Below are 144,179 nucleotides of genomic sequence, written 5' to 3'. Positions count from 1 at the left end.
GTCAGTGCACAAATACGAGGACGAGGACGTGGATGGGTTTGAGATCAGAAGAAGGCACTACCATTCATTTCCGCCACCTGCCCTGTTTATCCTTGGTGCCACACATGGCCCCACGACCTTCCATTGTCCCACGTTACACTCTGATGCACTCACCTTGGTCCGCGACATGGCCTGCCATATCCTCTTCAATGACCAATGACACGGTGACCTCACTGGGGACTGTACCCTTCCAGTTCCGCGGTACCTGTCATCCCCGAATGGACTCTGGTTTGCCCTCCACGAGCCCATATTGTGAAGTGTGCTTGTCCTGTCCCTCTACAGCTCCAGCTGCTAAACTCCACTGGATGTGCAATAAACATCCAGTGATGCACTGCTGTGTTATGTCTTAACTAATTTATGTATGAATATGTGGAAGAATGTAGAGACAGTGATTCACCTTACGTCAATGATGCTCATCTAATGGGATGCCAGTCACAGTATGCTACATAGCCTATTGTGTTTCTGGTGCCGTAAACACGCATTAGTCACTTCCTTGTCCGGACATGTACTGAACCACGCCCAGAGCCCCAGAGTCATTGTGGCTATCCCTGCCCTGTTCCGCTGTACGCCATGCCACGCCACTCCAATTACGTTCCGACGTTAACTCCACATAGCTACCTGTCGCAGGCGTACTCGCTGTTGGTGTGCAGGTCAGTGGTCTAGTTGTCAGCATGTCACAGCCACTCCCTGACGGCAGGTTTGTACACATACCACACCCATCCGGCACATGCGTCACAGGCCATGTGACCACGCAAATATAATGGTTCGACAACGCCACATCCTTTATTACCGGTGGTGACTCAATGGCGGACGCTCCACAGGTCTGAATCATAGAGTCCATGAAAAGTTGCGCAGAGGGTTAGTCGCACCCTGAGCTGTATGGCCTACTACCACGTGGCATGGACTTGAGTTGCACAGGCTTAGTGCCACCCGAAGCTGATGTGGCCATCAGGGGCCTACCACCACGTGGCGCGGACTTGAGTTGCACAGGGTTAGTGCCACCCGAAGATGATGTGGCCGTCAGGGGCCTACTACCATGTGGCGCGGACTTGAGTTGCACAGGGTTAGTGCCACCCGAAGCTGATGTGGCCATCAGGGGCCTACCACCACGTGGCGCAGACTTGAGTTGCACAGGGTTAGTCGCACCCTAAGTTGTATGGCCGTCAGCGGCCTACCACCACGTGGCGCTGACTTGCGTTGCACAGGGTTAGCGGCACCAGAAGCTATATATATATATATATATATATATATATATATATATATATATATATATATATATATATATTACCTACTGGTCGCCAGTAGGTAGTTATAGTTAGGACCCTGTTTCCATAGGAAAACCGCAACATTCTATTTGGAATAACTTTGGCGCCGGTCGACGAATCCTCGCGAAATTTTCAAAACTAATGGGGCGCTACGCTCCGCTCCTACCCTGAAAGTCTCGGGGGGATTCGTCAAGCAGGGGCTGAGATAAAAGGGGGGTCCCAAAACGCGTTTTTCCCATGCATTTTTCCATAGGACCTTTAGACACAGCTACAGCCCGAACGGCTGAACAGAGTTCCTTGAAATTTGGCAGAGAGGTAGTCTACAGGTCAAGGAAGTGCCTTTTGTAGGTTTGGTGTAAATCTGTTCAGTAGATTCTGAGAAAATAGCCTTTAAATCAATATATATATCTGAGCCAGCTTACGGTGCGCTTACGGTGCGCTTACCGTACGCGCACGCCGCCGTGCGCGAGCGCGATTCTGATTGGCTGTTAGATCTTAGTAAACATTCGAATCGGTCGAAACCAGGAAGCGGCGGCCGCCATTTTCTCTCTCGCAGTCTGAGAGGGGGTTAAAAAATAAAGGCCAAAAACATGTAAAGGGGCTGTTTAGACAGCTCCTAAGCACCCAGCCATGTTGAGGGGAGTCCTCAACGACCCCCCAAGGACAAAAACGCAATTTTAATTTTTTCGATAATTTCGCCGATTACGCTTACCGTACGCGTACGGTAAAAATTAATTAAAAAAAAAAAATTATCCATACTCTCCCCACCCCATGTGCAAATCGTGCCCGAAGGGCACCATTTGTGCATGGCATATAACAGATTTGAAAAATTAAAATATTACCATTCACAACGAAGCGCATCATATGTCCTCCATGTGCGCACGGTGCGCGAAGCGCATCGTGCGTACATGGCCCATCTAGCGTAACGTGGGCGCGGCACTAACTGCGTAAAGTGGGCGCGCGGTGCGCGAAGCGCACCGCGTGCTCACGGTGCGCGCACGGCGCGAGGTTAGCGGACTAGTTGCTTGTACCACTGCCTATATCACACGCGCTGAAGCGACCACGCAGCATTGCCTCCTGGTCAGAGCTGTGTTTAATGCCTGACAAGTAGGGCAGCTTCTCCTCACTCTGCTCATTTGCACTGTTTTTGCCTATTTGCACATAATATTTTTTTTAACGATTTTTAGGTTCATTTTATTACTGCCTCCTACTTGGTTTTATCCTACTTGCCTTAGTATTGCCTGACTGTGTGGCGCCTGTGCACTGCTCGTTCCGCAGGGAAAGCGGAAGCAGGACACTCGAGCCGTTGGAGGTTAGCGGACTAGTTGCTTGTACCACTGCCTATATCACACGCGTTGACGCGACCGCGCAGCGGGCGCCCCGCTGGCGCGCCAAAGGCGCGCCTAAGGCAAGCCTGTCTGTGCCTGTCCGCGCTCGGTCCGGGCTCAGGGCTCAGGGCCCGTCCCCCTGGCTTTACAGTGTCAGACACCATCACCTACTCGAGAGACTTTCTTCTAAACTTAGATCCCAACGGAAGCGTCATGTGCTGTCCAAGGATACATCCTGACACGTTCTTAAAGGGAGTTCCAGCTTCATGCTCTAAATGCTTTGGGATGCTCCTGTCTTCTATAGAACGCTTGAACAGGTCCCAGTAAGAAAGACAATAATGTCCCGGTACCCATTAAAGCAATGCTTCTTAATGCCAGGTCTCTTAGCAAACATAGTGATGAATGTGCACTGCTAATCGAGGATCACAATATTAAGATGGCTTTTATTACAGAATCCTGGTTAGACGAATCCTCTGGCCCGGACCTAGTAAAATCCCTGCCGCCAGGATATCTTTGCCATACTCAAGATAGACTCGGCAGGAAAGGGGGAGGGTTGGCGATAATTTATCACAATTCTCTAGAGCCCTCCTTCTGTTCAATTCCTAATTCGACGTGTGACGCCTTGGCAGTGAATGCCTGTATCTCCCCTCACGACACTTTTAACGCAATTCTTTTATATCGCCCCCCTGGAGCAAGAGGCGCTTTTTTAGATTCAGTAGGAATGCTCCTCGAAGAAGGACTTAGTGCCAATTCATTTACCATTTTAGGAGATTTTAACTTTGATCTGGAGGACACTAGGGATGCTGACTATGCTAAGCTTCAAGAAATACTTGGCGGGGGGGAACTCATTCAACTTGTCCCAGAACCCACCCATACGGCTGGTCATACTTTGGATGGAATTTTCTCTAACAACCCCAACATTAAGTTCTGCAGTGTATTGCCAATTCCTTGGTCAGACCATGCAGCCGTCTTTTTTGAGATTTTTCATACTAAGATTTTTAAACCAACAACCGAACCTTCTTTAGGATTGAAACCAGGGCTTGGAAAAATATTAACAGTGAGGAACTCGATAACTATTTGAAGTCCACCTTGGATATCTGGCCCTTATCGGTCGATAAGGCTGCGGTGGCGTACACCGAATGGTTAGATTCGGCCTGTAAAGGTTTAGCCCCAGTTAAAAGGTGCACCCCTAGGAGAATGACACCCTCGGCTCCTTGGTACTGTGAGAATTTAAAACAAAAAAAATGTAATGTAAACGATTAGAACGCGCATGGAGTAAAGATTAAACCATACCCACCAAGATGGCTTATAGAGATAGCCTTTACAGCTATAAAAAATCGCTCACTGAAACAAAAAAGATATTCTACGGGGAACAGATTAGTAAAGCGAAATCCTCCATAAAAGAACTATTCAATACAGTCTTAAAACTCACAACACCCACCTTGGCAAAACCCCATGGCAATTCTGAATTCTGTGAAATTCTTGCCTCTGCTTTTCAAGAAAAGGTGGGCCCAATTTTTTCATCCTGCAGCAATTTGCCAGGGGATGGTACAAAGATGGATGTATGGAACTGCCCAAAGGTCACTAAGATAGTGCCCTCCTTTGACAGTTTTGAGACTATGAGTGTCCAAGATACTGCTAAGCTTTTGCAAGTAATTCAATCAGGGTCTCCTTTAGATCCCCGCCCAGCACAAATAGCTAAATTAGCTTCTAACACTATCGGAGCTGCTCTTGCCCCTATTTTTAACAATATTTTTGAGTGCGCCTTGTTTCCCAAAGTTTGGAAAAGAGCTTTAATCCTCTCCTTCTCAAGAAAGCTAACCGGGATCCCAAAGAGCCGAATAATTATAGGCCTATTTCTCGTCTTCCCTTACCGGCCAAGCTGATTGAAAGAGAAATGAACCGTCAGTTGAGTGCCTTTATTAACAACAATGGACTCCTTGATTCTACTCAGTTCGGCTTTCGCTCAGAACATAGTACAGAGCTTGCGTTGATTAAGTCAACGGAGGAAATTAGAGAAGCATTAGATCAGGGTGGCGCGGCAATTCTGATTATGCTGGACCTTTCGGCGGCCTTTGATACGGTCCACCATGATGTACTGTTGGATCGGTTAGGCGGAAAGGGGGTTACTGGTAAGGCCCTTGTCCTTTTAAGATCCTTCCTCTCTAATAGAACTCAAACAGTGGACATGGGTACTGACTGCTCAAAGCCTTTCTCTCTGCCCTGTGGGGTTCCACAGGGCTCAGCGCTCAGCCCCACGCTGTTCAACTTATATGCATCTCCCTTGGCAGCCCTTATTCGATCCTTCGGCTTCCAATTGACCTCTTACGCTGATGACACTCAAATAGTGTTATCCATACAAAAAGGCAAAGAGGCTGAGATCATTCGGGACTGCTACAATTGTTTGCAGTCCATTGCCGGCTGAATGTCAGCAAACTGTCTCAAGCTGAACGCAGGGAAGACTAGGGTGATTATTTTTGGGAATCCCTCAAATTTCTGGTCAACCAATTGGTGGCCAGAATCTCTGAGCTCACCCCCAGTTCCAACTGGTAAGGTAAAAAATTTGGGAGTGATGGTGGACTCTAGACTGTCCTTTGCCGATCAGGTAGGCAAGGTGGTATCATCCTGTTTTCATCTACTTAGGATCATGAGAAAAATTAAGCGTTTTCTCTCTGATGACAGCCTCAGGACAGTAGTAACTTTGCTTATTCTGTCTCTTCTAGACTATTGTAATGCCCTATACCTCAACATCCACAAAAGGCAGCTCAATCGATTGCAAGTAGTGCAAAACGCTGCTGCCAGGGTCCTTTTGGGTATCCCCAAGTTTGTTTCTGTAAGGAAGCGACTTAGGGACCTTCATTGGCTCCCAATGAAACAGCGGATAGAATTTAAGGCTGTATGCCTGGTCTTCAAAACCCTGGAGGGGCATTGGCCTGCCTTCATAAGTCAACATTTTCAATGGTATACCCCCCGCCCAGGGTCTTTCGTTCAACCAAGGCAATGCTGGTAAAAGGTCCACGCGTTAAAACAGCTAGTTGGGGGGGTAGGAGCTTTTTCTGTTGTGCCGCAAAGGCTTGGAATGGCCTCCCCTTGCAGTTTAGAGCAGCAGCTGGGCTCCTAGAGTTTAGGAGGGGCCTGAAAACTAGGCTCTTTTCTTAATTGAACCTTTTATCTGACCAGTAGGCAATGCTTTCAGCGCCAGGACAACTAACGGTAACAGTTGCGCTTTACAAGCTCTATTAACATAACATAACATAACTCTGACACTTCAAACGTTGATTTAATCTCAGAGGAAAGTACCACCAGGAGAGAACCTACCGAAGGCTCCTCGCTTTCTAAAATTCCATCGTTTTCCCTCCTGAGTAGCTTAGGGTCAGGGTAGGGCTTGGGGTCCTTTTGCTACTTGATGCTGTCACCTGAGCATTTTCTCCTCCTTCCTCTGTGGCTGGAGCAGATAAAACCTCTTCCATGAAAGGTTGAAAGGGGCTTGGATTTAACTTGTCTGAGAAAATTGCAAGGTCTGAATCTACCAGGGAGTCTGACTTCTCCTTGTTTGTAAGCTTACTAACCGAATCCTTATTTACTAACTTTGCCATAGCAGCTTTATTGCACTCACATAATATTAGTGTTTTAGACAGCACTTTGAAATAGGTTCAAAGGGACGGAGTAATCCTAACTTTCTGGTCTAAATTCTTCTGTTTCTTTTCTGTTTAGTCTTCAAAACTTTGTTTTTTTCTGCTTTTTTATTTAGATGTTGATGGCTTTTTACAAGCAGATGGACTAGTGTCTTTCTTTCCCCCCCCTTGCCTCCCTTTTTTATCACCACAAGTCTGACACCCCATGTGTCCCCGCAACCTACAACGTCTCCGGCACTCTCCCCCAAAAACTCTCTCGCTCTCCCTGCACTCCTCAGGGTATATCGAGTCAGCCCTTGTCCCCCCCTCCAGTGTACCCTTCACCTGATTTCCTTCACCCACAGCTTTCCTCAGCGGTACGTCTCCCTGATCTGCCTTTCCGCAAACTGCTTGCTGCAGGGGCTGGAGGGGCTGATCGAAAGCAGAATCTAAAACTCTCGATACTTGCTCCCCTGTGCGTGTGCCAGAGTGCCAAGCACTTCTCCTGCTTCCAGCCTCGCAACCCCCACTGCTGCTACCTCTTCCGCCCCGGAAGGAGATTCTGGAGGCTGCGCATCGACCCCTGAGCACCTCCAATGCAGCCCTCGCCCAAGGCAGCTCGCTCCTCCTGCTGCGTCTGCTGTGATTGCACCAAAGGCTGCCTGTCCCGGAAAAAAGGGAAAAGGCTACATGAAATCCCGGCGGCCCGGCGGTAAGGTGTCAAAATTAATACACAGAATTAGTCACAAAGGTTGTTAATACAAACCCCGACCTCATAACGACATTCTTGAGCCAAAGGCTTCTTTTCCATCTGTTGCACACTCGGAGCTCTCCCGCGACCTGCCGCTAGCCGGTCGCCATGTACTCCTTCTATGGAGAATTGACATATGATTAGGTGGGCGCTAAAGATTTAGCTACCACAATTGTTCTCCCCCTTGTAGTAATTGTGCTAGACGCTACATAAGCATTTGATCGGGTCAACTGGGTCTTTCAACAAACAGTTCTGAAATCTTTGAATTGGGAGTAAACTTTTGTAGAATACTCGCTGGGATCTATGCCTCTCTAGAAGCAAGGGTATTGGTGAATGGCTCGTTGACAGATCCTCGGAAAATAACTAGAGGTACGAGGCAAGGCTGCCCCCTTTTGCGGCTACTCTTTGACTTATACATTGAGCCCTTAGCTAGGAAAATCAGAATTGACCTTGAGATCCAGCCTTTTAAGTTCAAGAACTGGGAAAATAAACTAGCTCTATATGCAGATAATCTCTTGATCTATACAACAAACTAGCAAAAGTCTATGAGCCAGCTTATGAAAATAACATTTGAATTTGGAAGGACATCAGGTTATGGAATCAACAGTGGGAAGACAGAGATAATGGCCTGGAACTTGGAAGAAGGAGGGGTAGCAGTAAAAAAAGAAATGAGGTACTTGGGTATCATGTTAACCCAAGATATTTCAGAGCTGGCTAAGGTAAATTATGAGAAAACTAAGAAGGAAGTGTGTAACCTGATGAGGAGTTGGTCGCATCTCCTGTTAACAATATTCTGCCCGGCGAACTTGATAAAAATGTCTATCCTGCTAAAATGTACTTTCTTTTTTGATTCCATTCCGCTTCCTTTTAAGGAGTGGTTGGGAAAGGTGCAGGGTTATATGTCCAGTTTTTTATGGGCCTCTAAAGGTCCCCGTATAGCGTGGAAGAAGAAAAGATAAAGGGGGCTTGCGTTACCCGATTTACAATTCTACGCTTGTGTTTCTTTTTGAAAAATGGGAAAATGCAGTCAGACATAGGCAGATTATTTTGTCGAGATGTTGAAGGAGGTGAAAGGTGGTGACTGTGAATTCCTGTATAAGTACGCTGATCCCAAATATTTTTTAAAAAAAGTCAGACTAAACGTCCTGCGGGATATGGCCGAGACTTGGTACACTATCAGTAGATCTCTCAAATTGCAATATTTTGCAAATGTTGCTCCAATTTGGGACTCTCCGGGCTCTCCGGATTGGACTAGAGATAAATTGGTTGAACTGTTGAGGGACGAGGGCATGCTGAGATGGGAACATCTGGTCCAGGACGGCCATTTGATATCATGGGAAATGTGTAGAGACAGGACGGCCAATAGAATGTCAAGATTCAAATATCTACAAATACAGAGCTGGTATCAAGCGTCCAGCATGTTGATTGGAGTGCCAAATGAACTCGAAGAGAGGCTGATGTCAGCAGTACCTGCAAAAAAAAGAAATATCCACCTCGTACTGGATTATGATGGACCAGAAAGATGGGGAGTTCACGCTGCCTTCAGAATTATGGAGAAGGTGCTTGCCGGAGTCCACGATGGAGAACTTATGGCAAGTATCTATGTCTATGCTTTATAACACAGTTAAACCTGCCTGTTTAAGGAGAAACCATTTGTTTACACTTCATAGGCCGTATTGGACCCCAGTAAGGCTGTCGAAATTTGGTAAAGGAGGGGACGTGGCCTGCCCGAAGTGTGGGCTACTGAAGGTGGATGATCTCTATATGTTTCTATCATGCCCTAAGATTCAGCAGTTCTGGGAGGATGTCAGAACATTTTTTATAACTTTATTTACCAGTTTGTCACATATCAAAGCAGTTCAGGCATAAAAGTTCACTGTCATTGTCAGTACAATTGAAGCAGCAACAAAACATAATTTATCATTGCAGATTCGACATGTCTAGAGCTTTGTGGTAGAAGAGACTCAGCAGATCAATAAAAACACAGTCCCGTAGGCCTCTCCCAGCCCCTAGATTGCAGCCGCTGCCAGTCAACCGCCGGTCCTGCGATAGACTTGAATCAACAGACGTAAAAAACCATACAATCGAAAGGTTACATGCATAGTGGGTAGCATTGGGGACATGTATAATAATTATTAAGCAGAATGGAACCTGTTACTCCACACCCTCAGGGACTATGCCCCGTTCCAGTTGAGAGTTGGAGGCTTGCGTATAGTTTCCACATAGGATCGGTAGGGGCCCCAGATGTCTTTAGGGAGGGAATAACTAGGCATTGCGCTGGCATAGACTTCACAGTTAGTGTTGCAGTAGGCCAGGCTGCGCAGCCAACCCCGCAAAGTAGGAGCTGACTTGCGGCCCCAGTGAATCGCTATTTCTCTTTTGGCCAGCAGCAGACTGAGGGATGCAAATCTTCTAATGCTTCTGGGGAAGTTAACCGTATAACCCAGTAGAGCCACTTCAGGTGTGGGGATAAGTGACAGTTTAGTCATGTCACCTAGTGTGCTGTGTACCTTTTCCCAGTAGGCCTGGAGTTTTGGACAGGCCCATGTGAGGTGTGCAAAATCCGCGTGTGGGGCAGCACATTTATGGCAATTATGTGGTCTGGATGGGTCTAGTCTGTGTGCTTTGGCAAGAATAATAAATTTGGTGTAAGAACTTGAAATGGAGCAGTTTATGCCTGCTGTTGAGAGAGACTTCCTTTGTTACTGCGCAGCACTTAGCCCACTGATTGTCCGTGATGGGGCGGCCTAAGTCAACTTCCCAGTCTTTGCGGACCTTGTCATCGTTCACCTGCCTCATCCCAGCACACATTTTATATAGTTTAGATATTAGATGAGTCCCATTCCTGCTCTCAATAATCAGCGAAAGAGGAGTGAACGAGTTAGGTTCAATGGGGAAACCAGGCAGCTTGGCGCGTAGAGCCGAGCGGATTCGACCCAGCACGAAGCTGTCCATAAAGGTGACGTCATGGAAATGAGCGTCTTCCGACACCGAGAAGATATGTAAATCTCCCAGTTTAGTAATATCAAATTTGGCTAAGGTGCGCTGCACCAGTCTTTCACCGGACATTGGCAGCCAGCAGGCGTTGGGGATAGGCTAGGCAAAGGAATATAATGTGGTGGCACCGGTGAACCGCCTCAGCTTATCCCAAGCTCCAACTGGTAGTGAAAATTGTCTGTATGTCATTAGGGTCTCTCGGAACGCCCTTGGGCAGCACAGTGGCAACCGCTAAGAAAGGACATAATCCACCTCTGGACGAATAAATGGTATCCTGGCGTCCAGATGATACCATGCAAAGGCGTAACAGCATTGGGCCACCAGATAATACAATTGTAGATCCGGTACACCATACCCTCCTCTATCGTATGGGAGGGTGAGCACATGCCAACGAACGTGAGCCTGATTGCCCCCCAGACCACTCTGATAAGGTGTGTGCGCAATGTCAAAAAGAAACTGTTCGGGAGGAGTTTGGGGATATTGTTGAAAAGATATAAAAATGTGGGGAGCACCACCATCTTAAGAATCGCAACTCTGCCGGCAATGGACAAGGGTAATCGCAGCCATCTCTCCACGCTATTGTTTGCCCATAGTTTAGGTGGAGGATCTGGGCGGTGTCCAGATACTTGACAGGGTCAGTGCCCCATTCAAGGGGGAATTTGCATTCCCATGGGGCCGTACTGGAGGTTAAAGGGAAGATCACCGACTTGCGCCAATTAATGCCCAGGCCGGAGAAGCAGCCTAATGGGAGTATCTCTCAAATGAGCGGCTCTAAGTTTACCTGGGGATCTCTGACATAGAGGATAGTGTCGTCTGCGTATAGCAAGACTAGGAGGGGGCCAGTGTTGAATTGCAAGCCTCTCTGTAAATGCCTTTCCTGGAAATGGCGAATTAAAGGATCCATGGCCAGGATAAACAATAAGTTAGATAGTGGACAGCCCTGATGTGTGCCGCGGTATAGTGAAAAGGGTCGGGATAGAGTGCCGTCCAGGCGAAGTCTCGCCGTGGGCAGGCTGTATAGCAAGGCAATGGTGGCTATAAATCCCACGGGCATGCCCATGCGGCGCATAACAGTGATGAAAAAGGGCCATTCTAAGGACTCAAATGCCTTTTCAGTGTCTAACAGGATTGCAACACTTGTAAGTACACAAAATGGAAAGGAGGGATCGATATCTATAATCTTTTATAATAGGGGACTATCAATTCTCCTATAATAGGGACAATGTCCTGTAATTCAATATCATGCTTAAAAGAGGCAACGATCACATACTATTGAAAACATGATTACATATTTTAATTATAGTAATCTGGGAGATTCTTCATCCTGTTTTATCACACTATTTTCAAACATACAATATACACATATATAAACACATATATACAACAGTTATATACAAGAGACAAGGAAAAACAGACCTACAAATAATACGTAATAAGTAATTCCTTTTCACCCAATAAGTCAAAACGAGAAAGGAGTGTCCACCTATTCCGTACAGGAAGTACACTCTGAGGTAGTCATATAAAGCACAATCGGTTCTACTTGGTCCTGAACCTGAATTTGAAGATTGTTTCAGGCAAAATACTTTTCGAAATTCATTCCACTAATTTCATCGGACTCCTCTTTTTATGGTGTGTCGACGCGGTCGCGTTTCGGCCTCCAAAACAATCTTGGCCTCCTCAGGACAGGGTGAGTTAAGGACTTAAGCAACAAGAATCTGGGTGCCTAATCTCACACCAGGACGTTATTGTGTAGAACACTTGAGCGTAACTAATACGCTTAGTAGAACGCACTACTATACAGGTCAAAGGCCACTTCATCCGAAGTCAGGAATATTTCTTAGTCGAGTCGTGAGTAAATCACTCGGCTAAATCTCCAAAACGGGCCAGCCAGACGCGGCGGCGGGGACCACAGGGTTAATTCTGTGGAGGACTGAGAAGAGTGTCCTAAGATTCAATAAGGTAGATCGGTGGGGGACGAAGCCAGATTGGGCCGGAGATATGATAAACTCCATCAACTGGGAGAGGCGATTGGCAATGATCTTAGCTCAGTTCAGTAGGAACAACGGTCTGTAGGATCCACATAAGGTCGGGACTTTGCCAGGTTTGGGGAGGAGTATAATGACCGCTTCCCGGAGCGTGGGGAGGAGTATTTGTTTCTCAAGGGCCTCTGCGTAGACCTCAATTAACTGCGGTGCTAGTAGATCCTTGTATGCCTTGTAAAAATCCCCTGTAAAGCCGTCTAACCAAGGGGCAGAGAAGCAGCGGAGGGTATCAATGGCTCAGAGGACACCGGCCTCGGAAATTGGTTCTGCTAAGAAGTCCTGCATATTTTTTTCGAGATAGACTAGCGCAATCTCGGACAGATAGACTTCCTGTGCCGAAGGGTCACTCCCTACTTTAGTGGTATATAGAGCTGTGAATGAATCCAGGAATTCATTACGAATCGCTGAGGTAGAGGTGAGTGTCTGATTTGTAGAAGAGCGCAGCTCGGTGACGTAGGCTTTGCTGTATGGGGGCTGCAGCATCGGCGCAAGCACCCGGCCAGGCCGCTCACCCTCTCCATACCGCCTAGCAGTCTGATACTTGCCTAGGTATAATATCTCGCAGTCTGCAGCCTCCCTGAATTCAATAAGGAGGGCCAAGCGTCGTCCCGTCGTATCCGGGTTGGAAGAGTGTAGCATTGTGTTATCTAAGTCTGCGAGGTCGTGCTCAGTGCGAGAGAGTGTGTTGCGGAGATCCTTGAGCACTCCGGCATTTTTGGCAATGCAGACACCCCTGATGTATGCTTTGAAACTCTCCCATAGGACTGCCCAAGTGTCAACTGAGCCTGTGTTAAAGGTGAAATAGTCTTCAATGGCGTTGCACACTTCTGCATTAAAAAGGTCATCGTTAAGGGCGCGGCTCGGGAAACGCCATTGCCATTCAAATCCCTCCGGTCGTGGGACCCTCAGGAGAAGATGAACCGGAGGGTGGTCAGAATATGTCCCCTGGAGTGTCATGAGTGACTGGAACCAGCTAGAAATGCCAGGGGAAACAAGCCAGAAGTCGATTCTAGTCCTGGTGTTGTGTTGGCCAGCATAATGGGTTTAGTCTGTGAGGGAGGGATTGCACAGGCGCCGAATGTCTAGAAGAGATAGTTGCTCACAGAGATCTAGGAGAGCGCGGCATGCCCGTGATTTAGTGTCTGGAGATGTGGCGGTGCTATCCAATCTGGGGTTAAGGAGCAAGTTGAAATCCCCCTCAACCAATAGCAAGATAGGTTCCAACCTTACTAGCTGGGTATGCAAGGAGTGGAAAAAGTCAGGGAAATCAGTGTTCGGGGCGTACACACATACCAGAGCAGTGCTGTATCGCATGAGAGACCCCGTGACGATGGTGTATCTACCCTCACTGTCCCCTACAACGGGACAGAGGCTGAAAGGGACCCTTTTATTGATAAGGATGGCCGGGCCCCTGGCGTAATTGCTGTAATTGGCAAAACACCTGTGTGCCCCCCAACTAGCAGCAAAGCGGGCCGAGTCTGATTTGGGTAAATGCATTTCCTGCAAATAAGCAATGTCCACGTTGTGTCTGAGTAGATAATGAACAACATGCATTCTCTTGCGATTATCATTAAGACCCTGGACATTCCAGGACATCAAGGACAAGCCAGAGGGACCAACAACATTACCCAGCTGAGCCATTAGGAGAACGTGTTAAGCATGCCATATACAAACAGTGACAAAAAAGGAAGGACTGTGACAGTGAACAATCCTGCAAACAACCATGAACGTTTAGACTATAGGAATTGTCCTCCCCACCCAACCTCACTACGACAAAAGTGAGGCAGCTCCATAACAAAAAGCAGAACGTGCAGTACCAATTGACTTTACACTGAAGTGAGAAACCCCTAGAACGGTACATCCGGTAAGATCAAGAACAAACCCCAGGTATACACTGTGAGGGGTGGCAACGTCGACCAGCTACTTTAAACAGTTCGGAAGGATGAATAACATTATCCCATGCAGTCTTACTATAATGAAGAAGGAACAATGCAGCAGAGTAAACCGATGCCAGAACCAGAGGCCCCCCCCTTTCCTGCTTTAGCCCGATGGTGGTTTTGTTTGTAATCGTGGCAAAATTCCTGCACCTCGTTGGGAGTATCAAAAATGTGAGCCCGGCAACCCACATCAACTCTCAACCTGGCAGGGTGCAACATACCATATTTTAAACCCAGCTTCCTGAGGGTGGCCTTGACCCCATTATATTTACGTCGGGCCTCTTGAACCAGGATAGTTAAGTCTGGGTAAAAGGATAGTTTGGAGCCCTGCCATGTAGTGTCCCCGCGTTCCCTGGCGAGGCGCAGTGCAGTGTGGCGGTCTCGGAAGTTCATAATACGTGCAAAAATGGGTCCTGGTGGGCATCCCGGATTGGGCCGGGGCCCCAGGGACCAATGTGCATGCTCTATCATGAAACGGGGGTAGAGGACTCCTTCCCAAACAGGCCAGACAATAGAGTCTCGACAAAGCGGTCCATGCGGCCAGTGGCGGTAGTCTCTGGCACTCCCAGCATACGGATCTTGTTTCGCATGCTTCGCACTTCGAGATCTTCGTTCTTGATTGCCACCTCTTTGAGGATGCGCTCGACGCACTCCAACCTATTGAGGGACTGTGCAGTGCCATCCTCAATGTCCGAAATGCGCGCCTCAGCCACATTCAGGCATCTGTCATGTACTTGTATTTTGGCCCCTAGGAAAGCAAGACTTTTGTCAAGGATGTCAAACCTCCCGTCCAATGCCTTGAAACCAGCTCTCATCTCCTGTAGCATTGATGTGGAGGGTGTGGGGAGGTCGTCCGCATGATCCGTGCCCTGAACGCTCTCCGCCATGCTGGAGCTTTCCTCAGGAGCCTTATCTGCGAGCTTTTAGAAAGGGAGGGTCTTCTGTTTGGGGTCTTTGCAGCCCATGCCGCGGTGCACCAGCACAAGTGGAACAGTGGAAAAGCGAGTTTTAACTGGTTACTATAAAAGCAGTGGACTGGGCCTGAAGCAGCGATTGAGTAATGTGGGGAGCAGCGCAAGGGTTCAGGGCGCCAACGGTGTGGGCGGTGTCATCACCTGGGCAACTTGGGGTGTTTGGTAGTGGGCACCCAGGGAGTGAATGTTGAAATCCAAGTGCCCGGATAGGGTGCGACTGGCAGGTTTAAGTCTCGTCTTTCAGGGCAGCTGAGGCCCTGCTGAAGGCATGGGGAGAACCAACTGTAAATGGGGCATGGGGCGCAGGTCCTCGCCCCCACTAGACAGATGTGCAGGCCCAGTAACTCTATGTCGTGTAGTGCCCCAGCATAGGCCTCCATGCTTCAAGAGGAGGAGGTCCCCCGAGGCGACGTGCAGGAGGTCAGATGTAGACGGCAAGCCAAGTGCAGATGGTTGAGCGGGGGCCCAAAAGCTGCGAGGATGTGTGCCCACGCTATGGGGCGGTAATGCTCAGCGGTAAAATCGCGTGCGCCTCCTGGGCTGTTTGGAGCCAGGTAATGGGCTGGGTCTCGCAGGACGTGCAGCAGAGGAGCTGTAAGGAGTGGGCACTGTGTCACGGGGCAACCGGGCGCAGCATGCAGCGGGCCAGCACCGGCCTGCCCACCTGCGTCTGGGTGGGTGCCTCTCAGGCTCTCAAGCGTGCCCTGTCCCCGCGTGGCCTCTCAGTATGGCTGGCGTGAGCACCTAGGAACGGGCACAGCCATATGTGGCCACTCCCTAGCTGAGCCGATAACGTATTAGGGGGTAGGCACTGCCGCAGACCCACGCCTGGCCCACTCACCGCAACAACAGACCTCAGCTCTCACCGGACATCTATCTTCTTCGTGTCGTCGCCCTCCAGCCGGCCGGCATGGAGAAAGAGCAGGTCCTCGCCGTTACTCGTTCCGCCCCTCCGTTCGCCAAGTTCCACAGATCGATGTAAGAGGCACCTCTCTGCCACTGAATCAGCTCGCCATGCTCAGGTTGTGTTCAGCGTTCCAGAACTGTCAAGCACGGGGCGATAACCGCTGCGGGCACCGGGGATAATGTAGGGAAGCTGGGACGGCCAACGGAGCTTCAACGCCAAGTGGCCATCTTGGTCGTCGGCTTGGCCACGCCCCCAGCATGTGAGAACTTTGTCTGATATCCTGAATGCCAGAGTTCAGGTAAGCGTCCATTTGGTTTTCTTTGGAAACTTAAAGGTTCAGTTAAAAGGCGGTATGGGGTACCAGAGTCTGTTATTCTACACCATGTTACTTGCACGTAGGGAAATATATAAGAAATGGGTAGTCTCACCCCCCCCCCCCCCCCCGATATGAGGATTGGATATTGGCTATAAATAGCATGGTTACCTTGGACACATCTGACAATAGAAAGAAAAGTCATGATTGTTGGCAACCTTTCATAAGTTGGTTAGATGCAAGACGAAACAGGGTGCCAGGAGGGGTCCAATGATTAAGCCTTTATCCACCTTGGCTGGTGCATATCCTACAGTGCAGATAATGCTTGTAGCAACAGAGGTCAGGAGAAGGGGTTTTCACATTCCAAGGGCTGCCACGGTTTTGAATACCCCTCTTCTCTCATTTCCAGCAAAAGGGCAGGAAAACCCAGGAACGGGCGATGGAATTGTGTTTCAGAGGCAAAATGAATTTTTTTAAAGCACACATTTCTTTTTGACGCAGCCCCAGATTTACACGGATCTGTAAATCTGAGGCAGTGCCAAAAACGAACGCCATGCAAAAGCAGGCTTTAGATCGGCACGACAAGGAGAAATACTTTTATTTCTCTTAATTTTTGCTCTGATATGTGTGCTGCATTCTGCAAAAAGAGCAAAACACCGTTACTGATTGCTTTTATGAAGGTAGGTGTTCCTTACTGCACAAAAACAATCATTAGATAATGGTGATTTCTATGTGTGGCTGCAGAATGCAGCACACATAGAAGTAGCAAAACACCATTATTGATTTTTTATGTGCAGAAAGGGACATCTTCTGCACATAAACAATCATCCCTGCAATGCACTATAGCGCAAGAGTGTCTGTGTTGGTGCTAGGCAGCTATTTTTAGCTCAAAGGAAAACACAGAGGTGCGCCGTATTCTTGTAAATACGGTGCATCCATGCATTTTTGAAATGATGCAGCATGGCGCTTCAAAATTTGCCACAGCGCCATGCTGCACCATTTCAGTGTAAAAATGCTTCAGTGTTTTTCTGACTTGGAAAGCACTAGGCCAAAGTATACAGTTTGTGTCTGCATGTCCTAAAGTCCGATGATTTGCACCACACAACTTCTTCTGGAGATCGGTCTGTAAGTCACGCTCCAAAAAGTCAGAGTGACCGTTTGGACTTTAGCAACAATCAGAAAATCACTCAGCCAATTTGATGAACTGAAATAAAACTCTTGACAAAACTAGCTCACAACAAAATTCCCAATAAAGGAGCAGCCACTTTAGATTAATGTTTTGGCTCCATTATGAAGACAGAGAGCTGTGAGGAGTATTACAGGAATTTACATATTTGGTGTGGTACGTTGTCACCATTTAGGGGCCGATTACGATGTCCAGCGGAAAGCCTCATCTCGACAGTCTGAATTTCCTCAACCACGTCGGAACCCTTCTGACCGACTCGGTTGGTTTACATTCCAACCGACTGATTACGATATTCGCAGTCAGAACTTAAACTATGAGGTCATTCCAAATCAGTTCCGACTGGCTCTCGGAGTATCCGTGTCGGTCGGTAACGCACCATACACCCCTATGGACAGCATTTCCGTCCTCGGGATTACGATGTCGGTTTCCAACATGGCCTGTCTGATGCGGAAAGGCTGTCAGAAAGTGACTGTGGGGGGCCTGGCAAGGCCCCCTTCATCCTGCGGCCTCCGGTTTATGGCTGAGGGGGTACCTAAGGGAACCCCCTGTAAAACCCTGCACTGTGTGGCAGACACAATGGGGTGCCCGCGACAGGGTGCAGGGTTTTTCGCACACACCCCATTTTTCCATAGGAGTCTTTGTTACGGCCGATTGATGGGCGAACACGACCTCCCATAGGGAACAATGGGACTCCGACCGAACAGTGTTCATTCGAATTGTAATCCGTCGGTCAGAACCACCAACCGCACGTCGGTTGGTCCCGATTCTGAGTCGGTGTCGGACGGAAAGCTTCCGCCTGACATTATAATCGGCCTCATATTGTGTTTCGGTTTTTCTGATATATCATCTCTATATCTCCGGCTAACTCTGCCAAAAGATCTATATGGCCTTTCACCCACTCCCTTCTACAGTAGCGAATATGCCATCATGTTTGGTGAAGTTAGCACCATGAAACGGAAGTATGATGTATTCATGCATGCCTTTACAACGCTGGCAATACAACGAATGCATCATTACCACGCGTTCCATTACAATGCAAGTCATTACAACGACTTGCCTTAGGGAAGCGCTGGACTTTGGAATAGTATATTTTACTATTCCTACCCCAGTCTGTGCAAAAGTAGGGAAGGCGTTGGATTTAAAATCCAACAATGGGTTCCCTAAAGCAAGTCGTTCTTATGATTTGCGTTGCAATGGAATGCGAGGTAACGACGCGTTTGTTATAGTGCCTGCGTTGTAATGGCACTGCGTAGTTCTGTCTCAATTGTAAACGCTGTTTCCCCCATGAAACAAGTCCTTGGAAAGGGGGACCACCTTGTGTGAAAAAGCTGAGTGTTGTGTCCCTAACATACAGAGAAACACTCCCTATCATGTGAGGGTGGCACAGTCCGTGGCCCCTGGCAATGTACCCCCCACTTTGCAGAGTATTTTTCCAGAGGCAGCCTTAAATGCCAAAACATCCTGTCTTCCTACAGCACAGAATTTCTGCCAGTTGTTTCGCTCCCTCAACGCGCCACAAAGAGATTCCTTCTATGACAGGGCTCACCACATTGTTGAGGAGTACTTGGCCGCCATGTTGATGCCTTTAAAATGTAAATAAAAAATGTGCTTGAATTTCCATAGACTGTTTGACGGAGGACCACACTGTTACATTGATACTTTAAGATGTGAGCACATGGGGAGCGCTAGGTGGCGCTAGCCAAGATGGCCGCGCCGAGGTAGAGCTCTGCGATGCCTGACCCCTCGCATCCGTCCTGATCCTGTTGCTGCTGTCCTGGGCGCACTCCACTTCCCGAAATCTGCTGCGGAGCCGTAACCCCACCCTCGCTGCAACTTTGGGCTGTGTCCGAGCCTTGGGGACTGAGTTCTGCCGCCTGAGAGCGGCACCGTTGCTGAGGCGCGTTTTCGGCCGGTTCTTCGGCCGGCGGCGCCTGCTACGAGCCCCCGCGGCGTCACACGTGGGACGTGGGCCGCTGTCTGCTGGCGACTGTACTGAGGCAGGAGACGCCCGCGGAGACGAACTTCGGCTTGGAGCGCGCTGCGGGTGAGTCGGAGGGGGGGCGACGGCTCCTAAGCGCCTCCCCGGACCGCCCCGGCCGCGGGGCCCCGATCGGCGGCAGGCCGGCCCGGGTGCTGAGAGCCTATGTGACCGGGCCCGGCTTGGTGATTGCCACCTCCTTGCGCGTCGTAGCGCCTTGGCCTGCGGGCCGGTGTGTCCCCCGGGGGACTGCCCTCCTCTGCCCCTCCTGCCCTCCGCTCTGCATGCCAGGTGGGGATTTGCTGCTGACGGGGTGGAAGCTTGGCCCTTCCTGGATCTCCCGACGGGGAAGCTACGCTGGACTGTTCTGCCATTTGTTTGACACTGTTGCTGAGGGGACCCCCCCCCCCCTCGCCCGGCGAGGCCGCCCACGGAGCTGTGTCAGGGCTGGAAAGGGGCGCCCTGCGACATCTGCGTCCCGGGAAGGATCGAGCCGTGGGCCCCGAGCTGGGGAACAGTGGAGCTCCGAGCTGCAGGACTGCCCCGACGGGCTGAGGCCGTGGACGGCGCTGGTGTGGCCCGAGTGTCGCAGCTAGCCTGGGGACCGTCCCCCGGACTTGCCCGCAGCGCGGGGCCAGTGGCGGGGCGGTGCTGGTCCGGACCCTGGTTCGGGGGGTGAGCCGTGTGGACCCACCATGGGCAAAGAAAAAGGCCCAAGGCAGCCGGCGGCATCCCACCAAACGAAGATTGACCGCTACGCAACCCCCGACCCCCCGGGGGCCGGCGGGGGGGAGGCGCCCGCCCCCAACAACGACCTGGCCACCATCCTCCACGCAATCGATGCATCTCGCACCTCTCTGGAAGGGATGGTTGGGGAGGTGAAGGTTGACGTCGCGCTTCTGCGGCAGGATCTCCGCAACGCCACGGCCCGCATCACGGAGGCAGAATCGCGGATCTCCGCGACGGAGGACGACATCCATCAATTGCAGGACCAGGTCCGGGAGCTCACGACCCACTCCAAGGAACTGCACAGGCGGGCGGAGGATGCCGAAAATCGCGCCCGCCGCAACAACCTTCGCCTGGTGGGCTTTCCGGAGGGGATCGAGTCGGGCCGGGCCGACGACTTCCTAGAGGCCTGGTTTAAATCCTGGATGCCGGCGGGCAGCTTGTCTACCTGGTTCGTAGTGGAGAGGGCACATCGGTCGCTGGCGTCCAAACCTCCGGTGGGGACCCCTCCACGCCCCTTTATTCTTCGGATCCTTAACTTCCGGGACAGAGATGCCATTCTGCGGGAGGCTCGGGTGAGTGGCAAACTGGCATATAACAACCACACCATTATGATTTTCCCGGATTACACCCGGGAGGTCCAGGAGCAACGCCGCTCATATACGGAGGTGAAGCAAAAGCTGCGCTCCCTGGGCCTTCAGTACCAGCTCCAGTTCCCGGCCCGCCTCCGCCTTGTCTTTCAGGGTAAGACGCTGTTTTTCGACACCCCCAGGGCGGCCTGGACATGGCTTAACGAGGAGAGGCCCCTGCGACAGCTGGACGGGGGGCAGTCCGTTGCGGGCCCCGGGTGCCCGGTGGTGGCTGTGTCCCAGCGGCCGCGGCGCGGGAAGCGCACACGCTCCCGGCAGCGGCGAGGCGCCGCGGTCGCCAAGGTCCGGTCGGCGAGCGCTTCTGGCAGACCAATGAGAGACTCTTCCGCCTCTTCCGAAGCCTCCTCCCGGGCTGCCGGGGGATCCCGCCGCCGAGCATCGCCTGGGCCGGACGGGTCTCCGACCCCCCTCATCACGCGCATTGACTCATCGGACCTTTCCCGCAGTCCCGCTATATGACTTTCTCCGTGTTTCTTGCAGTTGCGGGGAAGGTGATTGCCTTGCCCGAGGGCGGGGGTGGGGGGCTCCACCATATTGTACCTCCCAGTACCAGCCCAGGTCAGAACAATGTCATCCGTACTTCAGGAGGGGTCCACTACGCTCTTTATACCCGAGCACCTGAGCTTGGGGTCTTGTGACTGTTAGTTTGGTTCGGGCGACAGATGCTTCTGGTTTCGAAGTGTAGGGTGGGGGGTGGGGGGTTGGGGTTTGGTGTTTGCTTGGGGTCTCTCTTTATGGGACTGTTTTGTTTAGGTTTGAATTGTTATTTGCTGAGCCTCTCACACAGCGCTGCGCGGCGCCCGGCGTCGTGTCCCTTCATCCCGCTCTTCCTGTGCACTCTGCTGCCGCTCACCTTTAACCACCGCCCGACCACTTCCCCTGGTGGAGCCCAGTGGTCCCTCCGGGGCATGCGCGCTCCGTGCCCCATCCTGCTGGCGCCCGGATCCACGGGTGTCCCCCCGGCGCTCCCTGCCTGCCCCCTTCCCGGCGCGCTTCTTTCTCACGGATGCCATGGCTGATTTAGCTCCCAAAGCCCAGGTGCGCATCCTGTCCTGGAATGTGAATGGCCTGCTGGACCGGCTTAAGCGCACTGTCGCTCTCAAATACGCCCAGCGCGTGGGCGCTGACGTGATCCTGCTTCAGGAAACCCACCTCCTTGGTGAGAACTGTCCCTTTCTGGCGCGCTTCGGATACGACCGGGTGTGGCACTCCGGGTTCTCGCGCGGGTCGCGTGGGGTTGCGGTCCTCCTGCGCCGTTCCTTTCCCTTTGTGTTGGCCCGGGTGGTGCACGACTCCCAGGGGAGGGCAGTTGCGGTTACCGGCACGCTTGAGGGCCGACCACTCAGCCTCTTGTCACTCTATGTGCCGCCCACGGGGCTGTCCTCGGCCTTAGCTCTGGCTGCGTCCTGGCTAGCGACTTTTCCGCCCGGCACTGTTGTCATTGGAGGGGATTTCAACGCCGTTTCGGCCCCGCACCTCGACTCTTCGGGCCCGGTCTCGGACTCCCGCGCGGCGCGGGCGAGGCAGCTGGCCGGGTGGGCGGAAGCTCAGGGACTCTGCGACGCGTGGAGGCTCTGGCACCCACACACGCGACAATACACACACACCTCAGCCGCCCACCACTCTCAGGCACGTATCGACGCGATCTTTGTCCCCCCGGCCGACTGCCCGGGAATCCAAGACGTCCGTATCCTTCCCCGGGGGATATCCGATCATTCTCCGCTTTTATTGGGCTTGGGCCCCCCGCCTCACGGGGCTCGCCAAATGTGGCGCTTCAATGCATGGTTCCTGCAGGACAAAACGCTCCGTAAGGAGGTGGGATCCGCGCTGGCCCTCTATTTTGGCGACAATGAAGGATCGGTCTCCTCGGCGGGCACCCTCTGGGAGGCATGTAAGGCCACGGTCAGGGGGGTTGCCAAGGCGCAGGTGGTGAAACATCGCCAGACACGGCTGCAGCGGCTCACGGCCTGTGAGGCTCAGGCGCTGCGTCTGGAACAATCGGTTTCTGACTCCGGGGATCCGGCCGAGGCCCGGCAGCTGCGGCTCCTACGCGAGGAGATTCGTCAGCGGTCGCTTGACGCGGCTAAACTTCTCTGGCAATCCTCGGTGGCGCGGGTATATGGCTGGGGCGACAAAAATGGGGCACTCCTGCACCGACTGGCCACTTATCCCAGGGCATCGCGCATCATCCCGGCGGTGACCGACTCGGGGGGCACGCTTCAGTCCTCGTCCGTGGCTATAGCAGACGCTTTCGCTCAGTACTACTCACAACTCTACCGGGCACGAGCTTCGGATCTGCCTTTGGCGTCATTGCTCACCGATGGTAATTTACGCCTTCCCCGGCTGCGGCCCAGTGATTGGGAGAGTCTGGAGGTTCCCATCTCTCCTGAAGAGATCGGAGACGCGATAGGGCGCACATCCGCCGGGAAAACCCCTGGTCCGGACGGGTTCCCACAAGAATTTTATGCCACTTACAAGGAACACTTGGTTCCGCGGCTGGGTGCCCTATATGCGGAGGCGATTGAAAGAGGTTCCTTCCCCCCGGAGGCTGACCTTGCCACGATTGTGGTCCTGCCTAAATCCACTCCACCGCCCAGGGACAGGTCGGCCTACCGGCCGATCTCTCTGATCAATACCGATATCAAACTGTATGCGGCGGTTCTGGCCCAGCGGCTACGGCCCCTCCTGTCGTGCCTGGTGCACCCGGATCAATGCGGCTTTATGCCGGATCGGGGCACCCGCCACTGCCTCCGCCGCCTCCACGTGGCTCTGGCACACCGCCATCGCATATCTCCCTACCTCACTCTCCTGCTCGCCGACTTCGAGAAAGCCTTCGATTCGGTGGGATGGCCCTACCTGTTCGACGTACTAGCCCATATGGGCTTCGGTCCCAAGTTTGTTGGGATGGTGCGGGTTCTGTACGCGCGCCCTCGCGCTAGAGTGTTGGTTAACGGGGCGCTGTCGAAAGCGTTCCCGATCAGTCGGGGCACGCGGCAGGGGTGCCCACTCTCACCCCTTCTTTTTGCGCTCGCAATGGAGCCCCTTGCTGCCCTAATCAGAGCGGACTCTCTCATTCGGGGATGGGAATGGCCGGGCCTTGAGGCGGACAAGATCGCCCTCTATGCGGACGACGTTCTGCTGTACCTTGGCGACCCAGCGCGTTCGGGCCCTCGAGCTCTCCATACCTTGGGCCGCTTTGCCCGCGCCTCTGGCCTCCGCCTCAATTCGCACAAGTCGGTCCTCGTACCCCTTCACCCCTCCCGGGAATGCTTCGACTGGCAGACCACGATTCCCCTCCGCCGGCTGTCTTTCAAGTATCTGGGCATCTGGGTCTCCCTCCTCCCGGAATTGAGCTGGGCGCTCAACGTGGCCCCTTTGGTCAAGAGAGCCAAGGCAGACCTTACTCGGTGGCACTCTCTCCCGCTGAACCCGCTGGGGAGAGTGGCGCTCTACAAAATGATGATCCTCCCCCGGTTTCTGTATGTTTTGCAGAACACTCCGGTGTCCTTTCCGAGGTCGTGGTTTCGGGAGTTGGATGGGATGGCCACCAGGTTCCTCTGGGGTGGGAAGAGGCCACGGCTGGCCTTGCCGATCTGCCGCCTCCCCACCTTTGATGGGGGGCTGGGCATGACCAACCTCTACCTTTACTTTCTGGCCGCCCGGCTTCTGGTCATTCATGACTGGTTTGGGGGGGGATGGTCCGATCCGGCCTACAGGGTGGAACTGGAGGCCTTGGGTCTCCCCAGTGTTCAGGACCGCATGTACGGCGCCCCGATTCCCACCTCCTGCCCCGATATCACCAAGGCGGTCTTCCTGGCTTGGCGGGCAGCACTCCGCCACACCGGTTGGACCGGGAAGCTGACACGCGCCACCCCTCTCTGGCATGGGACATGGTTACGGGAGGTTGCGGGGTTGGAGGGTTTTGAGCCGTGGGACTTGCTCGGCATCTCCCAGTTGGGAGATGTATGGCGGGGGGGACGCATGTGCTCATATTCGGAACTGCAGGCGCGTTTTTCTCTCCACCCGTCCCAATTCTATAGGTACCTTCAATTGAGACACGCCATACGGGCCCACACCCCGCTTGACATCCGGCTGCCGGATCATAGCCCCCCGGAGGCTCAGGTCCTGATGGGTAACCTAGGAAGGGGAGGCATATCCAGAATATATCGTTCCCTTGTTAACAATACCCCTGTGCCCCAGGAGGGTCTGAAAGAGCGATGGGAGGAATGGGTGGGTCCCCTGGACGAGATCGATTGGCGGGAAGCCCTTATGGCTCCCAGGCTAGTGACGGCATCCGCCAAACTGAGACTCATTCAAATTTACTATCTGCGCACGGCCTACCTTACACCAGCGCGCCTGCGCCGCGCGGGCCTCTCCACCGACGCAGCTTGCCCTCGTTGTAGCTTTGACCCGGCTGACTTCCTCCACATGGTATGGTCCTGCCCGGAACTGGAGGGGTATTGGAGTGGTATAGAGACTGACTTGACGGAGGTCCTGGGGTGGGAGGTACCGCACGACCCCAAACACATCCTACTGGGTATCACTGACGGCCTGGACGGCACGCGTGCCGAAAAAGTGTTTCTCATGACAGCGTTAATGGTGGCAAAAAGGGACATTGCGGCAGCCTGGAAACAACCGCAGCCGCCTAGTCTGACCAGGTGGAGCGCGGGGGTGGACTGGTGTGCGGCGCAGGAGCGGACTCTTTACCAAGCTCGGGGCTGCCACAAAAAGTATCGCAGGGTTTGGGGGAAATGGTTAGGGAATGTATTGTGATTGGTAGGGTGGGGTGGGGCGGAAGGGGGAGGTGGTTTCGGGGGTGGGGGGCGGTAAAGGGGATTGATTCCCAGATGGGATTAATGTATAAGGCTGGTCTGAAAGGCTCACTGTTTTTTGTTGCACAAGAAAACAATAAAAACTTGTTTATCAAAAAAAAAAGATGTGAGCACATTGCAAAGATCTGACAGGCCAAGCTTTAGACAGAAAAGCTTTGCCTTAGTTTAGACATCATTAAGTACAGGACATCGAACATACCCTTCAGGTTACACAGATTTCACAGGCTCAAACTTCTGAGCTATCCCTGTGGGTTACACAAATATTAGTCAGGGGCAGCTCCTCCGTTATGGCATAGGAGCGTCGCCCCATTGCAGCTGAGGCAAACGTGAAAAATAAAATGATAATAATAAAAGCATTTTATTATCACTTCATTTTTAAGTCTCGACCTTGCTATCGCGTAAGCGATTGCAAAGCGAGACTATAGAAAGCGGGTTTGAAAAGTGCTCCTAAAAAGCGGATTGCATGGCTAGCACGCGCACAATCACGCGCATCGTGCCGCCATGCAATCCGCCTTTTGGGAGCACTTCAAAGGGTCCGCTCCCCCGCCCCCAAACGCGCGCGCGCCACGCTCCGCCGGGCATGTCTTTTTTGTTTGTTTAACTTTAAGCGCGAGGCGCGCGTGCGGCCAATGCTTGTCCTCTTTTGTCATTATTTAGCGCGAGGCGCGCGTGCGGCCAATGCTTGTCCTCTTTTGTCATTATTTTGTAGTTTGTGCAATTTTAGATTTTTACTCTCCCATCGCGCGCCTGATTTAGCTTTCGGTTTCACTGCTGCCACGTAAACTCATCTTTGCCGTGCCTTCACGCGCCCGGACAAGAGATGTGCACGCGTTTGCTGTGCGGGCACGGCGCTTCGGTGGCTTTCACTTTCTTTACGGCGTTTTCTAGGTCAGCGCTTGTTTTATTACTTTTGGAACAAGGTTGGCAACATCGCCCTGGCACCTTGCCTGTCCCAGCTCTCGATACTGTACTCTGTGTGCGCTGGCTGCTGACCCTGGGATATGAGTGCGTGTCCTACCTCAGGCTCTTACTGTGTAACTTGCGAGCGGTGTTGACAGCCATACCCACGGGCACGCACCCTAAGTGCTTGAGGGGGGAGTGGCGAGCCCTGTTCAACTGGGAGTGTTCACTATGTTTCATTGTGCAGCGCAGGTCCGGACCCTAGGCCAGCGACTGAGCTAGACAGTCTCACAAGTGAGTGGCCTCTGTGGGCTGATAACATGTCCCACGGAAAGAATATACGAGCGATAACCCTGATAGGAGGCAACTCTTATTCTGCACGTAAGAGGTGCGGTTATTTGTGTCAACAAAAATAAAGAATATCAGCATATCGCGTTCCGACTTGGGTGGTGCTGACAGAATTGTCACTAGGGGAGCAAAGTAGTTTCCCTCTAATGGTAGAATAGAAACCCCGGCTGTGCGAACAAGCTCCTCATTACCTCTTGCAGTCTGGGATCTGTAGTTGCACAGTCCGAGCAAAGGCATTCACACTGCGTGCTTTGTATATTGAGTTCCATACAGCCTGTGCCCGTCTTATAAGTCGGACTGAGAGTGGCCTTTCACCCCCTGCTGCCATTGAAGAGCTGTGCTTGCTCCTGGTGGTGGTCAGGAGACGAGCAGCGTGTTCTGATCTTTGTGCACGGAATAAGGGCGGATGCTGTGATCTCTCCGCGAGAGCCTTCAATTTCCAGTGCAGAGAATAAAATGGAACCAGTGTCAGACTTATTCCGATACTGTAGGTTCCACCGTGCGATACAAATGGAGTTTGGTTAACGGGATGTTATCAATTCCTCCCCCCGCCCCTCCCCCTCTGTGTTGTCCCGGTGAATGCTGCCCACGCACATAGCATGCCGCTGTGAGGCGGGGGTCTCTTTCCCACCAGGTGGATGGGATATCGCAGACTCTGTAAGCCCCTGCTTCACATAGCTGGAACTATAGAGGTCTAAATGTGCCTCATGTTTGTCTGTTATAACATTTGTGCAAAGTGCATAGTTGTACTCGTAGAGAAAGTGTATGAAAATCTTCCTTATCAGGTGTGAAGGTAGAGTCCAGCCAGTCTCGTTTTCCACTGCATCCTGGTATTTCTAGTGCTGAATTGAAAACAGGATAAGTAAAAGTCCTCGTATGCGAAGAAAAACAGTGGGAGAATCCAGACACCTCGTGCTCCATGCTTGTAATCAGTAACGTATGCCAGCCCATCCCCCACCCCCAACAGATATGGTGTTGGCAGCCTTTTCACAGCATTAAAAACATTCCATTATTATGGTCCGGTGTTTGTGGTGGCTTTTAGCAAGGAGAGACCCGCAGCTTCTGCCGTGACTCTGGCTGCCCGCCCGAGGTAATGGAGTGAGACGGAGCTAATTGCGTGCGATTCCTGGGCTGCTGGTATTTGGTGTGCCTGCACTTTCTCCACGTGTGGTGTGTGTTAGTGAGCGAGTGAGTGGAGAGATGGCTCCAGGCTGGACGCATAAAGTGCTCTTACCCACGCGTGTTGCTTGACAGGGGCAGGCTGCAGACGTGACAGGGGCCAGGTGAGTGCTCACATCCTCTGCGCGGAGCTTGGAGCAGATGGGGGCCCCTCGACTACCCTGTTGTGGTTTAGGCTCCTCCTCCAGACAGGTAGATCAGTGGGTGTACGAGGGTGACTGCATCCCGCTATGTAGGTGACATCAGAGGTGCCCAGAGTTTTCCAGTTGCCTCCTGTCTGGCGTGAGTAGTTCATCCCGTTTATGCAATGTACATTAAGGATGCTCTTTTCAGAATGCAAGGGAAATCGAACACTGAAAGCACTGTTCTCGTGTTCCCCTTTTTGATTTGTGTCCTCCTTTTTGATTTGTGCCCTGCTTCAAAAATCTCGAGGTTCTCTGTGACAGATGTGGGCTGCCCCTGCCAGGCGCGCAACACCCATTGGACTCAAAGTGCTTCAGCCCAACCCCCCCCCCCCCCCCCCCCCCTCGTGTGTGGCAGCCCGGGATGAGCCCGCTTCCCGGGCAGACACAAAGCCGCGCCCGAGCACTTCACAGGTCTTTAAAAAGACCATTTGCATGTTAATGAGGCATCGCTGTTTTTTCACCCCTTCTAAGAGCCCCTGCAGCTCCACTCTGCCTAGATTCAGCCCCCCCACCCCCGAATCAGCGCCACTCTGCCTAATGTTTAAAGATTCAGCCCCCCCCGAAATTTTTACTTAGCTCCCCCCGAAATTTGGCTCTAGTTGCGCCTCTGGCCCCTGCCATCCTGCCTCAACGTTGTGTCTGGATAGTTCTAAACAGATCCCGTTACACACAGAGGCGCAACTAGAGCCAAATTTCGGGGGGGGGGGCTGAGCAAAAATTTCGGGGGGGAGCTGAACTTTAAGCATTTGGCAGAGTGGAGCTGCAGGGGCTCTTAGAAGGGGTGAAACAACAGCAAGGCCTCATTAACATGCTAATGGTCGTTTAAAGACCTGTGAAGTGCTCGGGTGCGGCTGCTTTTTTGCCCGGGAAGGTGTCTCATCCCGGGCTGCCGCACACGACGGGGGGGGGGGGGGGGGGGGGGGGGACTGAAGCCCTTTGAGTCCAATGGGTGTTGCGCGCCTGGTTACACATAAGGCAATACATGGAGAGGAGCCATGATGGTGCCTGACGCTAGACACTCGAGATCTCTGCAGATGCGCCATGTTGCTCACAGTTTACATTTCAGGCGTGTCACAGGATGTAGGCCACAATGTAGCGCACGTGTATAAATTCTCACATTTGCAAGAGTTTGAGTTATTGGCATTGTAAATGACAATGCCTCTTATTTATTTGTTTTGAAAACCTGCAAGCGGTGCGTGAACATGCACTTTATACTTATAGTCGTTGCTTACGAGAAGCAAGGCTGACAGTAACTGTGCCTCTTTTACTGCCATCCTTGTTGCTCGTAAGAAAGCCCTATAAGTACAAAGTGCATGTTTACGCACCGTTTGCAGGTTTACAAAACAAATAAATAAAACGCATTGTCATTTACAATGCCAATAACTCAAACTCTTGCAAATGCGAGACCTATTGCATTGTAAATGCTTGTTCTTAGAGAGCCAGAACCAGTCAAGTCTTAAGGTGCAGCCATCCTGGGAGAGGAGGAGTGGTGGGGGCACTATAAGTGCGCATGGTTTTTGGCAGGCCATTTTAGGACGACCAAACTGACATGCACACACACTTACATTTCTCCAGCTGTGTTGCACGAACGGGTGGAGAAATGGCACGGGTTCCCTGTGCCTGAGCGAGAGTCAAATCAGCTCGCTCAGGCCAATCACGGCTATGCTCTCATGCTGGTAAATAGTATTACCAGCATGAGAGAAGTGTCTGAATTGGAGTCTGGGAGCAAGTGCAGTGAATAAAAAATTAGCTAGCATTCGCACCAAGAATTTTCAATTCAATTAAGGACACAGAGGTGAGGATTATGCTTCTCTTTCTATGTATTGCTACTCACAGCAGCCAATGAAAACTTGTATTAAGTACACAAAAAACTACATTTCCCATGATGCATGTATTACATCACATCCTGCAATGCCCCATAAGAGCCACCAACACCGGAACTTGTCCTCTTTCTTTGCTTCGAACATTAAAGTCCAATAATATAACCAAAAGTCCAACAATACCTTCCAACGTGGAAGAACCAGACCAGCTGGGAGGAACGTCATCTTCAACCAGGATTACACTTAATCCATCTTCTTTTCAGACCCTGAAATAAGGAGAGACAGGACAACCCGTAACTTCTGCGTAATGAGAATATAAATGCAAACGGGTGGGTAATAATTACAATACTGTAATGTAACCGGGTGGGATAATCCTCACCTCCGTGTCCTTAATAGAATTGAAAATTCTTGGCACGAATGCTAGATAATTTTTTATTCTATTACAGGACCGGAGGCTTCGTATTATGCTAGTTTAACGCCGATTAAAAACCACAGAGGATATATCACCCACCGGCTTATAATAAAACTGTTTAAATGTTGACTCAGAAGACCAATCTGCAGAACGCATGATATCTTGAACAGTAGAACCCAACATGAACGTTTTAGAGGCCATGGCGCCTCGGACAGAATGTTCACCAAAGACTTGAAAATCAATACCTGCTTCCTGCATAACATTTTTTAACCATCTGGCTATAGTAGCCGCAGTGACAGGTTTGTAAGGTTTCTGCAAGGCAATCAATAATTGCACCACACCATCTGGCCTGGTAGACCTCGTACATTCCTCATAGGCCTTAAGACATTGAATCACACAAAGCTTAGCATTATCAGGAAAGGCATGATATTCTACACGGCCTGACATCGTTTTAGACCTATACGTGACTCTACCTGTAATATCTAGAGACTTAACGTCTGAAGAGCGTCTACAGGCCGCCAGGCATAACAGCTTGGCCAGTTTGGATGATAGTTGTTTCCTTGTCAACATATTGTTGCTGGGCCATTGATTAAATAAGGAAAGAACTAACAAGACATCCCACAAGGAAGAATACTTCGGCTTCGGTGGATTTGCTACTCTAATACCTTTTAAGAGCCTACATACTAAAGGATGCATCCCTACTGGTTTGCCCTCAACGTGAGAGTGTCCCGCCGATATGGCGGAACGGAAATTGTTAACCGAACGATATGCCAATCCCTCAGAAGCTTTTTCGGACAGGACATTTACAACAAAGGGTAAGTCTGCCCCCACGGGATCCACGTGTTGTTCCACGCACCGACAAACCCAACACCTCCAGGCTGAAGAATACCGTTTCTTGGTAGAGGGGGCCCACTCTTGGTTGATAAAGCCTGAAGCTTGTTCCGAAAAACCTGGCATTTGCCAATGTTGCCGGAAAGTCTCCAGGCCATCAGGGAAAACTGCCCCAATACTACCATCGGGTGCATCTCTCCATGAGGGCCCTGGAGCATCGTTGAGGACCATGGAATCCTCCTGGGGAAGTCGCAACTCGCCTCCAACAGTATCGGGAACCAAGGCTGCGACTTCCACAAGGGAGTCACTAAAATCACTTCCGCCTTCTGCCACATCACCTGGTTGAACACGCGGGGAATTAGAATGAATGGTGAACGCATAATTCAGATGCAGAGACCAATCCTGTGAAAAAGCATCCGTCGCCAGAGCTATCGGGTCCGGCCTCCAGCTGAAAAACGTGGGCATTTAACGATTCAGTCTGGAGGCAAACAGGTCGATCTCGCAAAGGCCCCTGATCTCCTGCAACCACTGCACTATCTGGGGTTGGAGCTGCCAGTCGCTGTAATCCTTGAGATGGCGTGAATTCCAATCCGCCACTACATTCGACTGACCCAGAATGTTTTCGGCTACAACCAAAATCTGATGGTTCAGGCAATAATGCCAAAAGTCCTTTGCTATTTCCACCAACATGGAGGATCTCGTTCCCCCCAGTTTGTTGATATATTGAACCGCCGAGATGTTGTCCATCCGCAGAAGGATGCAACACGAGACTTGTTTGGGAGATAGTGTCCTGATCGCAAACGACCCTGCCAGGAGTTCTGGGCAATTGATGTGGCGATTTAGCTCGTCTAGGGACCAATGTCCCCCTGTGGAAATATTTCCGCAGCGCGCTCCCCAACCGCAACGACTGGCGTCGGAATCTATGACGACCTCCGGCAGAGAGCCGAAAATGGCTCTGCTGTTCCACGCCTCGACGTGTGCAAGCCACCACTGGATCTCCTCCCTCACCTCTTGGGAAAGAGGCACTAGGTCCGTGTAGGAGAGACCCTTCTGCAAGTGCTGAATCTTGAGCCTCTGAAGAACTCGATAGTGTAAGGGTCCCAGAAAAATCGCTTGAATGGACGATGCTAGGAGACCCACTATCCTGGCAATCACTCTGAGGGATACAATCTGTTTGGTTAATAGGAAACACAGCTCCTTCTTGATGTCTCGAAGTTTGGAGCGTGGAAGACTGAGTTGAGCAGTCTGAGAGTTTATGACAAACCCCAGAAAATCTATCGTCTGGGTGGGGCACAAGACAGATTTGTGTTCGTTGATCACAAATCCCAGATTTTGTAGGATACGGATGGTCATGCGCAACTGTTGAGCTGCCAACAGTGGAGATTGCGCCATAATGAGAATGTGGTCTAGAGAGACTATCATGCGAACCCCCTTTTCCCTGAGATAAGCTATCACTGGTTTCAGAACCTTGGTGAAGCTCCATGGTGCCAAGGAAAGTCCGAAAGGAAGGACCAAATATTCGTACCACCGGTTCCGCCATTGAAACTGAAGGAATCTGCGATGTGGGGAGAAAATGGGAATGGACAGATAAGCGTCTTTCAGGTCCAGATGGACCAACCAGTCCTCTTGTTTCAGGAGATCTATCAAAAGATGGATGCCCTCCATCTTGAAGTGCTTGTATGTCATGTAATGGTTGAAGTCCTTTAAATTGAGTACCAACCTGTAACCTCCGCCCTTCTTCTGCACTAGAAAAATATTGCTGCAGAAACCGCGAGGGCCCTTGTCGCAAGGTGCTATCGCGTGTTTCCGCAGCAATCCTTCGATTTCGGAATCTATAAAATCGCATTTTTGTCGGGAAAAAGAAAGCTGTCTGGGCCAATGGGCCTGATAGGGAGTCTGGAAGAAATCTAGATGGAAACCCTGAACTGTTTGCAAGACCCGGGCATCCTCAGATAGTTGAACCCAATTGCGATAGAAAAATTGAGTACGTCCCCCCAAATGTAGAAGGAAGGGGTCCGGAGCACTCACCTGTAGATTTGGTGTTCTGGAAGCCTCCCCGATAGGATCCTCTATTAAAGCATCGCTTGTTGAAGCATTGCCTGGTGGGATAGAAGGTACCTCCACAGGTAGAGTCCCACTCTCCTCTGCCACGACCAAAGTCTCCTCACTGAGGACCTTGTGAGAATTGACGTCCAAACGAGCGTCCCCGGCCTCGTCCGGCCCTGTTGAAAACCCCAGCTTCAGAAACTTGCTTTATTCCTGACTGCGCCTTATCCAAGGTCGTGAACGTGCCCACATATTTGGCCACATCCTTGACGAAACGGTCGCCAAAAAGGTTTCCGTCAGCCAAGGGTCCCGGTTCTGCTGCTGCCAACTCAGTTAGGTTAGAATCCATGCGCATGAGTATGGATTTGCGCCGCTCTGTGGAAATGGCGCAGTTGGCATTACCCAGAAGACATATAGCGCGTTGGGTCCAACCCGACAACAAATGGGAATCTATAGTGTTCCCCGATTCTTGAGCTTCCAATGCCATCTCTAAAATCTTGGCCAAAGGGCCAACCACATCCAAGAGCTTATCCTGGCACCCTCGCCAGGCGCGATCAATACCCTTCTTGGGGTCCTTCGCAAACTTCTTGAGGAAGGTCAAAAGGCTAGAGTAAATCTCAGGGGTTTCGGCCACTTTGTCCGAGATGTCAGGACGAGGACATTCGGAGCGTAATCTGTTACGCACTTCCTTATCAAAACTCTTGCGGAGATTGTCATGCAAATACGCCGCCACCTCAGGGGCGGGTAGCCAATCCGAGGACCTGGGATGGACGATGTCCGCGGGGTTAAAGGTAAATGGAGTAGGGATAGCTTGTGGTACCTCCACATTTTTGGATTTCTTCGTTCTCTTTTTAGGAGGCGAATCGTCAGGGGTATCAGAACTGGCTGTATCAGGATCTGTATCGGAATCCTGACCCTTATCTTTGTCCGCATCGGGACGAAGAAGTGAAGAGTAAGAGGCAGAATGGGGCCACGGCTTAGGCTGAGAGCCATCTGTGGGAGCCCCAGCTGGGGCAGTGAATCCATGGCGTCTCGCAAACTTCTCCAGTTGCTTGGTTATAGGTTTCAACGCAGTAGTTAGCGCCTGCTGCACAGTTCCTGGAACCGCTTTCTCCAGGGCCTTGTTGACCGACTCCTGGACCGAGGCATCCAGGACCTCAACAATATTCTCTTCAATGGAAAGGGTACCCACTACCTTCTCATACAAGGTATCATCCGCCTCATAATGAACCCAATTCTCCATTGCTGAACCAAATTTGCAGATATACTTGCTCATCAGGCAAATAGTAAGGAGGAGTAAAGGGGGGAGCCAACCCACAGCACAGATCAGAAAGGAAAGGTACCTAGCTCCTCAGCAAAAGCTGTATCACAATTATTTCAGCCCTCAGGGCGTAGTGGAGCCAAAAAGAGCCAATATGTCCAAGGAGGTGTGCTCACTCCAGGCCCAAATCGTTTTTGCAGCCAGTCAGGCGTAAAGCAGTGCTCAAAGATGAAAGACCCTGGTGAAATGATCAAAACAAAAGAAAAAACGGGCAGTATCGACGTGCGTAGCCCAATCTTACCAAAATATAGCCCAATTGGGCTACGCACGTGGAAACGAGACAAAAAACAAAGGTAACAGGCTCCAAAGCACACCGGCTGATTAGGGAAGCCTCGCGCTATAATTTATTCATTATAGAACCCCGCCGAAATCAGAGCGGTACCAGTAATCCCTAATATGCAAATGTAGACAAGCGCGCTAGACGCGCTGACCACAGAGCGGGCAGAACGCCCGGTACAAGTCAGCTGAGGAGAGCGCGAACACGCGCTGTCAACCAAGCGTTTAAGCCTCAGCGGGCCGCCTGGTATGCGAAACAGTCAGCGCTCCCAGCGGGAGTGTCACAACGCCCCGAGGGCATGTACAAGACACGCGAAGCAAAACGGATGAATTAACACAGTTAAAGACATAAACATGAAGTAGCATATGCTGTAGCGTAGAACAATCACATCACCAAGAATGCAAATCAAGATAAACTCTAGAGCACTTAACTTTCTGCGTGAGCAGCAAAGAAAAAGGACAAGTTCCGGTGTTGGTGGCTCTTATGGGGCATTGCGGGATGTGATGTAATACATGCATCATGGGAAATGTCGTTTTTTGTGTACATAATACAAGTTTTCCTTGGCTGCTGTGAGTAGCAATAAATAGAAAGAGAAGCATAATACGAAGCCTCCGGTCCTGTCATAGAATCGCAAGTCAGCACCAGAGCACCAAGGCGGCGGCCACAGCGGAAAGGAAGTGCTCTTTTTAATTTGTTTTTGTTATTTCCCTCTCCCCCACACTGGCACACTATTTCTAGTTACGAGCAGCCACCAATGCACTTACCAGCCTTTGACAGCAAAGCTATGCAATGTGCTACAGAGATCTTAGGGGCTTATGCATCTGGCAAAAGAAAGAATCCCTCCTAATACACATTTCTAACAGGTTTAGGAATATGGCAGCAAACCTATGCTCCTGGTTGTTAATTAAACTCCTGTATCAGGTTGATACTCTCCATTATGACCGACTGTCAGAAGACTGTACTGTGGTAGACCATACTAGAAAGTATACTTTTGAATGCCTTTGCTGTTCTGTATAAAATATGCATTTTCTAGAATCTAGGTGAAAATGTGTGGTTATTAGTTTATATCAGTCCTATCAGGAGCTGTTAAAGACAACAAGCTCGGTTTTAATTTTTAATTATTACCAATCAATTGCAGAAAGGGAGTGTTCAATAATAAAATATATCTTTTGGTGCATTGGATTTTAACAATTCCAAAAGTAAAGTGAGCTAACTGATATGCACTTTCTCCTACTTTTTCAGTGTACCTTTTTTCTTTAGAACAATGAAACTGGGTATCATGGGAGTTGATACCAAGGAGAGCCTTGATATCAATATAAATTGATTGCCAAAAAATAGGCTAAAGGCAATAAATATTTGTCACACTGCAGCTGATCTGAGATTAAACCATTCCTAGGCATTATTGGAAAAGAAAAAGGAATTTGGGGCACAAGAATGTTTTAGTAACGTTTATGACAGGTACATTTATCTGCCATCGGGACCTTTCAGCAGTGCGTTATACATTGCCTTTTTGTAATTGAGACTCACTAAGTGAAAGGCAGTAAACCACAAAATACCTTAAGTTTGGGGCCCATTACTATAGATTTCAATCAAAAGCAGAAAAATATGGAGGGCAGCTCAGAATGGAAATATTTTAATATTAAAAATAGTCAATGGACTTAGGGATGTATTTACAATGCCCCTGCAGCACTTTTACGCTGCCGAAGAACCACGCAATGTGCGGGCCCATTTTTACAAGGCCTTACTCTGGGTGGAAGGGGCGTTCCGTGGCTGTTGCTGTGGGTGCTCCCTTGCAACATCCATAGTTTTTGACACTGCCCCAGATTTACAACACAGCATAAATCTGGGGCAGCGCCAAAACTAACACCTTCCCAAAGCAGGTGTAACGAGGAGAAATGTTTACATTCTTCTCATTTTTCCCTCTTTCCATGTCTCCTGCATTCTGCAGCAAACATGGAATGAGTAAAATGCCTTCTTAGTAATAGTAATTTTTACCCCTACGCTATCCAACACTTTCCCTACTGTTGCAGTCACTGGAGTGGGAATAGTAATTTTCACCCCTACGCTATCCAACACTTTCCCTACTGTTGCACTCACTGGAGTGGGAATAGTAATTTTTACCCCTATGCTTTCCAACACTTACCCTATTGTTGCACTAAAAGTATTATGCATTGTAATGTTATGTGTTGTAATGGAATGCGTTGTAATGGTAGTTTAAAAAAATGCGTTGTAATGGTATGCATTGTAAAATCATGCAATGTAATGATAGTTGCGTTGTAAAAACTGTGATGTAAAAGCATGCATTGAAATTGTTTGCGTTGTAACATCATATATTCGTTAGCCATATTCCATTCATAATTGGCTGAGATCCCTTATCACTAGATCCCTATTTTACAGCATCCTAGTAGCCCATAAACGCTGTGAGTGTGTCATGTACATTTCTTCTACAAGATTCTAACCAATAAGCAGCCATACTCATCAAGTACCCAGTCTATATCTTTACAGACAATTGGTTGGCACATACTTTTGATCAAATCAGTAACTATCTTCCTGACCTCCTGTCGTCCCTCTAATCATTGTAGAGTCTGTTGAACTCAACCAGTTATATGCCTCTCCTGTGCTAAGTTCCTTCCTTCTCCCACTCTCACTCCAATGGCTTATTTTCGCTTCCCCCATTTATGTATGAGGGATGTCACACTGCACTTCTGGAGCAAACACTCCAATTGATGGTCAGTGGCGTCCCAGATGTCAATCTCAACCTCTGATGGCCATCAAAACTGCAGAACTCTCTCGCCCCTCCAGAGCATCTACAGTCATAACAATGCCAAAGACCGGATAGAAAGAGCAAGATATATATATTTCAGTGACAACGTAACATTTTAAAATAAAAAAACACTGAAACTCACGAGTTATAGTTATCTATAGTATGCCCTATAGTGTGTCCTAATGTAACTATACCTTGGGCCCCATCAGGCCCAGCCTTCTCATCCATGTTGCAGCGATGGTTTCAATGATGTTATAGAACATGTCATGAGTGATGTAATATGTGGGATAATTAGCTGTGCATGTGGGTATGTGTTATAGTTACCAGAGATAACTGTAATTGGTGAATTGCAATGGTTTTTATAGTTTAAAATGTTGCATTGTCACAAACATTTTCACCTAACTATAATGTCACTTTGACCTTTGTTTTTTTCAGTCAATTTCTAGTTTTTTTTAAATGTAAAGTAATATGTTATTAACATACATAAAGCCAACCCTGGTCTGTGGCCAGGTCCTGTAGCCAAAATCCTGCAGGCAGCAAACACATTGCAGGGCATGGCCTTTGCTTCTGCATGGTGACGGTTTGGCCGGAGGGTTTGGCCTCTTAGCAGTCAAACCTATGCCACGCACAGCCTTCCACAACAGCAAAATATAAAAAGTGAGCCTATTGGCTTTATCAATGGGTAAGCATATCAATATGCATATATAAATATAGATATGTAAAGCAGATTTATAATCTTTCTCCAAAAATCACCATTATTTTTTATCAAATGTATATTTTCAATAATTCACACAAAGCTGTGATTATTAATATTGATTACGGGAAAAAGTGGATAAAGTTTTATTTAAAACATTTCATTTATAGTCAGAGACATATTGTTTTTGATATAAAATAAATAAAACAATAAAAAGATACCTGGACAAGTATTAGTATTTATGAAAATTCAGTCATATCCATATTCGGTTTCTAGTCTCATTCCAGAACTAGCAAGAATGCAGTTGAAAACTCTTAGTTTCTCCAAATTTATTTGGAGTCATTTGTGATTATTACAGGCAAATATTGTTTTGAGGTACAGCCTACAAATATTTCAGTTGTGGCATGTATGAAAGCCAGCTGGTCTGTCCAGGAAGGTTCTAACAGTTTTCCTTTTGTCAACAAATACCGATTTGCATAGAAGTTGTTTCAAATTTGGGACTCAACTCGCATAAGTGTCCACTAATTACTGGTGTATATTGGAGTAAGTGCCAGTGTCGTTTCAGTAACATTCTGATGTTGTGTTGACTATCATGGTAATCTGTAATGAAGCTAATTTGGTCCTCCTTTGTGGTAGGTAATGGTTGTTTCTTGCACAATGTGGAGGACCGTTCAATCTTATAAACGGTATTCATAGCCGCCCGTAGGTGATGGTTTTTGTATCCACGATTTTTTAAGCGTATGACTATGTCTGATTCTCAGGTAAGGGGATGTGTATGTTATCAATGTATGCATAGTGTGAGATCTAGGAAATGAACCCCTGATTTGTGAAAGATACTTGTTGTTTTAAGCTTCCTGGAGTTCTCATCTAGTTTGTATAGGAATCTCTGTAAATGATCTTGCTCTCCCTGCCAAATACAGAGAATGTCTTCTATATACCAACCCCAAAAAATGATATGAGTGCTTAAAAAAATATGTGGTAAGTTCTCCTGGTGACATTGATTCAATAACAGAGGAAACTGACAGTTGTTTTCAAATGTTGCTGGGAGGGGGCTGCAGAACTCCCAGCAGCCCCCCACATCACCAAGTTAAAAACAAAATATAATGTAAATAGCCCTTGCAGGGCATTATGGGGGGATGCTCCTTAGTAGAAGCAGTGAATAATAAATGACATGGAGACCCAGTCTCCATGCCATGTAGTTGCGTCTACAACATTTCTCTTCTTGTTTGTGGCTGACCAATCAAATACCTCGTCCTGGTTTAGTGAGACAGCCAATGGGAAAAAAAGCCATCACCAATCAAATCACCTTATTATTTGAATTTGCGGTCCCTTGAGACAGCCACTCGACCAACCGTCCAGATCTCTATTTATTTTAACCTTAATTTCTCAGGCAGTATCCTTTCAGCTGGGGTGGTTTCCGAAGCGGTGTTTTCTCTTCTCCCCCGGGACGGGTGGCTCATAGGCCTCCGTATGGCTGCTCCACCTTTCCAGGGGAATGCCAAATTGAGAAGTGTGCGAGCGACAGCTCGGTGGTGAAATCAAGCCCTAATTTCTTCCTTTCGGGGTTTTCCTTAGCCTTGAAGGTATCTGCTTGCCAGACACGCTGGAATCCAGAAAATTGCTGTTGATTAATGTAGGTGTCATTCTTGACATTGGAATCAAACAGCATCCCCTAAATCCTTGCGTATTCCAAATGCTGCGCCAGAGCTCCTTGTTGGAGAGAAACTTTTCAGTGAGCTATTAACGATGCATATGCCAGCTCGGCTGTTGCTCAGTGAGCTACTGCTGAATGCGGACATCTGTTGTGATCTGAGCATCACAGGTTGAAGTTCTGACAAGGCAGACCCAGTCTTCCTACCAAGGTCGGTAAATTAAATGCGAATGCATTGGGTAATAGGAAGATCTGCAGGTAACAGCACCTAGAAGCAGCACTGGAGCAGTAGAAAACCTTCCGTGAAAAACTAGTATAATCATTAGAGTGCCTTGAAGTCCATCATGCCTCAGGGGCAGCTAGAGCTCTGTAGAATGAAGGTCAATAGATTGATCCATTTTTTAGATGGATTGGGGCCAGTTCACACCATGGCTTGTGAGCCAGGATGTTAAATTGAGGGTACTTTGCAGAGCCAATGTAACAAACCCTTTTTGTCCCTATATCAGGTGAGCAGCTGCATTCTGAATTCCTTGCATTCCCCTCCCCCTGCAGGGGTGTGGCTATCAGTGCCACACGTGCAGAGGCACCAGCGTCCAGCCCCCAAGTGATTGCTGTCCAGCCGTAGGAAGGCAGGGGGCAGAGGCGGTGGTTTACTTGAATGCAGCCTCATGTGCCACTTCTCTCCCTAGTGACCCGGATATCCCAGACATCAGGACGCGTCACATCAAAAGGTGTAATAACAGAACATATACACAATCCTGTCCCTCACTCTCATGTTCACATTCATGTATGACACCGCTACAAGCTAGCAGAAACACGACCAGAGCGCACCTGCAACCCTTGTACTTTGGACGAACCTCCTACTATGACCCTACATCACAAGCCAACACTCTACCAGCCATGTAGAACAAGCTGGGTTGCTTCTTGCCCGCTCACCCAGAAAGCGTATGAGGAGCTCAGGAAGGGACTCAAAGCGCTGCAGTGCAACACAATATATGTACCAGACATATAAATAGGGAATTTAAATCAAGTGTACTTGGTCTAAGGGTATCACTGTTTGAAAGGTGTCAGGAAGACATTTCTGGGCTCGTTAGCTGAGATGAGAACAAGTCCCCTTCCTATTCAACCCAGTCTGGTATGTCCTTAGGTCTAAACATTAAAACGGCTCCATGGGGCAACACAGGCTGGAGAAACATATTTTTTACTAACTCAGCCATGGCTCAACAAACCACTTCCTCAAACCTAATCTGGACAAGAGACAGACATACCCCTCTTCACTCCTAACAGCAGCATCATTGGACATAGAACTCAACCCTTGCTGGCATAAACCAAAATACCTCTCTGAGCTCAGATCTGGGTGATAGACTCAACATTGAAGGTCAAATGATCTATGTGGATAAGAAGACTCAGTGGCAACTGCGTACCTTTTGACACCTCATAAATGCAGTCTCAGATCAAGAGCTTCAGACCTAATTATAGCCCCTAGTCCTAGCCAGACTATACTACCAAGCTGTTCTTGTCTCACGCCGAGCCTCTGACCCATGGAAGCAGTCCTGAGCACATTAGTGATCTCTAACACAGAGAAGACGGGTCACATCTCTCCCCTTCTAAGATCTCTGAACTGGCTTCCAATGGACAGAAGACACAACCTTGGAACTGCAACCATCAGACACTAAGCCGTTCACTACAACTCTCCATAACAAGTAGCCTGACAACTGAGCTTCCTAGGTGAAAACAGAAACCCAGGAAGGAAGGAATACAGAAATTCAAGAAACAAACAACGTTCAGTCGATCCTTCTTGGCTGCTGCAACAGAAATGAGGAGTAGCATTACCTAGCCCTCCCAACATCACCCTTGCACGTGACCTTCAAGAAAGGGTTACAAGAGCTTATGAAAACCGCTCACCCCATTCACTGAGGAGCATTTTACCAAGCCGAGCCTTCCCTATGCAACTTGAACAAGAAGAAACATCAACAAATGAGGTGAAATGCACTATTTTTAGGTCTTGCCTATGTTTGGCTTTTAGACGTCTGCCAAAGAGACCTTTTTTGCACAACTCCAATATTACTGTGCGCTCTGGATCAACTGAATCCTCATGATTGGTTAGCTTTCTCCTCCATCTCATTTGCCTGCTTCTAACTCAATGCCTGCTTGTGTTTGTCCATCCCCTGGAGTTTAGCTTCTTCACCATGTGCTTTAAGGGATGCCTTGTATTCTTCCATTGCCTAAATTCATAGAGCCTTTATTAGGTCTGGCTGGATAGCACAGCTACTTGCAAGGTGCACTGGCAAAGATCACAGGACCGGCTTTAATGTCATTAATAGCATCTGCCCAAACAGAATTTGTGAATGACTATGTTTATGTACATTGGCACATTAAGGCCACATCTATTGGTTTTGACAATGCGTGTTTCTCTTTCTAGCAGCACTACATGGGACTGCACGTGCTTTTTTGCTTTCTCCCCTATGTTCTGCATCCCCCTGTAACCCACCTGCACTCTGCTGTTTGTTGCTTTTCTCCTTCCCTTTTTTAAACTTTTGTTTGTCTTTGAAGAGGCCCCCAGATCCTCCACTTCTCCCACCCTCACTGCTGAGCCTTGTTGCTCTGTGTTCAGTCACCACTGCCACTCCCGGATTTTAAGAATCAGCAACAGGCATTCGTAAAGCCAAAAGTTCCGCTATTGCGCCTTTGAAGTCGAGACCTATTGGTTTTACCAAGGATTTTCATATAATAGTCATTTCTTTTATGATACTTTCTGTCTGCAAGCGATTTTTGTGGAAACTCATCTAAAGTATTTACGTTGTTTCTTTGGCTTTAACTTCTCAGCATAGCTTTAGGTGTTTGAGAGACTGTTTGTTAATTAGTGCACATAGAGCAGTATTTCTGTAAAGCACTATGACGTCAATGTCTAGGTCCTTGCTCTATAAAAACTAAAAATACATACAAAATAATAAAAATCTCAACCTTCTACTCCACTCTAAATCATACCACTCTCCTACACTACTACACTCTATGTCACTCCACTCTATCCAACTCCACTCTCACAATCTACTCCTCGCTAGGCCACTCTGCTCTACAACACTCTACTCCAATCTACACAACAAACTTTATGCCACTCAACTCAGCTCTATACCACTCCGCAACACTCTACTCCACTCTAACACTCGAACAATCTACTCAACTCAATGCCCTTTCACTATACAACACTATACTGCCTACATTATACTCCACAACACTACACGACATTCTATAACACACCACACCACTCAACTAAACTCTATGCCATGCCACTCCATAACACTACACTCTATTTCACTTTAGTACACTTCACTCCATGCCCCTTTACCAGTGGCAGCTCCTCGAGGGAGATGGGGGGGGGGGGAGGGACAGGGTGGGGGGTAGTAAACTCCGGCATATGGCCGAACAGAGTTAAGTAAATAAATAAATAAAACAATTTACATTGCGAACGCTGCATCGCCGAGTTGGCGTTGCAGCACGACCAATGTAAATTGTTTTATTTATTTATTTATTTACTTAACTCAGTTCGGCCGTATGGCGGAGTTTACTAGCCCCACCCTGCCCCTTCCCCGCCCTGCCCCACCACCCCGCAGCACTCTCTCTGCCAGCCGCCACTGCCCTTTACACCAATAACTTTTAGCCATATTGAATAGCAGCCACACTAGTGTAAAACATAGCGAAAACATATTGGCAAAGCCATAGGAGAGACATTTTGGCTATGCCAATGCTTGTTTATATATGTATTTCCTTTGGCCCGACTTATTAATTCATTTGGCCTCACAATGGTATCCTACTCAGACGATACATATTTGTTTCCATATCAATAACTCATCTACTCCTAATGCTACCAACTTTCGGAACTGCTTAATAGCGTTGGTTAATTGCATGACCTAATATTCATTTGCAATCAATATAGACAAGACTGAGATCTTGATTGTTGGCAAATCTGCTACCGAAACCCTGGCACAGGGTGGCTGATAAAACATGCCTACCCCCCAAATCCGTTCATGAAGTTCACAATTTACTTTTCTGGCTTGATAAGTCACTATCACACCCCCCACTCCTCAAGTCAATAAGGTAGCTGTTTCATGTTTTCCTTACTTAAAACGTCTTCCAAAATGTATCAGTTTCTTACCAATATCTTTGTGTCAGCTAGTCGTTCAGTCTAATTGTATCCCATTTAGATTACTGCAGCTCTCTTGACCTACCTGAATACTCTCTTCAGCGACTGTTGTGTATCCAATATTCTGCTGACAAACTTATTCTTAATCTTCCAAAACAGCCCATTTTGGTCTCCATCTGTCCATTCTTCTTAGGTTTCTTATCCTGGTCGGATTCTCCTTAAATCACTGTGCCTTGTTCATCGGCCAGTCCACAAGTCAGGTCCCCTCTTTCTTCAAGAAAAAGATAAACTCTTGTGCTCACAACATAAACTGTGTTCTTCTTCACTTGGAAAACTCACAAAAATCCTTTGGGTGCATGGAGATGGCTGCTCTTTTCCCTCCGTGGTGGCTAGAGAAAGAAATTTACTCCAGCCATTTCTACATCTGACAGATGATTATCTTCAGTTCAGAAAAACCTTTGAGATCTTTCTTTTCCCGTTAACATTATTGTCACTCTTGAGCCTGGCTTTCGAGTTGATCTTTAGGTGCCATCTGGGCTATACAATTTTTTCATTATCAGTCTTTGAACCATTTTTTCAGCGAACCCCGCAAAGCTGTGCTGTATAGAAATACGGGCAGTACTTTTACTTCGTATGTAAACTGTTGGACAGGAAGAGGAATCAAAGAAAAACCCCTACTAAAATGAGCGAGGTCCAGCCACCACTGGAGAGCCCAGCAGATCTGAAGTGTCCCCGGAACCAAAGTCTTTTACATCTGATACAACGTGCCCCAGTGCCTCAGGAGATGGTGAACAAGGATGCTGGTATCACCTCCCCTAAGGAACCAGAGCCAAAGTAGAGGACATCTCCCCCTCACTGTAAAGCCATGTCAGAGCAGAGGCGGAGGGACTAAGGGAAGAGAGGTGGGAGCAGAGATGAACATAAGGTTCTTTAGACACCACGACCTCCCCACATACATTCGGAAGCATAACCCAATAAGGAGATCCTGGAAAGGCTTGACCTAGGACTTCTTCCAGTTGAATAAGAAGCCATAATCCTGCAACTGCGTGGCCACCCTGCAAACCTCAGTCTGGGTCTTGGAAAAAGAACAAGAGACAGTCATTCAGTTGTCCAGATATGGAAACATCTGGATACCTTCAGAATGTAAAATAACCACCAAAAGAGCTAACAGCTTGGTGAACACCCCTGGAGTTGGGGCCAGCCCAAAGCGCAGGACCCGCAACTTGAATTGGTTGCCTTAGACAGCAAACCGGGGAAACTGCTGCTGAGACGGATGCACTAGGACATGGAGGTATGCATCCAGGAGATCGATGGAGGTCAGGAACTTGCTCTTCCTTCAGAGCAGCAGAACAGCCACAGGGACACCATATTGAAGGAAACATTGGGGATAACCGATTCACCCTTGAGGTCCAGAACAGGGCAGAACTCCCCAGAAGCTTTCTGGACCAGAGGAAGCAGTAAAAAATATCCTTGGAACTTCTCCCCAGGAGAAATGGGAACAATGGCCACCTTTTGGAGCAGCAACTGAATTCCCTAGAGAAGAGCAGACAACTTTGTCGGAGAACTAGGAGTCTCAAAAAAATGTTGAGGTGGAGTACCACGGAAATTTATCCTGTAACCTTCGGAGACCACATGGACAGCCGAGGCATCGGAAATATAATGAGTCCAAAACATCCCGAAGGAACTGAAGACACACCCCACAGGATGGAACCTGGAACCGTCAGGCCTTGGGAGGGGTGGGAGAGGATGTGACAGCTGAATAGTGGGATTTGTCAGCATGAAGGGTGCACCAGCCGCAACCTCTGCCTCGAAAGGACTGATGTTGCAGGGCTTTACCCCAGCGGGAAAGGCCCTCTTGAAACCAAAACCCCTGTCACTGGAAACAGGATGAACAAGAGTAACCAGCTTCCTATTCTCTGCAGATTTCTTAATCATGCCCTCCAAATCACTGCCAAAAACCTTAGATCTCCATAAAAGGCAGCTTCAAAAGGAGCATTCTTAGCAGCATTGGTCTTCCATGACTGCATCCAAATGTTGCGCGGGTTGCAATTGCCGGACTAGAAAATACTGCGGAAGCACAGTGGTTGTCAAAGGTGACATCCGAGAGGAATCACAGCTGTTGCTCCATCAAGGCAAACAATGCTGAAAAATACACATCCTCCTGTACTTTTTCGGCCAAAGAATAGAAGTCCTTCGGGAGGGACTGAATAGCATAAGTGTTGTAGGCATCGGCATGAACCGCAGAGTTCAAAGCCGTATAGTTACGCTTCATAGCCCCTTCCACCTTCCGGTCCACAGCATCAGAATGCAAAGCATCCTCTGACACCACTGCCCCCGAGAGAATAACCCAGCCATAATGTTTTCAATCTTGACTGAGGATGGAAACCCCTCTCCAAAGTTCTCAAAGGGAAAACGTTTCAGAAAAAAACAGAGTAAGGACTGCTTCTCCACATCCTTCCACTCATTAGAAAGGACACAGCAAGTTGAAGAGTGTAAGGGCAAAGAGTCTGACTCAGACGGCTGATACTGCGAAAAGCAGTTCTCCTCAGTCGAAACTGGAACGGTAACTGCAAAGCTCAAAGTCTCCCGCACCAGTTGCAGTACTTTGGCAAGGTTCATTCCCTGCACAAAACAGCCATTAAAATCCTCGTCATCCCCCTCGAGTAAAGGATCCATCCTGGGCACCTTGGCTGGAGGAGCCCCCTCACAAGCACAAAAAGCAGCCTCCACCGCTGCAGCTATAATGACCTGGAGGTCAGGGGACACCAGAACCCATGAAGATGGCCCAGCCACCACTGTGTTGTCCTCCAAATCACTCCTCACAGGGCCGGAGCGACCGAATCCAAGCCAGACGCACTGAAGGCAGCAAAGAACAAGGGAACTGCACCAATGAGGCAACCGCAATCACCGGAATGAAACCCGCACAGAAAGAACACTTCCAAATAAGACGGCCTGTAACCCAGGCAACGCCACTCTTGCTGCACCGCACCCCTGCCTGAAACAGTCAGCCTGGTTGAAGCGCAGAGTCAAGACCAGCCAAACCATTGAGGCGCCATCTTGGAATCAGGCAGGCGCTGCACACCCCACGACTGCAATAAAATCATCCCTATCTGATGCCCATCAGTGCCTCGCATCCCGTAACAAAGTGTCAGACAAGACATCAACCATGGGGAAAAACATGAAAAACAAAAGCAAGCGAAAAAATGCTCACTGACATCTTAGAGGCTGCCAAAGTTTGCCCTGTACAACACAGACGTCCTCCATGACCCCAAATGCCCAGCTTAAGAGGGCGATCACTAAAACCTGGCACAAAGCACTCAAAGCAGGGCTAAAGAAAAAAAGAAATAAAAATAAAAATACACACACCTGAAGCCAAGATGGCAATTGGATGCAGAATAAAGAAACAGAAAGACCTTCCCAGGAAGTGAGGGAGTGAGTCAGGGATATAGGGGGCCATCTTGGAGTAAAAAGGAAAAGTCAAGTTTGGTGGTTAGGTTCTGCATGAATGGAGATAACTCGCATGTGAGGACTGTGAGTGGAAGACGGACAAGAAGACAATGATCCGGTGACTCCCCCCCAGGTAGATCAGGGGATGTATATTCTGGTCGGTGAAAGAGTCCTGGAGTCATGCCCACTGGCACTTTCCTGGAAAATCCCAGATTTTGGCCCACACCATTAGAAAACTTGGTCTATGCTCATTGTGAGACTGGACTGAGCTCTATTCAGCTGTAAAACCTTGGAGAAAATAACTGTGGTTGGGTACAAAGGTTAAAGGCAATAGAGATATATTCTTTAAGGCTTTAGCTACTTCACAACAGAAACAGTGTGGAAAATAGCAAGAAGAAGAGGATTCAATCGAGAATGGTCGATTAATTGCATCAGGTGAGATGACTCTCATGGAAACTATAAACCTCCCTTCAGAATGCCCTAGAAAGTCAAGAGTGAGTAATAAACTTTGGCATCAGTGAATCTAAAGCAGGGAAAGTTGGACCCACACCAGGAAATGACAGGAAAAGGTATGGAAAATGTATTCAAAAAGGTATTTTACTAATAGTATCTTTATGACTGCAAACTCTCCACTCAAAAAGATAGGATAGTCCTATATTTTTATGTACGGAGTCTCCCTAGTCGTAAAGATACTACTAGTAAAATACCTTTGGGAATAGCAAACAATCGTGAACTTACACAAAAGTGTAAGTTTACTGTTGTGAATCAGGACCCATGGCCTTTTGGCTAAAGGAAAAAGTCATGGACAGCATACACATCCATAAAAGCTTTGATAGATAACCCCCTGAAACTCAGGGTGAAACGTAGATAAAATAAATGTTCTTTTATGCAGTTTAAGGCAGTCAAGGTTTTTTAATGTGATTTTAGAGATGACGTATAACGTGATGGTACACCAATAGAGAGGTCAACATGAAGTTAACTGGTGACAACCTGTCTGTTATCAACTTAAGACTGCTGACCTAGGGGATATTGTCTGCTGGGAAGGGACGTGATGATGTTGTAAAAGCTGGCACCTATGAGTTTGTTAGATGCTTTGCCACTCCTCATATCTCTTTTCCTCCATTATGGGCCTGCTTGTGGTCTGCCAAGCTTGTCCTTTGTGTTCAGTTTTTTCTCTTCGAAAGCACAAAATGTTTAATTTGTAATAATCGCTGGTATCTGTCCGGGTGGGTATTTGGGGCAATGTGGTTTGTCAATGTGTGGTTTATATGCTGTGTAATGACTCAAACTTGTTTCCATTCCCTAAGACGAGCATTGGCAAAGCCATTAGATCTCACCTGTGGGACTCATTGGTTTGTCAGAGGCACAGGGTCAAGACTGATTTGCATATGGCCAGGTCTAAACTGGGGTGGCATGGTGAGCAAACAAATGATGGATTTAACCCAGATCTCTTGACGGGGTAAATGTTTTGATTTGTTCTGCATTTCGCCCATTGTGTGTCTTTTGCTTTCTTGCCCTAAATGCGCCGGGTATGCCCAGACATGGGTCCTGTGCTCTCTATGCCTCTGGAGTCAAGCTAGCCTGGTTGATGAGGGGTGAAACATCAACACCGGATCTAGGATGCTTGTTTCCAGTCCAGGGAGAACCTGGCCTGGCAGTTTGGGCTGGAAAGTTACCATTAGGTGCAGGGTCAAGACTGATTTATATATGGCTTTGTTCAAATTGGAATGGCATGGGGAGCAAAAAACGATGGATTTAGGCCCAGTTCTCTGTACTGGGCTGAATGTATGACATTGTTCTGCATTCTGTCCATCCATTGTTCTTTTTGCAGAGTGAATACAGCACGTCTCGAAAAGACAGCGCATGCGCTGCCTAGGCTCAACATAGAAAAGTATTATAAATAATGTCCAGATCCTCGCTGAGTCATCAGAGCACGTACTTAGTGATTCTGCCCATGAGTTGTTATGTAGTCTTGGCACATTGATTATGCTAGACATCTGCACGTCTTTTAAATGTAATTAGAATTAGTTTGTTCTGTGATGCATTAATACAGAAGCTAATTCAAATACAAAACATAACTTAAAGAGGTTGATATGTCACTCCACTGAGTCAGTTAAAAATTGCAAAACAGTTGGAAATACTATAAATGATAATACAGATTTCCTAAATCAAACTCTGGACACACCACAATTATATAGCATGGACAACAGCTGTGCACCTGTGATCTTTGTAGATTGACAATGTCACAGATTTAAATCCACTCTGTTGTACTGTATTGAGTTTTAAAAACAATAAAACTGAACATAAAGCAGAAGCAGCCTATTTAGATACATATTGCAGGATTAGTGCAGGTTTCAGCAGTGTGAGCTTCTATTATGAACAGAACAGAAGGGTGACTCCTTCTTGCATGCATGTCATTCAGTTCTTGGGGAACTGTATTAAGTGTTATTCTTTAGCCTTGAATAGTTATATTGTTGTCCAATGTGAATTATTGTTCATTACCTTGCATATTCTTTCCTAATCCAAGATAGCAGGACCACTTCCTCTTTGTGTCATATCCTGTGTTGCCCTATAAAAGGTGAGTCCATTTTAAGCCCAGTTGTGTTACAATTGTTGCTCGTTCACGGCACTTCGTGGACTCGCCGCCTTCTCCAGCTCTTGTTATTGTCGCATTTGCTTGGTTGAATGAAAGGTTTTTTCGGGACTACAGTTTTTCCCCTTCCTGCTGGAATTATTTTGTTTTCACATTACGATTTTTCTAATTTCTTCTTCATACTATTGCTATAGATTGGTGTGTTGTGAGGATTGTGATCATGTACAAAAGAGTTAGCTTTTGACTGTTCTTCTGAAGCTGAGATGGTTCTCAGTAGACCTTATTTTTGGCAGAGAAAGAGATGATGCCCATGTTTTTTCTTGCATACTGGCCCTTTGAGACATGACCTTCTGACCCATGGCATCAGTTTCCAGTTCCCCTTTCCCTTGTCACCCTCAACTTCCTACCATCCCATCCCTACTTTATTTAAGTTATTTTTCCCACTTCCTGAATCTGCCTACCAAAAGGACGAGTACCAAAGTTCAGATTACAGAGGAAGGAGCCAACTGTAACCAAAGAGTGACAGCATGTATCTCTAGATACACCAAGGCCGAGTATTACTAAGCCCTTGCGGTGCCATTGCGTCACGTTAGGTGATACAAGAGATTAAGGAAATTTCCTAAGCCACGCAAATCATTGCTCTGCGTGACTTAGTAAGTCCAGAGTAACACAAGACAGCGCAAATTCCTGCCTTGTGTTAGTCTGCGTTGGGAAGGCGTTCCATGGGTGGAATGTGGGTGTTCCCACGCATTTACCCATGGATTTTGGCACAGTCTCAGATTTACTAAGGGTAGTAAGCAATGTGTAAAAATGCTACACCATCCCAACGGAGGCATAACAATGAGAAATATGTTTATTTTTCCTAGTTATTATCTCTTTCTACGTGTGCTGCATTCTGCAACAAACGTAGAAAGAGGAAAATGCCTCTGAGGATTGTTTACTGCACAAAAACAATCCTGCCTGTAAGACAGGCACACTTGCACCATGGTGCAAGGGTGCCTGCGTTGGCGCTAGGCAGCACTCAGTGCACCAGTACAGAGACAGAGCAGAAATTAGCCATATAAATGTAGATATGGCACAATGGTGCTCTCTCCATTTGATACAGGGCAGCAATTTGTCTGTGTGGGTTGCGCCAAATACATGATACATAAAAATAGTGGACAAAATATCGAAGACCTAAATATCGAAAGGTAAGCGCATATAAAGTAAGTATGGATAACTATTCCTAACTCCACATCTACGTACATTGAAGATATATATCATCAAGGTACATATATGTTGAGCTGAGTATAGAAAATCTACAGTAATTTCCTTTTCGATATTTTTTGTTTTGCTATTTTGTCCTCAAATTTCTATATCACAGTGGTCTATCTTTGATATTCAGGGGCACACAACTCTATATGCTGGGAGAGAGACTCTGCAGTGAGTGCCCCAGATGCCTCATTGTACAGTAAAGGTTCGTACCTCTGTGTAGTGGGAAAGAGTCTGTGTACTGTCTTGTAACCTGGGACGTAGCTTTGGGGGGTGTTTGGGGTGTTACACCCCCCTAATAAATCAAATCAATTTTCAGGTAAATAGTTGGGTACAGGTGCTTGCAGTCCAGTAAGGTGATGTGTCTTTCAGATTTCAACAGGAATTTTGACATTCACATATACAAAAACGCAAACACTCTCTCCCTCTCTCTGTTTTGAAAGTCTTAAAAATGTTGGCTAGTTTACAAAATATCGAGTTTTACCTCACTTAGGGGCCTATTAGGATGGCAGGCGGATCGCCCCCGCAGGGCCGGCGGTAGCCATTGCCGGCCCGGCGGGGGCGATCCACCCGCCATCCTTCCATGATAGACCCCCTGCCACATTAGGATAGCTGGGGGGTCCGCGGCAGACGGGAAGACCATCCGCCGCTTCTCCGCCAGTCGACTCGTCGACCGGGCGGAAAACTGCCACAATATGGTGGCGGTGTCTGTAAGACACCGCCAACCATATAAGGATACTGGCAGAGAGCAGCCTTTCCATGGCAGCAACGCCGCAATGGAAAGGCATGCAGTTTTCGCTGTTGGGGGGCCGTAGCGGGCCCCCAGGATGTTGGGGGGTGGAGGGTGCACATGGGGGGTACCTATGGTACAGCCCTGCATTTGCATGCACAAGGTGGCAGGCACCGCGCAGTGCCTGTCACATTGTGCATGCAAATGCACTACATGCATTTTTTACATTGCGGGTGGTGCTGCTTACAGCACCTCCAGCCGCAATGTAAAAAATTTGTGATGCGCCCGCCAGTGTGGCGGGCACATCCTAATTTGAATGGTGGGACCGCCGCACCTATGGCGGGCGGTCCCTTTTGCCGTTGCGGTGGCAGGCGAACTTTGTCCGCCCGCCATCGTAATAGAGCCCTTAGTACCTTTACCAATCTGCATTCCACTCCCTTTCCACTGCCCCTTAAGCCCCTCTCATGTGCCCTGCTTGTTGTATAATGTATTTTAACGTTATATGTCTGTGTGATTGTCGGAAAATCTGAAGCTCATCCCACCTCCCAATCTTACTGACCAAGGTACGCCACTGCTTGTAATCAGGGTCGTTGTGAACCCCTCGCTTTACCAGCTTCAGCGCTAGGGTTATTTATGCGCCTCTGTTATCTGCAATTTGGCAAAAAAAAGTTTATGATTCTTGCTAAAAGGAAGAAAGAAAGGCTGATGTAAAATGGAAAGGAGGATGGATGAGTGGATGCATGAGGAAGTAAAAGGATGGATTGATGAGTGGATGGATGGATAATTGGGTGAAAGTAAGGGTGGATGAAAGGATAGATAGATGAAATAATAGGTGGATGTAAGAATGGAAGGATGAGTGGCTGACAGGTTGGATGGATAAAAGTAAAGAAAGATGCATGGGTAAAAGGATGGATGTGTGGGTGAAAGGGTGAGTGAGTAAGAGGATGGACGGGTGGCTGAAAGGATGTATGGGTGAGAAGTTAGATGGATCAGTGGGTTAAAGTATGGGTGGGTGAATAGATGTATGGATGAGTGGTTGAAAGGATGGATGGATGAGTGGGTGAAAGGATGGGTGGGTGAAAGGATGGGTGGTTGAGAGGGTGAGCTGCAGAAAAAATAGAATGAAGAAAAAGCCTCAGGAGACTATTTTTGTGCAGTAAGGTACCCCATTCTGCACAAAACAATACTCCTTACAACACAGGCACACTTGCACCATGGTGCAAGGGTGCCTGCGTTGGCGCTAGGCATCTAAAAAGGCGCCAGTGAAGAGGAAAAGGCAGGATACGCCATATTGACTTAAATACAGCTCATTCCTGCCCTTTGCCTGTCCCACAGTACAGCACAGGAAGATGACTTGCTGCGCTGCACTGCACTGACTTGGCCATACATATGGCCCATCGTACTTACTAACAACCTAAACCACATGACCCACACAAAGGATATGTCATATTGACGATGTTACAGTTGTTGTCAAGTTCTGAATGCCATTTAGGTGCACCAAACTGGACACTGGTGCAGTAGCTTAACAGCTCAAATTCTCTGTCAAAGTGTATTAATCTTTCCAAGGCATAGCCAGCCTTTCGTCTATTCGGGTCGATAAAGCGAGCATCAGGTGTGGCCTGCTTAATGAATACGGTTGAATTTAGGATGCCTTTGTGCACCAGTATTTGAGCCCTTATGAACCGCACACTAAAACAGAATCACCACCAGGTGCTGATAAGAGGCTAGAATTCAATCTCTGGAGTGCTGAATAGTCTTCTATCTTTCCAAGGTCGATGTAAAAGAGTGTATTACCTTTTTCTCATAGTGCTAGAGTCTAAAGCGCACCATGTATAAAACAGTGCATTATTATTAATTAAATGAATGCCACTGGCCGGGAGTAATTGTTTTACATGTTATTCACAGCATCATGTTTGGCAAAAGCAAAAACAATGCAAAATAAACTAATTTTTTAAGATTATGAAAAGTTAGTGCCACTGATTTGCAATAAAAATATCACCTGTAGTTCGTAGCGCTACAAATCGCCAAAAACTGTGGTTGCAAACTCTATATAAAAACATTTTATTGCTAATATTGAAATGAGTACCATTAAGCTAGGGTAACAGTGCAATCTGGTCTTCACACCACTATGTATTGGTAAAAGCTAGTGCTAATTAAAAAAAAACGAAGCATGTTCACAAAGGTAAATACACATGTGTATATTTACTCACATGTATATTCCCTACTAAACCTAGGTGCAACTCTAGATTGTTTTCCCATTCACCATTTCTGAGTAGTAAAAAGTTACTACTAGTTACATTGCACATGTAGGTGGTGATCTCCATAATTGTGACAGAGATCTCTCTATAGGAAACTATAGGGAATATTATTAATATTTATTTTAGTTTAAAAAAAAGAAACATTTTAATGTAAACTATAAATGCATATTAGTTGTACATATTTATTTTTAACCAATATCTAAACTAGATCTAATAAAATAAAATCCTACAGCACATTAACTCATCAAATTAAATATGTATCAAATAATTGGTTAATTTGATTATATTAATTTAATTCATAAATATTAATTTGTAAACAATAATGTCAAAATGTCCCACCCACATTAACATTAAGATTAAATATTTACTACATAAAAAATATATAAATATATATATATTATATTTATTCTTTTAAAATATGTTTCTAGTGTTTCTTTATTTCCTTGTCTCCAATGATTTGTATAAGAGTGTGTTGCAGTACAATTAATTCGTTCACCATATGTGATGCTTGACGTGCTCCAAGTCTGATCTGGAGTCTATTTGAGTCTCTTTTGACATCTTTAGGGTTGTAGTAATTTTAGAAGTGTAATTTATGAATTGCAATTGCCTTACACTTTTGTAGGTGTGTCCTTTAGATTAGTATGTCCCTCCCAGATCCCTCCTAACATTTCCCTTTAGTTGCTGATCTTACAAAACTTTGTGGCAATTGTATTGGGGGCACACAGAGCCAATACACACAAAAAAAGCCAACAGGGCAACGATTATAGTGACAGGCTCGCACCCGCGTTTTGAATAAAAGATAGTAAAAAAACGTGTTGAAGTGAAAATTGCTTTCTGTACACAATGTATGTGTAAGCTAATGAACTGAATGTGACAAAAAGTTTGATGATTGAGTCTGCTTTCCAGACATTAAATGGTCCCTCATATATTCCTAAAGAAGCACTTCCTTGTAGAAGGAATGATACACCAAGCAATCAATAGTGTGATGGTGAGATAAAAATTCAAAGTAATGTCTAAAGGGAAGGATCGAAAGCCACATGTAAAACGATTGGATATTAGTTGGGGAGGATAATTTTAACCTGGTTTAACACCTTGTAGCGATGTGAGAGCAGGTAGGCGTACCTCAGAAAAATGGATAGTGTATTTAGCAACACTAAAACAGTCCAAAAATCTAAACACAACACTAATAAAATATCATAACCGATTTCTAAAATTAATTGAAAGGTAATAAGAAAAATGACAACAAGAAAACAAAATCCAATAAGGGTGCCTAGAGATATGAATATTTATTATTTTAAGGCAAAATATGCCAAGAAAAAGGGCCAACCACAAATCATTATTCACAGTTGCCCAGGAGCTAGGTGCAATGTCAGGCCAAGTGCAGTGGAGCAGATGTAGGAAACACCAAGTGGATCGTCCCAGTCAAAGTTTTTACCTTGACTTTAGACCTGATTTAGAGGTTGGTGGGCGGGTACTCCTGACTTCCTTATTGAAAGTGCCATAGTATATAATGCACTTATAATAAGGTGGATGGGATTTCTTTTGCATTTGTGGCAGAGTATCAATTCAGCCAAATTCAAAATCAGGCCTTTAGTCTCTGTTATGGAAGTTGAAATTCTCCAGCGAGGTATGGTTGAAGGCTGTAGCTAATAAAGTCATCTCAAAGCTCGATAGCTGCTGAACGATGTTCCGTTGAAGCCATTGGTTTTAGTGGAAAAAGTTTTGAATGGGAAAATCCGCATTTTGCAGCTGCAAAAGTCCTCTAGTCAAGTCGATGCTTTTCATGCCTTTTTCAGTTTAAGGTTTCTACCTTCTGACTTTTGGAGCTCAAACTCTCCCAGCAGGGCAAGCTTGTAGCTGTATCCAAGGAACTCCTCTCAAAAATCAGACACCTTTGTTGCAGGGTCTCATGGAAGCTCCGGAGGTCTCGGAAGTACAAACATTCTGTACGTACCAACTTTTTAGAATTTCTGAGGCATTTTCTCTCATCCACTTCTAAGTCTCCCAAGACATCTGGGGCACAATGAAGGGACCAGGACACACTCGAGCAGAGGCTACCAGAAAGATCCAGTCCAGTTCCAGTTGTAACGGGTCAATGAGTCACTCCAGAAAAAGGCCTCATGCAGCTTCTGATGTCCCTGTACCCACACAAGAAGTTAGCAAACTGACCCTTGGAGACATCTTAGTCCTGGGTACAAGTGAGACCAGGTCCAGCCCTTTAGATTCCCACACAGGTTATATACAGCAGGTCCCGTTCTTTTCTGTTCTGCCACAGTTGCAGAAAGTGTTTTGAGGAGGTGGGGTTGAGATGCAATTTTTGTTCAATTCGTTAGCCAGTAGGTGGGGGAGACTCTTGGTCATTCCACAGTCAATTAGCAAAAAGTTACCAAGGACAAACCTTCCCACTTTTGCAGCATATCATGTTTTGCCTCACCGCAAACTATCCTAAAGTGCACAATTCTCAGTAAAATCCATCATGGCAGAATCTTTCGGCCCATGGAGGGAGCCTATGCTCACCTATGTGTAATGAGCAGTCCCCTCAAACTCAACAACTGCAAACTGGTTCTGGGGCCAGTTCCCTCCTCCACTAACATTAAAGTAGAAGGCTAAAGTGTATAAGAATAAGAAGACCCCTTTATCCAAACTTCCTTTATCAATATTGTATAGAAGTACAGTCTTCCCTGTTTCCTTTTAAGTTAATGAAGTTCCCGAACAGTCCTTAAGTGGCCTGCTTGAGTTAAGCATGGTAACATTCCTCCCTCATGCCATCCTGCCAGCCCCACCCTATTGTCTCTACTCTGAGAGCAGCAGTATTTTACACCTCATCAAACTGGCACAGTCAGGCCTGATGCAGGTACACTAATGATAATTTGCCAGCAGGGGCTTCAGGTAGGGAACGTATAACTTTTTAAATGTTACTTTTCCTGTATAGTTTTTTTTTTAAAGTTCAAGAAAAGGTTTATTGAATAGATTAATATGATCATAAAAACAATACTTCATACATGCAGTTATTTGTTAATACATAAATACATGAAGGTGTAATAAAGAACAATAATGATATATAATATCCATTAAAATAGTAAAAGGATAATATAGAAGATATGAATACAAGCAAAGGTTCACAGACATCGTAAAATTCCCTGTATAGTTTTAATTATGAAAAATCCAACTTCAGTATGGATTGGATCTTCAATAGATATTACAAACAGTGGTTGAACTGCATCCAAACCAAAAATATGGAAGTCAATTATTACTGTACTTTAGCTTCACTCCACACAAAATAAGGCTGACCATACAAAAAGAGACACTTTTTTGCACCACTTTCTTGCCATCATTATGAGTGTGGTAGAATTTGTTGCGGAGGTACTGGGGACTGGAATCTCCAATTCTGGCTTGTATGCCTGCACAGCATTTACAAATTTTCTCCCTGGAGTGCAGAATAAGTTAATTGACCCAGCAATGCCTGGTCCTTTTCCAGGCAGAAAGTGTCAGAGTGAAGGGGTCTATTAGGTGGTGGATGGTTACGCTAGTCTTCAGACTCTACTAAGGGCACACTGTCTAAGGGCGCGTTGTCTCATGGCTCTTTGTCCGCTTTCCCCATGCTGTCTGGAGGGGTTGGGCAGGGGCCAGGCTATGCTACTGCCTGCAGCCTCTGGCCCTGCAGTATTTGCGGAATTGATGATTCCAGGCTGAGAGGCACTCAAAACTGCAAGTGACTGACTTCGACCTGGCGTTATCGCTCCACCGCTCACAATCAGGGCTTATGCCTGCTGTAAACAATGGATCTCGAAGATAGCTGTGTTGTTAAGTAAGACCTACTCCTTTTTCAAACTTTTACCTGTGCGTACAACCCCCCCCCCCCCCCCCCCCACCTCTAAACACAACTGCAGAGGGTGAGACACTACGCTTGATTGGTGCTTGCGTTGCTGAATTTACCTCAGCTTTCATAAAAAGGCCCTCCACAAGGCGAGCAAGAATGTTTCTGCCGAATCCGAATGCCTGCATTGTCGTAGAAAGGCAATCTAAAACAAACTCTAAATCAAAGGCCAGTACAACTCTTAAAATAACCATTCCCCATTTTAAATAATCAGATTAAAACGGCTGCGTTGGAATTGAACAAAAACAAATCAGATCGATGCGTGATTTAGAAAACAAAAATATAATTCGTACAGAGTGCACAACGAAACGACTGGACGTTCCACAGCCCTCAAAGCAACAGGCCGAGATTGTATGCTTCTTTTTCTATAAGAAGCAAATTGATGTCCTAAAAGGCTGACAGGGATCGAAACAGCACCCTTGAAACTCCTTGCAAACGGAACACTTTGTATTTTGATAGAAATGCTAAATCTACTTTAATTACCTTGAGTGGGGCGTCTGGCTAAAATATGAGACAGACTTCGATGCAAATAGGCTCTAGGCCAGATGCTCTTACTTCTACAGAATACCAACGCATCTGAGTTCAGCATCATATAAAATGGAACATCCAGGTCAACAATTTGTAATCCCATGATGATGCACAATTTGTCACATCATTTTTGAAAGCCTTCCTTTTAGCAGAATTGCCTATTTTGTATTATTAAGGCGGATGTAGTTATTATTCAAAGGCATGCAATAACGGGAGTAAATGAAGTTATCGGTTACTACACAAAGTTATCAGTTACTGCACATCCACCAATGCGCTAATTCCACTTTACAGCACATAAAAAAATAACATGTGAGGTTACCGCTAGCAAACATCTGATGGTAGCTGCCAGGGCACAAGTCCTAAAAAAAGAAGTGGGAGGACTAACCAAGTTAGGCAGTAAGCAAGTGGCTCGTGACATCACAGTGTGTGGGTGCATGACATCACACGTGGCATCACAGGAAGTGGCATCATAAACCATGACCTCCCAGGAAGTGACATCATATTTTAAGACTCCACATATGTTTAGCAGGTCTATCATGAGTACATTTTAAGCGTAGTACAATATTTAACAAATGAGATTTTGCGTTGGGGTTGTGCCAAAAAAATGGACTGAACCCAGACGTAAAATCTGGGCCTCAAATTATTCTTTATTTTTTTTTTAAACCCTGCCACAAAGACATTGGCAACAAGGAGAAAAGTGGCAGTAAATCTGTTATGCTTATTTGGTTGTAAAGTCTGTATTTTAAAATATATTAGGCACTGCTAATTACCCCACATATTACATCACACATGACATCTTCTGTGACATCATTGAAAATATCACATTTTTATTTACTTACCTCCGTTTCGCCTTATGCCGGAGTTTACTACCCCCCACCCTACCCCTCCCCCACCCCACCGCCCGCAGCACTCCCTCAAGGAGCCACAACTGTAACACAATTTACATAATTTATAATCAATTAACTAATTAACAACTAATAATTATTTGTTATTTAATGAGTACTTAAGTAATATTCCACCCTATACCCATGTAGACCTAGCAATCCACAACAGAAATATAATTTAAATAAATAAATATTACATAATGTTCATAATTATCAATTAAATAATTAATAATACATAATTAACTGATAGCTATTGCTTAATTAACTTCCCATCCTATATTCCCACAAATCTAACAGGCCGCACCTGAAATATAACTAATATATAAACTTATTAAAGAATTTGCATAATTCATAATCAATTAAATAATTAATAATGTAGTAATAATTAATTGTTAATTAATTATTATGTAATTAACTTAACACCCTATACCCTACAAACCCAGCAGCCCGCACTTAATATATAACAAAAAAAAAATATTATTACACAATTTACCTAATAAATAATCAATTCAATAATTAATAATAAATTAATAATGGGTTGTTACTTAATTATTACTTAATTACCATCCCACCTTATACACTACAAACCTAGCAACAACACTATTAATTGCTATTAGCAATTAAATTAACAAGCATTGGTAATGCATCGGTTTTACCTATGTAATGAATATAAAGCTGTTTCATCAATCATCGTCAGGGAGAAGGAAAGAGATCCCTGACAGATAACACAGGAGTCGAGAGGATGAGGCGCCGCGGCCAGAGCTGCTGACTCGAGAGTTGGGGATCCAGGTTCAAGTCTTGATGGCGCTGTGCAACATCCTGTGATTCTAAGCAAATCACTTAATCTCTCCCGGTGATAAATTGTTATATAAATATGCTGCAATAGTATAAGGTAAAACTTTACGAAAATATAGTTCCACCAAAGTCGATGTTAACAGTATTTAGGCGGCAGGAAACTGATAAGAGAAGCAGACGAGGAACAAGCATTTGTAAATACAGGAAAATATGCTAGAGCTAATTGAAATGGAGGAAAGGTACGTGGCACGCACAGAAACCAATGAGAAGCCAGGAAAGAGAGGAGGGGGGTGTAAGTCCCTTTTAAGTTTATATTAAAAACAATGAATTTCTAAAGCACAGCGCAAGCGCTGTGCAGGCGAAACCTAAAAATTATAAATCACTTAAAAAGATAAACTAGATTTAAAAATAATATCAACAAATATGCAAAGCAATAACATGTCAAATTAATATATGAACTAAAACACATTAAGATAATTAAAATATATTTTTTATAGCTATATTATTGAAAATGGTGTTAACAATGACATTCTTGACAAATATATTACTTACCTGAAAAAAACGATTTTCTTGACAACGATATATCTGTATCATGAAATTCCTGTACCCCGATATTTACAACTCAATATTTTGTCCAAATAACATCCAGGTTGATGCAGAAAAGAGTGGAGAGACCCCCATTCCACTACAGGTGGGCTTAATTGCTAAATTTCCTGAACCTTTTATAATGGGTACAGACTATGGGCCCGATTCACAGAACAAACTTAAGACAAAATCCTAAACTTAGTACCATTTTGGTATTCACAGAATGCACTTACTAATTCTGGTATTCACAGAATGAACTTACTACTTTTGCGATTCACAGAATAAACTTACTACTTTTGCTATTCACAGAATGGATTTACGACTACTAACTTTACGTCCGCACTCGGGCCGGAAATTCCGGGCCGGAGGCGGCGCTTCCGGCCCGGAGGCGGAGCTTCCGGCCCAGAGGCGGGGCTTCCGGCCCGGAGGCGGAGCTTCCGGGCCAGAGGTGGAGATTTTGGCCATGGCTAAATCTCCGCCACTGGCCGGAATCCCCACCTCTGGGCCGAAAGCTCCGCCTCCGGTGCGGACGTAAAGTTAGTAGTCGTAAATCCATTCTGTGAATAGCAAAAGTAGTAAGTTTATTCTTATATTTAGGATTTTGTCTTAAGTTTGTTCTGTGAATCGGGCCCTATCTGTTTTAGGACTCTTGAAGAAGTCCTAAAACTCTCTTGAAGAAAGGGAGAGTCATGGTGGGAAGAGGCAGCCTTTTCTGAGATGGACGATACTGAATGCCCCAAATCTAAAGAGAAGAAAAGTAAGAGCCAAAAAAGACAGGACATACATAGGAATCTATTTGTCTTTCCTGTCTGGAAAGAAGAGGCTATATGGTAATACATATATGGTAGTCGGTAGAAACCTCAAAGCGGCTCAGAGAGAAGACCCCTTCTGTGAGAAGCTTGAGAAGCCTCGAAGAAGATGTTCATGAGTTAGGTCCACAGTTTTTCATACAGAATGGGTTATTATACAGAAAGGGAGGGGAATTCAAACCAGTGCAATTGCTAGTCCTTGAACCCTGTAAGGAAAAGGTCCATTACGTAGCACATAGCCATTTTGCTAGGAGGACATTTTGGCAGGGAAAACTCGGCAAAAATTATCCTAGGACAATGTTATTGACCCGGTATTTACAGACACATAAGGAAGTACTGTAGAGAGTGGAGCATATGCCAAAAACACAGCCATTATCAACTGCCGTTAGCCCGTCTAAGTCCTCTACCCATTATAGAGGAACCTTTTTCAATGGTAGGAATGTCTAAGTCCTCTACCCATTATAGAGGAACCTTTTTCAATGGTAGGAATGGATATAACAGGGCCCTTATTGCCATCTCAAAGTAGGTATTGCTTTGTTTCAGGTATGGATGATTACGCAACAAGGTATCTTGAGGCTGTTCTCTTGCGTCAACCTAACACTACATAAATAGCCAAAGCTCTGGTAGAGATATTTTCGTGTGTGGGTTCCCTAGAGAGATACTCACAGATCAAAGAAGTCCATTTATTTCTAAACTAATGGGACAAATGAGTAAACAACTGGGGTTACAACAGATTAAGACCACGGTATACTTCCCACAAACAGATGGCTCAGTAGAACGCTATAATGCAACTTTAAAACCCATATTAATAAAACAGTTGGAAATGAAAACCCCAAAATGTGATTCGCCAGTGGTTTACATCCGAAGCATGATGAATCGATCTGCCTCTGTTCTGAGTCCTGAGAGATAACCAAAATTTCTAAGTTTTACATGTACCCAATTTCTCCTGTTGAGAAGATGATAGAAAAGGTTGGATAAGCACAATATAGATCTCCCTGATCCAGAGGGACAAAGAGAAAACAACATTTTCTACCCCAGGGGAACAGAATCAATTTACCATACTGCCCTTTGGGCTTCATGGGGCTCAGCTACTTTCCAAAAAATGATGAATATCTTACTCCGATCCCACCATCAATATGCTGCAGCTTTAATGGATGATATAATAATTCATAGCAGGTCATGGGAGGAACATCTGGACCAATTAAAAGCAGTCCTACACACTTCACAGGAAGCAGGGCTTAAAGTGAATCAGAGGAAAAGCCATTTAGCAGTCAAGCAAGTCAAATATCTTGGCTGTTTGGTAAGGGGGTCAAACAGCCCCAAGCTAAGGTAGCAGCTGTCATACTGGTCACATTCCACCAAACGAAAAAGGACTTAAGGGAGTTTCATGCTCTTGTGAGATACTATCGCCCATTTAGCCTGAGATTCTCACACTGGGCTACTCCCTTAACTGATCTGTGGACAAAAACCAAGGAGGCAGAAAGGGAGTTATAAAATCACTCTCCGAAGTGTTTAAAGTCATTTGATGCCACAAAGAATTTTATCCTCCAAACCGATGCATCTGAAGTGGGCCGAGGGGCAGTTTTGTCCCAATTAGAAATGAGATAGACAAAACTATATTTGACATCATCAGGAAGTTCTTTCCAAGAGAGCGCAATTATGCCATAATGGAGAAAGACTAGAAGGCTATCAAGTGGGCCATTGAGAGCCTCAGATATTATCTGAAAGGGAGAGAGTTTGACCTTTCCAATGACCATGCCCCTTTGGGATGGATGTCCAAAAACAAGAGCAAGAACGTCACCTTTCTACGATGGTTTATATCTTTACAACCTATATCTGTATATCTGTATCATGAAATTCCTGTACCCCGATATTTACAACTCAATATTTTGTCCAAATAACATCCAGGTTGATGCAGAAAAGAGTGGAGAGACCCCCATTCCACTACAGGTGGGCTTAATTGCTAAATTTCCTGAACCTTTTATAATGGGTACAGACTATGGGCCCGATTCACAGAACAAACTTAAGACAAAATCCTAAACTTAGTACCATTTTGGTATTCACAGAATGCACTTACTAATTCTGGTATTCACAGAATGAACTTACTACTTTTGCGATTCACAGAATAAACTTACTACTTTTGCTATTCACAGAATGGATTTACGACTACTAACTTTACGTCCGCACTCGGGCCGGAAATTCCGGGCCGGAGGCGGCGCTTCCGGCCCGGAGGCGGAGCTTCCGGCCCAGAGGCGGGGCTTCCGGCCCGGAGGCGGAGCTTCCGGGCCAGAGGTGGAGATTTTGGCCATGGCTAAATCTCCGCCACTGGCCGGAATCCCCACCTCTGGGCCGAAAGCTCCGCCTCCGGTGCGGACGTAAAGTTAGTAGTCGTAAATCCATTCTGTGAATAGCAAAAGTAGTAAGTTTATTCTTATATTTAGGATTTTGTCTTAAGTTTGTTCTGTGAATCGGGCCCTATCTGTTTTAGGACTCTTGAAGAAGTCCTAAAACTCTCTTGAAGAAAGGGAGAGTCATGGTGGGAAGAGGCAGCCTTTTCTGAGATGGACGATACTGAATGCCCCAAATCTAAAGAGAAGAAAAGTAAGAGCCAAAAAAGACAGGACATACATAGGAATCTATTTGTCTTTCCTGTCTGGAAAGAAGAGGCTATATGGTAATACATATATGGTAGTCGGTAGAAACCTCAAAGCGGCTCAGAGAGAAGACCCCTTCTGTGAGAAGCTTGAGAAGCCTCGAAGAAGATGTTCATGAGTTAGGTCCACAGTTTTTCATACAGAATGGGTTATTATACAGAAAGGGAGGGGAATTCAAACCAGTGCAATTGCTAGTCCTTGAACCCTGTAAGGAAAAGGTCCATTACGTAGCACATAGCCATTTTGCTAGGAGGACATTTTGGCAGGGAAAACTCGGCAAAAATTATCCTAGGACAATGTTATTGACCCGGTATTTACAGACACATAAGGAAGTACTGTAGAGAGTGGAGCATATGCCAAAAACACAGCCATTATCAACTGCCGTTAGCCCGTCTAAGTCCTCTACCCATTATAGAGGAACCTTTTTCAATGGTAGGAATGTCTAAGTCCTCTACCCATTATAGAGGAACCTTTTTCAATGGTAGGAATGGATATAACAGGGCCCTTATTGCCATCTCAAAGTAGGTATTGCTTTGTTTCAGGTATGGATGATTACGCAACAAGGTATCTTGAGGCTGTTCTCTTGCGTCAACCTAACACTACATAAATAGCCAAAGCTCTGGTAGAGATATTTTCGTGTGTGGGTTCCCTAGAGAGATACTCACAGATCAAAGAAGTCCATTTATTTCTAAACTAATGGGACAAATGAGTAAACAACTGGGGTTACAACAGATTAAGACCACGGTATACTTCCCACAAACAGATGGCTCAGTAGAACGCTATAATGCAACTTTAAAACCCATATTAATAAAACAGTTGGAAATGAAAACCCCAAAATGTGATTCGCCAGTGGTTTACATCCGAAGCATGATGAATCGATCTGCCTCTGTTCTGAGTCCTGAGAGATAACCAAAATTTCTAAGTTTTACATGTACCCAATTTCTCCTGTTGAGAAGATGATAGAAAAGGTTGGATAAGCACAATATAGATCTCCCTGATCCAGAGGGACAAAGAGAAAACAACATTTTCTACCCCAGGGGAACAGAATCAATTTACCATACTGCCCTTTGGGCTTCATGGGGCTCAGCTACTTTCCAAAAAATGATGAATATCTTACTCCGATCCCACCATCAATATGCTGCAGCTTTAATGGATGATATAATAATTCATAGCAGGTCATGGGAGGAACATCTGGACCAATTAAAAGCAGTCCTACACACTTCACAGGAAGCAGGGCTTAAAGTGAATCAGAGGAAAAGCCATTTAGCAGTCAAGCAAGTCAAATATCTTGGCTGTTTGGTAAGGGGGTCAAACAGCCCCAAGCTAAGGTAGCAGCTGTCATACTGGTCACATTCCACCAAACGAAAAAGGACTTAAGGGAGTTTCATGCTCTTGTGAGATACTATCGCCCATTTAGCCTGAGATTCTCACACTGGGCTACTCCCTTAACTGATCTGTGGACAAAAACCAAGGAGGCAGAAAGGGAGTTATAAAATCACTCTCCGAAGTGTTTAAAGTCATTTGATGCCACAAAGAATTTTATCCTCCAAACCGATGCATCTGAAGTGGGCCGAGGGGCAGTTTTGTCCCAATTAGAAATGAGATAGACAAAACTATATTTGACATCATCAGGAAGTTCTTTCCAAGAGAGCGCAATTATGCCATAATGGAGAAAGACTAGAAGGCTATCAAGTGGGCCATTGAGAGCCTCAGATATTATCTGAAAGGGAGAGAGTTTGACCTTTCCAATGACCATGCCCCTTTGGGATGGATGTCCAAAAACAAGAGCAAGAACGTCACCTTTCTACGATGGTTTATATCTTTACAACCTTTCCAATTTAAAATCCATCATGAAAGGGGAAGAGAACAAATTAATGTAGATTTTTTCTCCTGATATCCCAAGGAGGAGTTTCTTCCAGGGAAAAAAGTAAGGCAGGGCAGATGTGAAGGGGTTAGTGGTGGCAGCAGGAACTTCTCTAAACCACAGAGTTTAGGTCCCATGGCGGCAACTCTCGAGCACATAGAAAGCCTGAAAAGAGAAACAGGACATGGATTAGATAGAGTAGAGGGGAGAGGGTGGAGACCGAGAGAAAAATGGACCATGAAGAAGGACTTGATGACAGAGGAAAGAGGTAATGAAAAAGAAATAAAAGACGAGGAGGACACAAGGAGAGGGAGAGAGAAACAAGTAAAAAACAGAGAAAGGATGGGCAAAAGCAGAGGACCCACGGAGGAGGGAGAAACCAGAATCCTGAAATGTAGAAAGGACGAAGAGGGGGACGAGCCCAGCTCAAGAAGTAGGGAAGAGGAGGACGTACCTGCAGATGCTAACTGCACTTGAGGAGCAGATGACGAGGATAGTGGAGAGGACAACACCTCGTCTGAGGGCTAGTGGATAGCCCCGGCGTACGCGGATTAGCCTGCCAAACCCAGGAGGGTTGTGGCTACCCGGGTGAATGATGGGAAGCAGGCCTCGAACTGCTATTTGGGGGAATAGCTGCATGTTGGTTTCCCTTTGGGTGGTGGTTCTTTCTCTTTATGTTTTCTTTTCTGTTTTGGAATATCAGTTTGGAATTACTGGTTCACTAATAAAAGGAAAACAACGATGAGGCATGGAGTGGTGCATGTGTGAAGTGAATAAATCCTGGGTGAGTGCGGGCAAACTGTCACCAGGGGGCTAATTTGAAGTAGGCACTTAGTATAACAATCCAGAGAAGAGAGAACACAGGTGTTTTGGTGAATGGCTTGATTTGCTGCACTCTGCAGGCCAATAACAGGATCATATAAAAGGGGACTAACCTAGGAGTAAGACACCTAATCCAACCCCTATCTTTAGGGAAGAATGCAGGAAAGATTTTGAGATCTTTTTTCTATCCTTACCTGGCATTCTTCTCTTTTTGGAGGTCACCGGTGGCCTCATCCTGCTGAACCTGGAAAGAGAAGAACACAGAGTAGCCGTCATCAGAAATCTAACTTGGCTTCCTGGACCTTCCCCTAAATCGTACACTAAGCTGATGTAACTACCGCCCTACCTGTACTTTAGTTCCACACATACTTGAGTTTGCAAATAAAGCCATCATTAAAATTTTAAAAGCTTCCCAAGCACTTTCCCTGATGTTTTTACGATTGGAGCTACAACATGAAATCAGTCCAACACTATATATGTACTTGCAAAAATGATTGTAGAACTGGTGTTACAGCAGTAAATTAGACGTCCCAAAATATGTACTTTCTCCACTGGATATATTTCGCAAGAATAACCCAGTAAGAAATCTATGTCAGACCTACCAGAGACTCACCAGGGTAAATTTAGATATGTTGGATCACCACTTTGCTCTGAGAAGTCTCAGACCTGTTATTAAAAAGACTTCACCAAGGGAATGCCGAAGTAAGCATTAAACAGCAGGATTTATTTAAGCTTCAAAATAAGCGACCAGCCCTGCCAAGCTGGAAAGTTCTAATATCTTCAATGCTGCACACTCTAAGGTCTACATTCTAATACTAACGTTGACAAAATACAACAGAAATTATATTTTACAAAGCATTATTTAACACCAATCTAGATCATACTAAATGCAAGGCATATACAAAGAAATTTAGAAGCACATTTGCACAAGTGAAAATCAAAAATGTAACCAAATAGAAAATATTTTATTAAGGGCCGCCCAGTGCCTGCATTTGAATTTCTCAAATTGTAATGAAAATGTGCACACTCCAATTCTCTCATACCTCTCCTTAGGTCAGTAACGAATTTTGTTACGCGCGCTGCATCGCATTTGGCGATGCTGCGCGTGCAACGATATTCGTTTTCTTTATTTTTTTCGTAACTTACCTGCAATTGGCCGTATGCCGCATTTTGCAACCCTGCCCCTCCTCTGCCCCACGTCACCGCCCCGGTAACACGCCCTATACGGGCCGTCGCTGATTATTATATATATTTACTGTAAAACAATTAATAAAGTATTAATTCAAAATTATTTTATAATTGAAAAAATATATAAACATTTACCAAATAAATATATGATCATTGGAGTGAAGGGAGCAGACACCGCCCACTTGGGCCAGTAATGACGCATGGTGTCTGCTCAGTATAAACCCGGTCTCCTGGGTTTGCTTTCCTCCGGTGTCCTCACACCAACACTGCCTCCAACCAATCGTAGTGAGGCAGGTTGCTTGAAAAGGAGGGTGGGAGAGGCACTTGCACTATTCCTGGCAGCACTGAGGAAGTTTTTCTAGAAAACGTATATATATATGCACATCCAAATTGCTCCTGACGAGACTACGGACCCATGGAGGGTGGTGTATACACCGGAAGAGCACCCGGTAAAATAATTCACCATCCGTCTGCAATACGTGATAATAATACACTCTCAGGCTCCAAAGAGAATGATAATCAGGAGGTTTATTTCCACGCTACGTGTTTCGGCTAAAAAGCCTTGTTCACACGATGGAAGTACAAACATTTGTCACCATTATGTGCACATCTCACTCAACGTAAGTTAATAAACATAAATAACGGATTCTGCAAAAAACTAAATCAGGCTCCAGAAACCGCCGCGGCCATATTGGAACAGTTATACAGATTATGCCCTGTGGCTTTCCACATCGCTGGCAGTATAAAGGTGTTGGAAATACCCCACTCCCACTCTGAAAGGGTGGTGGTGGTCTTCCGGACACACTGTGGTAGCTTGGCTCGAGTGGTCAGGAATCAGGCTCCGCGCTAAGCATACGACATACCCAAACAATAACCATGCGTGCATCCGTTCCAAAAACGACTCTACACCGTAAAAATTATGAAAATATCTTTCTTTATCTTCTTTTTCTCTTAGTTGCTGATTGGATAAAATAAATAACAATCACAATATACAAACTTTTTAAATAGTGCAGGTCAAATAAATACTGGCTTAATGATTCAATAAATAGGGGTGATCATAAATACTGAAGGCATAAATAAAAGTGCAATACATACAGGCAATTAAATATTCTGAGGCAATAAATACTGTAAACCAATAAATATTGTGCATCAATAAATACTGTGGACCAATAAATACAGTGGAACAATAAATAGGTTAAATACAATAAATACAGTGCCCCTAATAAATACTTAAAAGCTGACAGTGACACTCATGGAATCAGATCACTTTTGAATTCCTAAGGGCTGATTTGGCCCAGGCACAGCTTGTGGGGATGTGGAAGGCTTGAGGGTGTCTACTCCCTGGCTTGGACAAGGCTGAGGCCTAAACTGAGGTAGATCAAGGGGGGAATACCAGAAACTTGGCTCTCTCCCTCCACACAACTTCTCTAGATTAGTCCCAGCTCACCCCTGGCACAGTCAGGTTGGTTCTAGCACCTCCCTAGCCCCTTAGAGCAGTCTCTCAGGTCTCCACAGGGCCTTAGGCGCCCTCTACTCCACTTACTGCCCTTTTTCTGATGCTCCGACGCCGCTGGAGTCGTGTCGACGCCGTGAGGCGGTTCCAGTTCGATGTCGGCGGCCTCGGCACAATGTCAGTTCTTTGACGACGCCGGTAGGCGGCTCCGGTCTCGATGTCAGCGGCCTCGGTTCGATCTCGACCTCCGATTCGATGGCGTCGGGCAGTCTTTACTCGATGTCGACCTCGGGCGGCTCCGGTCCGATGGCGACCTCGGATTCGATGACGTCGGCCGGCCTTGACTCGATGTCGACTTCCGGCGGCTCCGGAGTGCGATCCTCACTCCCGACCTCCGGTGCTCCTCTCCTTAGGTTTCCGGCGACTCCGGAGTGCGACCTCCACTCCCGACCTCCGGCACGATTCTCACAGGTTCCGGCGACTCCGGAGTGCGATCCTCACTCCCGACCTCCGGTACACCTCACCTCGGTCTCCGACGACTCCGGAGGGCGGACTTCACTCCTCCGATGACGCCTCTCACTCGACCTCGGGTGACTTCCTCCTCGACCTCTGGTACTCCTCACGACCTCTGACGGTGCCCTCTCTCGACCTCTGGCGGCTCCGGGCACGACGTCCGCTTCCCAGTCGGCGCCGCTTCTCCACCTCGGGCTCCGGGTCTCAGGCTACTCGACGCCGGACTCCAGGGAAACCAGTTTCCAGGTCAGGATCTTGCTGTTCTCTGTTTCTAAGGCCTGTTCCTGCTGTCCAGGTCCTTAGGATGGTTTTTCTGGCTTCTTCCCACACAGGGCTCCAGGCTGGGCTCAGTCAGTAGGGACTAGTATCAAGGGTGGGTTTATGGACCCCACTCCAGGCACAAGTTTCCACCCCTGCTGCTTCACTCCTTCCTCCTTCAAGTTTTTGCTGCTCACTCTTCACCAGTCAGGTGCCAACTGCCAGCTCCAACTGCCAACTCTCTGTCTTAGCTTCCCAACATTCTAAACCGCCTCCAACTGTCACAGGGCTCTGGAATGTTCTGGAAGGTGCTGGTAGGTTCCAGTGGATGCTGGTGATGTCACAGGCGGCCACCATTTTGTGCTCCAGGCCCTCAGACAGAAGTTTCAGGGGTAGCTAAAATGGCTCCCTGAATCTGCAGCAACACGAAAAAGTCTGGTGGTTCCCAAAAAGGAAAAATTCAAACAGGGTTTGAGGCAAAAGTGGGACAAAATAAATAATGATGAGGAGGGACCACCCAAAGGGCTGACAGGTCTAACACGCGTCCCCCCCAGCTGAAAGTGAGGAGAGCTACCCAACCCCTTGGGAGTTCTCATCACTAAGGCGGAAATACCTTGAGAGACCGTCTGCATTGGCGTGGTCCACTCCAGGCCGATGTTCCACCTGAAAGTCCATTCCCTGTAGGGAGATAGACCACCTCAACAACTTGGGATTCTCCCCCTTCATTTGCATCAGCCAACGAAGGGGTCTGTGGTCGGTCTGAACTAGGAAGTGCGAGCCAAACAGGTATGGCCGCAACTTCTTCAGAGCCCATACCACTGCAAAGGCTTCACGTTCCCTGGGAAGTAGTCTCCGGGATAGGAAGACCACGGGTTGATCCAGACCCTCTTCGTTGAGTTGCGATAACACTGCCCCAATGCCATGTTCTGATGCATCTGTCTGGACAATGAACTCCTTGGAAAAGTCTGGGGCCCTTAAGACCGGGGCCTCGCACATGGCTTTCTTCAATCTCTCAAAGGCTTGCTGACAAGCCTCCGTCCAGACTACCCGTCGAGGTTGTTTCTTGGACGTGAGCTCCGTGAGGGGGGCTACGATGGTTCCGTACCCCTTCACGAAGCGGCGGTAGTATCCCGTGAGACCCAAAAATGCTCGGACCTCAATCTGTGTCTTGGGGGGTTCCCAGGCCATGATGGCCTCGATCTTCGCCTGGAGGGGTTGCACCGCTCCCCTACCCACCAAGTGTCCAAGGTACACTACCGACCCCTGCCCGATCTGGCACTTGCTGGCCTTGATCGTCAATCCAGCTTGTCTCAGGGCCTGGAGAACAGCTTGCAGGTGACGCAAGTGATCCTCCCAGCTGTTACTGAAGACGGCTATGTCATCCAGATAAGCAGCAGAGAAACTCTCCATTCCGGTGAGGATCTGGTTTACCAGGCGCTGAAACGTGGCAGGTGCGTTCTTGAGCCCAAAGGGCATCACACAGAACTGGTAGTGGCCATGGGGCGTGGAGAAGGCTGACCTTTCCCTTGCTCCATCAGTCAAAGAGATCTGCCAGTACACTGAAGTAAGGTCAAAGGTACTTAGATATTGGGCAGCTCCCAGCCGGTCAATCAATTCATCCGCCCTAGGGATCGGATGAGCATCAGTTTTGGTCACTGAATTCAGTCCCCGATAGTCCACACAGAACCTCAGTTCTGGTTGGGCACCCGGTGGTGCAGCTTTTGGTACTAACACCACCGGACTGGACCAGGGGCTGCTAGAAGGTTCGATCACTCCTAGCTCCAGCATCTTAGTGACTTCACTATGAATGCTGGCCTTCACCTTGTCTGACATCCGGTAGATCTTGGACTTCACAGGTGGGCTGTCTCCTGTGTCCACGTCATGGACGCACAGGTGAGTCCTACCCGGGACAAGGGAGAACAACGAAGAGTACTGCCCCAGGACCTGGCGACAGTCCTCCTGCTGTTCAGGAGTTAGAGATGGGGAGAGAATCACTCCCTCCACCGACCCATCCTTCTCTTGAGACGCAAACAGATCAGGGAGAGGCTCGCTTTCCACGTCCTCTCCTCCGTCAGTCACCATCATCAAGATGACTTCGGGCCTCTCGTGGTGGGGTTTGAGGCGGTTGGCATGCAGCACCCGCAGGGGCTGACGAGGGGTCTTCAGGTCCACCAAGTAGGTAGCCTTACCCTTCTTCTCCAACACCTCAAAGGGTCCTGACCAGCGATCCTGGAGGGCACTAAGCTCTCCTGGTTCGATCACCCACACCTTCTGGCCAGGCTCCAACTCCACCGGGTGAGCATTGTGGTCATACCACGCCTTCATTACTGCTTGGCTGGCTTCCAAGTTGTCAGAAGCTTGCTTCCACAACTTAGCCATTTGGCTCCGGAAGGCCAGCATGTAGCTCACCACATCCTGGGGAAGCTTTCTGGGAGTTCTCTCCCATCCGTCTCTCACCAGGTTGAGAGGTCCACGTACAGGGTGCCCATACAGAAGCTCGAAGGGGCTGAAGCCCACTCCCTTCTGTGGCACTTCCCTGTAGGAAAAAAGTAAACAGGGTAGGAGGACGTCCCATTTCCTCCGCAGGCTTTCAGGCAGACTTCTGATCATGCCCTTCAAGGTTTTGTTAAACCTCTCCACCAGACCATTTGTCTGGGGGTGGTAAGGAGTGGTGAACCGGTATGTCACTCCACACTCCTTCCACATGGCCCGCATGTACGCTGACATGAAGTTGGTCCCCCTGTCGGACACAACTTCCTTGGGAAAACCCACTCGGGTAAAGATTCCCATCAGGGCCCTAGCCACAACAGGTGCTGTTATGGTCCTCAAAGGTATTGCCTCTGGGTACCGTGTGGCATGATCCACCAGAACCAGGATAAACCTGTGACCAGCTGTAGTCGGTGGATCTAACGGACCCACAATGTTGATGCCCACCCTTTCAAAGGGGGTGCTAACGACAGGAAGTGGTTCCAGGGGAGCTTTCAGCTTCACCCCTGTTTTCCCACTGGCTTGGCAAGACACACATGTCCGGCAGTAGGTATCGGACGACACTTTCATCTGAGGCCAATAAAAGTGTGGGACAAGACGGGCAAAGGTCTTGTCTTGCCCCAGGTGTCCTGCCAATGGTATCTCGTGAGCCAACTCCAGAAGGAAGGCTCGATAACGTTGAGGGACTACCAAGGCTCGTGACGATCCATGTAGGGGTGCCTTGGGTTCACTGTAGAGGAGGCCATCCTCCCAGTAAACACTGTAGTTCCCTTCAACGTTCCCTGCTGCCTGGGCTTCGGCCTGTCGCCTCAGCCCCTCAAGGGTAGGGCACTCCCTCTGGCCCTGGCAGAATTCCTCCCTGGACGGGCCTCCCTCCACGTGCCACTCGGCCGGGATGGGTAGGTCCTCCAGTTTGGTAACGTCCCCCACCGCAGACTCCTGGTCCACCACCTCCGGTGGCCGATCCGTCCTACGGGGTGGGGACGCCGAGGCAGGCTCCTCCTGTCCTTGGTTCTTCCCTTGACTGGCAGCTGGCTGGGCCTTTGTTCCAGGCTCCAGCCGAAATGAACTCCCTCTTCGGGTAGTCGCGGACCTTGTGCTAACACAGGCCCAATCAGGTGTACCCAGCATCTCGGTGTGAGTCCGGTATTCCACCTCCTTCCAAGCGTTGTGCTCCATGTCATTCCCCAGCAGACAATCGACTGGCATGGCAGGGCTTACGGCAACTCGAAGTGAACCTGCAACCCCCCCCCATTCAAAGGGAACCTCGGCCACGGGATAGTGGCCTGTTCTGCCATCAGCCATCGCGGCTGGGTGGAGTACATCGGGAATTACCTGCTCTGGAGACACCAGTTGGCTACGCACCATAGTCATACTGGCTCCTGTGTCTCTCAGAGCCTCCCCTCTTTGGCCGTTGATGGTGACCCACTGCCCATACTTTGCGGTATTTGCGGGCACCTGGATCTTAGGAACCATCTCCCGTTCTCCCAGGGACACTAAAGTGACACCCGCCCACTCCCTTCCCTTAGTTAAGGGCATCTCCTCCCCGAGCACTACACTAGCTACTCCGGGGGTCTTTCCTCCAGTGGGAGGGGGTGGTCGTTTCAAGCACTTCGGATCTCCTTTATAGTGTCCAACGCCACCGCACTCATAGCAATGGACAACCCTTGGCTGCTGACTCTGGCCAGGATTAGGGTTTCTGGGTGGGTTAGCCCTAGGGGTGAATCCTGTTCCCTTCCCTTGGAAGTTATTTTGGGGGCCTTTGGAGAACCCCTTTTTCTTTTCCCCTCCCTCTTTCTTCTGGGGGGCGCCCTGTCCGGCCTTTTGAGTATCCCCTCCAGTCCCCCTTGTGGACACCCGGGTACTAGCCCAAATGTCCGCCTCCTCAGCAAGCTTCCGGGGACTGGTCAGCTTGCTATCCACCAGGTGTTGCCGCAGTTCAGGGAAACATTTCTCGAGCAGGTGTTCCTTCAGTACTAGGTCAAACAACCCCTCGTAGTTCCTCACTTCACTGCCCTGAATCCAACCTTCCAGTGCCTTCTTTGCATAGTCCAGGAAGTCCACCCAATTCTGTGTGCCCAGTTTGTGACTACCCCTGAACTTCTGTCTGTACTTTTCAGGTGTTAGTCCAAACTTTCTGATGAGCGCCAGTTTCATGGTGGGGTAGTGGGTCTGCTCATCCTCTTCGAGGGCCAATAACGCATCCCTACCAGCTGGAGGCATGTACTTGTACAATCCCCCTCCCCAGTACTTCTCTGGAACCCCATGGGCCCTCAACGAGACCTCATAGGCCGCTAGCCACTTGGCGATATCGTCGCCCACCCCATAGCTAGCTACTATGTCCTTTGGCAGGTATGGTTTAGGTTCCCTGGTGATCTCTTGGGTTTGGCTGCCACCATTAGGAACAGGTTGGGCCCCGATTCTCAGGATCTGAAGATCTATTTCTTTCAGTCGTAATTCATGGGCCATCCTCTGCTCCTCCTTCTCCTTCTCCAGCCTTGCTAAGTCCCATGTGAGCTGTCTTTTCTCCCTCCGGTCTGTTAACTCCACTTCAGACAAGCCACCGCTAGAGGCACTGCTGCCCTTCCTGGAAATGGTTCTGGGCCCCGCTGACAGGTTCCCCACCTCAGGTTGGTACATCTCAGCCCCCTCGGTGTCAGGCTCTCTATCCCTGTCCTCCTCCTCAGCCTTGCTTTCTCGGCGTGCCTCCCCCCAAGCCCTTAAGCTGGTTTGGAGTGCACCCTTCTTTGCTCCTGGGGGACAGTACACCCCCTCCCGCTGGCAAAACTCCCTGAGTTGGGCCACAGTGTACGTTTCTAGATTTTCTAGTACAAATTCCATCTCGCCCACTCAGGTTAGAGGACAGGTTTTGTGCAGTAACTATGCAGGGGGGTACCTTTAATAATACCTCCTCCCACCACCAGAGTAAATTTGGAAAAAAACAAAAACCCACAATTAGGAAGGCCGCTTTGAGAAAACTCCCGGTGTAGGCCTATGGACTACCCACAGTTATTGTTGAGTATACGTAGGCACAGCTCTATCCCACCACTGAACACCAATTTATGTTGGAAATACCCCACTCCCACTCTGAAAGGGTGGTGGTGGTCTTCCGGACACACTGTGGTAGCTTGGCTCGAGTGGTCAGGAATCAGGCTCCGCGCTAAGCATACGACATACCCAAACAATAACCATGCGTGCATCCGTTCCAAAAACGACTCTACACCGTAAAAATTATGAAAATATCTTTCTTTATCTTCTTTTTCTCTTAGTTGCTGATTGGATAAAATAAATAACAATCACAATATACAAACTTTTTAAATAGTGCAGGTCAAATAAATACTGGCTTAATGATTCAATAAATAGGGGTGATCATAAATACTGAAGGCATAAATAAAAGTGCAATACATACAGGCAATTAAATATTCTGAGGCAATAAATACTGTAAACCAATAAATATTGTGCATCAATAAATACTGTGGACCAATAAATACAGTGGAACAATAAATAGGTTAAATACAATAAATACAGTGCCCCTAATAAATACTTAAAAGCTGACAGTGACACTCATGGAATCAGATCACTTTTGAATTCCTAAGGGCTGATTTGGCCCAGGCACAGCTTGTGGGGATGTGGAAGGCTTGAGGGTGTCTACTCCCTGGCTTGGACAAGGCTGAGGCCTAAACTGAGGTAGATCAAGGGGGGAATACCAGAAACTTGGCTCTCTCCCTCCACACAACTTCTCTAGATTAGTCCCAGCTCACCCCTGGCACAGTCAGGTTGGTTCTAGCACCTCCCTAGCCCCTTAGAGCAGTCTCTCAGGTCTCCACAGGGCCTTAGGCGCCCTCTACTCCACTTACTGCCCTTTTTCTGATGCTCCGACGCCGCTGGAGTCGTGTCGACGCCGTGAGGCGGTTCCAGTTCGATGTCGGCGGCCTCGGCACAATGTCAGTTCTTTGACGACGCCGGTAGGCGGCTCCGGTCTCGATGTCAGCGGCCTCGGTTCGATCTCGACCTCCGATTCGATGGCGTCGGGCAGTCTTTACTCGATGTCGACCTTGGGCGGCTCCGGTCCGATGGCGACCTCGGATTCGATGACGTCGGCCGGCCTTGACTCGATGTCGACTTCCGGCGGCTCCGGAGTGCGATCCTCACTCCCGACCTCCGGTGCTCCTCTCCTTACGTTTCCGGCGACTCCGGAGTGCGACCTCCACTCCCGACCTCCGGCACGATTCTCACAGGTTCCGGCGACTCCGGAGTGCGATCCTCACTCCCGACCTCCGGTACACCTCACCTCGGTCTCCGACGACTCCGGAGGGCGGACTTCACTCCTCCGATGACGCCGCTCACTCGACCTCGGGTGACTTCCTCCTCGACCTCTGGTACTCCTCACGACCTCTGACGGTGCCCTCTCTCGACCTCTGGCGGCTCCGGGCACGACGTCCGCTTCCCAGTCGGCGCCGCTTCTCCACCTCGGGCTCCGTGTCTCAGGCTACTCGACGTCGGACTCCAGGGAAACCAGTTTCCAGGTCAGGATCTTGCTGTTCTCTGTTTCTAAGGCCTGTTCCTGCTGTCCAGGTCCTTAGGATGGTTTTTCTGGCTTCTTCCCACACAGGGCTCCAGGCTGGGCTCAGTCAGTAGGGACTAGTATCAAGGGTGGGTTTATGGACCCCACTCCAGGCACAAGTTTCCACCCCTGCTGCTTCACTCCTTCCTCCTTCAAGTTTTTGCTGCTCACTCTTCACCAGTCAGGTGCCAACTGCCAGCTCCAACTGCCAACTCTCTGTCTTAGCTTCCCAACATTCTAAACCGCCTCCAACTGTCACAGGGCTCTGGAATGTTCTGGAAGGTGCTGGTAGGTTCCAGTGGATGCTGGTGATGTCACAGGTGGCCACCATTTTGTGCTCCAGGCCCTCAGACAGAAGTTTCAGGGGTAGCTAAAATGGCTCCCTGAATCTGCAGCAACACGAAAAAGTCTGGTGGTTCCCAAAAAGGAAAAATTCAAACAGGGTTTGAGGCAAAAGTGGGACAAAATAAATAATGATGAGGAGGGACCACCCAAAGGGCTGACAGGTCTAACAAAAGGTATTATCGTTTTTGAAATACAAAAACCAAATATTGGGAGTAACACCAATTATAAAATTAATAACCTCTAAAATAATATCAGATTATGTAATACAAACCAAATGCAGTTTATCAATGGCTCATTGTCAGTCATGTATTTTAAATAGCGTGTATAGACCGTACACAGGAAAGAAAGAATAATTTAATCACGGTGCCTCATACTCGTAAAGTGACGTGTGTAGTGTGCAAAATATGTATCTTAAATCCCCTCCATACATGAATAACATTGTTCTGTCAATTATCTATGCCAATGCATTTGTAATTTGGTATGGTTACGACCTAGAATGAAAATTGTCGTCATGAGGATTACACCACGGTCTCTTCCTCAATTAGGGGAGAAGTGAACTGTTTGTACAGTGATATTATGGCGTGATTCAACTGTCATAAAAGTGATTATATTGTATCCACACAAGGACATACACAGTCATGCTGGACATGTGTCCATGATAACCAGTTGTATAAGTGTCAGTACATGCCCTCCATCATCTACAAGAATATCTGCAGCAGTGTCATGGGTGCTAGTGCCCATACATACTTAAGAAGAACCAATTCTAGGTCGATTTACAAGGAGATTCCAGGAAATGTAATGAGGGCCAGTGCTCATAATCACCCAGACATGGGCAGAACATATGTCAATGTAGAAAGAGGAAACTGATAGTGACAATTATAAATCTGACGTGATACCGACTCGTGAAGTGCCTCTGGAAAAAAGGTTGGGGACCCGTGAATGTAGTACCACCCAAGTGGTGTGGGTCCCTGCCTTTCCTCCTGTAGTGAAAGAAAAAGAGAGAGGAAAAGAGAAAAAAGGACATGTATAAGAAGAAAATATATAATAAAGGGATACAATAATAATAGAATTAGTGAGATAAAATCAGTTCAACAGAACATTCATGTGTGCAAAAGCATTATAAGCAGTTTTTCTCTCAAACTGTTATGAGGAGCATATTGACGAAAAATTACACATTACTTTTCATACAAATGTATTTGTAATTCCTCGTCCAAATTGAGCCCTCCCGGGAATTTAGTCTGAAGGTCAATGATGAACCTTGATTCTCGCTGTCTAAGTTTCAATACCCTGTTGCCTTCCCTCGGGGATCTCGGGATATGTTCCATGGCATAATAGCTAAGACCTATGTTGTTAGAAAAATTATGTTCTTGAAAGTGGCGGGCTACCGGATACTGTTTATCACAATTAGTGATAGCCCGCATGTGTTCCATTACGCGTTTCTTAGCTGGATGGACTGTACTTCCTATGTATCTCAACTTGCAGGGGCATTCAAGACAATATACTAAAAACGGGGTTACACAAGTAAGGAACTGTGTAATGGGTTTAACCCTGCCCCCTCCATCTCGATTCTCTTTTTTCATGGTACTGTTTCTGCACGCCCTACAGTGTCCACAGGGAAAAAAGCCTTTAAGTCCCTGTTTTTTCATGGTGTTATAGATGGTAACATCACTATGTACTAGTCTGTCCCTGAAGCTGTATCCCTTTCTATAGGTGATGCATGGTTTCTCACTAATGATTGAACCTATGTTGGGATCACTTTTAAGGATATCCCAATTCTTGGTCAGTATATTCCTGATACCCCTAGCATTTCTGTTGTATGTTAGTATGATTCTAGTTGTCTCCTCTTGTGAAGTCATTTCAGACTCCACATCCGTACTTGATTTAAGTATTTCTATCCTCTCTATTTGTTCCACCTTACGTATTGCTTTATTCAGGACCCATGTAGGATAACCTCTGGTTTTGAATCTTTCTATCATGGTGGCAGATTCTTCCTTATACCCTGTCAAGGTGCTGCAATTACGTTTAGATTAAACAATAATACTGCTAGTACTGCACTGAGTCTTCAGACTCCATTCTATTTAAAAGGACACATTTTGAAGGTGAAACAGAACGTGTCAAAGACTTGTTTTTTGCTTGAGTTAATCAATATTTTAATGATATTCTTTTAGAAATGTTAGACCTTCCTATAGCCGAAGCAATTTTTTTATATAAAAAAAGAGAGAATCACAATACACAAAAAAAGTTCGTAAAAGTTACACCACACCAATTATTCACTCACTACTGACATACTATTCTTACATTCCAGACAGTCTTGTCCAATCATACAGTCACGCAGGCTTGTAAATCAGGAAGTAAACACAAAAACAACGTGTTTTACAGACTTTTCTGCTTAGACCACAGAAATAGAACGTTCAAAACAGCAAGTAAATCTATGAATGATTCTTATTTAGAAAGTTTTCAAGGTCTTGTGGTCTTTATACAAGGTCCTTGTATAAAGACAACATTACAAGATTGTCCACATCACTTATATTCAAGTCCATGTCATTATCAGCACCCATCCTACTCTGATGATTTCGGGATCTGGTCGGTTTCAATAAATGATGGTATACCCTATCTGAAGTGTGTAACACCAACTAAGTGTGGGAAAGGAAGCAAGTCCTTTTGTTATTATATTCCCTCACACACCCTAGTGGTGTCATGCTTCATCATCGGGACATCCCGACGCCTAAAAGTCAGGGTGGGCTCAACCAATATTTCAGGGAGCACTTATTGAGATGATATTTGGCCAGGGGGTTAAAGATTAAGAATCGGTGTCAGACCCCAGTTTCCCTTTATTCTTGGGTCTGGCACTGATAGTAAAAACAAAAATAGAGGGTTTCCAGGGATATTATGGTCCTAGGACCCTATTGCCAACATGTTTCTGTCCTTGTTGCCCCATAAAGGGTGCACAGACTTTCTTTAGGGCGTGCGCCCCCTGGAAGATTAAGTAAGTACAAGGGATATTCCCTACACTACTATGCAGTAAGGGCAGATAGCTGCTCCTTATTATAAATCTATCGATTTGTTGATAAATTCACTCCATCTGTGAAAAGCAGGAGAAAAGACAAACAACATATATAGCGCGTTATATCCTGCTTAGCATTGAAACACAACAAACATATGTGTATACCTCTGTTTTTTCACATCATCATAGGTGAAACACAAATAGAATGTGCTCGTAATTAGAGCATAACCCATCGTATATGTGACACACATTATTGTAGCGTGTGAATACATGGGTGGCGGTGATTTACCGCATACTACTTTCATATACTCTTTGGTGCGTGATTTGTAGACATCAGTCTTACCAGTCGGACTTACAAACATGTAGACACGAATTTAAAACGAATCTATCCCTCACTCATTCTCATCACAGTAAATACGTACTCGCATTCACTCATTTTACACACAGTGTAGCTTACCCCAATGAGGGAGGGGATGAACCCCATGTGGGACCTCTATACGTAGGGAGGCCCTGTAGTCACACTCTGTAGATCCACAAAGCATAAAAATTCGAATCGGTACATCCACAGCCACGCAATCGGTATTTTGTAAATAGCGTTTACATCAAGGATGTTGAGCCCAACAAGTTGTGGATGGAATATGAAAGAGAAGGGAAAAAGGAAAGGTAAGCAAAAACTCGATCGTTGTTCATCTGTGTCCCAAAAGCATACCTCCTCTACTCATACCACACGTTCAGACTACTCACGCCACCAAGGGTCCTGCCCCGTAAAGACACCTATTTGGTAGTGGTTTCCACAGCTTGGAGTTATTCCTGTGTTTGGGGCCATGGTTTTTTAACTTGTTTGCGGAGCCTCGGTAGACGATCCCGTCTGCTTCCGGAGGTCAGTGGCCATGCCCCCACGCGGAAGTGCGAACTACGCGTGTGCCGAACAACATACTAGTGTATTTGGATGTAGAAGCTCTTTATACGAGCATCCCACAAGAGGAAAGCATTCAGACGATTGAAACAATTTTAAATAAGGAAGACTGGACCTGGGATGCCCCGGTGAGTTGGGTCATTACCTTATTACGCTTGGCGCTGAAAGATAATTTCTTCAGATTTGATGATCAGCTGTATTTACAAGTCCACGGTACTTCAATGGGCAGCACATTCGCGCCAAGCATAGCGTGTTTGTATATGGGACAATTTGAAGACGAATATATATGGACCCATAATCCATTTTCAAATAACATTAAGAAATGGTGGCGTTACATAGACGACATATGGGAAGGAGACGTAACCACATTGGGACAGTTTCACACATGGCTCAATAATCGGAACCCACATCTCAAATTCACGATGACCCACAATCGAGACCACGTATCATTTCTAGATGTCCCTATCAGTGCGAAGGATGAGGGCATCGCCAGTTCCCTGTACACAAAGCCCACAGATAAAAATAGCTTTCTACATTTTAACAGCGCCCACCCACGTGCATTGAGAGAGAATCTACCCATGGGACAGTTCCTACGTATACGTAGAAACTGTACAGACCTAACTGAATATAAAGCTGAGGCAAAAATATTGACAAAGAAATTGGAAGAAAGATCCTACCCTAAAAGAATCATAGAGAAAGCAAAAAAACGATCCCGAAATACTCCGCGGGAGGTTTTACTTGAAACCCACCAAAAAGCAGAACTTAATACTCTTATCTGCGTAACGACCTTCAATGCATCATCTAATGAATTTAAGAAAATCATAAATAAGAAATGGTCGATGCTAACATCAAACAAATTGAGCTTTGAGAAACCCATGTTCTCCTTCAGAAGGAACAGAAGTTTAAGAGATGCCCTGATTCACACAGATCTACAATAAATGAAAATCCCATACCAAAGTACTCTTTGGAATCAACCACAAGTTATGGGCCACTATCCCTGTGGATCCTGTGTGGCATGTGCATTTACGGAACATACTAAGGAAATAGATCTGGGTATGCACCATAAATGGGAACAGAGGTCCCACACTAATTGTAACTCAGACAAAGTTATCTATGTAATAAAATGCCAGTGCCAATTGATGTACATAGGGATGACAGGGAGAAAAATAAAAGTACGTATAAACGAACATAGGAGCACAATCAGAAGGTCCATATCAGCAACCAGGCTCACTGCACATTATGTAGAGAAAAAACACTCAGACAGTGACCTGTGGTGGTCCGTGATTGAAAAAGTCAGAGGAGATGGCAATGTTTCTAAAAACCTCTTAGAACGAGAACAGAGATGGGTCTACAGATTAAAAACTCATATGACCGGTTTGAACGACCACATTCCATGGAATCAATTAAATAGAAACAAGTAATCTCTGCAGTGACCCATGCACTAGATCAATATGAGGATACAAACAACCATAGTCTGTATATAGACCTCATAATCAATAATAAGTATTGGGTAAATAGTGTAATAATCTTGTAAAAAACCTCAGCAGGTGGCACAGTGAGACCCCTCCAAAACAACCATAATGACCCTGGGATATGAGCACACTCCTATTTTGAGGTGGCCACGGTATTGTAACCGTTTATCAGGAGTATATACTATGTCACTAATTACAACACACAAATGCCCTGAGCAGGAGTTGTGGATATTTTTCCACCACATAGTAACAAACCGATATGCACCCATTGATTCAACTAGCAGGATCGCTGTATTACCTGTGCTACGTTAACAACTACCCCCTCACTTATTTATAATACATTCAGACCATAAGGCAAAGAAACAACCCTAATTATTACAATATACCTAGGGCCTACAACGACACAGTCTTTAAATATTACAAATATGATTTATAGGTATATTTATTAGAGATTATATAATCTCCTGGTGACATTTCAATTATGTATAGTTTTTACATCGCTAAGTACAAATTTCATACTCCATAATGCGGAATCCATGATACACGTGGATCCGAATTTTCGGCATTGTCTCTCTCCCCCTCTTTTTCCCCGACAAATAGACGGGATAGTTTATCATGACTTGTTAACATCAGCCCCAGTGTGCTTGAAAATACATATATTTTCACTTTAATGAATATCCGCAGATAAACGAATAACATTAGGGAGTCTATTCCCATGAAACCACGGAAATACTTAACTTCTAAACTACAACTCCCAGATGTCCGCAGGCGGCACACGCGTAGTACGCACTTGCGCGTGGGGGCATGGCCACTGACCTCCGGAAGCAGACGGGATCGTCTACCGAGGCTCCGCAAACAAGTTAAAAACCATGGCCCCGAACAAAGGAATGATTCCAAGCTGTGGGAACCACTACCGAACAGGTGTCTCTACGGGGCAGGACCTTTGGTGGCGTGAGTAGTCTGAACGTGTGGTATGAGTAGAGGAGGTATGCTTTTGGGACACAGATGAACAACGATCGAGTTTTTGCTTACCTTTCCTTTTTCCCTTCTCTTTCATATTCCATCAACAACTTGTTGGGCTCAACATCCTTGATGTAAACGATATTTACAAAATACCGATGGCGTGGCTGTGGATGTACCGATTCAAATTTTTGTGCTTTGTGGATCTACAGAGTGTGACTACAGGGCTACCCTACATATAGAGGTCCCACATGGGGTTTATCCTCTCCCTAATTGGGGTAAGCTACACTGTGTGTAAAATGAGTATATGCGAGTACGTATTTACTGTGATGAGAATGAGTGAGAGATAGATTCATTTTAAATTAGTGTACATGTTTGTAAGTCCGACTGGTAAGACTGATGTCTACACATCACGCATCAAAGAGTATATGAAAGTAGTATGCGGTAAATCACCGCCACCCATGTATTCACACGCTACAATAATGTGTGTCACATATATGATGGGTTATGCTCTAATTACGAGCACATTCTATTTGTGTTTCACCTATGATGATGTGAAAAAACAGAGGTATACACATATGTTTGTTGTGTTTCAATGCTAAGCAGGATATAACGCGCTATATATGTTGTTTGTCTTTTCTCCTGCTTTTCACAGATGGAGTGAATTTATCTACAAATCGATAGATTTATAATAAGGAGCAGCTATCTGCCCTTACTGCATAGTAGTGTAGGGAATATCCCTTGTACTTTCTTAATCTTCCAGGGGGTGCACGCCCTGAAGAAAGTCTGTGCACCCTTTATGGGGCAACAAGGACAGAAACATGTTGGCAATAGGGTCCTAGGACCATAATATCCCTGGAAACCCTCTATTTTTGTTTTTACTATCAGTGCCAGACCCAAGAATAAAGGGAAACTGGGGTCTGACACCGATTCTTAATCTTTAACCCCCTGGCCAAATATCATCTCAATAAGTGCTATCTGAAATATTGGTTGAGCCCACCCTGACTTTTAGGCGTCGGGATGTCCCGATGATGAAGCATGACACCACTAGGGTGTGTGAGGGAATATAATAACAAAAGGACTTGCTTCCTTTCCCACACTTAGGTGGTGTTACACACTTCAGATAGGGTATACCATCATTCTGTTTTGTTTTAGTTAGCTACACATATTGTTTGCTGACTGGTCAACCACGGGAGTACTTCTAGTGACTTAGTGTTTACCCACGGGAGGGTGTACTCCCTCATAGAGTTCCTCTCGGCCCCTCGCCTAACTAGGAGTCCTTCCTTGTAAGGTATGTGAATCCGGTTTCAATAAATGCCATTTTTTCAACTTGAGTTTGCGACTGAATTTGAACAGGTCAATGCGTGTTTCAGCAAAATTAAAAGGCTGTGTGGGGCAAAAAGACATTCCTAGACATAATGTGGAAGTCGACGGCGTTTCGGCCTGTAGTATTCTAGGCCATCATCAGGACTGGTTACACATATTTGGGACAGTGAATTACGGAGCCGGAGGGCTGGAAACGGCAGGAAACAGCCGAGAGGGGGTATGGGCAGGTCCCAGGGGGTCTTAATTGGAGGAGGAGGACGCAATCAATGGAATAGAATTGAGGAGGCGATTGAATCGTCGGGAGGGGGTCCAAGGTCGGGTGCTGGCCGGTACGAGTCGCCTGACTCCTCCAATTAAGACCACACAGCGTTATTTCTGGCGCATTGTACCATGGGCATTTGCTCTAATGTTCCTTTATAATTTCTTCATCAATTGTGTAAATGCCCTAAAACTTTGACATAATCAATGTACCATTGTTCTTTCTGTTGCGCCCTTTCACCGCTGTACATACCACTTCATGTGTCACTTGCGCCGTCACAAATTCCACGAGCACTTGTGCACAGTATTTTGTTGGTTACACTTTCAATAAGTGTCACGCAGTGCTTTTAAACTTATATGATATGTAGATATGACGTAATATGTCCATCATGTGTTGAAAATACAACTCTCTCTTGCATTCTTGGTCTCCCTGTGTTCCCTCTGTATGGATTCATTCCTCCGTTATTTGTTGATATGGTTCGCGTTAAATAACTTGTCCTTCCAATGAATCCCACTATGAAACATTGTTGTTAGATATCATGTACTGCCCCAGTCTCACTGTGGTACATGGGCTACCTCCTGTGGTCTGATACTGAAAGTTAAAATACGGCCATGCTCATAATCCTCACAGTCTCTATGGAACTTCCACTGCTTCCGCTCTTTAACATCTGCTTCATGTTTTTTGATCCTGCCTTTGATTTCTTCCATTGCTTTGTTATATGCTATGGGTTCCATATTGGTTCTTAGTTCTTCTACATGTTTCTCCAGGAGTTTTTCCCTGTCTGACCAAGCGTACTTGACTAGGATTTCCAGCATCCTTTTTGAGCTCAAAGCTGAATTTTGAGCCCATTCTTCCAACATCCTGGGATTTGGATTTTCATAAGATGGGATGGTATAGATCCGCAGGCCCCTGGGGACCATATCCTTGTCTATGTAGTCCTGCAAGGATATGGCCTCCCACCATTTAGAGACTTCTGATTTATATAATTTCTCTAATTTTCTTAATTTATCATCATTTGTTGTGTCTTTGTTGGCTATTTTAGTTGCCTTGGCATTTATACCCGGTGCTCTAGCAAAGAGTGATTGGGCAGCTGCCCTTTTCTCGCTTTCTTCCTCCATAACAAGTAGTTTGTGGTATCATAGATGTCTATTAAAACTATCCTGATTTTTGTGTATCCGTGGTATCAATGGAGCCCCCTGAGAACTCCCAGGTTCCCTCTGCCGATATCGTTTTAGTTGTAGTGTTCCCGCTAGAGTGATATGTCACTCAACTGTTCGATGAGAGATTTCTCCGCCCCCCCCATGACACTGCTGCGATTAACAGTGGACTCGTTCTTCCTGTGTGACGAGGTGATTAACAGTGGCCCAGCTTCTAGGCGCAATGCACACACAAGTGTCCACCATTGCCACTTGCAATCGCCCCCCGCGAGCATCTGTCTTCTCTAGTTTCAATTTTATTTTTATTTTTATCTTTATTTCCATGCTGGCACTTCTACTAGTCCATGCCTTCCACACTGGCAAGGACAGCTGCCCCCTTGCCAATCTGGCACCATAGTTATCATAAGCCCTTTCCCTTCCGTGCACACGGCGAACGCTGTTTTCCGCTTAATAAAGTTTTTTAACTCAACGCTACACCTACGATGGCCGCCGACCCTTCACGGTCTAGTATTACACATAAATACAGCCTACACGGAAGTTCCTGTTACGAGGCCCTGGAGCTAGGGTAGGAGGACGGCAAGTTGCTTTTCAACACCTGTGAGTATTTTGACACGGCGATCCGCCGCCCGCACCTCCGGTAAGCTCTCCGCAGCTATTTAAACTATCCCTGTTTGCACCGCTTATACTTTTCAGATTACTGGAGCAACGAGGTGCTCCAGCCATCCCCGTCAGCCGCTTGCCGTTGTGCTAGGGGTGAGTTATGCGAGTGCTCGTGAGCCTATTGTATGTTGTTACAATTCTGTACTATATGCGTTCACTTCCCTCCACCAGCGCACCACCTACTACTGAGAGACGCACGAAGCATGCATTGTCATTTACCTCCTTAATTGCTGCCCTTACTATGGTCATACCGCCGGCGGTGCCTATCGTGATACCGAGGTTTAATTTTTAAGCGCCCCCATCCGCGGATCAATACTAAACACTCTGTTTCCTTATTATGGACAGAATGCAGACGGTGCCATCTGTGATACCAATGTTACGTTTCTATAGTGCACCGAACCGCTGGTCACTCCCAGCACCTTATTTTGGCCTTTCCACCTACAGAGCGAATAGCGAGTCACGCCTTGCCGTCCATTTGAGCTCTCACACCATCCGTGCATGACACCACGAGTCAAATTAAATTACATTGTTCGTCACGGCATGGGTACTTCACGCCCACCCGGGCACTACTCTCTCCACACGCATAACCCCCAGGTACAGACACCCACTTCAGACAGTTGTTTTACCTGTTTTACTCGCTCCAAGGGTGTATTTAACTTGAACTCAGCTGTTCTTGCATTATGACTACCAGTTATGATGTAGAGTGCCTTTAATGCTACCAGCACCTCTGATTTTCTAATGCTGGAGTTGTTGCTACTACAGTTAATACATGCTGTCTACATAGACTAATGGTCTTTCCCTTCCAACCCCCCCCCCCTTTTTATTTCCTTTACACACGTCTACTATATTCCCCAGCACACGTCAACTAGGGCATATCTAGCTCACCTGGTAATTTCTACTAATTAATTGAATACCAGGCGGTAGTGCACTAATTTCACTATTTTTCTTTAATAGTCCTGAAGAAGTGCCAATTGACCCGTTAGGGGCAAGACCAAGCACGAAACATGTCGACCTTTCACATATAGATTGTCCCCTAGGAACATCATCTTCCATACAGGGGCACACACTTGTTTTTAATTAGGCTAGGGCTACCTTTTTATTAAAGTTTGATTTAAGAGGACTGCTCCATACCTATTTTATCCATTTTCACTTCACTGTGCACTACCCAGCCGACACACCCGCACGCACCTTACGGCTGCTTCTTCAAAAGATCCCCGACAAAGAACCCGGTTTCGGGAGCCTGTCTGGCATTGCAGCGCCGGCCTGACGAGGGGCAACCGCCTTATGATGAAGCATGACACCTCTCGGGGTGTGTAAGGGCATCATGAAGAAAGACCGGTCTTCCCCCCACGTTCACACAGGAACTGCACACCTTCTCTAAATCGTAAAAATTACTAGTCCCACTCCAGTGAATGCAACAGTAGGGAAAGTGTTGTATAGGGGAGGGGTAGAAAGTACTATTCCCACTCCAACACTAGGGAAAGTGTTGGATAGGTGAGGGATAAAAATTACTATTTCCACTCCAATAAGGGCAACAGTAGGAAAAGTGTTGGATAGCAGAGGGGTACAAATTACTACTCCCACTCTGGTCAGTGTAACAGTAGGGAAAGTGTTGGATAGCAGAGGGGTAAAAATTACTATTCCCACTCCAGTCAGTGCAACAGTAGGGAAAGTGTTGGAGAGAGGAGAGGTAAAACTTACTGTTCACAATCCAGTCACTGCAACAGTAGGCGAAGTGTTTGATATCGGAGGAGTAAAAATTACTGTTCCCACTCCAAAGAGTGCAACAATAGGGAAAGTGTTGGATAGTGGATGGGTACAAAATACTATTCCCACTCCAGTCAGTGCAACAGTAGGGAAAGTGTGGGATAGCAGAAGAGTAAAAATTACTATTCCAACTCCAGTCAGTTCAACATTAGGGAAAGTGTTGGATTGCGGAAAGATAGAAATTAATATTCCCACTACAGTCAATTCTAAATTAAAAACAAACAAAATATCAACAACAACAAGTATTTGAAAAACAAGATAAATTAAAAAAATATATAAGTATGTTAAACATTAAAATACAAATATATTTAATATTATAAATTAAAAAAATAAAAATATATTATAATCCTAAATACATATCACAAATACCTACAAATATTATATTAAATAAAATATACAAATGATTTTCAAAACAAACAAATATTTTTAGTTAAGAATTATTTTTAAACAAAAACATTATTACATGCATTTATTTTATTTACATATTACCCTATAACACCACACAATTCACAACCCACATCTAAATTAAAAATAACATGTACTTCCATAATTAACATAATTATCAACTAGATGAATATCATTCCCACCCTTTACCTCTATAAACCCTACAAACCACACCTAAAATTAATTACACAATTCCCATATTTAATTTTAATGAATGAAATAATATTAACTAATTATTAATTAATTTAAAAAAAATTACTTACCACACTTTGCCCCTATAAACCCCAAAACTCACACCTAAAATTAATGATGCAACTTCCATATCAAATTTTCAACTAATTAATATTAACAACAAATCAATAATTAATTGAAAAGAAATTACTTCCCACCATTAACACTATAACATCTCAATCAAATAAATATTAATAAATAAAAAATATAATTTTATTATAATTAAATTACTTCCCACCCTATTCCCCTATAAACCCACAACCCGCTACAGAACTAAAAAACGCAAAATGTAATTAAAATAAAATTGATAACTATTGAAAATGTAACACATATGTTAAAAAACATAAACAATACATATACAAAAAAAATTATCAAATACATTTAAAATATATACTAAAATACATAACACTAATTAAAAAATCGAAATTTTAAACAACTATATTTTTGCAAACCATATTATTGACTTCTATATTTTTTTAAACGATATTTCATACCTTCAAATCGATATTCTTGACCATGATGGATATTCTTGCTGTCGATACATCTCACTGACTATATTTACGACTAAATATTCCTGTAGTTCGAAATTTCCAACTCTATATTTTGTCGGCACACCCTTTTTGTAAACAATATTTCTAATTACAATATAACCATGCCCATATAAGTATGCCCATCCTGCAGCCGCTGTCTGTGCAGGTAACAGCTGTGGGGCCTGATGGGGGTGGGGGGTATTTTGAGGAACGATAAAGTGGGAAAATTAAATAAATAAATAATTTCCCTTGGCATCGTCCGTCGAAATCCCCCCACCCGAGGGGAGGAGCCAAGATGGCGACCGGAGCAGTCGCTTGAGCGCCCGGCTCCGTCGGCCCTTGGCCTCGGACTATCATCCTGATTCCTATCCTTGCCGATTTTCGAGGTGCAACGCGTGCGACGACGCGCTGACCGCGCCGCCGCTTTCCCGAAGTCTTAGCCCGCCCGGATGCCGGAGTTTTTGGTGCCTTTGTTCCCCGCCCTGGACCCTTGCTCTACTGTGGCCTCGGCCGACCCCCTGGAATCGTTGCAGTCACCGGACCCGCTGGTGCAAATCTGAGCCCGAGGTCCCGATCCCGCCTCACGCCACGCACGGTCGCCAGAAGAGCCGGGAGAGAGACGCCCGGACACCTCCTGTACCCTGCATCTGATGGGCTGGAGCCAGAGGGTAAGCCCCGGTGTGGCGGGTCTCCTACCCCGCTCTGTGGATCACGCTGTAGAAGGCTGCAGACCCCCTTCTTCTATGGTCTAGTCGGCTGCAAAGAGAGCCTGAGGGAGGGGAAGAGACTGCTGGCTTTCACCTGTTGCGGTGCAGACCTGTTGGGAATTGCCTCCTTGTCACGATCCCCCCCCTGGCCACGGTACCGTTCAACGGTAAAACATGGCGCTGATTGCCTGCTCGCTGCGGGGGGGTGATGCTCCGGTCTCGCCCGCTGCCCGCTTCGCCCTCCCTCTACCAGACTCCAGCTCTCCAGTGCCGTCCCGGATTGCTGCCGTTGGGGGGGCGCAGCTTCCGCTGACATACGGCTCCGTTCTGGCTGCCCTGCGGGACTTTCGTCTGCAATTGTGTGTCGGCTTGCAAACGCTGAGTGAGCGGTTCGACTCTACACTGTCTGCTGCGGGCCGTGAGCGCCCCGTTTGTGATCAACAAGACGTGAGTCTGCCAGTGCTGTGGTCCTCCTGCGGGGAAGCAACGACTGGGTATAACGGTGCTACACTGGTGTCTGCATTTGGCTTTCCCGGCGCTCAGGATCAATCGCTCTCCTGCTCAATGGCAGATACTTTGTTTCCCCGGTCATTGCCGCCTGCTTTGTTGTTGCCTGCCTCACCGTGCCCGCAGGAGTTTCCAGCTGAACTACACCTGGCGACCTCGAGGAACTGTTCACGGTGGCCTACGACTCCTTTTATGTGGAACTCATGTACTTTACAAGCCAGGTCTGGATTTTATATGGTGTGCAAGGGGACCTCAATAGATGATCGGCGGCCATTTTGTGACTCTACTTCTCCATCTTCTCCCAAGTGGCCATATTGTCTTTGTCTGTTCGGGATGCGGGGCATTCACGAGGGGGCGGGTCTAATCGTACGCCCGCGATCGGGCCAGGGCTAGATTACTTTCTATCATCATGGCTTCACGGCCGGGCGGGACTGGGACTGGAATTGTCTACTTATGTTGTGCGCACTCGTCGCGATCTGTCTGCCTTCATTTCCGTGGTGTTACATGCTATCTTCCCACGACCGCCTTTGGGTGTAGTGGGGTTTCAGTGTGTGGAGGCTTGGTTGGCCGGTGGTGTCGGGCGCTCCTGAGGATACGTGGGCTCCTCCCCGCCTCCTTTCTTCTTTCTTCTCTTAGTTTCTTTACTCTATTCCTACTTTCTCTCTCGTCTATATTTCGGGTTCATTGGGCGACAGGCACTATGCTGGGGGGGGGGTAGGCCATAGCCTCCGCATTGGTGTAGGGTGGGGGGGTAATTTACTGTTTCTTTTTTAGTTCTATGGGCCTCTTTCTTTCATGTCTCTGCGCTATACTTGTTTCGATTCGGGGTCCGGGTGTGGGGTGGATTGAGTGGGGGCGGCTTTTAGGGGGTGCGTATTTACTACTGTGATGATCCTGTTATCTAATTGCATCGCCTTACTGTATGATATTTTCTATGGCTGTTTTAATGCTGCTGCTGCTCTCCAGTGTATGAAGCCGACTTGCGGACTCGAATCTCCTTGTTTCTATCCTTTACTGACTTTTTTCCCGATAAAATTTTTTTTTGAAAACCTTAAAATTAACCTTCACTTCTCCTTCCCCCGGTGTCAAGGCTCCCTCCAGTGTATGAATCCTGAATCGTTGCTAATCTTGACCGTGACGCACAGGGGATGTATTGTTTGTCTCTGTGCTCAACCGTATTGTGGCCGGCCTGATGGTTGTAGGCCCGTATTTGTTCTTTTACTATGCACAAATAAAGGTTTTTAAAAAAAAAAAAAAAAAAAAAAAAAAAGAAATCCCCCCACCCGGCCCCACAGATGTTACCTGCACGTACCACGGCTGCCATCCTGGAACGCCCAAAACCCATTCCTTTTAGATATTTTTTTACACATAACATGAAATTTTGGTGTAAGATGACTTGTATAAAAAACACGTTTATGTGCTGATTTACGTTTTGAGAGTCTCTGAGTGGAGAAAGCAAAGAATTAGGCCCTGATTACAAGTTTAGGGATAAATTCCAATCATTCTGGAAACAGGAGTTTGTGCAGGGATCAAAATTCAAAGTTGTGAGATAAATTATCGCACCCTCAATATTTTCCTATGACAGATTATGGCAGGTCAAACCTGCCAAAATGTAGCAGCGACAAGGCCCCAGGCAGGCAAACCTTGACGAATTTAGTGCTTTTAACATCAATTATGTGTGTTATGACTCATTTCCAAATCATGCACAGGGAATAAAAAGTATTCACTAAAACTAAAAAAAATACAATAAATACTTTATTGCAATACCTAGGACAATATGTTATGTAACAACTAAAATTTCTTAAAGGACGTTCGTGTGTGTGTGGGGGGGGGGGGGGTAGTTGTGGGAGTTACGGTGAAACAAATGGCATGTTCAAGAATATGGTTGAGAAATGTGGTATCAATTGGGGCAATAATACAGGAAGCTATCTGTGGTAAGGTTGTAAAGTATGGGGGAAAAGCAGTTTCGGAATGGTTTGAAACAAACCCACCGCACATATGTATAACACTGCTAATGTACTCTCATATTGCCTTTGCTGGTGAAATGCCAATAAAAATTAAAAAAAACTTCATTGCAAGAAAATGGCATTAACCAGGTGTGGTAAATACCTCATCCCCATACAGCCCACTTGTTATCATGGCCTTATTGTTAGTTTTATTTGACACTTATATAGCTCACCATAGACCATTATTATGGGATCACAACACGTATTGCTTTGTATTTCCTTGAGGTTATATGGGACTGTGCAGTTTTGTAATGGAATAACTTATGAATATACATATGTATTAAGGATTAAAAGTAATATCTCTTCGGGAACCACAACACAATGGATACTTTAAAAACTTTGTGCATTAGGCTCTCAAAAATATCAGCATCAGATGTAATGAAATATAAAAAAATCTAAATTATTTAACATCTGGCATCTTATCATTTGATGAAGGATAAACACACCTCGTCGCACCAGAGGGCATAGTTTATACCCCCAAGTACGATATTGTTGTTTCTTCCAAAGCCCAGTAAAGCTCGAAGCCTAGTAGTTACTCAAGGTACCTCTGAAGTAGTGTGTGCTACGTTTATTCGAGATTTTGGGGCAGATTTACAAGCCCCTTGCGCCACTTTTGCGTCACTTTTCCCATGTTAAAAGTGACGCAAAAGCGGCGCAAGGGGCTTGTAAATCTGCCCCTTTATGTTTAGTCAAGCAGCCTGGAAGACACACTGCACCCGGCCGCATTAGTTGCCATAACATCACACACACTGCTTCCATTCACAGCGCGAGATGGAAGAATGCAGTATTCACTGGAGATGAGGCAACATTGACTTTAGAGGCAGTAAGTAATGCTATACTTGTTTCCAGGGGCCATCTCCTTGGCGATACGAATCAACAACACCTCCGAATGTCCTAATCTGAAAGGAGGCGACCAGGGCGATGAAATTGATCCGAGCTGAGCGGGCAGGTTACCTTCGGCTCGCGCAGGCCCCGAGCTCGTCCCCAGGTATTCATGCCATGGTAACAGGAGCTGCATCACAGACTCCAGCTGTCGGTAAGTGTCACGAGGACGCCTTATAAAACAAATACGGGTTCTTATGTCGATTTTTTCAAAGTTCAGCTGTGGCACTTAGTTAGTCATTGTTAAAACTTAAGCACGACACAGAAGAGGGGAAAAACTCAGGTAGTTAATCTAAGAAATAATTAGAAACAATAACTGGAGCGGACTGAACCATTGTGTCAGGGGTGCACTGTTGCTGTACTCTTTTAATTCATGTAAACCCTCCTGCATTATTTATCCAACAAGAGCTGCGCCTTTATTGTTTTTATCTTCTGTAACTTCTATGAGAACAATAATGAATGGTGGGCGGGGAGCTATTGCGAGAGGGAACGCAAAGGTGTAATGTAATTGCTAGAAGGTTTTCACGCTTGGACTTATACAAATTAAAATTGATATTTCATCCTTAACTGTGCAGTGATGCCGCAAGACAACACTACAATAAAGCATGTGCGTAGCAAACCAACGACACCTGGGGGCATATCCGCAGAGGCATTATGGAGTGCGTAAAACATACTGCTTTGGTATACTTTTAGGTACTCTCACACAGTGTTAGAAGTGGGGGGGAACGGAAGGGCACGGCGTGCCCCTACTTTTAAAAATTATGCTAGTCCGTTCCCCTACTTCTTGATTTTAAAAAAGCGTCCCGGGACTGCCCTAATTCAGGCCCGGTTCTAGTAAGGGCTTGAAGGCAGGCGCAAAACGCCATGGGGCTCAAAGTGCTTCAAAACCCGGGCGCGCACACAGACAGTTTCAGAGATTATCGCAGCCGTACCTGAGTACTTCACAGGTCTTTAAAAGACCATCTACATGTTAACGAGGCTTTGTTTCTTTTTTCACCCCTTCATCTCCACCAGGGGCACGGCGAAAGGCGACAAATCCTTTCTTTGGCCGCGGTAACCTTTGCCTACTGTCCTGCTGCGTGGATATTCTTTTTCTCTGCAGCGCAGGAGAAAAGAAGTTTGTTTATTTTGATTCGCCTTTCCCAACCCCTGCAGCTGCTTATCACTTCAGGCTGCGACACTAAGATTGACTAATGGAGTAGGTAGGAGAATGTGTCACTATTTGTTTTTCTTTTTAAATTCTGCACAGGCGCAGCAGGACATGTACTTTGTGTGTGCTTCATTTAATCCGTTTTTATCATTACCATGGCTGATGCAGGACAACAATAGGACAATAAAAAAATGCCCAGATAACGCTGGGTATTAATGATCCTGCTGGAGAGCAATCATTTCTCTGTTAGTAGTTAAGTGCAGATGAACTGTATTTTATGTGGGTAGCTCAGTGGGTTACTGTCATTGTGACAGAGATCCTTGTGTTGCTTGCAGTTCAGAAGTTACAATCCTAACATAGGACAGTGACCAATGAACTGTCACCAAAGAGCTGTATGCAAACCTGAATGATATAGTTAGAACTTCGCGTTTTTTGTTTTGTGATATAGTTAGAACTTCCCCAGTCTTTCATTATTCTAATGTTGCTAAAATGAGTATCTTTGGGCAGATATACATTTTTATCAGTAAAGCCAACCCCTAACCACTGGAGTACTCTTTAAATCCTGAGTTTGTGCTTCTCCAGACCAAACCCTCTTAAATATACTGCCCACCAGTATGGATGACATGTGATTCATACACCTTGTAATCCTCATTGGCTTCTGTGACATTCCCTGTAGGCTGATTTACATACTTGTATGATTCATTGTCTCTGTATAATGTGTGCGTGGTGTAAAGTACTGACACACACTACACTGATATGAGTAGCGCTACACAACAAATGAAATGCATATGAGAGAGGGGCTACATAAAGATGAGGGGCACTGTTGGAGGGTGGCAGTGAGGGAATCCGAGGAGGAGGTAGTGGGAGTGGCTATGGAGCGATGAGGGGCACTGTTGGAGGGTGGCAGTGAGGGAATCCGAGGAAGAGGTCATGGGGGGAGGGGGGAGCTAGGGAGAGATGAGGGGCACTGCTGGAGGATGGTAGTGAGGGATTCTGAGGAGAAGGTCATGAGGGGGAGGGGCTACAGCAAAATGAGGGGCACTGGTGGAGGGTGGCAGTGAGGGAATCCGAGGAGGAGGTCATGAGGGGGAGGGGCTATGGGGGGATGAGGAGCACTTGTGGCGTATGGCAGTGATTATTGGTGTGGCGCCAAAAAAGACTTTCGCATCAGCGCTAAAGCCGGCCTTGTCATGGCCTTTCTGTTTTTGTTTATTTAATTAGCAGTCGGGTCATAAGGGCTACTGTGGAACATACTTTAAAGTGTGTGCTAATTATATTTACTGCTATATTCAATGTTTTAAGTTTGAAGGTGATTTTACTAATGTTTTTACCGGGAAAAATGAAAGTGGAGCCCGATGGTGCCTGATATGGGGCTGGGGCCTAAGGTCAGCTGTGAGATAAGGTGCACTGGAGAGGAGTAGTGGATAATCAAGCCTGTAAGGGAGTGCGTTGCGGAGTCTGGGGTCAGGTGGAGGTAGCAATGAAGAGGGATCCTCCATGAAGGCTCGAACAGAGGGAACACAAGTAGTGTCACTTGCCTGATACTACCACCTCAGAAACCTCCTCTTCCCATCAAAGGAAAATTACATAGAAAAAACAGTTGTTGAGAGTGATAATATTTAGAAAGAGATTTGGAAAAGAGTGCGATTTACTGGGCCTTGTAAGACTAAGAAGAGATAAAGGAGGGCCCGGAGGATTTGCAGTCTGGGTGTTGCTACTCCCAAGATAATTTTGGAAAAAAAACTATAGGGTCAAATACTGCATTTTATTTTCAACACCCCATTTTTACACAAATTCTCTCCAAAGCCATTACTGTGCCAAGACAACATCCCCAGGAGTTGACCACATTTTTTTTCAAGATGCACAATATGTTCCTCCCATAAGTAAATATTTACCTCCACTTTGCCAAGGCCTGTGTTTTGTCCTGCTTGCTCACATGTTATCTCACTCAGGCTCACTACCCCCATTATTCATTCTCATTCACTTTCCCTTTTACTCAAAATTGCTCACTTGCACTCACTCTTCAACATTCGGTATCACATTCTCACTCACTCAGTCTCACCACTTTTTCCTACTCTGATTACCTCATTCTAACTTACAGTTTCACTTACTCTACGTGACTCCTTCTCACTCACTTTCTCTCACTTTCATCGACATACACTCTTTCACTCATGCTCAGTTACATTCAGGCACTCAATCATTCACACCCACATTTACTTACTCACACTCATTCTTCTTTGCAGGACACTTTAATACATATGTGCTATACTATGTTTGAGCAGCTAGCTGGCTGACATGAATAAGAATTATTTATTTATTTATCTCACTTGTAAAGCGCACTCTCACCTAACAGGCATCCTGGCGCTGACAATCAAGAGTGCACAATTTGTGGACAAGAAGGAGCCCTTGTGGGTTTCCGTGAGTCAGATCAGATTCTCTTTAAGAGTTCCTTTGTCTCTGAGCCCTGCTTAACACATGTGTACAGGAGGAGCCCTATATTCATGTCCTCAATGTTTGAGACAAAAAATACTAATTGATTTCTGAACGAGAGTAAAAGCGTTAAGGTAACATGTCGTTCCTGCTTATATTTTGCATGCTTTACATAATCCTGCATTCCCTATGAGTATCTGCTTTTCCCAGAATGTTGTTACTTTTTTTCAGGCACTGCATAATTTGAAATGAGTCACATCCAGGTGCTTATAATGGGGCAGAATTGGGTTGTAGGTGAAGACAGTGCGAGTTTCACTCAGTGGGGCAGAAGGGTGTTCGGTGGGGATAGGATGTGGCATTATGGCCAGAGCTACCAAATTTGGAACTGGGGAACCTGGTTCAGCCTTCATGCCTTGTCCATCAGACTACTCCTGAGGGAGCACCCATGATAGACTTTAGAAGGCCCCACTAGACCTTAGAAGCCCTGGTCTCTTAGCACCAGCAGGTGAACCCTACCGATGGCCAGTTGGGTAAACTTGAAGCCCTGTCCACCACAATTCATACCGAAGTTCACCACCAGTCTTGCGGGCAGGTCTACAAAGCAGCACACCCTAGAGCAGCAGTGGCTTTGTCACACAGTAGTTTTCCTGCAATAATAAAAGTCTCCCACACAACCCCCACGGTTTTTGACGCATTCATAGATTGACAAAGACTTGTAATCCTGGGAATGCGGCAAAATCTTGCGCTACCCCAGAGGAGGCATAACTAGGAGAAATATCTTTATTTCTCCTTGCTTTTTCCTCTTTCAAACTGTGCTTTATTCTGCAGCCCACATAGAAAGATGAAAAAGCCTCTCAGGATTGTTTTTGTACAGGAAGGTGCCCCTTCCTGCACAAAAACAATCCTGCATGCAAAGGAGGCACCCTTGCACCCTTGCACCATGGGGCAAGTGTGCCTGCGTTGAAGCTAGGCTGTCGAAATGGCGCCAGTGCAGGGGGAAAAGACCGGAATGCACCATATTGGATAAATACGGCACATTCCCGCCCTTTCCCTGTGACGCAGGGCAGCGCAGCAAAGTAACTTGCTGTGCTGCCCTGCGCCACCATTCCCATAAACATGTCCCTAAGCTCACAAATAGTAAATTGACCACACTAATTATCTGTGTAAGAGCATGTATTGATAAACACAATGAGCCACTGACCTTTTTCTTGGATCTTGTTGAGTTGCCAAGCACAGCAGCAGATCTAATCTTAGATGCCTTACTTGCATGCTTAGAGAGACACGGTTTTACTGATGAGTATTTAAAAAGTCATTTGGTTCAGCTTGTAACAGATGGTGCTTCCAATATGATAGGTAGGAAATCTGGTGTGGCAACTCTTCTGAAACTGAAATATCCACAGTTGAGTGTATGGCACTGTGCTAACCACAAGCTGGAGCTTGCTGTGGGTGATGTTTGTAAAGAAGTCGCAGGCATTAATCAGCTCAAATTTTTTTTTTATAAACTATATACCAGGGGTCTCCAACCTTTTCTGTAGTGAGAGCTACTTCTGATCAGTAAAAATCGTCGTGAGCTACTAAAGGCCAAGCACCTCGCGCATTTTTTTTAAGAGACCGCCCGTGCCCAGTTTCATTGACTGTAAGCCTAATTTCTTCGGAGCCCATAATGTGGTTTGAACAAAAGGGGCCACACTCCCTCTTTTGAAGCTACAGACAGCTACAGGTTGAGCCACCTAAAGCAAAAGCTTGTCTTGCATGGAAGATTTCCTGGAAAGTGTAGCGAGCTGCTGCAGGATACAAGCCTATGACCTCCTTTTGTGATCCTCCATCAACTTGTTCACACACTGCAAAAGCTAAACCTCAACATATATTCCTTGCCAAATGTTATTTTTTAAGTCCAGTCACTAGTTTTCCAAAAAGACACTCATTTTATTATGGATAACCTCAATTATTCCTCCCTCAACACATACACTTTTTTTCCTTTTTACAGTTTTAAAATGTCCCATCCTGATTCAGATTTAAATCATTTTGAACTCTTTTGATTCATAATGGAGCTTTATTCTCTCTGTATGTAGAATACATATTTTTCAACTTAATACACGGCCCAATCAAGTGCAAGCTTCAATGAGCTTGTGAAAAAAAAATACAATTTCAACAGTCACAGGTGCTCTAGTCTCGGGGCCTATCGGAAGGTTTCCAGTTCTATAATGTGGCTATTCTGTCTCTGCAGGTACGTACCCTCCTGTAGCTTACTTTGTAAACATGATAACGTCTGAGATAGAGGTTATTTATTTGGAGAAAAAAAGAGTTTGAAATGCTGCTTTATTTCAATGATTAAATGTAGTCATTAATAAAGCAGAGTTTCACACCATTTGTTTTTTAGACCGCATTTAATGTACATATAAAATCTGCAACACTGCCTCGCCAATGCAGATACTAGGCCAGGGCAGAGGCTCACAATGAATGCATCTGTAAAACAACGCTGGGATCCGACTATTCATGAAAGTCGAGTCGAAGCACTCTTAACAGATACGCTCTGTTTCCAAGAAGCAGTCAAACTCAACCTCCAAACTGAGGATTTAACCAGAATACTCCAGATCTGTCCATGATCTGGAACCCAGAGAAACTGCTGTAGTGTTGGTGTTATTACCACATACGCAAGCAACAGAGACGGCATGGGAAAAGTGGGCTTTGGCCCAGAGCCCCATCCTTTGAGTGGGCCCGATAGAGCCACAAGTGTTCTGCAGAGAGCATTGCCCAAATGACCTTTAATAATTTTTAAACAGATTGCTTTAAATATAATTTTCCTTTCATTTATTTTGAATGTGGGTGATGCGTGAGAGTGTTAGACATTTTGCAGAGATATTCTGTGTTATTATTTCATGCAATATCCATAAAAAAGTTTCTTTTAGAATGAAACAGGATACCACATTAGAAATGGGACAGATTATTTGCAATAATGTTAGCGAGCTGCTGCTGTGTTAAATATCGGAAACACACATTCCTATCCCTGAATACTGAATATAATATAAACACATTTATTGTTTGGACGAGTGTGACCGGGCTCTGTCAGTGACCTGGCTACAGACGGTATGAAAGTTGACACTGGATCATAAATACATAGCTGTGCTGAAGAGTGGAACAATTTACATTCCTTTTAGGAGTGCAGACGGGGAGAGCTTTGTTTGTATTGTGCCTTACGTAAAGGAAACTGAAACTCACCCTGCTTCTACTGATTTATAGCCCAGAGCTATAAAGTGGGAGAAAAAGAGAATCCCAGTCTTTCGCGCCTATGGCATACAAGCAGCTGAGTATGAAAGGCGCACATTGCAACTCCAGATTAAGATTTTACTGGGGAGGCCAGTGCTTACCGATTATCTGCTGTTTAGATATAATGTGTCGGGCAGGAAGCGCGGGTTCGTAGCAGTTCAATTCTGCTTGTGCCACCTCCATGCTAGCAGGCTTTCAGGGACCTGCTGCTCCACTCCGGCCCCACCTGCTGCTTGCTCGGCACACGATCAAGACCTCTGTGCCAGAATTTGAAAGACAAGTGACGTGCAGAGGCAGTTCAGCAACAGCGTCATCATCTTCGGCCTGCCCCGCCCACGCTAGGCTCAGTTAGGCCAATCTGAGCAGCCCTTTGGTGAGGGCAGGCAACAGCTATGAAAATAGGCCTAAAAACAATAAATGAGAATAATAGGCTACAAAATTGACATGTAAGGCACGAGCTACTCACGGGGGTTCCGCGAGCTACCGGTAGCTCGCGATCGACCGGTTGGAGACCCCTGCTATATACCATCTACCATGCCTCTCCGAAAAATCAGAGAGAGCTTGGGGAATGTGCTCTGGAGGTAGAAGTAAGACTTCTGGCAATTGGAAAGGTGCTAGATGTACGTTGGGTGTCCTCAAGTGAAAGATCTGTGAGAGCTGTTTGGAATAACTACAAAGGACTTATTAAACATTTCATGGAATCTTCCGAAGACTCAACGAGGAGTGACATTGAGCAGAGGAAATATGCTGGTTTAAACCGTTTATTAACCTCCCTGGTGTTTGTTTAAAATATGGGCATTTTATATGATGCTCTCACAGAATTGGGTGACCTATCCAGAAGGCTTCAGCGGCGTGATATGACCATATATGAGGCTGATCGTTCAATACAGATGCAGATTTTAGTGTTTGAATCAATGGCTGATGCACCTGGGCCCTTTGTTTGCTACAACTGCATTAGATGCTGCTGAACGGATGCAGTTTGCTGGTGTAGGACTGCAACAGAACAAAGGCTGTGTTAGCATCAATAGGGCACAGTTCTTTAGGAGCTTAGCAAATAACCTGCGAAAAAGGATGACAATGTCTAATGCATCAAATGTTTCTAGATGCACAACCACAAACAATGATGAAATCGAATACAAAGAGTTAGTACATAGAATGAAACTCCTACAACCAGTTTATTGGCCAGATCCAGTAGACATCTTATACGGTGAGGGAGAATTACAAAACCTTTGTAGCAGGTTGCATGTATTTGAGACCAGGCAGTACATCCTTGGTTTCAGAGAGTACAAACAAAATAAAAATTGCATCTCTGAAAGCCTGAAACCATTAATGCACATTATAAACACCTTTTGTACCTCAACTGCTGAATGTGAACGGGGCTTTAGTGTAATGAATGATGTGCTCACACCACTGCGGAACAGAATATCAATCAATCGTCTGTCTTCTACAATGTTCATAAATATCGTGGGGCCACCTGTCATAGAATTTAAACCTGAATTTTATGTTCAGAAATGGTTAGAAAAAGGGAGGAGAAGTACAGATGAATGAAACTGCATGGCTCGGAGACAAATGGCTTATGATTCCACTTATAAGCGTATTTGGAATATTCTGTGATTGGAAACATGTCCCACATTGTAAATGAATTAAATATAAACAACTTATATATTAAACCTCAAATAAACATGTTTATTGATTCTTTGAATTAAATAACGTTATAAGCTGTAACTGGTCAGTGAAATGCCAAACGTTCAAAAATTGGTATGTTTTGCTATTTCTAGCCACACCTCCGACTCCGCCCACTAATCCAAACCTTGGGTTAGTCCCGCCCCCCGAGTCTCCGCCCACAGTTCCCCTACTTTATTTTCCCCACTTCGACCACTGCTCTCACATGCGTGTGTGGAACAGTCCTGAAACGTCGAACTACCTATTATTAAAAGTGCTGAGGGCACAGTCTTCTCGAGTTGTACTAGTTGTATATGAATATTCCCTAAATATTCCCATTTGGGCTGTTTTGGGGCTACATTTAAAAAGGCATGTAAGAGTACGTAGAATGGTAGTTTGTTTTTATGTACTCCAAAATGCCTTTGTAAATAGACTGCCATGTCTTAAAAGCAGGGTGACTTGTTTGTGGACGTTTTAAACCACACTCAACACTCAAATGTTTCTGTGAACTGGAAGAGTGTGAGATTATCGTGCAATGTTTGTTAGAGCAGCCTTATTTATTTAGGAAAATATACAAGGGTTCATGTTCACGATGTCGTGTAACCGAAAGGAGTGCATCAAAAGTGGAGAGGGGCTTACCTTTTATTGAAAGACACAGTAATGCTGAGTCCAAGTAAATTGATCTGCTGCGTGCACTGGGTAGGTCAATCCTCGAGCAGTGAGGGGACCTCTCCTGGTTCTTCGGGGTGAGGGCACATGGTGACCCTGCACAGCGAAGCCTTCAACATCCAGACAACAGACTGCTGCTGGTATCTTCAACACTGATGCCCCTATGAAGATAACTGATGGAAGTGTATCAATGCCCTTGCACCTGACTGAACTGCGACAAACCAGCACAGGAAGTTGATATGTATTCTACTGCTTAAGTCATTCACTCACTGACATACTCTTTAGGCGAGTGAGTGGGAGCATTTATAATTACTGCTTAATTGATGAGGGGCGCCACACTGTCGACTTCTTCATGAAAATACCAGGTAGCCTCATACATGAGAAATGGCAATACACTGCACCTTCTAACCTCCAATCCACAATCCTATGTTTTTTTAAAGCAGAAGGTTTGCACTTTCTGGATTGATTTGAAGTCTGCTTGGATCTTGGTATCCCTATATAACATATTGTGACTGTGGTTTTACACTTGGCTTATTTGTATATGGCTGGTCGGTCTCTCCCTGAGAGGCATTGTGGGCAAGTAAGGATGGACTGGAGTGCAGTCCCAAGTATTAATGAATGTGATAGGTGATTGCGGTTATCCTTGAAATATCCTGGTGATGGCCAACATTATAAGGCATAAGCCAAAACATATTAACAGTTCTGACTGATGTCTCAAAATAGCCAACTATTTGTTACTCACTTTTACTCTTCTGGCGTAAGTCGTTTAATTCATGTTGAATTTGTATTTGCTTTATGTCTCCTGGTATATGCTTATGCCACTCATCTATAAAAGTACACAACATGTAGAAATGTTGAAATAAATTATTTTACCAGATGTATCAATGCAGACAGAGGGGAAATTTTACAATCCTCCCCAAAAACATTATTAGCACAAAACAACAAATCAGAATAAACCTCTTTGATATAGAAAATTGAAACTACTTCAATAAGAACCGAACCTGAAAGAAATTAAAAATGATCAAGCCCAGCCTCAGCAACCAAAACGAAAATAATATTAGTCATGGTCTGATTAAAAACATTTAAAATGTCAATGTTGACAGGAAGCGGTTAATTCCAGTATTCCGAAGCCCCTTAAGCTTTACTGCACGAAAGGAGAAGGAAGTTAACCATAAGCTGGCTCATAAATGAATAGCTAAAGTAGTATCAAGAAGCAGTTTGTTCCGATGCTGCCAATTTCAGAAACTTTTCGAAACTACTGATAAGCGTCCAGTTGTCTTTTATTACAAAAGGTCGCGATTGCTTCACTATCCTTGGGGCTGTTTAGAGATGGAATAAAGTAGCGCTTTGTGTAGCAGCCAAAGCTGGGCCACATCAAACAATGCTGCAACACTTTCCTTCACATAATAATTTCATTACCTGCACCTGCTATCAGGCCTCCTTGTTGCCCACACTTGTTGGATTTCCCCGATATCACATAAGACAAACAAAAGCAAATATAATCGACTTTCGACCTTAGTGGAATGGAACAAAGCATAAAGACCTAAAGCTGTCTTGTGCTACAAGTAAAACAAGCATTGGCATGTCCAATAGGTCTCGCCTGTGGGACTTTATAAGAGATTATTAAGGTGATGTATTTACCTGTATTTAAAGGTGCTGTTTATGCATTAACAACTTTAATAAAGCGTCCTTAATTTTAGCTTTTGTACTGACAAAATAATGAGGTAATACTATTATAAAATGTGCTGCATTATGATGCATAATGCATAAGGCCTGTCCGCACTTATTGGGTAATTGGAAGTATGTGGTTAGTAGAGGCCTAGATTTCAAGGTACTGAAGGCAATTATTTATGTATTCGCCACTTACGCCCTTCCAACACAATACTTCGAGTTCAAAACGAAACCTAAAAGCCACCCCCTTCAGGAACTATATAAACCTCCTGCCGAAAACGAGAAGGGGCGCCGGACAGACAGACAGCCAGCCATCAGAAGAGTCAATGCTTCAGGCTGGCAGGCCCTGGGTGCGCTGACTGCATGTGCTGGGGAGTCTCTTTCTGCAGCCGTTTACTTTCAATGTGAGAGCACGGGCACTTCTCGGTGTGAATGAGGTGTTCCAAGACACTCAACAAGTCCCTCCATCTCCTCAGGTTCAAACGTCGTCACCGTTACAGCAGTGGACGTCTTACGGAGCACACTGTGCACCAAGGTGTCTGCTCACTAGATATACTGTCCCCTGTTTAATGGCATATAAACATAAAGATGTTCATTCCAGTGTCTGACGGTTTAGAGCTGGCCTTTCCTAAATAACGCATTGTGGTAGGCTGCAATGTTTGTATTTCAATAACGGTTCAGGCTCCTGACAAGGCTTCGAAGCGCGTTGGCAGACCAGTAGCCCGCTATAGTAGGAATCGCACCGGCTTAGCAGTGCGCTGTTTTCCTTCGCAGGGGGCAACGCAGAAGAGAAACGCAGAAACCGCGGAAGATGTGAAACAGCGCTCTGGTAGACAGCCCGTGATCCAAATGTGTTACATCAAATGTACGCACACACTGCACTGACAGACAGTTGTCCGTGTAGTGTCATCGTTACTTACAACTCCCCTTGGCAAATTAACTCCAACCAAGAGCACAGAGATGGCGATTGCATGAGAACCCAAAAATGTCTGAACCGAATGTACACGAAGAAATTGCTCAGCTCAGGGTATATTTCAGACAACATAAACTCGCATTCACTATGGAAGTTAAAAGCCCCTAATTTCACTGAAGTGATTTACAGAAAAGTACGTTTAGGGATCTCTTTAAGATGGAATGTTGAATAGGTTGCCAGGGTGGAATGTTGATGTTCAAGGAAGGGGAGGTTGGAGTTGATGAGCTGGAGAAAGAAGCTGGAGGTACCTGATACTCTGTACTACAAATAAAGATTTCCAACTTCATCCTTTTGTTGGAGGGATCTTTACATTAACTCCTGTCTTTTTTTGAAAAGGCAGGAGCTCTAAGCATCAAAGAGGGAGAAAAGCAAAGTGCCCCTGTCCCCAGTCTCCTATTTTTTGTTGCCGGAGTTCTTGGCGTCCCCTTGCCCCCTCTTGCATTCAATGGCTGTATGTGCCCTTGTAGTTGCTGCAGGCCTGCCTCAACTTACAAGACTGACCTCACTTTCAATCATCCCTGTCGTACCTCCAGCAGGCTGTGTTGCTTCTTTTTCCGGCTTTCCTCCTAAATAGGCCCTGGGTTTGCTATGATGGGGAATCCCCACTTGACACCCTTTTTCTCCTGTCCCCTAGAAATGTAATTCCATGCTACTGACTCCCTCCCTGGTCACCACCATTTGGGTAGTATACCCTTCTACATCCTGGTGGTCCCAGTTAATGAATGACCAGGTTTGCATTGTTACCCTGAAACCCTCATCATACAAGTATCAAGCGTCCCCGATATATTTTAGCTGTGCCTCGTGCACTTTCTGCTCCTACACAAACAAGGCCACAGCGCTCTGCGGGAACTTCTTCACAAACAAGCTCCCTAAGGTTCTGAAGGCCCAGAGCCTATTCTCAATGTTACACTCCACTCCCAGCTTTTGCATCTCCTTCTTATCCTCATCTTTCAGGTCTAACCCTGCCTGGTGTACTTCCAATGGTGAGAAAATGTCTATGTATTCCTTGCTCCAGATCCTCTCTTTCACCGCTAGTGGGATGAGGCTGGCCAACCCAGTCTGCCTGGCAATGACTGGTGGGTCACCTGGTGAGGGCCTTAAGTACTCACTGGTGGGCTTACCTTCACTCCCTGCCACTGCTGCCCCACAACCCATACCTCGGTGGGATCGGTGGGTGCCTGCGCCTCTAGCTGTTTGCTTGCTGTGTCACCAGTTTGCTTGATGACCTCCCCTGCAGCTTTTGAGGTACCTTGTTGCCCGTCCCTTCCTTCCTGTGCTGTCGGCTGTGGGTTGCTTGTGGCCTGCCCTGTCATGCTGGGCGCCCGCTGCTCTGTCCTAGCCATAAATACATGTTTTGCCAAAGGAATGGGTAGCCAGGTATCGTTAAAGGGCTCCCCGAGCCTGGCCACGGCCATCATGGTGCACAGTTAAAGGGAGGTACATTTTGACCCCATGACCCCCATCCACCCTGCTATTGCCCTGCACTGTGAAGCCCTGGCTGCACCATGGTCCCCTGTCCTGTATTGGCTTGGAGTCCCAAGGCCCCTCGCATTGTTGCATTCAGCACCCGTACATGCACGCCGTAGTTAGCAATACCCCCAGAGCTGACCCCGGTGGTACACGGCGTATTGCCCTCGAAATACCGCTCCACCGCCCCAGTAGTGCTACTCGCTTGTGGCTCACCATTATCTCCTGTCTTGCCCCTGGACTGCTCTGCAGTGGGCAACATAGCTGCGGCTGTGTTAGGTACAGGCGGCATCCCTCCTTTATGGTCACTCTCTTCTTCGCTGTCAGATGCCCTTTCCGGGGAGGGCAGTTGCATTACAGGGCTCCTCCATGCCTTAGCTCGCCCTTGTTACTTCATAGTAGGCTTCGCCACGGTGGCCACTGTTCCGGCTGCAAGCCTCCTGTTGCATTGTAGCTCCCCGGCCCTCTTGCTTGCTACCAGCTCCTTATGTGTCCCCTACCTTGTCCAGCTGGAGCGCCCCATCACCTGCTTGCTGATACAGACTTTGCCCCAACTTGCCACCAAGCTCTGCACTCTCTCCAGTAGCTCCTGCAAGTTGTTGTCCAGCTCCGGTCCCTCATAGCATTCTGGATCACCACTTCAGCATCTGTGGTCCGCACTCCCCCGTCATTGTCTTCCTCTTTGATCTTATACCTGGTGGGTTTGCGTCGTGCCATTTTTATCTGGGTTTGTTGGACACCTGCCAACAATGCAGAAATGTGGGAGGACTGGTTACACCTTTTCCTCACAGGGCAGACCTGCTTCACTGGCAGTGCCAATGTCTGCTTTGAGGAACCAGAAGCATGGCTATAAAAAGAAGAGAATGGTTACCTACGTATTCCGAACTTGAATATATTTTAGGCGTTCCTATACTTCTGTGCTTCCCACTGCTGCAACCTGGAGAGGAGAGTACTGATACAAAAGATGTTCACACTTCAAGAGTCATTGCACATTTAGATCCTGAGGTGCAGGTCTCCGCCCACTCTCTCCTTGCTAAGGCCCACACTTCAAGAGTCGTTGCACATTTAGATCCTGATTTGTAGGTCTTCGCCCACCCTCTTCTTCTGCATCTTTCTCTGCTGGAGCTACACTCTTTGAATATGAGGACGGTGGCACAGTACTTTCCACATTATGTGCATAAGGTACCTTCACCTCATTTACAGGTACTTTATCCATGAGGATACGTAAAAGTCCAGGAGTCAGTGGGCTGTGCATGTTTAAGGCGAGTTCAGATCATGTAGAGGATTACATACCATTATGGAGCAATTCATTTTGTTTCTTTTTGCACATATTTTCGACCCCACTCTGAAAATAATCCCCACCTGGCCACAGCCGAAAGGGGTACAAAGGATAACTAAACTACTTACTTTTTACCTCTTTTTGCTTGTACCCATGTGCCCCAAGTACGCATAGCTTGTCTTTTTTTTAGCACCCAAAGACACAGATCTGAAGCTTAGCTTCTACATATTTGTTTTTTTTTCTACAACAAAAAGGCAAAGTTATCCACACAGTTCCACGCCACACAATTCAACTCCATACTTTTCCAATCCACATCAAACCAGATAATTCAACTCAACAACACAATTACACAACACACCACATACATCTAATCCACACCACAGAATTCCACATCATATCACAAAATTCAACAGCACACCACATAATTAAACTCCACTACATACCACTCCACAACACAAAATACCATTCCACATAATTACACTCCATAACACACATTCCCACTTCACATAAATCAGAAACACTCAATACTACATAATGACTATCCACATGTTTTCCACAGCACAACATGCTACATAATTCCACTACACAAATCCACTCCACACCACACATTCCATTCTACGTCACACAATTCTACAACTACAATTCTACAACTAACAATTCCAACCCACATAATTCCACTACACACCACATACATCCACTCCAAACCAAAACACACGGGTAAAAGACATTGTCATTTAAAACGCCAATAGCTCTAACTCAAGCAAATGCGAGACCTATGTTTTGTGTAGAAAATTAAGCCTAGTAATGTTTGAAACCCACACCATAAAACTGAGGTAAGCTCAAAGTTAGGTGGAAGGCAGCTCAAGAGTTGGGGGAGTAGAATGTATGGCTCAATCAAGTGAGTGTGTTTCCAAGCAGACATAAATGGTAAGGGCATGAAACCCACCAATGAGCTAAGTTATGGCATGCAACCTTGCAGAAAATACTTCCTGGTCAGATGGCACCCACACACACATCCATTGGAACAGCACACAAGTACTATAGCAATGAGGCTCCGGTAGAGAAAAACGGCACCAGTAAACACTATGTGACAACCAGCAGTGCTGAGGCACCCTGTCCACACGCTTCACTCAGAGAACCGTGACGGCCAAGTTAGGTTCACTCTGCTCACCTAAATGCGAAACAACATGACTGGCTGTACACTAGGTGAAGGACACCAGCTACTCACAAAGAAACAAGGTGGTTTTTCCATCTGCTGTTACTAAGAACAACAGAGGCCAGTAGAAGTTTGTGACTTGTACAGGTATACATGGCATCCCCCACCCACACATTGACAGTGTTGTACTAATTTTATGCAACTTTCAATACAACCTATACATACCATGTACAATTTTTTCAGCCATTTCAATTCTCAGTCTTAACAAGTGTTCAGTTGAAACTGCCAGAGGGAATCACCAGTGTTCCACAGTGTGGGCTCTCATACCTTCAAATATTTACACAAAGCGTTATTTGCTAATTAAAACGCCATTCTTCCTTCTTCCCACAGTGTTTCTCTCCAAAAGATGGCCACTGGTATGAATTTCCAGTTACTATATAACATATGTTCATCAAGTAATATTAATGGACACCAGCATTAATTTGTTTTGCAGTGTTCTGAAATGTAACTCTGTCTTGCCCCGAGGAAGACCTAATTCGAACTTTGTGTCTGACATCAGAGGTCAAAATGCATCAGCATGTTATAATTTATGAGGAGCATAATTACAATAGATACACTTTAAACCTTTAGTGAATTTATAAGGAAACAGGGATCAAGACAAAGAAATATATTGCCCATATTAAGGACCACAAGAACTGCGTCTTTATGTTGTGTTCGCATCCATTTACTGTGTTAATAATGTTCAGGACATTCTTGTGTCTCAATTCATGAATATTCAATATTTGTTATTAATGTGTGATTTATCTCTGATCATTGTATCTTATGCTTGCACATCTGGTCCAAAATCTGTGTATGTGACTTGTAAAGGTGCCTATTTGGAATGAATACTCAAAGATAACATAAAATAAGCATTGGCAAATGCATTCGGTTTCTCCAATGTGATTAAAAACAACTTGTTTATGTATAAAAAGGCAATGTATTGTGCTGTTACTAGTGGTGTAGTGCGGGTAAGTAATAGAACGTTTTTTAATGAAATGAAAGAGGGAAATAATAGAATGATTAAGAGGAGTTCTGACAACTGTTGGGCCCGGTGCCACTGCACCTGCTGCACCATTCAAATCATGCCCCTAGTGCCTGCAAGATAACTGCATTTGTGGCTGCCTGTTTAGGAGTAAAATATAGCAATATATGGTGCTTAGAGGCGTTAGGACAAATTTTTGCCCACTTTACCACCACACCTTTTGCACCATTCAAATTACAACCCTTTTGCCTGTAAGGTAACTGCACTTGTGACTGCCTATTTAGTAGGAAAATATTGCAATATTATGGTGTTTAGAGGGGTGCCTAGAGCTTTGGGCCCCGGTGTCACTGCACCTGCTGCACCATTGAAATCAGGACCCTAGTGCTTGCTAGATAACTGCACTTATGTCTGCCTGTTTAGCTGTAAAATATAGCAATATTAGGTGTTTACAGGAGATCTGTCAACCTTTGGGCCCGGTGCCACTGCACCTCCTGCACCCTTCAAATAATGACCCTGTTGCCTGCAAGATAACTACACTTGTGACTGCCTATTTAGTAGTAAAATATAGCAATATTTGGTGTTTAGTGCACCTGCTGCATCATTTAAATCAAGCCCCTTTCAACTGCTAGGTGACTGCAACAGTGACTGCCTGTTTACTAGTAAAGTAATGCAGTATTTGGTGTTTAGAGAAGTTCTGATAACTTTATGGCCTGGTGCCACTGCACTAGCTGCACCATTCAAATCATGACCCTAGTGCATGAAAGATAACTGCACTTGTGACTGCCTGTTTAGTTGTAAAATATAGCAATAATTGGTGTATAGTGGGGTGCCTGGAGCTTTTGGTCCTGGTGTCACCCACCTGCTGCACCACTGAAATCATGACCCTGTTGTCTGCAAACTAACTGCACTTGTGACTGTATGTTTAGTTTTACATTTGAGTAATACTCTGGGTATAGTGGGGTCCCTAGACCTTTTGGTCCTTGTGCCACTGCACCTGATTCACCATTCAAATCAAGTCTCTTTGAACTGCAAGGTAACTGTAATTCAGACTACCTGTTTAATAGTGAAATATAGCAGTAATATGTGTTTAGAGGAAATCTGACAACTTTTGGTCCAGATGCTACTGCACCTGCTGCACTATTCAAATCATGACACTGTTGTCTGCAAGATAAATGCACTTGTGGCTGCCTGTTTAGTAGTAAAATATAGCAAAGCTCTTGTATATTAACTTTATTTTTAAGGTGCGATGTTTATTACAACATAGAATTTGATCATAAGAAGAGTGAGGAGCTCCCCAAAACTGAAACGGATGATTCTGAGAAATATGAAGGAACTTGTCAAGTACGGTGTCAGTAATACCAAGGTTGATTTCCTTCATCTAAAACTTCACATTACTAAATCCATGCTCCGAAAAAATAGAACACACCATTGGGAAATTAATTCCTTTTATTATTTATTCGAATTCTACTTCACATATTTGTTTCACAATTTTAACTAAACATAATGTTATGCTTTTGCTGTGTTATGATTATTATCAAAGTGTATTCAAGATGAGCTCCACAATCCAGTTCCACACTCGAAGTGAAATATGTCTGATCTCTTCTCTCTACATAATCATGATACTTTAATGTTATGTTTTTAAACGCAAGAACTCGTATGATTTTTCAACCTCATTCACTTTCAAAACGTCATAAATAATCGACCTTAGTCTATCGATTTCTTAATTATCACTTACGAGTCTTTACAAAGAACTTCCTGTAATCATGATCCATGGGAATCACTTTGTCTGTTTTTCTTAATGACCATTCATTTTATTTCAATTGGAAACACAAGGTTTTTTTTCATGAAGTTTCTTCAATATAGTTAATAAATACCTGAGAAATATTAATACTCATTTAAATTTAAGGGAATAATTGTTTCCTGAAACTTTCCCAACGTAAAAAATGAGTTGTGCATATGAAGGAGTGGATAGATGGAGAGACATAAGGTTCAGCAAAATAATGTGAAACGATATACATATGACTGAGTGGATAGATGAAGAGACTTAAGTTTCAGAGACAAAAATACATTTGCAAATAATTATCCAAAGTACGAGTCAGAAAGATATTACAAACCCAAAGGATCAGTGAAATACCACCCCCCTCGCCAAGGAGGCAGTGGGGGTACCCCGAAAAGGAGTCAGGGAACAAAGATTTCAGGAATCAGGAACGGGACAGGGACAGGAACAGGAACAGCTAGGCCTCTCTGCAAACCGACAGACAGCTACAAAATCACCCCTCTCTCCTCTGCACCCAACCTGAGAATAGCTTAAACCACACGCCAAAAGGCACCCCAGTTATACCCTAAAGCCTACATGTCCAACCCACATTAGTTGAAACAATTCACAAAATTCAACTGCTTATTGGTTGGTTTGGGATGTGGTGCATCACACCACCGTGATCCCATTCAAAATTCTGCATGCTCATTGTTCTACATCCTTTCACGTTGTAGGAGAGTAGGATCTGCTTCACATGATTACCCCCACTTTTTGCTGGTGCTTCACTGTTTTTCGACTTTAGGCTGGCTGGGACCCTGCTATTCAGGGCCCCAGCCTAGCTGCTTCCTCTTTAAAATGATTCCATGTACTTTAGGTACATTACAGATTGGATCTGAGGTGCCCTTGTAAGCTCCTAGTATATGGTATACTATGTACTCAGGGCATAGGTACTCCAGGGGCCTACCAGGGGCTGAAGCATGTATTATGCCACCCCTGGAAAGCCACACAAAATGACACAACAGGTCTGCTACTGCAGCCTGGGTAAGGTGGTGCATGCACCCCTTACTGAGATATAGGTTCACTATATCTCACCATATACACACATATAAACCTATAAGTCACTCCTATGGCAGGCCTTATAAATCCTGAAGGCAGAGTGCTTGGTTCCTATGTGAGAGGGTGCCCCTGCATGAGCAGAGCCCCTCTGCAGCATTCGGAGACCCTTCTCTGATGCTGTTGGTAGTGCAGCCTGACCATATACTCTTAAGTGCATTATAACCAAACGCTAAATGCTAACTTTGGACTGGCTGCACGGAAACATGTCGTGTTTGGTGTCAAACACCTTGGAATCATACCCCCACACCAGTAACTGGTGTGGAAGTATGATCCCACCCTACTAGAGGGAGAGACATGACAGCAATGGTATACCCAGTAGAAACTTAATAGAGCACCTGCATCACAAAATGGATGCTGCAGCCACAGACACGGGTCTGGCATCCTGCTGCTGACCGAAACTCCGGCAGGGAAGGCCTGGACAATAGGTTTCCTGTCACAGGGAGGTGTAACCACCTCCCAGACAGGCTTATGTGTATTGGGGCTCGGTGGGAGCACTCTCTGAGCGCTTTGAAGTCCTGCACTGGGGGCACATTTGGTGTCCCTGTGCATAGTCCAGCTCAAACCGGTTCAGGGGTTTCCAGCCCCTGCGCTGGCGCGAAACTGGACAAAGGAAATGGGTGTAGCCACACCTCTTTCCAAACCCTCCCATAGGTGGGTCCCCAGAGTATGTCCAACACCCTACCTTAGTATAAGTATGGGACCCCTATCCTTAGGACTTTAGATTACCCTGGACGAAACTCTGAAGCTGAATCCTGGACCTTCGACGCTCTGCTCAAGACCAGAGGACGGAAGAAATCTCCCTTGGGGTCAATGAGTGACTCCCCTGCTTGGCAGGCACCAACAAAGCAATTTGCCCATCTGCATCATCGAAGGTCCCGCCGGACTCCGAAGTATTTGCAGCCCAGGAAGAGGATTTTCAGACATCTCCGAGGCCGACCCGAGTCCCCAGCAAAGCTGAGACCTGCATCCCTCGTGAGTAGCATGGAACCGGAACTCCTGCTCACTGTGCATTTCTGCAAGTGTATTGACTTCTCGACGTCTCTTGAAGTTGTGCTTTGGGCTGACTTGTAGCCCCCACCTCGAGCACTGAATCCACCGAAGATTGTTGCCCTGGTCATTTCGAGTGACCCGTGGGTCGCCATTTTGTGTTTTGTCTTAAGGTCCCTTCGCGATCCCTGGTCCATTGACTGGTGGGTCCCTGAGGGGGTAACTTTGCATTTCCTTGGGCTTTCTTGGTTGCTCCAGACATGCCCTGACTCCCAACCAAGTGGTGAGTCCCACAGACCTTGCTGGTCTGCACCGAAGCCTCTTTCTTGTTTCTGCGTGGGTGCTGTTGCCAAGGCTTGTTGTGTCCAATCCGGGCACCGACACTGCAGCACTCAACATCCTTTGTGGGACAGCTTGAATCCAGCTCCTGGTTGTCCTCGACGCCTCCTGGACCTCGTGGCTGAAGAGTCAAGCTTCACCTCCTTCACCTGAAATCACCCGACATCGGTGGGCATCTGCTCATCGCCTTCCTGGTCACTGGCAAGTGACCCAGACTCTGTCCCCTATGCTTTCAGGTTCTTCTCATCTTCGATCCAGGCTTGGATCTCTTCGGACACTTCGCATCTTCACGGCAGCAGCACTTCTTCGCCAGCTCCCATTGAAATCGACAACGTGACCCGACACCAAAAGACACCTATTCACCCGGCTTCCCTGGGTGAGGTAACACGAGTACTCCGGTGCTCCCGTGGGTGCTAGCCCTAGATCTTCCTAAGTCCAAAAGGGTTTGGTCCTGACTCATTTCTAAGTGTCCCTAATCTTTAAAAATCTAACCGCGACTTTCCCCATAGAAGCTAACGGGAGCTCGCTTGCAGTGTTCACACACTGCACACGGTCCCCGTGGGTCCCCTGTGTCACTACCTTGGGTAGTTCCTTGGGGTCCCAGCGATTCTACAGGCTCTAGGCCTTGTGTCTAGTTAAGTCATGGTTCTTATACCACTATTTTAGTATATGGTTTGGCTTGCCCCTAGGGCCTGATGTGTATTTGTGCTATTTTACTGTGATTATTGAAGTGTAACTTATGTGTTTTGACGTCTAGACTCATAAAGAGACTAGGAGGGTGTGTTTAGTAATAAATACATATATTTTATATATATACCTGGTGTGGACATCTTTCATTTAGTCACTCAAGAGATTATAGACTGGTAAAACAAGCTGCTTTACATTCCTTCAAGACTTAGCCTGAAGGCTGCTCTCCATAGCTACCACTAGGATAGCTTTCAATAAAGGTTGTCTTTAACCTATAACCAATAAGGGGATGTTTGGACTGATACAGGGTGCCCACTATAACTAGTGGACAGCATATGTCAGGCCAACTTCTCACACACGTGACATAATTCTTGACTAGTTCATTCAATTTAATTCTTGTAACATTTCATTATTTTCACATAAGTTTCTCAGCTACGTCCGTGGAAAAAGTCTTGAGTCCCACAGCCAGTCTCATCTTTTGGCAGGCGAACAATGTTCTCTGAGCTGAACAACCTTGGACTTTTGCTCTTCTTCTGCAGCGCTCAGCGTTCCTGTCTATTTTGTCAGGTCATTCATGCTCACTCTCCAGCCCCTCATCTATCATGTCAATTTAAGGGAAATGCAGGCCCATTCGGCTCACTATGACGAATAAAACATATACATTCATTAATTACATGGAAATGCACATATCGCTGTTTACCACCCACCTTTGCACTATCCCCTGTTAATATTTTTTTAGCAGAAGCTTAAAGCAAAAGCGGCATTATTTATTATTTTTAAAGCAAGATGCCAAATGCGGCCTAGACATGCATTAATTTTGTTTCTTTCGAAACGCAATGTAAAATGCAGCCTAGTTCTTTCATGCATTAGTTTACATTAGTGCACGCATGCGCAAAGCGGTTTCCGTGTGTTTCATGTGTTTTGCATATTCGTTTTCACTGCACACTCTTAGTAAGTATTATGGGGGTGTTAATTTGAGCAGGTTTCATTTTGCAAAATCCTACTCCATCACCACAAACTAGAAAACAAAGTTGTAACACATTATGACAATGCTTGACAAATTATGTGGTCACTTATGACTGAAGTTCTTTATTACAAATAGTGGACTTACGTATTTTCATCTCTGTCTTTATTTTCCGAGAAACTTGCTTAATGTGTTCCTTCCTGCAGGGACATTTAATCACGTATATACGATATTACCAGTTTCACAAGTTGCAACATTTCTTGAACAATTTTCTTTCCCCGTAGTGGGATGTTTGAATGTGAATTCTTGTATAACGTTTAACAAATGCTACATCCAAGACACGGTTATGTTCTCATTTGCCAGTTGCTGCAACAATTACCCGCAGGCTTCAGCATTAACCAACATATATCTGAACTTCCTCATACTGTACACAAACAACAGTTGATTGTCACAAAATGATCACAGATAATTCCTATACTACTTCATAATGTTGGTTCAATTACTTTTTGTCATTAAACCAGCATGCTTTTGTATTTGTTTGCTACTGGTGCTCAATTTTGTGTTTCTTTATTTCATATCTTAAACTCTTTCTAAAAAGAGGTGCTACAGAAAAATAGGTATAAAAAGAGTTAAAATAATCCATGAGCACAATGCAAGACTATAAAGAGTACATTTTAAACCCAGGCTTAAACTTCCCAGGCTAACAAGTGCATAATGGGTTCTTTTTCAGAACCATAAATAGACTCCCAAATGCAAAACTAAAAAAGAAAAGAGAAAACTCAAAAAACCAACAGCACCTCACAAACAAGCATCATCCCTCAACATGGCAACAGTTGACAAAGTTCTGGTTAACTCACCTTGCTTGTCCTCCTTTCTCTCCTCACATGACGTAGAGAGGATACTTCTGCTATGGAAAACGATGACTCCACCAATTGGCAGGCAGCTGCCACCAGGATATGAAATAAGCCATATATGTACAGTTCCAAAAGAAATTAGAATTATTTGCCATATTTTAGGCATTTAGTTCACGCAACGCAGGGCAGCAAGCAAAATTGCTGCACTGCATTGCATGAACTGGAGAGAGCAAAATTGTGCCATATCTACAAAGAAATGGCTCAGGTCTGCTCTGTCCACGCACTTGTGCCAACACAGGTCTCCTTGTGCCATACTGTAAGGGTGTCTAAGTTGTGTTCAGAATAGTTTTTGTGCAGGAAGGTTTTCCTTCCTAGACATAAACCTGACTTTGAGGATAATTTCTCCATGTACGTAGGAAGAATGAAAAGAAAAGAAAAAAACACAGGAGAAATAAACATTTTTCTCTTAGTTACTCCAGCCTCAGGGAGGTCTGGATTTTGGCGTGGATCCATGTCTACAAGTCTTTGTAGATAGGGATTTGCGTCAAAACTCATCTGTGGGTGCACGAGAAAGCCCATGCACCACCCATGCAACGACTCCCTGATGCAAAGTAGCACAATGCAGCGCATTGCCCTGCCTTGCATTATTTTGGATTACAGGGGTTTGTAAATCCCACCAGACGTATGTGTGTCAGTTCTGCTTTAGAAAAGTAACTCAAATCGGACGTAAACCTTTAGTAAATTTGGGCCTTAATATGAGTGAGCAGTGTAAAACCAGCCAAGGACCATGGTCATTATGTCACATTGAAGAGACACCAAAGGCCCTCTTGATCATCTTCATTCAAGTTGCATAGGAAGGAATGTGGTTGAAGAACAAACGACATCCAGAAAAACCTACAGACTCCTGAAGACATCCGGTACCAGGTTGGAACCAAGTTATTAACTTATCATCTTCAAGATTTTGAGTCTTGCTCACTGCCCTCACTACAGACGAATCATTACCGATTCATATCCTCCCATTCCAACTTCATCTCAATACTGGCCGTACAGCCCACACTCCCATCATGGACCTACCTCCATTGACATTCTGTGTTCTTGTGTGTTTAGTGGTTAAAACACTATGCTAGCCAAATAGCTGCGGACCAGTATCACATTCTATGGCACCACATGCTTGTAGATGTGTAATACAGCGACAGGATACCCGTCGGGTGGCAGTGCACTTTATAAATGTTTCAAATAAAGAAAATACATCAATTTCTGAGAAGCTTCTGTTGAGCTTAGTGACCTCTCTCCAGTGGATCATTTGACTCATTGTAAACGAGTTGTGCCCATTCATCCCAATATCCTTACATCTGCAATGAGTCTATCAATATACCTCAATATCCTTGTCACAAAGTTTACTTTTATGATTCAGTGTTTTAAAATATATTGTAAAAAAGTTTGCACTTAAATAATCATAAACAAAGTTTGTCAAAATGTAAAAAACTTTGAATGTGTGATGTCTTTTTAATGTAATGCTTTATTTCCTTTCCACTGCATACGAAGAGTCTTCTTTCGCTTAGGCAGCATGTTAGATTCTTACTTTTTGAAGGAACTGGATGATGAGCAGGTACCGTACGTCTGAGCCTGATTTTGCTTGTTGAACAGTTTGTGTTTGCAGTCTCTTCACTGTGACTCTGCTATGTCTTGTATTTGCATGCCCGTTCTTTTTCTTCTTGACTGGCTAATGCTGTCGCTGCCATTTTGTCTTGTGAATTTGGAACCCACTGTGGGGTGAAGGTGTATTGCAGTAATGTGTGATTTATTGTAAAATAAATTCTGTGGATGCATGCTCTTGGCCAGGACACTATCATGCCATGATGCCATCTTGTGTATGTGTTCTGTAGAAAAGCTAGGAAGGTTTGTTGTGTCTCTTGGTACAGACCAGGCAATGAACTCTCCATCATGTGGCCTGATACAGAGATTTGATGTTATTGTTTATTAACTGAAAAGTAATTCCTATCCCTGTTTTTCTAGTTCTGGTTGAGGTAGTCACCAACCATGCTTTTCTTATGCTAGCCCTCTCTAGAGAGGAGTGACCCTTCTTCAGGGTCTTAAACCCACTCTGACATGGCTCATAAAAGAACTGGGGTAAATAATGAAAGATGTCATTATGTCTTGTGTGCAATAGAAATTTAGTGCTACCAATTAAGTTACTCAGAATTTCCAAAGTCATATCATTAACCTTACTTTTTGCAGATATTTGTCACTCTTTCGTCCATCTCCTATGCTTTATTCCCAGCATTCAGCAGTGGAAAAATGTGTCAGTTTTTCGTTGTGCTTCCAAACTCTCCTTTCAGTGGCACCTTTGTAGATACTGGTGAAAGTGAATGCCCTTAAGGCAAAGGTTTGTCCTCCGAAATGAAAAAGAAGGCCAAATGTCTTGAGAACTACAGTCAGTTTAATTGTCTTCCTACATCAGGCAGACTAAATACAATCCAAGCATGGCTAGTCACAGCCTCCACTTTTGACAAGATATTGACCTAGTTACCTCCCTCCTGACTATATAGGCCAAGAAGGAGCATAGGTTTATCTCAAATCTGGGCAAAGAGGAAGATAGGGAAAAAGCTGCTGATGTCCAGGGACAGCATCACATACACCATGTGTTCAGAGCATCTCAAATCAGATGCAACTCTTTCCAATTAAAACAAGAGAGCAAGAACAATATCATAGACTTGTTATTTGATGGGAAGAAATACTTCAATGAACAATGCGCCCCAGCCGCACTAACAGCAGTGTCACAGTCAAATCCATCTATGTAGTACTAGCCAGCACCCATAATCCCTTTCAATCAGCCGTGATCTTCCAACCTCGCAAACCAACAACTGTTTCTATGGCCATTGCAACTCCCATAGTTGTGGACGCAGTCCCAGATTAACCAGAAGTGATAAACCTGGGAATGCACCCAAAAAAATATGCCTCACCAGGTGAGGAGTAAAGAGGAGATATATCTTTCTTTCTCCTCGTTTTTTCTATGTGTGCTGCATAGAAAGAAGAAAAAGCCTCAGAGCAATGGCGTAGCAAGGGGAGATGGAGGGGGGACGGTCCACCCCGGGCGGCATGAGTTTTGGGGGTGTCGGCCTATGGTGCTTGGGTGCCTGCTTTGGCACTAAGCAGCAAAAAGTGCACCAGTGAAAAGGAAACGGCAGGAATGCGCCTTATTGCCTTAAATACAGCACATTCCAGCCCTTTCCCTGTCACGTAATTCAGCGCAGCAAGGTGACTTCCTGTGCTGCACTGCATGACTCAGGGCGAGAAAGTAAAAGACACACAGTTGATGGACGGAATGCAGAACAAATCAAACATTCACCCCCAGTCAAGACATCTGGGTTAAATCCATCATGCATTTGCTCACCATGCCACCCCAGTTTAGACCTGGCCATATGCAAATCAGTCTTGACCCTGTGCCTCATGGGAACAGTCCAGCCCGAACTGCCAAGCCAGGTCCTCCCTGGACCGGAAACAAGCATCCTAGGACTAGTTTCGGGGAACAATCTCTTCTTGTACAAGGAGGATCTATACCATCAAGTGAAGGGGACCAGCATGGGCACAACCTGCGCCCCGAGTCTGGCCTGCCTTTATGTGAGCAATTTTGAACCGGTACATGTGTTCAATGAATTGGCACCCTTTTATGAAAACATCAGTCACTGGTACCGTTTCATAGATGACATTATTTTCATCTGGAGCGGTGCCAGAGACCATCTAGAAGAGTTTATTGCTTGGCTCAATCTAGGTGATCCAAATCTTAAGTTCACCTCGCACTGGAGTAACTCTCATGTTAACTTTTTAGATATTCGCATCAAAAGTAATGATAATGTGCTGGCTGTTGAATTATATAGTAAACCAACAGACAAAAATACTTTACTACATTACCATAGCCATCACCCAAAGTCGCCGAAAGATAATATTCCCTTTGGGGAATTTCTGCAACTTCGCAGGAACTGCACAACGCTGAAAGACTTTTATATACATTCAGACAACTTGAAGAAGAAATTAGCAGATAGGGGATACCCGAAAAAACTGATTAAAAATTCTTATAAAAGAGCTAGGTTCTATGATAGAGAGGCCATGCTCGACATGAACAGAAAGAGAGAGAAGAACAAAACCACTGAGAAGATAGTGTTTGTCAGCAAATTCTCACAAGTGAGTAATCAAATAAAAAAACATAATCAACAGAAACTGGAAGATCATCAATGATGAAAGAGAAGAACCCTTTGAGAAACCTTTGTTCGCCTTCAGGCGTAATACCAATCTTCGAAATTCCTTGGTACATACTTACTCAGATAAAGAAGAACATTTTCAAACCACTATGTTCCAAACAAGAGCAATAGGGAAGAACAAATGTGGATACTGCTCAGTGTGTGAACAATGCCTAGTCGATAAAAAGGTAGAATTTAGGGGCAACACCTACTTCTCCAAAGAATTGACTAACTGCAGCACCAAAAATGTGGTTTACCTCCTGATCTGCCCATGTGGCCTAGGATACGTGGGCGAGACAGGACGAGAGCTACGCTTCAGACTAAAAGAACATAAGTCTGCTATACGCACCCAAAAAGAGAATGCACCGCTGACAGCACATTTTTTCCAGAGTAACCACAAATGCGAAGATTTCAAGTGGTTTATACTGGAAAAGATTAAATATAACAGAAGCGGTGGCAATGTAGCTAAGACTAGGAATAGGAGGGAACAATGGTTCATGTGTAAATTGGACACCGTTACCAAGGGTCTCAATTCAAGGGAAGACTGGATGTCATTTATTACTTAGATATTCCCTTTTAACGCAGGGAACAAGCGGGTTGTCTCCCCTTTATCTATATGTGTGAAATGGGGGTAGCAACTAGCTTTTACATCCTTCCTGGTAAGGTGTAGACATTAGGCTACCCACACACTGGGTATTAAGAAACTAGGGGTGGGAGAGTAGTAGGTAAATAGAATTTCATTTCCATGTATATCTATATATGCATAGGGCTGCTTTAGTATTGGGAACAAAGAGAGAACGAGGGGCAGAAGAGACTCAATTCAGAAGTCCATATCTCCTTCTCTATATATATCTATCTGTGGCAACGCAGGGTAGGGGCATTAGGCTACCTCTGAATTAAGTAAAAGAGAACCATGACTCGGGTAGCAGACCGAAGTTAGAACTATATATTCATATACACCCACAATAGGATGGTGTATAGTGGCAGCGCAGGGTAGGGGCAATAGGCTTCCTCTGAATTAAGTAAAAGAGAACCATGACACTTGTAGCAGTCCAAAATTAGAACTGTAAATTCATATACACCAACAACAGGATGGTGTATAGTCTATTGACTGATGGCGTTACCCGTTTGAATAACATCGGGGTTCTTTAAACTTCCCTCGGAACAAATGAAACTGCCTTTTAATTGGAAAAAGGAGTGGTCACTGATTCCATCTGGAAATCTATAATAACATAGTGGTAGACGTATACGTAGGTTCGTTTAATCTCTTTTTTAAATCAGTTTTTCTAAATGTGTGAAGCTAGGTATATATGAACCTCATACATTCAAAGATGGTGGCCGATTAAGACGTCTTTGCACCATCATATGTTTTACGGACTCTATAGTAGGGTTGAACCCGGAAGTTATTAAACTTTCAACCCGGAAGTCATGGCGCCCCATTCGGGGACACAACGGCAGGGATTAGAAACAGGTGTTTTCTTAGAACCGACACGGTATATAAATATCAGGTGATGTACTACCTCTTTGATACACTTTTATCATTCCGCCGAGAGACTCCACGCTGGAGCGTGCATCCCTTGAAGTGAGTGGCGGACCTATGGGGTACGTGTGACTGTCAATGTAGAAGGGCAATATGGGAGTAGCAAACCCGAGCCAGCGTAATATGCCGGCTGACACATAGGCTCCTTTAAGAGAGACTGCTCCCTATGGAGCATATCCATGTGGATTTCCGTGTAAAATAAAATATACAGCTGGGCACGTTTTTATTTAACATCTAACCGCGCAATGGTAGGCAGACAATTTGACCTCCCAGCTGGAGATTCGACTTACTAGGTAGAATGTATTGGCAGAGGGCTGTCCTCAAACACCCTATTTAAAGTACATAAGTAATTGATCTTTAATATTATTTCTCCATCAGGCTTTTAAACCCTAATTAGAAACGGGTATATATGAAGATAATTTATCCTTGAGACAACCCCAACAGAAATTGTGGCACGACCGTAGAAAGCCCTGGGTTCATCCGTATATTACTACTGACTTAACTAAAGGTAAAACACTAGAAACAACTTGTCTCATACTTAAAATCAACCACACGTGTTTAATTTCCATTTAATTATATGTTATTTGCAGGGGTGAAAACAAACTTATCATTTTGTGGCTGTATTGATACCGCACATATTGGTTCCATGGAATTATCAGAAACCCACCAGAGTATATATATGATTAAACAAATTGAAGGTGAGGCCACCATTGTACCGCTGAGATTCAAGCTAGTAACCCTTGAGGGTAGAAAATCATAATGATTGTACCCTTATATGCTTACAGTCCTCTTGCAGGGCAAATTCTAAGTGACCTCAGGAGGCTTTCCCTGACAAATAGGATAACCATTCGATCAGAGTATGGATTGCGTGATCCACCATCAAAAATAGGTGATGTGCACTTGTTTTGGCAATATGCAAGAATGTTGGTACGAGTCCCATTTCAATAATAGCGGAGTGCAATTGTACATGGGCACTTCATGACAGTTTGTATGTATGGAGAGAAGATTGCGCCATATTGAGTGGGCGATTTTATTCAACTGGTTCTCACATGGAGGATTAAGTATAATGTTTTTTTATCTGTTTTTCTATCAACTTTTTGTCTTCATGTTGATAAAACAAGTATAGCAATGTGTAGATAGATTGTGTTTACAGCAAATAGCATGTCTCAGAATGCACTTGTAGCCATGCTGGGAACTCTTGAGTTAGTTTTAACTTAACAAAATGAAACTAGTCTGTATTTGATCTTTTTAATTTTGTTTTAGATCAGGAATAATTTACTATTGTTGTGTCTCATTACACAGGTTTTTATTGGCCTTTCCACAAGTTTTTTTAAAATTAAAGAGAGTTAATCGTCTGGTCTTAAGAAAGATGGAGATATAATTTACCCATCGAAACGCGTCGACGCCCAATCTAGTACACAATCCAGTAAAACAGGCGTGGTTTATGAGTACTAACTACAAAATACCAGGTTCCAAGCCTTAGGCATTGTTATATGACGGATGTGTAAACTTTAAAGACATATTTTGTTTGTCTGTATCGGTTTTACTCTCTTTTTATTGACTTTGCTCTATGTAACAGGACTGTACAAAACATTGTTGTCTTTATACACTGTGAGGGATCACGTTAATTAATTGTTTGTTCTATTTTACTTGTGATTTTTTATGATTAATAAATCAATTTGTAATTTTTATAAATTTGCTCATATTGTTCATTTCCCGGTTACATATGGTTCAATCTTCCTCAGTATGGGTGAGTGAGTTAGATAGGTGTGATACCAGGCTTGTATGTAGCGTGCAGACTGAATGATGTGTGGATTATATAATTCCGTCCAAAGGACCTTGCTTTTTATTCACCCCTCTTCAGCCAGGATAGCTTGATTCCAGTGGCACAGTGAGCCCTGGCAGTTCGGGCAGGACTGCTCTCCATGCCACTGGAGTCAAGCTATCCTGGCTGATGAGGGCTGAAAGACCGAAACTGGTCCTAGGATGCTTGTTTCCAGTCCAGGGAGGACCTGGCCTGGCAGTTCGGGCTGGACTGTTCCCATTGGGCACAGGATCAAGACTGATTTGCATATGGCTGGGTCCAAACTGGAATGGCATGGTGAGCAAAAAAACAATGGATTTAGGCCCAGATCTCTGTACTGGGTGAATGTATGACATTATTCTGCATTCTGTCCATCAATTGTTCTTTTTGCATTTGTCACCCCGAGTGGGATGGGTATGCCCAGACGTGGGTCCCGTGCTCTCCATGCCACTGGAGTCAAGCTATCCTGGCTGATGAGGGCTGAAAGCCCAAAACTGGTCCTAGGATGCATGTTTCCAGTCCAGGTAGGACCTGGCCTGGCAGTTCGGGCTGGACTGTTCCCATTGGGTGCAGGGCAAGTCTGATTTACATATGGCTGAGTCCAAACTGGAATGGCATGGTGAGCAAGAAAACGATGGATTTAGGCCCAGATCTCTGTACTGAGGTGAATGTATGACATTGTTCTGCATTCTGTCCATCAATTGTTCTTTTTGCATTTGTCACCCTGAGTGGGACGGGTATGCCCAGACGTGGGTCCTGTGCTCTCCATGCCACTGGAGTCAAGTTATCCTGGCTGATGAGGGCTGAAAGCCCGAAACCGGTACTAGGATGCTTGTTTCCAGTCCAGGGAGGACCTGGCCTGGCAGTTTGGGCTGGACTGTTTCCATTGGGTGCAGGGTCAAGACTGATTTGCATATGGCTGGGTCCAAACTGGAATGGCATGGTGAGCAAGAAAACTATGGATTTAGGCCCAGATCTCTGTACTGGGGTGCATGTATGACATTGTTCTGCATTCTGTCCATCAACTGTTCTTTTGCATTGTCACCCCGAGTGGGACGGGTATGCCCAGATGTGGGTCCCGTGCTCTCCATGCCACTGAAGTCAAGCTATCCTGGTTGATGAGGGCTGAAAGCCCGAAACCGTCCCTAGGATGCTTGTTTCCAGTCCAGGGAGGACCTGGCCTGGCAGTTCGGGCTGGACTGTTACCATTAGACGCAGGGTCAAGACTGATTGGCATATGGCTGGGTTCAAACTGGAATGGCAAGGTGAGTAAAAAAACGATGGATTTAGGCCCAGATCTCTGTACTGGGGTGAATGTTTGACATTGTACTGCATTCTGTCCATCAATTGTTCTTTTTGCATTTGTCCCCCCGAATGGGACGGGTATGCCCAGACGTGGGTCCCGTGCTCTCAATGCGACTGGAGTCAAGCTATCCAGGCTGATGAGGGCTGAAACCCCGAAACTGGTCCTAGGATGCTTGTTTCCAGTTCAGGGAGGACCTTGCCTGGCAGTTCGGGCTGGACTGTTCCCACTGGGCGCAGGGTCAAGACTGATTTGCATATTGCTGGGTCAAAACTGGAATGGCATGGTGAGCAAAAAAATGATGGATTTAGGCCCAGATCTCTGTACTTGGGTGAATTTATGAGATTGTTCTGCATTCTCTCCATCAATCATTCTTTTTGCATTTGACACCCCGAGTGGGACGAATATGCCCAGACGTGGGCCCTGTGCTCTCCATGCCACTGGAGTCAAGCTATCCTGGCTGATGAGGGCTGAAAGCCCGAAACCAGTCCTAGGATGCTTGTTTCCAGTCCAGGAGGACCTGGCCTGGAAGTTTGGGCTGGACTGTTCCCATTGGGCGCAGGCTCAAGACTGATTTCCATATGGCTGGGTCCAAACTGGAATGGCATGGTGAGCAAAAAAACAATAGATTTAGGCCCAGATCTCTGTACTGGGGTAAATGTATGAAATTGTTCTGCATTCTGTCCATCAATTGTTCTATTTGCATTTGTCACTCCGAGTGGGATGGGTATGCCCAGACGTGGGTCCCGTACTCTCAATGCCACTGCAGTCAAGCTATCCTGGCTGATGAGGGCTGAAAGCCCGAAACCGGTCCTAGGATGCTTGTTTACAGTCCAGGGAGGACCTGGCCTGGCAGTTCGGGCTGGACTATTCCCATTGGGCACAGGGTCAAGACTGATTTGCATATGGCTGGGTCCAAATTGGAATGGCATGGTGAGTAAAAAAAAGATGGATTTAGGCCCAGATCTCTGTACTGGGGTGAATGTATGACATTGTTCTGCATTCTGTCCATCAATTGTTCTTTTTGCATTGCATGACTCGGCCATACTATGCAGAAAACCTAAAGCAAGCAACCCTTCACCTGCACATTGACCTCGAAGCACGTATTAATCTTTAAGGATGGGGGAAACCAATACTGTTGTTTCACCCTCAGAGGTTAATCAACCCCTGTGACTGTGCTGTGGCACTGATGCCTCGTCATTTGACCTAAAAGAACACACTACCCCGGGTTGGTGGTGTGAGAGAGGTGGGAGACCTTCCCTCGCTACAATCATTTAACTCAGATCACAAATTTTTCCGTGACACTGTCTGTGCTTCAGCCTCCCCAACTGCTGCCACCATCAAGGACCCATCTCTCAGTGTTTGCCTAAAAAAACCTTTGTAAGGAATGGATAGGCTACTTTGTTAGGGATTGTTGTGACAATCACCCATTTCTGTGGCACAGCTTCTACTCCCACTCTATTTTGGTAAAAATAAAAAAGACAGTCTTTCCCTTCTTTCTAGGCGTATGAAGTATATTAGGTACAGTTCTATTCCTTTTACTCCAAAGATTAAATATGCTGATGCTACTCCAGGTTTTGACAAGACTTTAGAGACATGGCGAGTCATGGTAAGTAGATTTACATGACCCATGTTTTGCACATCCTTGTACTCCAAGTTCACAGGCAATTCCTCGGTTCCTTGCAAAACATTTAGCCCCAGTGGTTTCTGTAGGTATAAACAATTCCAATGCTGCACCTACCTGGATGCTTGTTTAATTAATTAATTAATCTGAGGATCGGCTGCATCCAAGCTGGTTCTGGTCATCCACACCATTTTCTATTTAAGTTTTACTGTGAACATATTCAAATACTCTCATTGGATCATTCTGTGTGTGGGCCTAGTGAAACCTTTAAACAACTAGATAGGGAATTCTTATAAGGGAGATCTTGGATCTTTTCTTAGTGCAGCTTCACTACAGCTTTGTGGTTCTAAAATTGCTCTGGCTGTAGGTATCTTGCATTTGAATGCCTATATGCCTCTATGCCAAGAGGCATGTGTAATTATGTGGAACAACATGACAAATCTTTTTGGTGTATTACAGGACAGCCAATCCAGACCTGTCCTGTTCTGCCATTCTTTAATTTCATCCCTGCGTAGGAGGTCCTTCCTCCCAATCTGGTTGTGGATGCGTTAGGCACAGATCTTTATGACAACTGAGTCTTCTGAATACAGATGCTGGGCTTAAATGGAGAATTCTCTGTCAATAACCTATGGAACAGACCACATATATCCATTCACCTAAACTAATTGGATTTGAAGGCTGTCATCAAGGGTCTATGGATCTTTCTTCAAGTGGTCAGTACCATGCTGGTAGTGCTGCATACCGACAACAAACAACACTACTGCTCTTGTTTGCACCAGGAAGTGTGGGAGGGCACTCACTGCCCACATTTCTGTCAGTTGGCTTTAGATCAGCAAGAATGGGCCACATCTGAGGACATGTTCCTCCTTGTTGATTATATCAAACGGGTTCTTATTCTAAAAGTAGTAACATGAGAAGGAGGCTACACTCACCTTATGAGCAGGAGCACAAACTAGCAGAACTCAACTTCACTTTTTAGGTCTGTGGGAATCTAAATAAATGCAATGATGGCCAATCTAGGCATATAATGCAGTACATCTGCCCCCCCTGGAAGAGTAGGGGTTTGTGGTCCTTAGAGGATGGTCTCATTCTCAACTGATGAGGGAGATTCCAGCATTTTTTCCCCGTCCCTACCCATAGTTTAGAGAGACCTTCGAAACCTCAAGGTAAACCTTGTGTGCTCGGCCGTCCTAGTATGCCTTAGCCTCCCCTTGCCAGGTCTGTTTCTTAGGCATCCTGCAACTCCTGCCTTTCCTGAGACAAAACATCCAAACAGTAGACGAGTAGAGAAGTTCTTAACCACTCCCTACAATCGCTCTACCTAAACTCCTCAAACCAGCGAGGCTGCCCATTGCCCATCTATGCCAGGCTTCGCAGGTGGCTGTCAGAAAATACACAACACCAAGTTACTGCGGACGTTCGTCTAGGTCATTTTCGTGGGCATAATTCCCATCTGTCACCTGCTCTGTGTATAACATCTGACTTGTCTTTGGCATTGGCTACCTCTGGCAAGAAGGGCCACTGTCAGACAGACCTGAAGCTTGACCTTTCACATCTAAATCACTAGCCTTTGAGCCAATGGCCTGCTCAAACATGAAATTGCTTTCATAGAGCCTTTTGATAACCACTACCTCTGCAAAGCGCATACGTCAGGAGCAAGCCCTAAGTACATAAGATCCATTCACTATCTTTCATTGGAACTAGGTTGTGCTGTGTGTTCACACTCCCTTTGTTCAAAGGGTTGGACCCAATTTTACTTAGATGCAAGGTTTGTTTAAGTGTCTTTTTTTAGTCCAATCACACACTCAGATGAGGAGGTACTACACATCGATACAACACCTGGACGCCTGCAATGCCTAATTTTTCTTTCAATGGTCTAGTTATGATGCAACTACTCACTGGAAACACGAAAGTACCATAATTATTCTAATGTCATAACTTATTAGGGTTAATTTGTGATGTCACAATATTATCTGCTAGAAGGCATCCTTGTGGCATCCGGCAAAGCTGAAAGTCTCTATTCAGGACTCACAACATGTTTTTTACACAGATTGAAGCCACTGAAAATTCCCTGAAGCAAGACGAAGTGAGCAAGCACGACCTACTGGAATTTGAATACCTAGTTCTGCAAATCAGATATTAGTGATTATCCTCTCCCTAATGTTTAATTTGGCAGGATTCAAATGTTGACTTATGATTCAAGGTTTTTTTTAAAGTTATGCTTCCTTATATACATCTCTGCATACGTTTATTGCAGAATTCCAGGCACTGTATTTTGGTCGTAATAAGCTTTGTGTCCTTCCCAGGATTCTGATTCCTCCACCCGCCGAACCTTTAAGGGTGTGCATTTGCTGTTTTGATAATGCAATGCAAGCACTAGATGGTTGTTACTCTCACGTTCACTTGCTGCTCTTTTCTCTGCCAGCAGACTTGGTTGTAGTCCAGGAGAAAGAAATGGTATAATGATAGAATGGGTGTAGGGACTAACATACTGCCATTTCAGTGCCCTTTTTGGAGCACTGCTCTAAATAGATTACTAAATAAGTCCTTTAAAAATATAACTCATATCCACTACACGTGTCATCTAGCTGGGAGGACGAGCCAGGTAGCTGCCATCTAAGATTAGCAACATTATTCAGTACAGAACAAGTATTATCCTTTGTACGTTAATTCCTTTTCCCCATATTCACCTGTATACCTTCTTTAAACTGATCATTCTACAGGTGGGGCTTCATCTTCAGAGATGCAATAGCCTTCCTCGTATCCAGCAGGGTGATGGTATGTATAATCTATTCGAGTACAAGTTTCACCCCTGCTAAAAGCCTTTGCAGAGGAGATATTTGTGTTAACAAAATCGCAGACTTAGTTCCTGACTCACCTTTTGACTTTCTTGCATCTAACCAAGAAAGGTCAGGTTTTCTTCAGTACCAAGTTGAGACCCTGATATTGAAGTCACGCATGATGATTAGGACATCATTTGAGAGGTCTACACATACTTACCTCAAGAGTCACAAAAGTGCTTCTATTTTCCCTGGCGACACTCCTCAAAAAGAGGATGAGATGTATATATACATTTTAAACATATCCAACCATACTAAAAGATAGGAAATGGGTTGATATCGATGTCAACTGTACACCACCCACAAATCTGAAACCCACCTACAACTCAGTAAAACATTGTATAAAAAAAACAACAACACACACCAATCATATTTTGATAGATGTTGTGCACTGTTTCTACCCCACTCAAATAAAGATATATACCAATGATAAGAAGCCCATGAAAATTAACTAAGATAAGTTGTTCTTTTAAGATAGCTCCCATGAATTGTCTCCTTTTACGCACTGGTAAATCATTCCAGTTTAAAATGGTCCAGATTGTTTGAGTGGGATCTATATTTAAATAACCTTGAAAGGGGTTATCAAATACTGAGCTATTCAACTCCATTCCTTACACTGAGAGCATGGAGGCCAATGGGGAATTCTAACAACTGCCTAGAATTAAAAAAAAAAACAGTACTGTGTGTTTGACTGGAGCTTTAGTATGTAGTATTGTAGAAAGGCAGGTGTGCCAAAATTAGTACCCTCTTGATTTCAGTAACTTTCTTTAGGCCTCACGGACTTGTACGAACCCACCCCAACTTTCACCACCATTCAGAAGCAAAAGATGAACAGCATCCTAGAGTTCCTTTCTGAGCAATTCGTGGGGTTCCAGAGCTCCTGGGTTCTAAAGCAAGAATTAAGAGACACATTTTCACATATTCCCGAGCTCCTCTTACCCTCTGACACCTTCCAAAACAGCATAACATGAAAACCCTCGGACATCTTCAGGAAGGATACACGCCTTCCTTGTATCCTCAATAAATGGAAGGCTTGAATTAAGCAGCAAAGAGCTTAATGTAACTTATTTAGACCAAGCCAAGTTGAAGGTGTATGTTGGGGGTGAGGCCAAGTAAAATGGTCGACTAGGAATGCACCTTGGGGGCTCCTACCAGCACATTCGCATCCTAGTAAATCTTGGCACATCTGACGGCATCTACTAACCTGAATCTGCATGGGAAGGAGCTGTGAGATGGATTCTGTTACCATGTGCCCTTGCAGATCTGAAGGAATACAACGTGCTCACCAATTGGGTGTGTAGCAAGACATGTTAGATCTGGAAGAGATGGAAACTGGAGTTCCTGAGGTGGGAGACAGCTACTGTGTCCTTACTTAGAGAACTGGGAGGTGCCTAAGCTGGTCCAGCACCAAATCTTTCGGAGATCAGTGATATTCTGTACGACGGATACCATGATCTGGGAGCTGCGGTTTGCCTTCTCAGGCACCTTAAGGTAAGGCCAAAGCTGTGCGGCCTGTGGCAATACCGCTGCAAGAGATGGCGCAGTTCAAGTGTCTACTGGCATCTAAGATTTAAACTACAAAGAGAGAGCGGAGGCTCTTGTGGCGGTGCTGAAAAGGCGCCACAGTCCATAATACCTAGCAACACTTTAAAAATAAAAACAGTACTTAAATCCTAAAAAAAGAAAAAGTAGAGGCAACAGCCAGAGGGCTGAGTGGAGCTAATTGGGTCACCATAGAATTCACAGCAGAAGTTTGACAGGCTGCACGGAGAAGCGATCAGATACTGTAAGGAGATAGAAGGAGACAGCTTTTAAGCTCATGTGCTTGGAAAGACAGTGCAGATTGGGTTGATAGCTCCTGTGTACTTCTGAGGCCCTAGGAGCTAATGGAGATCACAAAGCTGTCACCACCTGAACAGCAACCCTCAAGAAGCAACCCTTAAGACTTTGTACAACCTAGCAACCCATGTAGCTATGGATGAAATCCAAGTGTGTGCTAGAAGCACTACAATGGAGGAGGGAACTTTCCAGAATGGAGGAAATCAAGTGTATATCCCCCGATCGGACAACAAAGGTTGAGCAGAGAACAGCTGCAGTAACGGAATAGGATACTTTTCTTCTACAAATTAGCTAAAAAGTTGACACCAAATCTCCTCAAGCAGTATGATACATTGGTAAACATAGGAAGCAGGGATCCAGACTCAACGAGAGGACACTACCCATTGATTCAAGTCTAAATTTGAGCTACTGTTCTTTAGGAGGAATCCATTATACTATAGCATTGATTGCACACTGTTACTTCCTAGTTGTTATAATATAGGATATTGATCTCCCTTACAACACAATTAACACTTTTCAGGTTAGAGATGTATTGTTACATGGTCACATATTACTGTAAACATCGTAATGTCAATGTACACTATTTACTCTTCACGAATCGCCTGTGGTGTACCAATTATATGTACTCAAACATGCCATGCTATCTGTTTAAATGTATAGGTGCTGTGCTCTGTAAACTATCACATCTGCTTAATACTGCCAGAAAGACACACTACACCCAGCTCCTTCACTCTCTTGCAAATATGAAGACACAATATGTAAGACTTATTAAGGTTAGGATGTCGCTTGCTGAGAGCTTAGAGTAAAGCAAGACATAATATATATAGTAATACACATTCTAGCCCTGATCAATGATGAGTCATTGGTTAATTCTGTCAGTAATAGTGCTTATTTTTGTTTAAAACTGACACAAAAGTATGTAGTCTGTTTAAATGTAACTATGTATTGTATTGTAATTGCTTTTATATAGCGCTTACTTCCCCTGACGACGCGTCAAAGCACTTTTTCGACGAGTAGCACGCTACCCCGGAAAGGATTAGTGGTGAATTAGTATAGTGAAATATGAAATTAATTGAAACGGTGGATATGTTAGTCTGGTATGTGAATTGAGAAGGATAGTGGAGGAATAGAAGAGGGAAGGGTTTGTATTTATTTAGCGCTTGCTACCCCAATGAGGTGTTGAAGCGTTTTTTGGTGGGTAGCACGCTATTCCGGAACCCAAATTATAATGACAAGCTCAGAAGGGTCCTATATATTTAATATGTGCTATGTACTGCAGCATCCATGCAATGCATGTTTTTTATTTAAGAAATAAACCCATTTTCTCTTGTAAACATTCACTGTAAAAAGGCATACATTTTGATACAAAGCTTAGTCTGGCCAGGTTAATAGGTCAAAGGGTAAGCAATGGTAGCAGCTACTAACACTGGCCACTCCTGTGATATCCTGGCAACTATATCAGATCACACAGATAATAGTTCAGGGTCCATATTTACATCATCAAAATAGACCTCCTTCCCAGTGTATTATATTTATTTCATCTGCCCCCATAATAAATTGCAGCACACAAGCTCAGCAGAATCAGGGAGTTCCCTGAACTTCTAAATGAGGTCAGAGTACCGAAGGGAGGTCAGACGGTTTTTGGCAGATGCACCATTACCTCCCTTCACCAAGGAGGCCATTCGTTTTCAGTACTCATGATAATGCCTCAGTGTATTAAATGTATGCACCATTGCATGGTTAATGTTCTTAAGTACCACCACTACATGACATACACTACATCTTCTGGAATGGCTATCAACAAATAAAGAAATCGAAATGTAAGGTGTGACTATCGAAGACAGAATACTGTCATATGGAAATATTGAGGGCAACATTTTGAAACTGAAATACTGAAAGGTGAGTGCAGATTTCGTATACCTAACTTCACATATATGTTCATTGCCAATATATATGTATATCTTTAAGGTAAGGAGATGTGGAGTTAGGAATAGTAAATCTATGCATCCTCTATATCCTTTCAATATTTTGGTCTTCCATATTTTGTTCACAATAATCTTGTGTCACGATATTCCTATTGTCGATACTCAGTACTACAATCAAATGGTGAAATTGTAACATCTTCGAAATCCCATTTAACCACACCTATTTTGCTTGGACATGTGGCTAGGTGATAACTTTTTTATTTATTATTCTAATCCCTGTAGAAAGCCATGCATGAGTTTGATAAAAGATGGAAACTGTCTGGAGTCCAAAGAATATATTATAACAGTATGGTCACTGAACTCGGAGGATCTGACTCAGAGCCCAGCAAGGTCATTTGGCCATCCAGCGTGACCACAACTCCTGATGGAGACCTGGCTGTGAAGGACAGTGGGAATCAGCAGATTCAGATCTTCTCACCAGATGGACGCTACAAGCAGGGCTTTTCCTACTGCAGTGAATCAGCGAAAGACTTTGGGGATGTGGCGTGCACACAAGACGGCCTGATACTTGTGACTGATGGCTCCAAAGGTATAAAAGTATTTTCCAGTGATGGGCTGATGATTCACTTACTGAAGTCCCCAAAAGCAGATTGGAAGCACTCTTATGGGATTGCAGTAATGAAATCCAGTAATGTTGCTGTAATTGACTGGACCGACGGCGGTAAAATCCATATACTTGATGTGGACTGGAGAATGAATGCCATCCTGAAGATGAATGTTATAGACAAGCTGCACAGGCCTGAGCACATTGCAGCCAACAAGGTACAGTACTTACCCGACATTCAATATGGCAAATAGAAGTCAAAGAATAATTATTAACTCCAAATGTGTACCCTGCTCTGCTATATATCGATACTCTACTGTGTCTTATTAGTGCTCCTGTTAGTAGTCAGGTAATGGTGTCCCAACCCTTTATTTCATTTATTACATGGGCGAGTTATATAGCTCAAACCTAGCCTCAGAGGGCAGTAGAGTGCAGTGCATAGCAACATTATCAGTAGCCAAGATAGAGAGATATGTAAATATGTTTATAGTACAAACTCAGGACATTACATGTACACAAATAAAGGAAACACAGCATTAGAATAGAGTGATGCAGGGAGGGAAGGAATACAATCTAGGATGGTAGGAAGATTGTGGAGATGTGTGGGCGAGAGACCATTTCTAAATTGCATTACCAAAGGAGCAGGTTTGATGTGCAAAGAGAATTCGTTCCAGTATCTGGGTCCATAGACTTGGACAACTTGGTGGTGTATGTGTGTGTGTGTCCTTGTTGAGCCTTTCGGATTTCTATTCTTAGTACTCTTTGAGGGAACCTACACTTCTTTAGCAGTGTTGTCTGCTGTTCTCAAGCTCACCTCTTATCCACAGCTACAATGGCTGTGGCGCATTTCCAGGGAAGGAGCCATGGGCTAGTAGGCAGCTCCCTGGCAGTTTGATAGAAGAATAGGGCCACATCTACCACAAAATGTATATGGTGTCTCCACCATCATGTTAAAAGCTAATGGGGTATGGGCTGGGTGCACAGGCTTGAGTGTGACTTGGAAAAGGTGATCACTTGGGTGGCAGTCCACACACATGTGTTACTGAGCAAAGGGATCCTGGATATACCTCTTCCTCAACATGTGCAGATTGGCCATGTCTGTTATTGGGAATGAGGAGTCCGGCCATGAGCCTTACTCGGCCTCTCCAGACTGGCTGGTTGTCCCACTTTCACTCAAGTGGAGAGCCCTCTCAACATCGCATGGAGGACTGGCGGCCATGATCTTTGTTCCTTCATGGGTTCTGTCATACAGAGGGGCCACACCATTTACAAGCATATTTAGCAATACCCCCACTTATGTAATAACTATATATGAGTCCACAAGAGAATGTTAGATGGCAGTAACTGTCTTTCCCTGAGTGCACCATGGTAATGGAATTTTAACTTCTTGAGTGGCCTACTGTGCCATGTACTTTATGTTATCTAACCCACTGCAATCCTCAGCAGTTCAGTTCAGAAGTGGAGCTACTAAGTGATTTACGTAAACGTGATTAGGCAGATGATCTAAACATAAAGCTGAGAGACGTTAACAGTACATTTTCTGTTTTGCATTTGAAACAGATTACATGCTGTGGTATGTTTAAATAGAACATGGATTGCCTTCTACTATGATCCAAGCCCACTTGCGTCAAGGGCTAAACTTTATCCCGATAAGGCAAAACCAAACACATTGCTACCGCCTTCATCTAGATGAGTACACCTCTATCCATTGAGACAGTCACAACTTGTTGATAACATTTATCAAAGAAAACAACAGTACCAATTGAACTGGGTTTACAAGTAGGTCGATGCTTCATATTTGGTGCTGTGTGTCTATAAGAACAATGGGTCTGATTTAAAGTTCGGTGGACGGGTTACTACATCACACATGTGACGGATATCCCGGCCACCTTATTAAAAGTGCCATCGGATACAGTACAGCGGACAGGATATCTGTCATGTTTGTGAGGAGCAACCCACCCTCAGAACTCTAAATCAGGCCCTCTGTGAGTTTATTCATTCATTCATCACTCTGAGGACAATTTTTATCCTGTACACCTACAGGAACTGTTACTTTAATTATAGTAATAAAGGAGCAGTTACCTCTTGCATTGCAAGCCAAATTATTGGATTCCTTGCATTATGAAAATATATCAGTCCAAACCATTTCATGTGCAACATTCAACCTAACAAGATAAAAAGTACATGTACTCCTTTTTGTCCCTACTTTACAAATGTCTAACTTTAAAAAAAATATTTGTAAACTTTTTTTATCATTGTTCCAAAATGTTTTTATATTATCATCCGAAATAAACAGTGACTGAATGGTATAATGGCTTGCCCCTTTACTCTGCCTTTTAAGGCGAAGAAGGTTTTTGTATGTAATCTCTAACTGGCTGGGAATGACTGGCTCGTGGAAGCCACATACTGTAAATATTCTGTAACGAGGCCCTATGTATGAAAGCTTGAATGCTCGGGTAATATTGTTAAGACCAAGGATACATTAATCCATCCTTTATTTTTTAAATACATTATTTATCTCTTAAAATATTTTTCAGAAGTCTACACCTCAAACTGTGTGCAGAGGGCGAGCAATTGTAAGCAAATATTGAGCATAGTGAACACTTTTTGCATTAGCATGCTTTCTAATGCCTGCCAGTGGCGGCAGGTAAGTATAGCTTAGAGGAGACGGTGGAGCGCAAACACACACGCACTTACACCCATGCATTCACATGCAGACACGCGCACACACACGTCCATTCATAACTCAATGACAAATAGACATACATTTGTACATACACGTACGCACCAAAGAATCAATAAAAACGCAACACTTACCTGCTGCATCTTTTGGGGAGGGAAGCCTCAGAGGTGCCAGGAGGGTTCGGACTCCTGCCTCTCCTCATTGGCCAACCTTATGTGTTGTTCCCACACTGTAGGGGATAACACAAGAAGAGTTGCACACAGTCGTAGGTCGCACAGGTAAACACGGTGGGAGGTGAGGCGGTGCGGGGGTGGGGGGTGTTGTAAGTCGACATACGAAGGGAAAATGAAAAGTAAATAAATAAAACCACTTACCTTGCGCTCGCCGCATCACCGAGTCGGCGAGTGCAAGGTAAGTGGTTTTACTTATCTACTTTTCATTATCCCGCCCTATGTCAGCTACCAGCCCCCCCACCCGAATCATTCTCCCACCGCTTCCCTGTGCGAGTTGCGACTGTTTGCACACCACTTGTATAATGATATTTGGTCTGCGTTAATCAACACCCTCTCTCTTTCCTTTCACAGCAGGAAGACCTACTGGTTACAGAAGGGCAGCTCTTTGGACAGCAGCTGGGCTGCTGCCTTAAGATCATAGACAGTGAGCACACCCTGAAGAAAACAATTGGGCCTAGCGGTGACAACGAATTTCCCTTTGTAAATCCATCTGGAGTCTGTGTAGATCGCAATGACAACTTTTTTGTGGCAGATGAAGGCCAGAACTGTGTGGTGATGTTCAACCCTGACTCATCGTTGACTGCCAAAGTGGTGACACAAGATTTAGAAGGACCTGCAGGCCTTGCTGTGACCAAGGATGGGCTGTTAGCTGTAGCCGACTGCTACCACCACAGGGTAAAACTATACAAGTATAGGCAGCGCTAAGTAAAATATGACCTGCACACATTCCTTTTGTGTATCTTGGGAGTATTCATATTCAGAAACATCAGACAGAAAAATGGGGGAACTAGTCCCACTTACATCTAGGATAGCATACAAACAGCTTGCTAATCTACCCAACATACAGGCCACCAATAAACTATCTGCAATCCCATTACTTACAACAAGAATTGCTCCATGGGGCATTAAGCTAAATCATCCAAACATGCTTGAAGACAAACATCCATTGTGGTCCCATACATCATAATACTAATAATGTTTAAAAGAAGGGTCAGGCGAAATTTCAGTTACGCCGACATAGTATACCTAATTTCAGGAATTTTGCTTTGCGACTGGTATGTGTAATTTCCGAAATGGTGCCTGCATTTACATAATTATGCTGCTTTTGTGGTAAAATTATAGCGCCGGAGCACTGGAACAATGCGACTGACCAGAAAGAGATTGGCAGTCATTTGCAGTCCTTGTGCTCTTTATGCTCTTTTTAATGCATCTTCTTGTCCAAAAAGGACTCATTTTTTCTAAAATATAGCGTTAAATGCCAGATTTGCATTTCACTTAATTATGCATAATTTTGTGTAACTCTTCCAAAATTTCCCATAAGTAAGCGAAAGCAGACTTTTACACACCCCTAGTGAATTTCTCATTCATTCAGAAAACAAAATACATTGTACTGCCCTATCAAGTGAAACAGCTAAAACAAGCAATGACAAATCAGCAAACCACTACCATTTCACCATGGAGGAGATAGACAGCCTAACTCCTACCAAAAACCATTTTTAACTCAAATCTTAGTTTAATAGATTACACCATTCTGATCGAACAAGGCAATTTCAAAAACACTTTGGAATGGAGGGCCTCTGATACGAGGATGACTGAATCTTTTAAGGCTGTTCAATATGCATGACTAATATTTGATTTTGGCATTATGACAACATAACATCATCCTTGGCATTCTGCTCCTTTCACTGAACCATTTAATGCACATTGCTAGGCTGAATGCAGGATTCCAGACTTTACCACATTTGGATAATGGATCAGAAACCTGCTACTCAACACAAATATATAAATCTCATTTAAATAGGAATGTATTTATATAGCGATTCTTTAACAAAAATGTTCAACTCAATGTGTGTATATATAATCTCAGACCGATTTTCTAAGTGTTTCAGTAATTCAGTCATGGTCACATGATAGAACATTATTCCCAACCATGTCCGAGAATGTGGGGAAAATGACATCACACTTGTGCTCTGAAGAGCTCCATCAGCGCCATTTTTCATCATAAGAAGACATTCATTTCAGAGGGCACTTTACGTTAGTGAGTAACATTGTCTGTTAGTGACATTGTGTGTGACACTTTGACTTCTATATAAAAAAAAAGAATGTTAGCCAATTGGTTACTTAAAGCATCTCCTTGTCAGTGATCTATACTGCATTCTTTCATTAAAATTAGAGCTGCTGCCAGAAGTATGTATGACTTTGTTGAAAAGGTTTTATTTAGATTTTCTTTCAATTATATCATGTTGTAAACACCTTTCTACCCCTACTCCAACTTCTAGATGAACAAACATAACAACAGCCTTTAAAACAAAGACACATCTTTAATATCCATTTCTCATGTACATCATCTCTCATGTACATCAAGGAACATAGAATCAATGAAAAAAATGTAATTTGAAAAAGTCTTGTTCTTATCTTTTTTCTACTCAAATGCTTAATGATAAAACATGACCAATAACGCACCACACCTTTCTCTCTCTACCAGTGTATGAAAAAAAAAAATCCATCCCAAACTCTTTATACCCTATGAAGTATTCTGCATTTTGGCTTCACAAATACCCTACATCAGTAGTTCTTAACGTGTGATCCGAGGACCTCTGTGGGTTTGCGAGCCCTACTTAGGGGTCCAAATCTGTGTTAAAAAATTGCATAATATTAGAAGCAATACATTAAAATTAATAATGTATATACAAATAAAGAAAAAAAATGAAAATATATAAAAAATATATATTTGATTGTGAATTATAAAAAACATTTCAATATTTGAGCATTTGTTTTGGAGAAAATTAATTATTGTCTATTTTTGTGTATCGTTTCAAAGTTCAAATCATAGACATTGCTTTGGACGGGGGTGCCCAGCTTCCAATAATAACTCAGTGGAGGTCCCCGGAATCGAATAATGATTCACTGGGGGTCCACAGAAGTCAAAAGGTTATGAACCGCTGCCTTACATTTTTGGGATTCATACATAAAATAAAATATGTACGGTTTTCAGTGCATAGTGTATGCCTATAGGCATCATGATAGGTTCATGGACATCATAGACAGACACTCAGGCTTATACAGTAAGAAGTACATTTTCTATGGGCTTGGCAACTTCAAAGTCTTTTCTGAAATAGTGAAAACATTTCTATTTTTCAGGCACCAAACAATGTGCTGGGAGACGTTTATGCCTCAGATTGGGTGACAATATATAGTTTTTATAATGTATGTTACATGTAGTGTGAGAGTAATAATATCATTCCTTGAATGTACACTGTAAATGGAATGTTTTGCTTTGTGTGTGCAGGGAAAACTCAATGTTTTGCATGCTTGAGTTGCACCCAGTGTTTCTTGGGTTGGATATTTAGATTATCAAAGTATTACATGTACTTGTATAGGTTAGTTTTAATTCACAGTATTATTCAATTCAATTTCAATTCAATTAGCTTTATTCGGCAATTAAGTCATAAAAGCACATTTACAAACATTACATAAAAATACATATAAATTATCTAAAATATTAAAATTGCAATTAAATATGTAAATAGCCGTCAAGCTTGGTTACTTTTTTTTAAAAAAAAGGTAAATAAAAAGCAAGACGTGAGAATGAGGCCAACCCATATCGACTTATAATATACATTATTGACATCATACATAGCTGTGTAGTGATTAGTGTTGGAGTTGTAAAACCAAACTTACATTCTAGTAGGTCATGCGAATAGTTATGCTGAATATTTAGTCAGACTATGTATGTGCTGTGTGGTAATTACTGCATGGATTGTGTTGCTGAAATTCTTTGGAGTATTCTTGAAAGTTTGGAAAGGAATTATCTATTCCTTGTGGTGCAATATTGATGCTGACCTGGACCCTCATTCTTACATCGCTTTTGGGGTTAGCACTTTCTCATATGATGCTGTGAGGATTTTTTTGTCTAATAGTCCGATCATTGTGCACTGATTGTTGTGTTATTTTGATGTTATTGTTTTCATGGGCAATTTCTAATGTCTAAGTAGGTGGTGCAGATGTTTATGCAAGTCATGCGCAAGTGTGAGTCCCATAACAAGGACCCTCCGGATTGCCAGTAAGTATTCAACAGAGGCAGTTGACAGTAGAGGGTCTTGTGTTGGGAGAGAAATGTGAGTAAGAATGTATAGGATATATAAGGTTCTATTGTCAGACGTTTACTTTCTGCCAGTCAGAAGGTCAGTTGAGCCAAGGCCGAGCAGCAGAAAATCAGTGCTTCATGAGGGATATTATGCAAACTATTTACATGTAAAAATTATGTTTCTGAAACAAAAAGTATTATGGACCTGACCATGTCAAGACCTTCTTCTTTAAAGTGGACTCCACTTTGTTACAGAAGATTCCACAACATAACAAAAGACATGTGAAAATTAAGTATTACTGTTACACTAGCAGGAAAGCTAATGAAAGACATCCAATGCTCTCACCATTTTCCTTGCTTTTATCCACTGTCTAAAGGGTCGAATGCATGATCCTTTATGAAAGAAATACCAGTAATGAAGAATCCCTCAGAAATATGCAAAATTAATTCAGCTAAATGTTTCATTATACAGCATAGGACCCACTATCATAGTTGAAAAATTTGAAAAATATTTCTTAGTTCGAAAAATTGTATTTTCTTTTCCGTCTAATTTTCTGTTCTTTTTTTCTTTCTTTCTACCTTGCTTCCTTTTCTTCAATTGCACTGTAAATTCTCTCTCTTCATTGCTTACTTATGTTCAGTAATAAGTATTGCACCAAACCTATGCAATATCCTGGTACTTATACTTGTATGGCATAGAACCATCAGAAGGTATTTTAATTCCATATTCACATGGGTATTTACAGCCAGTGACATGAGAAAACAAACTAGTAGTTTAAAGAGTTACCTTGTGTCAAACCCAAAATGAGTATCATTTGCATATTGTGACAGGTTGACATGAGCCCCAGAATTGCCATCACCAATGCAACCCTAAATTGGAAGTGGTCACACATTGTCCCTGACCTGAAAGTGACTTCACTGGTGGACCCTTTCTGACAGTAATAACCCCATAAATGACCTCGTCCAAGAGGACTGGCAGAAAGACCCAATCATAACTGACATTGGCCATGAACCTTGACTCTGAAAACTCACTCCAGAAGTGACCTCACCATGAGCCTGCCCCCTCCGAATTCCTGCACCAGAAGTGACACAGGTGATGGCTACAAAATCCTTGTCCCCAGGGGCCAAATCACATTAGACCTTCAATCTCATTCTACCATGCAATGCACA

At 45.3% G+C, this 144,179-nt stretch overlaps 1 protein-coding gene and 1 long non-coding RNA gene across 2 annotated transcripts; one reads left to right on the top strand and one right to left on the bottom strand.

Moving 5' to 3' along the window:
- Nucleotides 1-65,150: 65,150 nt before the first annotated feature.
- Nucleotides 65,151-101,949, bottom strand: LOC146862123 (uncharacterized). Its single transcript, XR_014978102.1, has 3 exons — nt 101,790-101,949; nt 67,400-67,449; nt 65,151-66,548 (listed from the first exon to the last, which is right to left on the bottom strand). It is a non-coding gene; the product is annotated as an uncharacterized LOC146862123 (long non-coding RNA).
- LOC146862122 (E3 ubiquitin-protein ligase TRIM32-like) lies at nt 94,866-141,413 on the top strand. Its single transcript, XM_085641313.1, has 3 exons — nt 94,866-94,995; nt 135,685-136,224; nt 139,274-141,413. Exons 2-3 carry the CDS (start codon nt 135,691-135,693, stop codon nt 139,625-139,627), a joined length of 888 nt encoding a protein of 295 aa, XP_085497439.1. The 5' UTR covers nt 94,866-94,995; nt 135,685-135,690; the 3' UTR covers nt 139,628-141,413.
- Nucleotides 141,414-144,179: the final 2,766 nt, after the last annotated feature.

This window comes from Triturus cristatus, chromosome 2_2 (genome assembly GCF_964204655.1).
Source record: "Triturus cristatus chromosome 2_2, aTriCri1.1, whole genome shotgun sequence".
NCBI classification, from domain to species: domain Eukaryota; kingdom Metazoa; phylum Chordata; class Amphibia; order Caudata; family Salamandridae; genus Triturus; species Triturus cristatus.
Note: the sequence above shows the minus strand (reverse complement) of the source record. Positions and strands in the feature narration are given on the sequence as shown.

Excerpts from the sequence above, each read along its gene's own strand:
- LOC146862122 (XM_085641313.1), top strand. The coding sequence starts at position 135,691 with ATGCATGAGTTTGATAAAAGATGGAAACTGTCTGGAGTCCAAAGAATA. Across the intron at positions 136,225-139,273 it reads AGCACATTGCAGCCAACAAG|CAGGAAGACCTACTGGTTAC; the intron begins GTACAGTACTTA and ends TTCCTTTCACAG.